This window comes from Vicia villosa, unplaced genomic scaffold (genome assembly GCF_029867415.1).
Source record: "Vicia villosa cultivar HV-30 ecotype Madison, WI unplaced genomic scaffold, Vvil1.0 ctg.000041F_1_1_1, whole genome shotgun sequence".
Taxonomy (NCBI): Eukaryota; Viridiplantae; Streptophyta; class Magnoliopsida; order Fabales; family Fabaceae; genus Vicia; species Vicia villosa.
Window position 1 is genome coordinate 927778 of NW_026704972.1, and position 144179 is coordinate 1071956.

The 144179-nt window shown below is 34.5% G+C and overlaps 7 protein-coding genes and 2 pseudogenes across 7 annotated transcripts; 3 read left to right on the plus strand and 6 right to left on the minus strand.

The window, feature by feature from the left end:
• Window positions 1-8147: 8147 nt before the first annotated feature.
• On the plus strand, window positions 8148-8705 carry LOC131622707 (uncharacterized). The gene is made up of 2 exons (XM_058893746.1): window positions 8148-8400; window positions 8539-8705. Exons 1-2 carry the CDS (start codon window positions 8148-8150, stop codon window positions 8703-8705), a joined length of 420 nt encoding a protein of 139 aa, XP_058749729.1.
• A 5356-nt stretch (window positions 8706-14061) lies between these two features.
• On the plus strand, window positions 14062-26563 carry LOC131622729 (uncharacterized). Its single transcript, XM_058893768.1, has 16 exons — window positions 14062-14570; window positions 15588-15763; window positions 20218-20383; window positions 20582-20634; window positions 20972-21115; window positions 21231-21335; window positions 21423-21548; window positions 21736-21924; window positions 22238-22344; window positions 22441-22603; window positions 22766-22831; window positions 23989-24082; window positions 24243-24355; window positions 24730-24800; window positions 25274-25424; window positions 25600-26563. The coding sequence occupies exons 1-16, from the start codon at window positions 14264-14266 to the stop codon at window positions 26044-26046; spliced, it is 2478 nt and encodes an 825-aa protein (XP_058749751.1). The 5' UTR covers window positions 14062-14263; the 3' UTR covers window positions 26047-26563.
• A 2512-nt stretch (window positions 26564-29075) lies between these two features.
• Window positions 29076-33244, plus strand: LOC131622730 (rhomboid-like protein 19). Its single transcript, XM_058893769.1, has 8 exons — window positions 29076-29307; window positions 29385-29524; window positions 30941-31001; window positions 31119-31285; window positions 31937-32042; window positions 32147-32349; window positions 32449-32586; window positions 32853-33244. Exons 1-8 carry the CDS (start codon window positions 29272-29274, stop codon window positions 32953-32955), a joined length of 954 nt encoding a protein of 317 aa, XP_058749752.1. The 5' UTR covers window positions 29076-29271; the 3' UTR covers window positions 32956-33244.
• A 21515-nt stretch (window positions 33245-54759) lies between these two features.
• On the minus strand, window positions 54760-56782 carry LOC131622731 (uncharacterized). The gene is made up of 6 exons (XM_058893770.1): window positions 56385-56782; window positions 56103-56130; window positions 55776-56006; window positions 55554-55617; window positions 55420-55479; window positions 54760-55045 (listed from the first exon to the last, which is right to left on the minus strand). Exons 1-6 carry the CDS (start codon window positions 56522-56524, stop codon window positions 54990-54992), a joined length of 579 nt encoding a protein of 192 aa, XP_058749753.1. The 5' UTR covers window positions 56525-56782; the 3' UTR covers window positions 54760-54989.
• A 3950-nt stretch (window positions 56783-60732) lies between these two features.
• Window positions 60733-62995, minus strand: LOC131622719 (tetraspanin-6-like). The gene is made up of 3 exons (XM_058893753.1): window positions 62370-62995; window positions 61893-62212; window positions 60733-61797 (listed from the first exon to the last, which is right to left on the minus strand). The coding sequence occupies exons 1-3, from the start codon at window positions 62859-62861 to the stop codon at window positions 61758-61760; spliced, it is 852 nt and encodes a 283-aa protein (XP_058749736.1). The 5' UTR covers window positions 62862-62995; the 3' UTR covers window positions 60733-61757.
• A 13275-nt stretch (window positions 62996-76270) lies between these two features.
• On the minus strand, window positions 76271-78492 carry LOC131622732 (serine carboxypeptidase-like 27). The gene is made up of 7 exons (XM_058893771.1): window positions 78057-78492; window positions 77872-77967; window positions 77637-77729; window positions 77465-77550; window positions 77132-77395; window positions 76812-77035; window positions 76271-76722 (listed from the first exon to the last, which is right to left on the minus strand). The coding sequence occupies exons 1-7, from the start codon at window positions 78436-78438 to the stop codon at window positions 76470-76472; spliced, it is 1398 nt and encodes a 465-aa protein (XP_058749754.1). The 5' UTR covers window positions 78439-78492; the 3' UTR covers window positions 76271-76469.
• Window positions 78493-80830: 2338 nt separating this feature from the next.
• Window positions 80831-94933, minus strand: LOC131622733 (serine carboxypeptidase-like 27; annotated as a pseudogene).
• LOC131622739 (small nucleolar RNA snoR143) lies at window positions 93447-93578 on the minus strand (annotated as a pseudogene).
• Window positions 94934-97891: 2958 nt separating the features above from the next.
• LOC131622720 (serine carboxypeptidase-like 27) lies at window positions 97892-100726 on the minus strand. The gene is made up of 8 exons (XM_058893754.1): window positions 99917-100726; window positions 99734-99829; window positions 99464-99556; window positions 99281-99366; window positions 98935-99195; window positions 98705-98832; window positions 98523-98618; window positions 97892-98408 (listed from the first exon to the last, which is right to left on the minus strand). The coding sequence occupies exons 1-8, from the start codon at window positions 100278-100280 to the stop codon at window positions 98156-98158; spliced, it is 1377 nt and encodes a 458-aa protein (XP_058749737.1). The 5' UTR covers window positions 100281-100726; the 3' UTR covers window positions 97892-98155.
• Between the last annotated feature and the right edge of the window lie 43453 nt (window positions 100727-144179).

Here is a 144179-nt window from a genome sequence, read left to right on the forward strand (position 1 = left end):
GTTTGCGGATCCGTTATTTAATGTTAGAATATTAGATATATATATATATATATATATATATATATATATATATATATATATATATATATATATATATATATATATTACTTTAGAAACAGTTTAAATTAATATAAAATATATTATAATATTTTATTTTAATAATTAATGGGTTGTGTTTTTTGGGCTTGGGTTTTAGCTATTATATATGTATCTCTTAGTTGTTTGAAAGAATGATAATTTAGAACTTTAGAGTAAAAGGGAGAAAAAATGTTTAGGGTCAAGGATTATACAATCTTAGGGTTTATAAGGTTTGTGGTATTCTCAAGGAAAACTTAGAAAGACAAAGGTTTTGGAAAACCTTTGGAGTTATCTAAGGGGATTGCCAATTACTTCTAAATCTTGGATTTGAGTGATTTATATATTGAGAATTGGAAAGATTAGGAAACACTAGGGTAGAAAATAGGGGTTTGTTCTTGGGAGCCTTTAGGGTTGTTCTTATGAACTCTTAAGGCGAATACTATTTTTTGTAACTCATATGTAATCTATTGTAACAACTTTCTGAGTATAGTGAATTGAAGGGTTGCTCTCTCCCCCAGAATAGATCTTTTTGATCGAACTGGATAAACAAACATTTCGTCTTTTTCCGCTTTATTTTGTTATATTTTATGTTTATTGATCATTATTGCTGAATGTCATTTATTTTGGTTGATACTGTTATTTCTCTCACATAATAAATTATTAATTGAATTTAACCTTGTCGTTATCCACAACAATGAATATGTATGGTATTTGAGTAGGAATATAGTGAATCCGCTTTTTTTTTAAGTTTTACAATCAAATATATTTTTGTGAGCAAATCATCCTCTTCACAATCAACATGAGTTGAGCCTATATAAAGGAGCTAGTTTAAAATATATAGTGATAATAAAAAATATATCACAATGTCATCAAATCATATTTCACAATTATAATGAAATATAATTGAGTAATAATATTAAAATTTTACACTATCACTTAATATATCTATAGTAATTTAAAATTAAATATATAATGAATAAAAAATATCAATAATTAAAACATAAATTACTTTGGATTATTTCAAATTAAAAATTACATGAATGCATTATCTAATGCCTTAAAATTTTAATTAATTATTTTTTCATATAATTATCGTCAATTGGTAAATTTTAAATTATTTTGTAGTGATGGAAATATTCAAATGCTAAATTAATAATATCATACCATTTTTTATTTTTCTGTGCAACTTTATTTTTTTTCCTTATTCATTAGGAAGGTACATTGTCTAATCTAACAGTCTACATTCAACTGCACTGATAAGCTAGATGCATGTAATTTATTTGATCTTTTTAAAGGTACAAAATCATATGAGGATTTCTCAAAAGAAAGAGAAAGCAAAGGGGTAAGGAGTGTTGAATTTTCTCCAACTATGGAGAATAATGGTCGAGTATGCACCATTTGTAATAAGTTCTTTTCTAATGGTAAGGCTTTGGGAGGCCACATAAAGTCTCACTATTCCAAATTGCCAATCCCTCCAAAACCTCCATTAAATAGCCAAGCTCCTGAATATTCAGTAGGGTCAACCCAACATCCAAATCACTTTATCACTACATCTTGTGTCTCAATTGCCAATACAAGAAATAACTCTATACACAATCTTAGATCTCTGAAAAGAAATTGTTATTACAACCTAGAAAACTTTGGTAGGAAACATGTGTTTGAGTTTTATCCAAAAAACCCAACTGGAAAAAGATCGAAATGCAGTCGTAGACAATTCAATGTGGCTGGAGAAAAAGAAAAGAATACCCAATTTAGTGTAGCTGAAGAAAGAGAAGAGAATGCACAATTTAATGTGGCTGAAGAAAATGAAGAGAGTTCACAATTTCAATTAGTGTATGATGATTTTGATATGGAAGCTGCTAAAACATTGGTTATTATTTGTGCGAAAGAATGGCAACAAATCGAGGAGAAATACTATCAAAAGAAGGCAAAAAAATTGTGAAAATGGCACCATTGGAATTAAGTGTGATATTTGTCACAAAGTGTTTAAATCTTATCAAGATATTGATGGACATGATAAAAAGCATAAGGAAATTAATAATTTATCTGAAGAAGTTGGTGTTAGTGGAAACGAAGTTGATATTGTAAATGTAAAAGTGTATAAGTGTATGTATTGCTTTGAAATCTTTGAATCTGATAAATTTCTTGAGGAACATGGGAAGATACACTTATCTTATTCTTCTTATTCTTAGTCATAGAAACATAGTTTTAAATTGCGGTCGTGGTCATTGGTTTAGATTTTAATGTTATTGCATTTTCTTTGTTTGAATAATGTTAAACATTTGGGTCTATTTTATTTTGATTATTATATAAGAACTCTTGTCAGTAATTTTTATCTATTTTTCATGTTACTTATTGTTTCTCGCTACAACAAATTCCTATTAAAATGGACATCTCAATTTTAGATCTAAATTTTCTGCAATAAATTTACCACTCAGTTACAAGCGGCAATCAATCTTTGTCATTGATTTGATATCAAATGGTACGAATTACACTTTCGGTAACTTAATGTTAACTAGTCCCGAATATTGATGTAAAATCAAACGAGCGAGTTCTATAACTTTATGACGCTATTACAATAAACAATCTAAGTTCATCGATTCCTAATAAATGGTTATTATTATTAGATACAATAAATTAAAGTTATTAATTAGTATATTGGTGCAGTCTAAATCATAAAACTTGTTTATTTAACTTATTCTCTCACAATCAACAAGTTAAATTGTTAATTTTTAAATATATTGGTTTAAAATATTAACATAATAAAAAATAACATCAAAATTTGGGGATCATTGTCCACCTTCCAGCCTCAATTAGCCATATGTTTATGTATATTGATAAAGACTAATGTTGCATATTATAAGAAAAACGTGATAGAATAGACCTAGTGCAATTGACCTTTGGATTCAAAAAATGCACTAAGTCCCCAACATCTAATAGGCGGGTCGAATCCGACACTTCTACACCACATCTTCACGTCGATGTGGTGATTTGTGCAAACCTTTTCAAGGTTCTAGACATGTTTTAAAGAGAGAGTGATCCTAATCTCGTTGATCTGTTCATGAGACTCTTCAAAACCAGACTTAGTAGGTGCCTTTGGTGTTGAAAAAGAATTACAAGTGTGAGTAGTGTGGGGAAGTCCCACATTGGTTAGGAGTGTGAAGAATTGAGCATTTATAAGTGGGAGAACCTACACGCCTATCAACTTATTGTTTTAGGATGATATGTGGCATCTCTCTCTTTTGTGATCCTAGAGAATTAGTCCCATTGGTGCTCCCAACTCTCCCGAACTCCCCAACAATAGTATCAGAGTCTGGTTCGGCTTCGTGGAGGAGAGGGAGCTGGATCCGGTGTTGGATTCTGTTATAGGATGTGGGGGAATCACACTTGTGTGGGATAATGTTAGGTCTAAGTGTGAGTGGCTAAATTCCCAAATCGCGTATAAATGGATGAAATGTTGGATTTATATGAAAGATGACCCATTAACCCAATACCTTAAGGTTTTGGGTGAGTATGTGACGTGTCTCCTTCAAAGGTGTGTTGCTCAAAAGGAAATGTCCCAAGTTAAAATGCTCCCCCGTGTTCCCCCCCCCCCCCCCCGAATTTCCCTAACAAATGGTATCATGAGACCTTGGTTCAAGTGAAGGGACCAACTTACTTGTATCGAAATGGCCATAGGAGGTGTCCACTTAAAAAATGTCAACAGGGATACAAGTGTATGTGGATAAAAGAGCTTCCACTTGAGGGGAAGCATTATGGATAGAATCACACATGAGGGAGAGTATTGAAAAAAGAATTACAAGTGTGAGTAGTGTGGGTAAGTTCCACATTGGTTAGTAATATGGAGACTTGAACATTTATAAGTGGGAGAACCGACACACCTATCACCTTAAGGTTTTGGACCGGTATGTGGCATCTCCCTCTCTTGTAATAGTCTCATTGGTGCTCCCGATTCTCTTAGGCTCACCAACATCAGTAAGAGTCGGGTTAAGGATTGTAATATGGATATTTGATCCATGCCCATGCTAGGCGTGAGGGTGTGTGTTCAAGTTGATAGTTGTGTTGTTGAATTTTGGTTGAAGTCCCGCATTGCTTGCTTAGGTTCCCGGGTTGTTGGTTGTATAAATATGTGAGAACGACCTCCCTATTTAAGTTAGCTTTTGGGGTTGAGATCCAAGCATATTTAACATTGGGTTCTCTATCCTTGGAATTCAAAATACACTAAGTTCTAAATCATCTGATAAGTTAGTCGAACCATCTTGATCGACATGACTAGTGTGTTGAAGACTGGGTCTTTTAATACTTAGTTATTTTCAAATATTGTCATTCTTATTCTTTGTCGAATTCTTCAGCTAAAATCCCTAGGGTAACACCATCATCAAATGCCCGCCCCAAAATATGTCTCCTAGTCATGATCCCCACTTAGTATGTGGCTCGTTCTAATGGGAAACATTGATGGTGACGTGTATGCAGTTCATAACTATACAATGAAGTGGCAAGGTCATGATTCCCTGAGAAGTAGGCAGCCAACAAGTCTCACAGTCAAGGAGAGACAATTTTTTACCCATTAGGAAACCCTAAATTCAGTCCCATAGGCCTCTATAAGTGCCTTAACCTTATGGTTGAGAGGACATTTTGATATTCACCGAAAAACACCCCTACAATAGAGCTTATCAACCTAGTCAGCTTGAACTGGCCACACATAAAACACTTCCAAAACAGGGATCCTCACCCTCGTGAGCTTGCATAACACATATAAACACTAAAGCCTATGGCCACCACTACCAGCCTAGGGGTGCCACACATCTGTACTTTTTTTAGCAAGTACGCTTTTCAACCCTTGCAAAAATCACTCTTACTATCTTCCAACTATTTATTCAATCAACCATGATCGAATTCAATTTTGTTTGTGGTGGTGTTGCCAATGTGTCTAACCTGATTAGTCGATACACAAACTATTTTTTCATCCAGTTAGTCAAATATTGTAGTTTCAACATATTTTAAATTTTTTGGATACTACACTCACACACTTTTGAACTGCATGACATAATCAACACATGATTCCTCTATAAAAAAACTAATTAGAACATTCCATACTTCAATTGTGGGTTTCAATATTTGTATAAGTTTGATCATTTTCTTGTCTCCACCCTTGATTTGTTTGTTTCCCAAGGTTCTCTTAGTTTTACATCTCACATTTTTGTTATGATACCGAAAAAATAAAACATATGACGTAGACACTTTTTTGTAATATAATTCATTAGTGAAGTATCACGATTAATGACAATCACCTATGACATATTTTCCAAGTATTTCAATAGATTGTGAAACATTTTTAGAGCCTGAGTAATATTATCCTTCTTTTAACATTCCAAAAAGCAAATTCAATTGAATATGTTATCTCTATAGAAGTAACACCAATAATTTCAAGCAAAAGTAACATGCATTTATTGGTTTTATATAATGAATCAATTATCAATACTATGAAAAAAATTTCAAGCAACTTGATGTATTCAGGATATGTCCAAAATATATCTTGAACAAATTTTCCATCCTCACACACTTTCTACCTAGAAACATATGGCGTTTTTCAACAATTTCAACAATTGTTGCATTTTAGATCTTAGACCCATTATCGCACTGTTGTTTTTGTGCCGAATATTATAATTTTGCTTAATATTTGAGACACTATCATGTCTTTTTAATTTTCAAAATTTCAAGTATGTTTTTAGGCTGAACCATGTTCATCGTCATCTGAAGAACAATTTCCTTCTCATCATAATCTAAAGGAGTAACATTAAGATGACTGACTAACTTGTGATCAAATCTATGTTTATGTACAATGCATATCATATTAAATTTCTAAACATTTTTTTATCATGTGGTACCCATGCAACTTAAAATTACGTCTACATTTCCTTATTATAGTGTCATCATGTTTCAATTTCAAGACATGTTCTTTATACTCATCACTTTCTTTTGCATCTCACCGTAGCAAATGTCGATCTTTTATCAGAATCGGAATCAAACATCCTGATAATTATCCCAAAACCTAATTTTACAACTTCCATATAGACCCATATAAACATAACGTAACATATTATGAATTAATCAAATGAGATAAAGACATGCATTACTTGTAAATTAGGATAATTATGAGGATTTTAATGTCGAAATACAATTTCATTGTGTTACCAAACACCATAACTGCATAAAGAAATAATTTGTGAGAGAGTTTAAAGAATATGACGTAAATCTTGAGTGAGAGAGTTTAACAAACTAATTATGTATAAAACGTTATGATTTGGAAGATAACATTTGGATTATGTAACTGTGTAAAGAAGTTATCTTCAAGATTGAAAAATTTCCTACACCTTTTCGCATTTCAAAAAACAACTTAATTGATTGATCATGGTGCATCTGAAAGTTATCATCTAGACATAACGAATGCACATTTTTTTCATAAAATTTGAGAGAAACATATAGAAAGTGTAATGAACAACCCATAAAACGACCCACATATAAATTATATTTTGAAAACAAAATATAATTGGTTAAAAGTTGAAACAAATACAATATTTTTGAATAATATGTTTTTGTTTCGAACAAATTTGTCCTAAAAAAGTTAAAACTGAAAGAGATTAACATCACATACTATTGTAATCAAAGTTTCGAATTAACAATAAAATCCATAATATTATAGTGACTTCAATATCATCGTCGTCCTATCGTAACTTTACCCACGACCACACATCAACCCACCATATATTTTATTTCCTGGTTCTAGTGTCATCATGTTTTAGTTTCCTGACATGTTCCTCATACTTACCCTTTCTTTCACATCTCATCGTAGCAAACCTCTCGATAATTATCCAAAATCTAATTTAGGAACTTCCACGTAGACCTATTTAAACATAATGTAACATAATACCAGGGGTGACCCTGAGCACGGGAGCCCAGGGCCCCATAATTTTAGGGGCACCAAAATTTTTTTTACCCCCTATATATATTCAAAGAAAATATTTTAATATAAAAATAATTGTTAGAAACAAAATACTGACTAGCAAACTTATAGGGACACTACAAAGTCAAAATTAATAACAGATTCTCATTTCTCATATATAAATTATAGACTCGAATAAAATCAATTAATATATTCATAATTTTAACAACTACAAAATTTAATTGAGTCACTAAAATTAAAATAATTAAAATAATCATATAAACAATATTTTATATTATTGATGTAAGTTAGGAATCTCTAACCTTGCCAATTTTGAATTCAAGTAAGTTTTGGAAAGTTTTTATTCAATATGATTTAGAGCAATTAAGTGAAATAATATTAGAATATATATGCAACGTATATGTAACCCAACGGTATGAAAATTATTCAATATGTACCCAACGGTATGATTATGAAAGCTATATCATTTGAATTTTGTCGATATAAATTAAATTATTCATTGTATTAATTTTAATATCATTGAATTTTATAAAGGTTTATGAATTTTGTGTCAATATTATTCAACGGTATTAATTTTAATATCAATGAATTTTATAAAGGTTTCATGTTGATATTCAATTTTCAATATCAAGTTTGATTTGGTGTTCAAAGGCTTTTGGAACAAATTGATCAGAATTTAAGTTGAAGATTAAAAATCAACATCAGGTACTATTGTTTCATCTCTTTGATTGCTTGAAATGTTGCCTAGAAAACAATTGTCTGGTCATCTAAAACGAAAAAGAAAGAAACTAATTGAAATTGATAATAAATCTCAAAAGGGTGCTATTCATAAATTTTTTGAGAAACACCCTACAATTTCTATTTCGAATGATGCAAATCTAGGTAATTTGAACCTTGAAGTTGAGAGTTTAGAGAATGAACAACTAAATAGGATTGTTGAAGAGCGAAATATTTTGGTTGAAAATAATGAAAATAAAGATGACGATGATGATGAAGCTGAAATTTTTGATGATGAAGGTTATAATAATGAAAATGAACATATCCTTGTTTTTGTTGATGAACAACATAACGAGTCTAGTCTATTGGACATTTATGATCCAAGAACATGAATAACCTTAGCAATGACTTAAGAGATGAATTACTTAGAAATGGTCCTATAAGAGATGTGTCAATTGTGAATGATCCTAAAGATACTTTTGGTAGACATTTCTCACCATCATGTTATATCCGTTATTGTTCTAATGGAGAAGAGCAAGATAGGAATTGGCTTGTTTATTCAAAAGAATTGGATAGAGTTTTGTGTTTTTGGTGTAAGTTATTTGGTACAAGTAGTAAAATGAATCGCTTAGCAAATGAAGGTTTTAATGATTGGAAACATATTTATGAAAGGCTTAAAGAACATGAATCAAGCTGTGCACACATGTCTTTCATGAGTAAATGAATTGACTTACAAATTAGATTTAAAAAAAATATAACAATTGATAAACATCTTCAAGAGCTTATAAGAAATGAAAAAAGACATTGGAAAGATGTATTACTTAGGATAGTTTATGTTACTAGATATCTAGCTGAGCAAAATTTAGCATTTCATGGAAAAAATGAGAGGATTAATGTGGAAAACAATGGAAACTATCTTTCTCTTGTTGAAATGATTGCTGAATGAGATCCTGTCATGCAAAAACATTTTGAACATATTAAGAATAATGAAATTCATTATCATTATCTTAGTCATAAGATTAAAAATGAATTGATTAACATGTTAGGTAATGAAGTCAAAAGTGCAATAGTCGAAAAAATCAAAGAAGTAAAATATTTTTCTGTGATTCTTGATTGTACTCCTGATGTAAGTCATCAAGAACAAATGACTCTAATTATACGTTGTGTGGATGTTTCTACAAGTCCAATAAAAGTTGAAGAGTTTTTTGTAGAATTTTTGAAAGTCTATGACACAACAGGTCAAGGATTGTTTGAAGAATTAAAAAATGTATTAGAAACTCTTAGTCTATATATTAATAATGTGAGAGGACAAGGATATGATAATGGATCAAACATGAAAGGTAAACATCAAGGTGTACAAAGAAAATTATTAGATATTAACCCTAGGGCATTATACATACCATGTGGTTGTCATAGCCTTAACTTGACACTTTGTGATATTGCAAATTCTTGTACTAAAGCTAAAGATTTTTTTGGAGTGTTACAACATATTTATACTGTATTTTCTCATTCGACAAAACGTTGGAAAATTCTTAGAGATAATGTGAAAGGTTTAACTATTAAACCATTGTCACAAACACGTTGGGAAAGTCATGTGAATAGTGTATATGCAATTAAATCTCAAACTTCAGATGTAAGAGAAGAACTACTTCAACTAGCTGAACAAGATAATGATCCTAAAATTAAGAGTGAAGCCGGATCTTTAGCAACTCATGGAATTGGAAACTTTGAGTTTTTAGGAGCTATTATTATTTGGTTTGAATTGTTAACTGCTGTTAATGAAATTATCAAAAGTTTGCAAAAAAAAAAAGACATGCGTATTGATGTGGCTATTGAACTAGTAAAATGTTTGATCAAGTATTTGAAAAAATATAGAGAATCTGGATTTATAAATGCTAAGGCTAGTGCTGAAAAGATTGGAAATGAAATGAAGATTGAACGTGTGTTTATTCAAAAACGTAAAATTCATAGAAAACAACACTATGATGAAAATCCATCTCAACCCGCACAACTGAATCTTGAGTCTGCTGAAGAGTCTTTTCGAAATCACTATTTCTTATATATTGTAGATCAAACAATTGACTCACTTGATAGAAGATTTGAGCAGTATAGCACATATGAAAATATTTTTGGATTCTTATTTAGTATTGAAAGGCTTAGATCATTATCTGATAGTGACTTGAAAGCATGTTGTACACATCTTGAAACTTGTTTAAAACATGACGATTCTCTTGATCTTGATGGTGAAATTTTGTTTGAAGAATTGAAAGTGATTAGAGAAGTTTTAACAGATGAATTAAAATCAAGCTATATGATATTGAGTTCTTTAAATACTTTTAATTGTTTTCCTAATGCATGCATAGCTTATAGAATAATATTAAATATTTCTATCAGTGTTGCATCTGCTGAGAGAAGTTTTTCTAAATTAAAATTATTAAAATCTTATTTGAGATCTACTATGTCACAAGATAGATTAAATAATCTTGCGTTGATTTCAATTGAAAATAATTTTTTGAAGAACCTTGATTATGAACAAATTATTAATGATTTTGCAACAAAAAATGCAAAGAGGATGATATTTAAATAATTTTAAAGGGTTGGTCAATTTTTTATAGGAAAAAATATCGGATCATGAAGAAGAAGAAAAAGAATAAGAAGAATAAGTCTCTTTATAGTGGTTTATGTTTTGATGTAGTATAAGTCTCTTTTTGCACAGTGTCAAATAAAAATGTGTTTTTATCCAATTATTTCTTTTGTTCTTATATATTTATTGTTAAAAAATTTTTTGGGCACCACTTTTTTAATTCCCCCAAGGCACCCAAATTCAAAGGACCGGTCCTGCATAATACAATATAATTACGGGTGGCAAAACGGGCCCGGCTCCCTATGGGGTCACCCCCAGCGAAAATCCCAAAATACCCCTGCTTCGGAAATGAACTTCCGAAGCGCTTTTTTTTTAAAAAAAATTTCCATAATTCGGAAGTTCATCTCCGAAAACACCTCATGGGGGGTGTCTTCGGAGATGAACTTCCGAAAACACCTCATGGGTGAATTCGGAAATGAACTTCCGAATTATGCAGAAACTGTGTTTTTTTTTTAATGTTATTTCTTAAACAGTCTCGCATTTTAATTAAACGCAAACGCCAAATAAAATAAGCAACAGATAAACAGAAAATACTAATACGATAAATAAAATCCAAATAATATATACAAGCCGAACCAAATAGTAATAGTGTGCGCAATATACAATCTGAAAACAAAAAATAAATAAACCCGACCACTACTGGGTGTGGTTAACCCTCTCACCCTGAGCCCTCCTCTGCCGCCTGTACCCCGCCGCACGGCCCGCATCAGTGACGATCGCCTCCATCACGGCGACTGCATCTGGACCGCCCTGAAGAACGATACCCCGATCCAAGGCGTCCCGCACAAGCATCTCTATCCGCTGGCAGATCGGCAGGAGGTCAATGGCGTGGTCATCCTCGGCCTGCTGGTTCTCCAGGATCTCCTCATGTGCTGGCTTAGGAGCGCCGGGAACGTCGGGTCTCAGTAGAGGATGGGACACCCGGTAGAACCATGTGACGTACCCCTCCTCACTGTGCCAGTCCTGTGTGACCCGAGTGAGACGGTACTCCTGCGGTACCACATGATGCTGCCAGTCCTCCCATATGGCAGTGAGCTGCACTCGGGTCACTGTGTCGGGAACTGCCTCAAAGGGTGACCTGGGTATCCGCTGCACGAATCCGAACTGACGCATGCACCGCTCAGGGAGATACCGGACCATGATGCCGGTCCCGCATGCCAACCAGCCTGAGTATAGAGCAATGCCGTCAAAGGGGACAATCTGAGCGTAGTCGACGAACGGCCTCCAGGTGACGTCGTCGTGCATCGTGCGGTCCAAGTACAGACGGTATGGTCCCACCGCATCGTTCCCCCTCTGGAGAGCGTATCTGGCGGCCCTAGGCATGGCGTCCACGTACGCAGGATCGATGTGAAAGCCGTGGATGCGGGAGAAGTAGGAGATGATCCAGCTCTGAAACAGAAACACGATAATGTATTAAAAATAAATACGAAACATAAATAAATAAATAAATACGATAATGTGTTAAAATAAAACGTACCGTAAGCAGTGTGCAGGATCCGACCAACTGCCTCGTCCTCCAGTTGGAGGCCTCATTCAGCTTCTGGTAGAGGTATGCCAGAGTAGCTGCCCCCCAGTTCCACTGGTGAACGGTATCCAGGTCCATGAAGTAGCGGAGGTAGGTCACGTCGACGTACCTGGCACTCTTGTCCACAAAGCATGCAGCGGCTACCACATGCATGTACCAGCACCGGAGAGCGCAGCCGCGGTGATACTCTGTGAACAGCTGGTTACCCTCACCCTCAGCATCGACAGCCGCGTCCAGATGGTGGTCAAAATAAGTGCTCAGTGTGGTGAACCGGACATGAGGCCCAGAAGTCGTGGCGCACTCATAGTGAGTAACCTCGTGCTCCATGCCCAAGTAGAGCATCATCCACTCAATGGCCTCCACCCTCTGGATCTTGGAGTGGGTCAACAGCGGCCCCCTAATCGGCAGGTGGAGAAGACACTGCACGTCGTGCAAAGTGATCTTCATCTCCCCAACCGGCAAGTGGAAAGAGGACGTCTCCTTGTGCCAGCGCTCCACAAATGCCCCCTGCATGCCGGTGCTGATGGTGGTGTACCCCGTCATGCAGAGCCCGCTGAGCCCTGAACCTCGCACATGGTCGTTAAACCACTCAGCTGCTGGTTTAAACAGACCGAAAATCTTGCGGGCGTGGTTGACCATTTTCAGCGGCTCTCTCTCCTGTTACAAAAAAACAAATAAGCGACATATATTAAATAAGCGGACATATATTAAATAAGCGACAAATAAACGGTTAGATTATAAAAAATGGTGACAAATAAACGGTTAAATTAAAAAAATACCTCTCCCTCCCAGATCCGCCGAGCGACGTGATCGTGGTAGTGAATCAGCACGGAAGTGTCAAAGGGCCCTCCCGGATAGCCATCCTCCTGCTCATCCTCCTCCCCGGCTGGAGGGTCAACATCCGGTACACCCTCCAGCTCGTGGTATGGCACTGGCACCTCCTCCTCCTCCTCCTCCTCCTCTCGCTGGCGGGAAGAAGATACCCGAGCCAGCCGACTCCTAGATCCTGAAGCAGATGTACCCTCTCCCACGTCCACGGGAACTCGCACACGGCGTCCCCGGCCCTGCCCCCGTCCCTGGGCCGACGCCAGCTGCGCCGCCGCCCGCTCGCGTCTAGCCCACGCAGTCTGAGACTCTCTCCCCCGTCTGATGCGTGCTGGTTGGTTGCCTGACATGTTCCTGTAAACAATTGAAATCGATTAATATGCGAGACAAAAGAAGAAACAAAAATAATTGAAATTCTGATACAGTTCGGAAGTTCATTTCCGAAAACTGGGATGGAGGTGTTTTCGGAAATGAACTTCCGAAACACCCCTGCGATGGAGTTTTCTGCAACTCCCAAGGCAGACCCCAAAACCAAACATCAAACCTATGTCTACACATCCTAAATATCAGTATAAACCTAACCTAATACATTTTTTGCTATTTGTAAACACCCTAATATACATTTTAATCATAGATCTTAAAATCAAAATGCTTACCGATTGAATGGATTTGAGGACTTTTAATTGTAATAGAGCAAGTAGTTGGAGCCTTTGAGGTAGCTTGGAACTGGTTTGCACAAAAATCTCTTGGGGTGTGAGTTTGGAAGAAGATTAGGGTAAATGATTAGGGGGAGGGGGCTGTTTTGCTTAATCTGCAAAACGCGCAGTATTTCGGAAATGAACTTCCGAAATGGTGTTTTCAGAAGTGCATTTTCGAAATAAGTCAAATTTTTTTAAAAGAAAGGCGCTTTCGGAGATGCATCTCCGAAAACACCTTTTTCTTGCATTTCGGAAGTTCATTTCCGAAGTCAGGGGTATTCTGGGTTTTTCACCAGAGGTGAGCTAGAAGGTTGGGAGGTGGCCAAAGAAATTCTCAAAGTTCAATGCCCGCGAGCTTTTCCCGCCCCGTCCTCACTTTTTTGCGGGGCAGGACAAGGTTTTAAACCCGCACTCTCAAATATGCCTACCCCACCTAATTTTTTTGCGGACTTTTACGGGACGGACCTAAACGGGACGGACATGCCCGTTTGCCACCCCTAAATATAATACAGTAGACAATAAAAATTTTTCTCCTAAAAACAATTAAAACTAAAAGAGATTAAGAGCACATACTATAATGATGATCAAGTTTTGACTTAACATTAAGTCCATAACAATAGTGTGACTTCAATTTCATCGTCGTCGTATCGTAACTTTATCCCATAGCCACACATCACCACTCCACTTCTACCAATCTCTATTCTTTTCACTATCACCAATTTCACATGCAACAACAACAACAACAATAAATGCATCTTCTTCTTCAATTCGCTTTTTGATCCTCTCAATCCAACTTCTTCCTCTCTCCGCCCATGGCGACGGTGACAGCACCTCCGTTATTTCCCTTTGCAATGACCGCTACGTCCTCCGGCAAAAAGAAGAAGAAGAATCATCAGAAGCAACGAGCACTGGGGAATTTCGGTCACTTCGGGCAAGTTGTTCGCAAGGATATGGATTTCCTCAAAAGAGGATTTAACAATGGCGTTGCGTGGGCCAACGACGCTTTTCGTATTCCTCAGATTACGAAGAAAATTGATGAAGTTGTTTGGCTTCGTAATCTCGAAGACCCTCTTGCTTCTAATTTTTCCACCCCTTCTTGGCCAGAGCCTTGGTACCCAGGTAAATTGATGACCTTGTATTTGCTTAATTTGGTGTGAAAATGGATATTGGTTATTTTTGTGGTTGATGATAATAGGTAATGTGTAATTGGCTTGAAATAGTTGTGGGTCTGTTCTGTTTTTGATCTGGCATAATTCTATGTGAGTTGGGTATCGGATATTGCTAGACTTGATGTATAGCTGCTTCAGACTTCAGGATGTTTTTGGGTCTATTTGGTTGATTAATGGTGATAACTAGATTAACTCTATTGGAAATTCTGGACTGAGAAGATGCTCTGTGCTAGTGACATGGCTGTAAAGCGAAAAATGTTTTTTTTTTCTTTTCCAGAGGAGAGTGTTATGTGGTGTTTCTGTAGTTGCTATCAATTAGCATATTTGATTTTATCTATTGGCATAAGCAGTTATGACGTGTCCTTAAGTTGTTTTTATTTTTAACTTGTTTCTATAAGCTCCAAAGGGTAGCACATACATAAACTGATTACAACTTATATGTAATCAGTTTTACTTTGTTTTGTCTTTCTTTATACAAGCGTTTAACTAAGTTGTTTATCCAAATAGAGCGTTATGCATGTTCTAGGTTACTTGGTGGAGGTGAATGATGATGATTCCTGTGAGAATGTGATGCTTTTGTGTGAGTTGATCTGATTTTTCTTCTTCTTTCTTTTGTAAATTAACTTGAACCTGTTCTGCTGGCTGTTCTTTCATTTTATAGGGAAAAAACATTGAGTTTTGCGATTATATGAGTGTTGCTTTATAGTATTTTGTTGTCTATTGATTAGAATATCACTTATTTTTTGAACTTTTGGAGAATGAGTTTGGATTTGGAAGGGAAGTGCCCGTTCTTAAATATTTGGGCAATGTAAATCAAATTACTTTTGTAGATGTCTTCATTGAGTGTAGATTACGGGGTTTCCAATTGCGCTCTTGTAAATTAAGATAATGAAAATATTGTGCGTTGAACTGCATAATAGCACCACAATCTGAGATATGGTTTACTTATTCCTTCTCTGTCTTCCAGGACTGTCTGGAGTAGATTTGCTTATGTCTGATCTGAAGGCCTTAGAAGCATATGCTAGTTACTTCTATCATTCATCTAAGATTTGGTCAAAGCCACTGCCTGAAGCTTATGATCCCCAGGATGTTGCACACTATTTCAATGCCAGGCCCCATGTTGTGGCCCTTCGTATGCTTGAGGTAATTGGATTGATAATTTGAACAAAAACATGTTGTGTTTCCATTTATGAATCTGCCTTTTTCCTTCATTAGTAATTAGGTTAAGTTGTGGAGATTTCCCTTTTAATAGCTTGAAATATTCCTTTTATCAACTTTTCCTTTTAGCTTAAGTCACAATACCTCTATTCTATTCTATGTAACCTACTTATTGAAATATGATTTTTGTCATGTGATCTGTTTTACATATCAGCAGAAGATAATTGTGCTCTGCGGATAAACTGGCATATAAATGTACATAGGGACAAAGGCGTAGGAAGAATTGTAGGACCATAGTGTCTCATACAGGAAGTAGTTGTATCTTTATTTTGTTAGTTTCATAAGAACGATCTTCTTTTTGAAATGGAATTTATTTTTAGGTCCAAGTGCTTTAGCCTAAATTGATACTACTTAATGCTTGCCTTTTTCTTTTATTTTAAAAAAATTAATTTGATTTAATCCTCTGTATATAAAAAGTTTCAAGATTTTGTTTTTTGGGGGTAAACAATTGCAAGTTGAGATGAGTTTGAGCACTTACATAATAAGAATTGATCTTTTACAATATGCATCTGTTTCGAATGTTGCAAACTTGCAATACATGAAAGATTTTAATCAGTGTATGAATTATTGGCAAGTGTGATAGATAGGCTCTAGTTGCCCCTCTTATAGGATATGCTAAATTAAAGGTTGAATATTTTTGTATGTATTGAACTCAATTGCATCTTCATATGGTATGATCTTTGTACATGTGCTGCATCTATATGACTAATTTCTTATTTGAATGCATGTAACATTTAATACTTTTTTTACTCGTGTATTTTCTTTTATGTATAATGTTTAAATTTTGTCTTCGTTATGCAAGGAGACATGCTAAAAATATTCCATATGCTATTTTCCCTGTGTACATAATGTCTCATATCAGCTGGATTTGGTTAAGTATGCTTTTAATAATTTTGCCAATCCTCCTATAGTAATATTCACTAATCAATTCAACACAACGCAAAGTGCAAACATTGAAAACAAAATCAGAAAAATGGAAAAGCCAATTTTTTTTAGTTGGATTGGATTTGTTTTCATATCTAATTTTGAGAACTGTTCCTGTCCTATCAACAAATAACTTACATGTGCGTGCGCTGTGCAAGAACTAACTTATAGAATTGCCATGTTGCCATACCTGCATAGAACAGCAACATCTACCAAAAATTTTTCACTAAATAATTTGACTAAATGAATTAGTCAATGCCATAAACTCCTGTCATGTGTTAGGTCCACAAATAGACATTTGTTTCCAAATCTTTCTTAATGGTTTGACTTGGTCTCCCTCTATCTCTAAATATTTGACTATCCTCCATTTGTGCTACTATTGTGTTAGACCTCTCATTAAGGAAAAATAACTTTGGTTAGTTTTGTAGCTACTTATGTTCTTAAGTGGCAGTTATCACATTATTAGGAGCAGTTATTGTTTATTAATTTTGTGTGTTATGTTTAGAATAAATAGGGGAAAGATAGGGGTGAGTTTATTATATTGGAATTATTGAGTGGTTTAATGGGAGAGACCTAATTCTTGAACATTTGGGAAATGGAGAGGTCAAGTAAACCTTGGGGAACAGTTAGTTTAGTGTTATTATGTGTATAATTCTATGTACTGAAATTCTGTTTGTATCAATAAAAATCAGAAATTGTTCCAATTCTACTTTGTGAAAAACCAGTTTTTATCAACTGGTATGAGAGCCATTCTAATCCAGGAAGATTTTGTGGGTGTGCTGGAAATTTTGCATGAAGATGGCTGCTGATTTGATTCCAAGATTTGATGGAAGGGAGGCCTATTGGTGGCTAATCCTGGCAGAGCAATATTTTAGGGCAAGAAGAATGGATGAAGAGATGGAACTTTGGTGGGTTGTTGCATTTGCATTTAAAGAAGATGCTCTTGATTGGTGGATTTCTTGGAAAGAGAACAATCCAAATACTTGGTGGGATTTTTCAAAGGCCATTCTTAAGAAATTCCGTCCAGAAGTTTGGGATTGTCTTCTGGACTCAGAATGAAGAACAAGAAAACCATGGCATATACGGAATTTAAGATGAGAAGCAAGAACCAATAACATCTCACACTGAAGAAAAGATTTGTCGTGAAGTTGACAACACACATCCGAAAATACCATGAAAAAGAAGATTGTACGGTGGATACCAAATTTGATCGTGAGGGTGGCAAATGGAAGAGTGCGGATTCATTGACAGGTGCCACTGAAGTAAAGGTCCGGAGAAGTGATGGAGAGTTGGACATTCCATCAGAGGCATTAGATTTCCTACCACGAGCAAAACCTTCAAATGATGGCTTTGCAATTTACTCAAAGGAAAGGCTGGTGATGAAGATTATCCTATTTCTTGTACAACTCAATCTTTCTGCTTCAAGATATGGCGTCTGGGAGCATCCATTTTTTCTCCGGTGTATTTCTTTCACCTTGAGCCTAAGGTGAAACTTTAGGAGAGAGTATTGTTAGACCTCTCATTAAAGAAAACTGAACAAACTGACTTTGGTCAATTTTGTAGCCATTATGTTTTTAAGTGGCATTATTATATTATTAGAAGCAATTTAGTGGCATTTATTATGCTATTAGGAGCAATTACGTTATATTAAGTCTTTGTGTTATGTTTAGAATAAATCGATGAAGATAGGGGAGAGTTTATTACATTGGAACTATTGAGTGGTTAGTAAGAGACACACAACTCTCGAATATTTGGGAAAGGGAGAGGCAAGGCTCTCGAAACCTTGCAAAACAATTATCCTAGTGTTATTATGTATTATTTGTGTGTAATTCTCTACTGTAATTCTGTCTGTATCAATAAAAATCTGAGATTGTCCCAATTCTATTTTGTAAAGAACCGATTTCTATCATATTCTTACTGATGCTTCTACTTGTCTTCTCCATGCATGCCTAAACTTCCCAAAACACGATTCTATTATCTTCTCTACCGTGGCCTCTGGGGGATGCTTTAGTTTTCTCTCTAATAGTTGTATTTCTAATTGTCTCTCTTAGCTGTACCCACTCATTCATCGTACTGCAAGACTGCAACACAAGTTTATCCTCTTCTCTTTTTATTGCTCAATAGGTAGTTCCGTGTAACATTGCTGGTCTTATAGCTATGTGATTTATTTTTGTTTAAGTTGGAGATGTATTTTTTATTTCATATTACAACTGAAGCATTCCTCTATTTCATCCACCCTATGCTTTACATCTCATCGATTTCTATGATGGACCAAGGTACCTAAAATGTGAGACTTGTGTGGTATAGTATGTCCTCCAATTTCCACCTTGACATTAGAATTTGGTTGTCCTTTTCTAAACTTACATTCGATATACTTTGTTTCTCATCTACACACATTCAAACACTAATTTAAGATAATTCCAACTAAGTTCTTGATAAACTTTTACATTCGTCTCCTATATTAATTGTAAGATTTTAGCAATTGATTATGGAATAAGATGTTTACTTTAATATTTTCATTATTGTGTATTTCATGTTTATTTACTGTCTCCTAAAAGGACAAAACAAAAACTGATCCATATCAAACTGCTCTAGATTTTATTTGAATTAAATTTGGAACAAAACTGCTTGAAATGGTAAAATAAGAAAGCTAGTGGGATTTGACCAAATCGGTTATCCTCTCAATGTTGATCCATTCAAATCCTTGTACAATTTTTCGAAAACTTTTGGAATCAAGTTAGATGAAGTCCATTCTCAATTCTAATGCGGCATCGAAGTCTATTCCACTCCTGGTTCTTAAATTTGATACTCCAAATGTCTAGTTTTGGGTGTGAGGTGAATGTGGCAAAATCTCACATCAGTTGGGTTTATAGTTAGTAAACACCCCTGATAATGACTTTGACAATCTGATAGGGACTTGGGTATTAAGGGGTGCCCAAGTCCCACATCAAGTAGTAAGGGATGGTTCCCCAATTCCTTGGATACCTATCAATTGATATTAGAGTTGGTTCTCAATGGCTCGGAATGGGCTACCTACAGAGGGGCTGATCGGAAGGCTGAGTAAAGCATAGTAGAGTGCAGCCTCTAAAACGTTTGCTCTCGAGGCTAGTGCTATGGTAAGGACTTAGGTATTATAGGGTTGTCCAAGTCCCACATCAAGTAGTATGGCATGGTTAGTGGAGTATTTAAGTGCCTAGGTTCTTCCTTCTTGATAGCTAGCTTATAAGGGAGGGTTCCACATGTGCTTGAATAATTTTTCCCCATGAGTTAGGATTTTGTGGTCGAGTTAGACTAAGTTTCTTTTCTCAATTCTTATTTTTCATAATTAACTTTACATAATGGAAATGTTGAGCCTATATTTCATTTTTGATAGATGCGTTTGAAGCTGATGATAAGATGCTTTCTTAACTCTTCCTTGAACTCCATCCTTATTGAGTTATTTTTGATTTTGGAAGGTATTTTCGTCCTTTGCCTCTGCCGCGGTCAGTATTCGAGCTTCAGGGCTTAGAAAGTTTCTACCAATAAATGCAGATGGGGATGTGGATGATAAAACATCTGAATATAATTTTGGATTGGTGTTAAAGGAAACAATGCTTAATCTCGGCCCCACCTTTATAAAAGGTAAGGAGTCTGATCTATTTGACGTACTAGTATAATAAATGTTAAGTTATTTATTATCGTCATTTCACTGTTATTCTTTATTTTTCATTTTTTTGCCATGTCTATCACTTCAAAGGTTTTTTGTTGGGGCTTTCATTTCTCTTCTGCAGTAACAAGATTTCAAATATCCTTTTTACATTCATTTGATTGACGATGCAGTTGGTCAGTCGCTTTCCACAAGGCCAGATATCATCGGTGTTGAGATGTCCAAGGTTAGATTAGAACTGCATCTTTATTGCCACTTCTTTAGTGCTGAACATTTTTTTCTTGCGATGACCCTGGAAAGGTATTGGCAGTTATTTGTCATGGTAGGGATGATATCTTATCAGAGGATGGTAATATGTGGCTATGTATCAAATATGTTCTTTAGCTTGCTGTAATACTGATTTGCACAGAAAAATGTATTTGTGTTCCTTTCATGTGGCTTCTATCTGCATTTTAAATGAAACTTTTGGTGGTCAGATGGTACATTGATTGTAATGCCGCTAAAGTTTGAATAACTTGATTGGCAATGTATGTATCTATAATTTGATTGCGTTCTTCCTGTAGGCATTGTCAGAATTGCATGATCAAATCCCTCCTTTTCCCAGGACTGTTGCTATGAAGATTCTTGAGGAAGAATTAGGAGCTCCTCTTGAATCATTTTTCAGTTACATTTCTGAGGAACCTATAGCAGCCGCATCATTTGGTCAGGTACTTTTTGTTATGACAATATAAAATTATTATAGGATGCACGTGGCTACATTTATTTTATAAGTGTTGGTATGTTGGCTCATATCTTGCTCACTAATTTGATTACTATTCCTAGGTTTACTTTGCCCGTACTATTGATGGTGTTAATGTTGCTGTAAAAGTTCAGCGTCCTAATTTGCGTCACGTGGTGGTGCGGGATATCTACATTCTTCGTCTTGGGGTTTGTATTGACTATTTATCTCTATTGGATTTTTAACTACATTATTCTACACGGAATTCTTAAATGAGTGTATATTAACCATCTCAGTTGGGGCTGCTGCAAAAGATTGCCAAGAGAAAGAGTGATCCACGCCTTTATGCTGACGAGCTCGGGAGAGGTTTTGTTGGTGAATTGGATTACACTTTAGAGGCTGCAAATGCATTGAAGTTTCGGGTAATACATACCTGTTGGAGCTTAAATATGTTTCATTTCGATGAGTTCTAGAAATTGGAAATTTTGGCAAATTGATGAAATCTTTTATTAGTGTTTAAACTTATATTGTGATCCTATGTTGAATTGGTGTGTGACGACATTGATTAACATTTTGCTTGTTCAATGAACTTGTTATTGCCGCATGCAGGAAGTTCACTCATCATTTTCTTTCATGCACGTGCCAAAAATATTTTTACATTTAAGTAAAAAGAGAGTTCTGACCATGGAGTGGATGGTTGGTGAAAGCCCAACTGATTTGTTCTCTGTATCTACTGGAAAGGTCTCTGAATATTCAGATAGGCAAAGATTAGATGCAAAAAGACGTCTTCTTGATCTGGTACATAAACATAAATGCAATTTTCCATTTTTGTCTGCACACTGTGCCAAAACTTAAATATCTTGGATGTTTGATTTTGATAATCTCCTGGCAATTAGATTATGGTAGGAGTCAATGGTATCAAGAAACTTCCTTAGCATATTTAACCCTTATTATTCAACTGAAAATTGTTCAATCAAGAGTTACCGATTCTACTAAAATCTCATCCTGTCTAGTCACTAGTGTATCAGTGTATGATAATCTGAATGTTTCACTATTATGAGAGCATCATATTTAATGAATGTTTACTTCTATTACACATTGGTTAATTCAGGTCAGTAAAGGCGTTGAAGCAACATTGGTGCAACTTCTTGAAACAGGCTTATTACATGCTGATCCACATCCTGGCAACCTACGCTACACTTCGTCAGGACAAATAGGGTTTGTGTCCTTCCTTTTCTTATCCAATCTAAATAAAATGTGGCTTTCCTTAGTTAAAAAAATATAAAAGATTTTTCAAACTTATTTGTGTGATAGGTTTCTGGATTTTGGGTTGATCTGTCAAATGGAAAAAAGGCATCAATTTGCTATGCTTGCTTCAATAGTTCATATAGTAAATGGTGACTGGGCTTCCCTTGTCCGAGCTCTGATCGATATGGATATGGTGAGACCAGGGACAAATATCCGGCTTGTTACCATGGTACAATACTCGTTTCTCAGGATTTGGTTATTTTGCAATCAACTAATAGAACCAAATAATAACCTTCTTATATAAACAGTTTCTGTTGTATAGACTCCATCCTTCTGAAACATATCTTCACACAATAACTTTCTAAATCTCTATTCTCTATTTTATTTTCAGGAACTGGAACATGCCTTAGGGGAAGTAGAATTTAAGGATGGAATTCCTGATGTGAAATTCAGCAGGGTGAGAATTGTCTTTAACAAGATATGTAGTAACTGAATGTTGATGTTAGATTCTTAGAATTTGGGTTTGACCTAAATTAACCATACAAAACCGAATTGTAAGGTGAGGGTTGCCCAAGCTTTATAAACACACATACTCTATCTTTAGGCAATGTGAGACTAAATCCACCATTTCACACCCAACAAAATGTGTTGAAGGTTGCATGAAGGCAACCCGAATTCCGCAACTAGGTGACTAGGGGCAAGCTGCATTGAAGGTGAAATTTCCAACATAGATGAATGTGCAAACCACTGTCTGTGAGTGTGTGGACAGATGGACTAAAAGGACTCTTAAGGATTTTGAACTAATCTTGACTGAAACAGAATGCATTGTCCTTTACCTAAAACTAGCCCTAATTAATAAAAATCAGTGCTAGCACCACTCACTCTGTTCAATATTCATTCTCTTATTGAGTGATATATGTGATCCCACCAATTAATGTGTTGTCCAATTCCAAAATGGTGGGACTCTTGCATTTCACCAAGTGGGTGTTGCTAGCACTAACTCAAGTCTTACAAAACTGACTTGTAGAGTGAGAGATGTCTCCCACTTATAAACTTTTGAGGGCCTATTTCATCTCTAGAAAGTAAGGGAATAATATTTTCTTACTTTATTTCTACATTCTGAGATTACATATATAGGAAAAAGGAGTTACAATATAAATAATGTCCCATAATGACTAATAACGACAAATAATCTCTCATAATGACTAAAAAAGACAAATAAAATAAAACCAAAAAGAATCAATTTTGATTTCCTTTGATTCTTCTACATCATCCAATGCGGGACTCTCGATCCAGATTCTTCCTCATGCCATGGTTGGACATCTGGAGCCTGGTCCGATAGCGATAACTCAACTGATCTTGAACTAGACTCTAAGACTATATTATATTTTTAAAGTGGACTCAACTCAACCCTTATTAAACCAGCTTGTAAGGGGAGAGATGCCTCCCATCTAGTAACATCTTTTTCCAGCCCTATCTCATCCAATGTAAAGTGTGTGATGCTTCTCACTTATTAACACATTTCAGGCCCTGTCTCATAGACAATGAAAATTAGACAGATGATTGTCTTATTCCTTCTCTTCAGTTGCTGACTTTTTCTGAATTTTCCTCAAGGTTCTGGGAAAGATTTGGTCTGTAGCATTCAAGTATCATTTCCGTATGCCAGCATATTATACACTTGTCTTAAGATCCTTAGCCTCCTTCGAAGGTAAACTGTCTTAATAGCATCTAACTTATTTCTTGGATTCTCATATCTATTTTCTTCCTGATTTATATTCAATATGTATGTATCAACATGTAGTAGTTTGAAATATTTATATTCAATTTTTATGTGTTTGCACTCATAATGTGCTTTGGAACAATTTCAGGTTTGGCTCTAGCTGCTGATAGAAACTTCAAGACTTTTGAAGCCGCCTACCCGTACGTTGTTCGGAAACTTCTAACAGAAAACTCATCTGCAACAAGGAAAATATTGCACTCGGTATTGTACATTTACCCATAACAGTGGCCTGTGTGACAATAGTCCACAGAACAGAATCGTAACATGTTATAATCTATTTGCAGTTGCCTGTTGGTGATAAAACACCAGAAAATAGGAATAGATCCTGAGCCCTTTTCCACAAAAAGTGAGGAAAAATAATATTTCTCATAAAATATTAAGTAATATGTTTTTTCTTCAAAATTCTTTAGTCACGTTTTTTTCAACATTTTCATTGGACCAATCTTTGTAGTTTTTCATCTTTATCAATATTTCAATAGCTATCAAGACTCTATTATTTGATCCTTGAACATGTATTGCTTGCTGAAGTATCATATATTATTCACTTTTTTTAAAACTTTGTTTCTCCTGTTCAGGTTCTTCTAAATCAAAAAAAGGAGTTCCAATGGAAAAGGCTTTCCGTGTTCTTGAGGGTGGGGGCGACTAAGTATGTCATAGTGGCATGTCATGTAGTTTTCCCTGCATGAAGTAGCTATTTTTATTTCTTATCTACTATATTTTATGTTATCGATATTTTTAGAATTTTAATTCAAACTATAGGATCTATCTAACTTGGTGTTTTCAGTTTCATCTGCAGACTATGTCTAATATTGTATGCAACTTACTAGGATATAGTATTTTGGGGGATATTAGGTTTAGTTCACTCAATTAGGAAGAACAGAAAAAGTCAGAACTCATATCATATGTCAATATTACTACTAATATCAAAAGCATCTACACTAACTTTCACAATTATGAGAAGCTAAATTCACTAACATGCTCAAAGATTCAAATATCTATTGCACCAAAATATACTGAAAAATTTGAAGGGACATTTTTATAAAATTATGCCTTTTTATCATTAAAATTCTCTGACCACTATTAGTAAACCATCATCTCTTACTTCTGATACCTTGTCAGGAAAGCCTTGCAACTAGCAGCTTCAAGTAGTGTGACTTCCTCTAAACATTCACCAAATAAGGCCACTGGTACATTTGATGTTGCATACTTGATCTTAAAGCTTTTACCATCCAAAGATGGCGCTGCTTTAAGAAGACTTCTCATGACTGCTGTGAGTTCCTATAAACTCTTAATCTTGCTTCATTTTTGTTCTTCAAGATTATGTCACCATTCCTCTTGGTTATCCATTGTTCTTGTACGTTTGGCTTTTTCAAAGCGTGCTATGGATATATGATTTGTTGATTTGTTGTTTTGTGGTCAAAACTTAATTTGCATGGAATGAACAGGATGGAGCTTCATTAGTCAGAGCAATGGTTTCAAAGGAGGGAAAGACCATCCGCCAACAACTTTGCAAGGTCATAGCCGATGCGCTGTGCCAATGGATGATTAAATTTTTTGGACAAGGAGTTACAGACACTCAGTATCCCAGGGTGATGTTGGCCAATGGACCTAGCAACAAAGAATCTGGTCGATCCGCTCGATCATCCACACCTTCATATGATGATTATAACTCCATCTTTAGAGATCGGCGACTTCGAGTGATATTTTCAAAGATTGTGAAATCTGCAAGCAGTAGTAAAGCATTGATGTTGCGGTTCTTTTGGTCTTCCCTTGTTATAATGATTACAGCTTCAGCTTTGGCTTGCCACAGGGTTGTTCTGTCTCTCTCCGAGGCTTACTTGGGTTCGATATTCGATGCACCCAAGCGTAAAAAATATGCCGTCAGTGCATGATATATTATTAGAATATTGTCAATTTTCAAAGAAAAGCAAGGTGTTATAGCTTTGGAGGCAATTTAGTGCCAGGAAGGTGAAATATGAGTATAGGATAACATTATCTTTTGGTTACAGTTACGGTTTGTATATGGGGTACTCTTATGTGGGCTGATATTGTTGCAGTTCAGATCCAGGTACCTTATAAGTATGTACAGTTTCATGTAAAGTGCTACATTTATTTATCTATTTTCTATTTTAGAATAAAGATAGATAAATATTTGAATAGCTAGTAAAGTGAGAAAATCTAGAGTTTATATGATTTAATTTAATTTGTATGTGGATATTAATATCAACCTTTGAGCTTTTGTTTGGCAAAAGGTAATATGTAGTCTACATGTCATCTAGTAACAGATGAACTTATAGTCCTAAGTGGATTAATTATTGTCCTAAGTGGATTAATCACAATGAAGTGAGATAGGATGCTTCAAAAATTTGATAAATTTTATTGATATAAAATGCTATGTTAATTTATGAACTCTACAGGGCAAATTGTTTGTTTGTGTTATCAATTAGAATCAGATTTAATTTTTTTTCATAAAGGAAATTGTTTAAGGCACCATAAGCATTGTTTCCTCACTGATTCCTCATCTCTAGTGAAAAAAAATTAAAATTACCTCTAAATTCTAAATTTTGGAAATGCATATTTGGACGTATCCTAATCACATTTGTTTTTGAGCCAGACCCTAAAGTTATGTAAAAAAAAATTACGAAAATGCATCTCTGTGTAATTTTACACAGATGCATCTCCTGACGCTTTTAATAAAAAATGTGCCACGCCCTTCTTCTTCTTCCCCACTTCTCAAAGATGGCATTCGGAGACGTCATTTTTCATCTTCCACACGGTGAGATGCCCATCACCTGGGACGATGTCTCATGCTTGTTGATCAGGGGAGATTGTTAGACAACGACAAGATTAACATAGATGATGTAGTGGAGATGATGGTAGAGTATCTAGGAGCTGACCCAAGGGATGCCATGTAGGAGTTAGAATTCATTTGAGGGGGTTTATGCTAGATTTCGATTACTGGATAGGATGTATAAACAACAACTTCATGCGGTAGAGCAGAACGCTGGCGATGATTACCAGATTATGCAGCATAGAGCACACGCATTGAGAGCATACATGTTGTACCTAGTTGACACGTCCATTTTTGTGGACAAGAGTGCCAGTTATGTGGATGTGGTTTACTTGAGATATTTCACTGACTTTGAGCAGTTATATGAGTACAACTAGGAGGCCGCTTGTTTGGTCTACCTATACTCCAAGTTAGATGACAGTTGTATGTAGAGACCAAACTAATGTTTAATGTTTGTGTGTCATTTTCATAACACTTTTGCTACCCCTCTATTGTGATTCATTTGTACCATTTTTAGTATTGAATCCTCGAGAACTTCCCACACATTTCTCGCTGGTCATGTACTTCGACCTACACTAAGGATAAGTCATGTGCTTTTGCATTCATCCTGGTCAGAGGAAATCAGGCAATGAAGCCATACAAAGTGTATCTAGACCATATGGTAGCAGAGGATATATATTTCCATATGTACGTCGATCGCAGTGTGACACCTCTATTAGATGACATAGCCTTCTACTATGGATGGTTGGCTTGCGGTTCACATATCTTGTATCTACATATGCCTGAGTGCATCAAGCGGAAGTTCGACTACATGTAGTTGTTTCCTAAAGACCCATCTGATTCTGCTCCCCCTTCTATGGCACAGAGAAATGTAGGTGACATGTTTGATGATTACCTTAATCATCTGGTACCAGATGAGACACAAAGTACCATAACTTCTAACGACTAAAGTGTTGCACATGGCTACATCTATGTATTTCAAGGTGTCACATCCTTATATGACATTGAATGTTTCGGAAGATCCACCTAGACTAGCTCATCAGGAGATACTAGAGGAGGAGCAAGATATGATAGATCATGGTGTTCATGTGTTGCCTAGATGTCAGCATATCATGGATATTGCGCAAGCCGGTATATACAAATGAGTCTTTCCAGAAGGCTCTGAGGCGAGGGACATTCTAGATGCCATCATGAGGGAGGCATATGAGGCACTATAGTACATGAGGCAACATAGGAACACGCGGCCTGAGTCCGTCATACACAGTAGTATATATTATTTGTATTAGGAGCACTATTATCGTTTGTACTTTATTTTGACTTCATTGTGTTCTCCGAATTCATTCATTCATATATGTCATTTCCATATTATTTGATTGGTGTATAATTTAAATTATGTAAAATTTAATATGATAATATAACTATAATGCGTCGTCAATTAAATCAGTATATATATATATATAAAACAAAATAAAAAAATCATTGTCAAGTGAGAATACATAAATGCATATCTGGATTCTGTTCCAGATTCATTTATGTCCAAATGAGGGTGTTTAAGTGAGGGATGCTTGGGGTGTGTATGGAGCGGATCCGAAGTTATATTTAGAATAAGTTTTGGGAAACATATGGGGTGAGACTCAATTTAGGCGTATTGTGGTGTGTTGAGGGTGTATCTGAAAATACATTTATTGAATCAGAGGGGCATTTTTTGAATTTTTTAGAGTGTTTTTCCACCACTTACGATGTTTTTCCACCATTTAGGATGAGATAAGTAACTCCCTTTATAAATATTGTTTACCTGTTCCAGTCAATAGTTTCAATATTGTTTACACGATCATGTATCTTAATTTAAATTTCAACATTGTTCCAATAAATATTTAAGAGTATAATAATAAAAATAATACTAATAATTTATCGATATTGTAAAATGACTTACAATTTATTTGACATAATTTTTTCAATAAAAATTTATAATAAAAAACAGAGAATAATATTTAATTTTTAAAAAATTAAATACACAATTTAAAAAAAATCTATATTTAGTTAAAAGTTAACATTTGCTTTATGTATGTATAATGTATTCACCTACAAAGCTTATTCTATATCGAAGTTAGTAACTTTATTAGTAGTATAATGAACATTGCTTCTATTTTGGTAATTTTTATTTCATCAGCACACAATTAATTACAAACAATACTAACAACACATCGTTCGTAGGGGTGGATTCAGATCTCGGCAAAATCAAGTCAATCTGATCATCCTCATCATCATCTTCAGATTTGAGATTTGAGATTCAAATCGCAACAACGCATTGTTCGATCTAGACTCGATGAGCACGCCTTCTCTTCCAGTCTCACAGTCACAGGTATGTTTCGAGAATGTGATGCATATTGGTTGAATCCGATTCAATTGAATTTGAATTTGTTTTTGAATTGAATTTAGGGCACAAGAACGTTATCGTCTGTGTCGGTGTCTGGATTCACTCGACTCTGCAAAGGTCTCGCTCTCGTCCTCGTTGCAGCGCACCTTGTTCTCAACTTTTTTCCTTCTGCTATCACCTACGTCGCCCTCATTCCCGCCAGGTAACTACCTCTTCTTTCTCTTTCTCAATTTCTAATTTCAATTCAAATGTTTTCCTTTTTCCTATGCTTTATTCACTTCATTTGTACGTTTTGATTGCCTCTATTCAATGTTATTAAATTTATTTGACAAGCTCTGATAAAAATTAAGTGCTGCTAAAATACTATGGTTAACTTAGTCATAAGCATTAGCATTACATAGAGATAGAGAGCACAACTCACTCTCAGGGTCGTCTTTGGGGGTGTGCAAAGCACGGGACCTGACACTTTTTCATGATTAAGCTATGGTAAAAAGAGCCTCCATACGCATATTCTACGGTTAATTTACGGTTAAATAAGCCCCCTTAATAAAAATTCATAACTCAACTGAAGCTAACTTCAACTTCTTAGACAAGGCCTCTCAAAAGTTCAAAAGTTTCAGACAGCTCTGCCCACTCCAGTTGTGTGGAGTCTCTAGGCTCTAACTTGGGCTATGGCAGTTTTTTCCACTTTTGGGGGTCCTTTCTCTTGGTTGTTAGGTACTTAGGTTGTTGTATCTTTTGTTGTTGGTGTTATTCTTGTCGACCTTTAGTGTATTGGATTGAAATAACTCTTGTACTCCTTACCAGAGAAGTCATTCTTGGATAGCGGCGCAGAGTGGCCGACCCCAAAAGTAGGATAGCAGAATAGCGTATAGCGGGATGACTGCTCTATTTGATCATTTTTTGGACAAATTACCTATAATAATTATAATCATATTTAATGTAAAATTAAACAAATAAATCAATTCATAAAATATTCATAAATCAAAGCACACATGACTCTTTAAGTGCATAAACGACTATGAAGGAAGGTTAAGGTTGAGTCTCAACTCAAATTTGATTGAAAAACCCAAAATTATCCTTAAAACATTGCTAATTTAAGGGGTAATTTCGGTTGCTTAGAGGGGAAAAGGATAGCGGGCCAGAAACCGCTCTGCTCCGCTATACTGCTATTTACCCTATAGTGGCCGCTATAGTGTTCTGCATCGCTAAGGCTCTTCCCATAGCGGTCGGCCAATGCTATAGCGAGATAGTGCCGCTATTGACTACTCTGCTCATACTAATGCCATTGTTTTAAAATCAATCAGCAATTGAACCAGTTGAACCATCCACCGTTGCAATCTATGGCTCATTATTTGAGCAGTTTGACTGCAATTTTGTTTTGGTTTGAGCGGTTTAAACAATTGAACCATGATCCTGAAGTCTTGCCAATTTGAGTTCTGGTTTGGTTTTTAAAGCATTGATTAATACAATTTGTTTTGATATAAAAGAAAATATTCATTCATTTCTCTTCCTAATGTTATTTGATGTATGGTAATTTCATGCTTAAGAATATATTCCTAATAAATACAAGTTCAGTTGCCTTGGAAGTTATTTTTTTGTTGGTTTCATTTTGCAGGACAATACCATTTGCGTGGAACCTCATTACAGCTGGCTACGTTGAGCAAACTGTACATGGGGTATGGATATGCTGTTCTATTGAATTATGTTGCAATATTTCATTCATTGCATTTTCTGAGAGATAAATCTGTTGATTCAAGGAGAACTTCTCAATTAACATTAGTATGTTTATATAGGTAGTTATCAGCATAGTTTGTCTTCTGTTCATTGGCAAGCTACTTGAACCAGTATGGGGTCCCAGGGAGTTTCTAAAGTTCATTTTTATAGTTAACACCTTAACTTCTGTGTGCATTTTCATCACTGCTATTGCGTTATACTACATTACAAGGCAGGAGATTTATCTGTAAGTGTTTCAAATCCATTACCTTATGAGATTATATTTTATGTTTTTCGCCAGAATAGTCAATCCCGGATAGCTGCGTGGAGTGGCCGACCCTAAAAATGGGATAGCGTATAGCGGAATAGCGGCTATTTGATCATTTTTTGGACATAGTACATGAATAATAATTATAAACATATGAAGTGCGGAGGGAAGAACATAGTGCAAAGAGAGATGAGGGAGGAACTTGTGATTTTTCTTTGGAATGGCTGAAATGCAGAAACTTCGGTGAAGGAATGTTAGAATTGAGTCTCAACTCAAATTTGATTGAAAAAACCCAAAATTACCCTTAAAATGTTTTAAGTGTAAGGGGGTGATTTTTGGTTTTTCATACGGGAAAAAGATAGCTGATCGAAACCTCTCTGTCCCCGCTATTTACCCTATAGCTCTTCCCGTAGCTCTTCCCTTGATTACTGGGTCTTTTTTTTTTGCTTCAACAATAGAAACATTGTTGGTCCATTATTTATGAAGCAAAGTTTAAGTATTGAAAATCTGAAACAGTTCTTGAAGTTAGTTTTATTCTATGCTACATTAAAAATCTTAATAGATGCTGTGTGTGTTATTGGCACATTAATCCAATTTGTTCTTGTCTTTTTACTTGTGCAAATATTCTAGGTATACGCCACTTTCTGGATTTCATGGAGTTATATCAGGCTTCTTGGTTAGCATCAAGCAAATTATACCAGATCAAGAGATTCCTTTCCTCAAGATAAAAATGAAGGTTTGATGTTCTCACCTTGTTCCTTAACTTGTAATTGCTTAATTTGCTTACAATAGGTTTATGAGGAGGACCTAAATATGGTACCACTTTCATTTTCTGTTCAGTGGCTAGCTTCTATCAGTTTATTATGTTGTATTGCTCTGAGCTTCTGGATAATAGAGGCAACAACATATCTCCCAACTGTTATATTTGGTACATATATGAGCTGGATTTACCTGAGATACTGGCAGAAAAAGCCAGAAACAAAGCTTAAGGGTGACCCAAGTGAGGATTTTGCATTCTCAACATTTTTCCCAGAGTTTTTAAGGTAAGTTATGATTTTGGTTTGCTTGTCATACATTATGAACTACAAATTCCTTTAGTCTTTCTGAGCAACTTCCACTTTTTTGTATCTGTTGCCTTGTAGACCGGTAATAGATCCTATTGCGTCAATATTTCATCGATTGCTCTGTGGAAGATCTGATGCTTCTGATGATGCTGAAGATTACAATGTTGGAAGCGAACCATTGCCAGGTTCTGACCCTATTGAGGCATCTAGGAGACGGTAATTTCCTTTTCTGTGCTTGTAATTCACCTAGTTTAGCATATAGTAAATCATAAATTACCAGTGTGGCCAATCATAAGGAGAGACAATTAGATAGATAAACAATAGCCATTAAAAAAAAAGAGACAGATAAACAATAGAAGTATATAGCATTCTTTTCTTATTTAGTTGAGCTTTATTTTTTTCGTAAACTAGAAAATCTGTCATAGCATTGTTTAGTATAATGCACTAAACAACTCACCATTTTGATTGCTTTTCTCTTGCAGAGAAAGAGGTGCCAGAGCACTAGAAGAAAGGTTGGCGAACGAGAGGTTGGCTACTTCACGGAGTGCAGGGGAGTTGCATACAAGTGCTGCAGGAAATGTATAATGCCCTAGATTTTGTAAATTCAGATAAGATCGGCCAAAATGAAATTATCATGAGGGACATTATTACAGTTGGTATAGAAATGAGATTTTTTTTCTTATTTGTCTTAAAGAAATATTTTGATTTGAATTTGTCTTTGGACTGTGATCTTTATCTTCATAAGAGTGAAGTTTCTCTTCCTTGTGTCACGTGATTGAGATGTCATGCGTTCCTATCAAATATACTATTGGTTATGTAGTGTAAGGTTTAGAACATGTCAATTGTAAACTATCTAATACTGGACGTGAAATTATATCTGTTGTTAGTTCTGCTCTTCAAATAATTTTTGAAAAAAAATAGTTTTTGGTTACCCAAAAAGTTAATTTATAGGCCCTAAAGATACTTCTATCTCTATCAAGGTTGTTTTGTTTTTTTGGCACGCAATGTCAATCGCCGACTCTTTGGTTAACAAGATGGAACGAGATGCGAAATATTTAATGTAAATTGGAAGTAGAGCTTTGGTTAACAAGACGGAACAGGGTGAAAAAGATTTAATGTAAACTAGTAACAAACCCGTGCATTCGCACGGGTTCTCGTACGGGACGCGCATTTGTTTCAGATGTATATTTTTTAATACGAAAATGTCTAGTATCCATGAAAAAATAATAATTAAATGTATAGAAAAATGCTTGGTACCCGCGAAAAAATAATAATTGAATGTATAGAAAAATATCTGGTATTTGTGAAAAAAATTAAATATTTTAATCAATAACTTCATGTTCTCATTAATGTTCAATATTATGATCAATAATTTGACAGTCCGGTTAATATTCAATATTTTGAACAATCACTTCACGTTCCCGTTATAATTATTTTAATTTGATGTTATAAAAAATAAAAATGATCATCTTAGTAAAATACTATTTTCAACATCGAAATTTTAAATTTAATAAAAAAATTATGTAATATTTATATGTGGGAGTCATTTAATTGTTCAACTGTGCATAAAACACATTGCTGATAGCATTACATGCCTATAATTTAAGAAACGCGCGAGAGATACTATGTATGAATTTGTTTAAAAATTCTAACCTAGTATATAAGTTCTTTATATTAAAGATTTTATTAAAAAATAGGAGACCGCAAGTAGTACTTACCTGTAAAGAAAATGGTAAAAGTTACATATCAATTGGTTAATTTGATTATAAATCTATATAATATAAGATAACAACAACTGAGCAGTGTCACAACAGTAGATGTCAAAGTACTGTCTTGTGACTCTTGTCAAATCAGTATTATAGCATAGCTAGAATAAACACATCAAATAGGATAGCATTGGAAAATGATAAAATATAAAATAATAATATCATATATATTATATTCAAGTAAATAGTACATTATCCGAATCATAAATTATAACTGGGTTAGTCTCCTCAAGACTTAATCAAGCATGTAATTCATGAAATACATAGTGATTTACCACTTTTTGCTTCCTATATAAACCACAAAAACTTGAAATCCATTCAATTTTTCAAAATGTGATTCACACTGTCAATTTAACCAAAATATTTTCATCTGTTATAATTATAAATTAATTATATATATATATATATATATATATATATATATATATATATATATATATATATATATTGAATTATTTTCTTTATTTTTTTATATTCACAAATATAACGTAATTCTCATTAATATGATATTTTTTAATTTCAAATTATTACATATTTAATATTCTTAAGATAGTTAAAAATAAATTTATTCATTATTTAATAAATTTTTATGTGCATTGTTGTTGACTTTTTATTTTGTAGATTTTTTAGATCAATACTACATATGTTTTTAATAAAATATATTTTTGTAGATCAATATATGTGCATTGTTGTTGGCTTTTTATTTTGTAGATTTTTTTACATAAAATAAATTTTGTAGTTGCGGCAGACACGTCAAGTTCCTTTTTTATATATATTCTTACAAACTGATTAAATTTACCTTTCTCTTTCACTGTGTTGTCTTGTCACTTATATTCCCTGTAAAAGTTTTATATGGACAAAAATCATAGCAGAGTTGTAGAGTTACATCATTTATAGGTCTATGCAATAATTAGAAAAGAAATAAATAATAAAAAGTACACAATGTTCACTTTTTCACGTTACCCATTTGCTACTTTATTTGAAATGCTTTTGAACATTTTCAGTATTGGTTAGAGATATTGGATAGACATGATAGAGATAATGCATTGACAGAGTGGGCGATGGAGTAGAAAACACTTTCATGTAAAAAGAAACTTCCCAAACATACCAGTTGAAAGTACTGCAGCAACAATAAATAAAAATAAATAAAAGAATTAGAGAGAATTCCATTTCTCAAACAGACAAGGGCATTATAACATTGATAGGAACATTATTGACACTATAGTTTATAGAGTTTGGTCACATAAGAAGTATATGAGACAATTAGCAAACTTATGTTATAGTTTATGAATAATTAGTCCTTTGGTGTATTGGTTTTGGGCTTATGACTTTGCGATCGCCTTTTGTTTGTATTGTTTAATTGAATTAATCAAAGATTATTGGTTAAAAAAAATAGTTGAATTGAAATTGTAAGACTACTATAAAGATAATGATATACATAGGAATTAAATGTGGTTCAAGTATAATACTTAAAAATTTCGAAACATCAAACAAACTAATGTATTTAACAAAAATCAATATATTATATAATAAATATTAAAATATTGAAGAAATATGTTACTTTATATAAAATTTCTGTTATTGAAATATATATTTATCTATTTCTTTCTAATTACTTTTTTGTTGAAAAATAAAATATTTAAATAATTATCAATTTTAGAGTTTAAAGCAAGAATATTATTATTTTATAAATAACACAATTATTTATTGGAAAGAAAGAAATTAATGTAATTAAATTATAAATTTATTAAAAAAGATAATTAATGTCATAAAGAATAATAAAATTTATTAATAGTGTAATAACAACTTTATGGTATAAATGGAAGAAAATGATATTAACGTAAATTGATTATAATTTTATTTATTTTTAATTAGTATTTTCATTTATTATTCAATTTTTTTAAAATTAATTTTTATAACTATGACTTGATATAAATTACATAAATTGTATATTTATTGTATTTATGATGTAAAGTTGAAGAATACCTAATATATTATTGGTTGGTGCAAAATATTTTTAATCCTTATAATAATATTTTTATGCAAGTTGGAAGGGTTGGACCAACTTTCTATGTCTTTTAAATATTGGGAAGTGTATGCCTAAAGATATGTCAGTGGTCATAATATCACCTATGGCCACTTAATATAATTAGATGTGATAGAATTGTGAAATCAGTCATAGTCTTTATACTAAAAGTAATATAAGAAATTTTAGTTGGAGTAAAAAATACATCGGTTGGTTTTGTACAAAGGCTGATTTTAGATACAACTTCCAATACATTAAATTAAATATATTAAATTATTGAAAACATGATATTTAATATAAAATTTTGTAAGTTATATATATTGTGTCCAAATGGTTGCACTCAGAAGATAGAAACTGATTGGGTTACAAATGAAGAGGGATATTTGCAACTTTTCCTGTCATCATAAACAACATTTAAAATGAAAAGAAACTCAATAAATAAAAAAGATCAAATTAATATTAAGAAAAAAATACAATAATTAATATTTTCATAATTTCTATCTCCCCACTATCAGTGCATAGAAAATATGAAAATATATCAACATTCAAGGAAAGAAACACAAAAACATCATATATATTATAACTATGTTATCATGTAATAACCACAAAGAAAATTAAATAATAAAAACTTTAAATAAAATTATGTGCAAATCCAGACAACTATATATTTTGAATTTTTGTGTTAATTTTTCTTTCTTCTTCAGTGTCATAAATAGAGAAATTACTTCTTCCTTCCAATAAAACACCATCACAATGTATCTTCATAATCAATAAGAAAACATAATATAAACAGTGAGAGAGAATAAAAATTGGGGTTTTCAAATTATTACAAGATTAAATTTTGAGAAATGTCAAACCAAAAGATCATTTTGAATCAAGAAAAGATTTCATTTTTTCAAATATCTATTTTTTTTTCCAGATCTGCTTTTGATAACATCTGTAGAATTAAAAACTTCAGATTTTCAAATTATCACAAGGTTAAATTTTGAGATTTGTCAAACAAAGAGATCATTTCGAAAACAAAAAAGATTTCATTTTTTCCTCATATCTATTTTTTCCAGATCTGCTTTTGATAAGATCCAGAGATTTTTTTTCTAAGATTGGAATTTCTAAATCTATGTGAAACACAAAACCAACAAAAAAAATACATGAGGTAACATATATATGAAAAGATAAATCATCATAAGAAAAAAGTTTAAGAAATCTCTAACCAAAAAGAATTCCCAATCCATAAGCGCTTTTGTTCAGATCTGCATAATTTTTTCTTAACCCATCTAGCTTCTAAACAACTCGTTGATCAAGCAGTTTAGATCAACCAGATATAATTTCTCGAAACGTGCAACAACAACAAAAATATCAACAACGAAATAGGCGTCAATGTTTTGTAGATCTAAGAAGAGAAGGATAAAAGTAACATTTTTTGTTGAAGAAAAAGAAGAGAGAAGAAAGAAGAATAAGAAGAGAGAGGAAGCAGAATAAATAAGAAGGGAGATAAAGAGAGAGGTATAGGAAGATAGAATTAAGAAGAAAAGGAAGAGAGAAAACAGAAAAGCTTAAGAAACAGTATGCTTCAATTGAAAAGAAAAGTAGCGTGGAAGGTTGTGCATCAAAAAGTTAATTGATATAATATTTTTTTTATTTTTTCCAACCCATCAGCTTTATAATGAATGAGATAGAAATTGTGGAAAATGAAGAAAAGAAAAAGAAGGATGGGGAAGGCATCCACGTGGACAGTCCAAATGAAGAGTATTTGAAAAAAGGGCAATATTGGTATTTCAAGAACATCTATCTTTCTTATATGATAGATTGGAAGTAGAGAGTGGGAAGAGAAATTTGATTGATATTATGATAATTGATGGAACCATTGAAGGATGTGGCTGTGGGAAGAAGAAACTGAAAGCTCTAGCAGCCTCGAAGTAGGTCAAAACACCAGAACCAGAGGCGGTGTTAGGAAACCAACACCGCCTGGACCAATGAAAATTTTGAGTTGAAACTGCAGGGGGTTGGGGAATCCCCGTTCGAGCATTGCAAAGGCTTATCTGTTTAGAAAACTTCGATTTGGTGTTCATTGATGAAGCTAGACTAAAGGGTGATGAGATCCAATCTATGAAATTTAAAAGTGGGTTTGAGTGCTGCCTTAACGTGGATTGCAGTGGAAATGGAAGAGAAAGAGCAAGTGATCTAATTCTCTTTTGGAAGGAAAAGGTTCAAGTAAACATCATCTCTTTCTCGCTTAATCATATTAGTGGATCGGTCGTGGGTGAGTGTGAGGGCCAAGACTAGTTTTTCAATGGGATCTATGGATTCCCGAAGGAACACCAAAAGAAGAACACTTGGTTACTTATACAAGGGTTGATCAGGAGTGAAGGAGATAGAATTATATGCTTTGGTGACCTAAACGATGTGGTGCTCGAAAACGAAAAGAAAGGGGGAAACAGCAGAACCCCAAACGTCTTGATCGAAGCTTAGCTACAAATGGGTTCATCAACAAATTTGCCCTAATTAAAGTGAGTCACTTCCCACGGTACAGTTTTTGATCATGCGACAATCAGAATAGTTTTGGAGGCAAATTTAGGAGAATCGGAGAGGAAAAGGAAACACATTTTTCATATTTGAGAGACTCAAGATGTGAAGGACTTGTCAACCAACTGTGGAATAGTTGTCTTATGCAGGTTACAAACAAATGTTATGTGATGCAAAATCTTGAAGAGCGTTTCAAAGAATATCGTGTTGGAGCTGTTAACCAAGAGTTAAGGAGAATTGAATCCAGATCGAAGGAAGAGGATGGATGGGATTGTGAACAGGAAGCTATCAAGAATTACAGTGCTTTGGAGAATCAAAGAAATAATCTCCTTCAGGTTGAAGAGATTTTATGGAGGCAAAAAAGTAGGGCGATATGGCTTGAACATAGGGACAGAAACACAAAGTTCTTCCATCGAAAAGCTAAGTAGAGAAGAAAAACAAATTCCATCAAGAAACTCAAAGATGAATATGGGCACTGGTGGAGCGGCGAAGCACACAATGAGAGGCTGCTCATCAATTATTTTTCTGATATGTTATCCTCGTCAAATCCTAAAAATGTTACTGACATTTGTTCTGTGGTGAATGGAAAATTAACGTCTGCGCACGTAAGCTGGTGCGAAGGTAGTTTTACTCTCCAAGAAGTTAAAGAGGCTCTATTCCAAATGCATCCACTTAAAGCGCCAGGCCCTGATGGCCTCCCTGCACTTTTCTTCCAAAAGTATTGGCACATTGTTGGTGCGGAGGTTAGTAATCTAGTTCAGGATTCCAAACCACAACAGAGATCCTGGGAATTTGAACAGTACACACATTTCCCTTACCCTCAAATATAAAAACCCTTCAAATCCAAAAGATTTTAGGCCTATTAATCTAGTAACGTGGTGATGAAGTTAGTGACAAAGACTATAACAAACACAATAAAACACATCCTTCAAGAGATTATTGATGAGGAACAAAGCATGTTTGTCTAAGGCCGTTTAATTCTAGACAATTCTCTTGTGGCCATGGACTGCTTTCACTAGTTAAAGAAGAAAAGGAAGGGAAAGCTTATGACATAATGGAGTGGTCTTTTGTCATAGAGGTGCTCTCTTCGATGGGATTCCCAAGCCATTTGGTGAACCTCATAAGTAGATGAATTACTTCGGTTTCCTACCAAATTCTCCTAAATGGTCAACAAAGCAAAAGTTCCAGCCCGCAGAGGGACCTCTCACCCTATCTTTTTATACTTTGTGCTAACGTTCTTTCAGTTTTATTGAAGAAGGAGGCTCAGGATGGAAGAATCCACGGGATCCGGGTGGATCGTCAAGCACCGGTGATCACTCATTTGTTCTTTGCGGATGACATTTTACTCTTTTCAAGGGAAAACTCTCAAAAGACTAATAAAATCATGGAAACTCTGCAAAAATATGAGTTTTCCTCGGGGTAGGTGGTGAACCTTGATAAATTAGAGGCAACGTTTAGTCGAAATGTTCGTGAAGAGGAAAAAATTTTAATCCGGTCAAGGGTGGGAGTAAAGACTGTCACAAGCCATTCAAAGTATCTTGGATTGCCAATTGTTCTAGGGAGATCAAAGAAAGATATTTTTGCTTTAGTTGTTAAGAGAGTTTGGAAGAAGATTAAAGGATTGAAAGAACAATTTCTGTCTCGATCTAGGAAGGAAATCCTTATTAAAGCGGTGGCTTAGGCGATCCAATCTATATTATGAGTTGCTATAAGCTACCGACAACAATCTGTCAGGAAATTGAATCAATATTAGAAAAGTTCTGGTGGGGGTCTAAGAACGGAGCAAAGAAGGTGCATTGGATGAGCTGGGAGAAAATGACCAGGGAAAAAGGAGTGGGTGGCATGGGCTTCTGAGGCATAAGCGAATTTAACACAAGTCTTTTGGGAAAGCACTACTGGCAACTCATGAAGATCTTTGGTGGGGAAAGTGTTGAAAGGTAGATATTACCCTCGAAACACAATTGAGGAAAGCTCGATTGGTTTTGCACCAAGCTATGCTTAGAGAAGCATCTTCAGCTCTAGAGACTTAATTGAAATGGGGGCGCGTTGAAGGATTAGAAATGGGATTCGGGGACAAGTGGATTTCAAATAATCTGGGTTCTAGAATTCGGGGACAGGCGAGAAATATTGACAGGGAAGCTAAGGTTAGTGACCTTATCGATGGGATTTAAAACAATGGAGAAGAGAGCTTTTTTGCTCTAATTTTGACCAAGAGGAAGCTAAAGGAATTACCAGCATCCCTCTATCCTTAAGGAATTGTGACGACACAATTATCTGGCATTTTGAGAAAAATGGTGACTACTCTGTCCGGTCAGCATATCATCTCTGTATGCAGGAAAAAGCGGAAAAAATCCCGGGCCCGTCATCTATTCCTTATCAAAAGCTTTGGAAGGAAATATGGAGATCCCCTCTTCGCACCAGAATTCACAACTTCACATGGAGATTGGCAAAAAAACATCCTGCCCGCAAAGGTTAATCTTTAGAAAAGAGGTATTTCTTTGGATACTTCATGCTCTTTCTGTTTTTGTGCTACTAAAACGGTTGGGCATCTATTCATGAATTGTGAGTTTGAAAAACAAACTCTCTTCTCATCCATCCTAAGCTATCGAGTGCCCATTGGAATTGGTCTTTAGGACTGAATGTTAAGCTTTCTTGAATGTGGGGATTTATTAAGCATCCAATTGGTTTGCACTATGCTTTACAAAATATGGTTGGCCCGCAATGTGAATCTATACCAGAATAAGCAGTCGGATCCGGTGCATGTGGCGGAGGAAGCTCTTGGTAATATGCTGGAGTTCAACAAATGGAATACGGGTTGCAAAGGCAAAAGGCAAAAGGCGAGCTCCAATACAGGTTGGGGAAAATATGAGGGACCTCCATGTTTTGCAGGTGGACGCCGGAGTTTTCGATCATGGAGTGCTATCTTTGGGATGCATTATCAGGGATCCAACAAAAGCTATATCCTTGGCAGCCAGCAAACTTGATTTGATGGTGGTGGAACCGGCGATAGCAGAGGATCTAAAGCTGGAGAAAATCATCATTCAATCGAATGCTCTTCTCGTGGTGGATTGTATTAATTTGGTTGCGGATTATGCTATCATTGAACCTATTGCTGCGGAATGCAGAGGGTTACTAAGTAATTTTGGTTTTTCTTCTGTTATAAATCTTAATAGGTCCCTTAATGTTGATGCTCACAACGTAGTTAGATTAGGAAAATCTTGTGGCTCAAAAACTTAGATTGGGGGGGGGGGGGGGTATCCATCTGTGGAGCCTTCCTTGTCTGTTCCAGTTGCTTTTTCTTCTTAATGAAAATCCTTTCCCATAAAAGATAGAAATTAACTTGCCGCCACCTCCAAACTTATACTTATACATGACACTCCTCCATTTTTGCATGCTTTTACCATTATATTCTTGCCTAAAGTTACAAAATTTTAAAATGTATGAGTTTTTACCAGAAAATTTGAAGAAAAAAAAAACGGGAATTTTAAAATTTTCATAAGTTTTTATTGGAAATTTTAAAAGAATACTAGAAATTTGGAAATTTCCTTGAGTTTTTGCTGGAAATTTCAAAACTATACCAAAAATTTTGAAATTTTCGATAAAAACTCATGAAAATCTTACCAGCAATTTCGAAATGCGAGTTTTTACTAGAAATTTCGAAATTTTCGGTAAAAACTCTTGTATTTTTTACCAAAATTTTTGAAATGCATGTTTCCGGGAATTTTAAATGAACTATCGGAAATTTCGTACTGGAAATTTTGAATGAACTATCGAAACTATTGTTCAGCCATTGTGTTCTTTTTTTATCAGAGACATTTTTGTATGGAAATATTAGGGGGGGTGCCAGGTTTAAAATCTAGGGTGGTAGGTTAAATCCTCCAAGGTGAATGGGGAAAGATAAGGGAAGTGACTCAATGGGTCTAAACTATAAGGACTCTTGGGGCAATTACAAAAGACAATTTCTTTTTTCACCCTTACGATATGAGACTAGGGATGGCAAAAAATATCCGTATCCGCTAATATCCGCAGATAAAATCTGTCACAGGTCGGGGCGGGTAGTTTAATAGATATTCGTGGATAAATTAAATAAATATTTAAATATGTGTTTATTAATGGATATGAATACGTGTTTAATGTTACCCGTGCCGACGGATATCCGTATCTGTTAATAAATTATAAAAATTACTTACATATTATTAGTTGATTATACTCTAGCTAGTACCACTCTTTCCTCGTCCAACCAGTGTCATCCTTTCTATTCCTCCGTTGTCCACTCTTCCACCATAACTCAAAATTACAATATCATTAGTTTTTTTTTTTTGTTAAAAATGAAATGTATGTATACTATGCTTTGGTGAGAATGAAGTAAATTAATGTGATAAAAGTTTGTTGTTAAAATAAAAGAGATTTGTAAGAATGTTACATGATAATAACGTGTCTTTAAAAGAAGCTGGAAATATTTTTTTTCAAAACATAATTTTAGAAAAATAGTGTTATCTGTGAATATCTGTAAATATCTGCGGATATCTTAAAACCCGCGAATTACCCGTTTAGCGGATATCCGAACGGATATGGGGCGGATATGAATATCATATTTATCTAACGAGACGGACACATATATCATACTATCCATTCCCATGGATATCCGTTTACATCCCTATGTGAGACGCACCTCTGAAGACCCTAAAATACCCTTGGATTTTTTTTGGAGATACATCTTCAAACGTATCAAATTTTATTTTTTTGCTAAAATTTAGTTCGGAGATGTAACTGCAAATTTTTCTGAGGCTAATTCCCAGATACATCTCTGAAGTCACCTTTCTTCCTTCTTAAATCAAGCAGCCACCCCATTTTTACCAAAAAAATAGTCCGGAGATGTATCTGCGATTTTTTTGGGTAAATCCGAAGATACATCTCCGAAATCTGGCCTGCATGTTTCTTGTGCAAAAACATTATTCTAAGTTTGTAGTATTTTGAATCCAAAGTCATCTTAATTCGATTAACATTGCCATTATTTGATTCAAAGATCAATAAACACGAATGTCATAGAACAAAGTAATGCGTTAATTAAAAAAAAAGACAATTATAGTACAAAAATTATTCTCAAAGAATGGGAAAAAAAATACCAAAACATACCAAAATACAATCAAATGCATAATCTATCGAGTATGTCGAATCCTAACTCACTGGATCCTCATCTTCCGAAGGTAACCCAAGACATTCCTGAAGGATAGAAAAACACTTAGAAAGGGGGGGGTTTGAATAAGTGTAGCTTTAAAAACTAGACAGATAAAAATAAATTGCACAGTTATTTTTATCCTGGTTCGTTGTTAACTAAACTACTCCAGTCCACCCCCGCAGAGATGATTTACCTCAACTGAGGATTTAATCCACTAATCGCACGGATTACAATGGTTTTCCACTTAGTCAGCAACTAAGTCTTCCAGAGTCTTCTGATCACACACTGATCACTCCAGGAACAACTGCTTAGATACCCTCTAAGACTTTTCTAGAGTATACTGATCCACACGATCACTCTAGTTACAACCTGCTTAGATCACTTCTAAGACTTCCTAGAGTATTCTGATCCACACGATCACTCTAGTTCCTTACAACTTAATGTAATCAATCTAAGAGTATTACAAATGCTTCTTAAAAGCGATAATCACAACTGTGATATTTCTCTTAATCGTTTAAGCTTAATCTCACTAATATATTACAAAAGCAATGTAGTGAGCTTTGATGAAGATGAAGATTCTGAGCTTTGGATTTGAACAGAGTTTCAGCAAGTTAATAAGCGTTGTTTTGTTCAGGATCGTTAACCTTGCTTCTCATCAGAACTTCATATTTATAGGCGTTGGAGAAGATGACCGTTGAGTGCATTTAATGCTTTGCGTGTTCCGTACAGCATCGCATTTAATGTTATACGCTTTTGTCAACTACCTCGAGCCTTGTTCACGCTGTGTCTACTGACGTAGCCTTTAATAGCTTATAACGTTCCTTTTGTCAGTCAGCGTAGCTTGCCACTTGTACTTTCTTCTGATCTGATGTTTGTGAATACAACGTTTGAATATCATCAGAGTCAAACAGCTTGGTGCGTAGCATCTTCTGATCTTCTGACCTTGAAGTGCTTCTGAGCGTGATACCATCAGAACTTCAGTGCTTCTGTTCTCTTGTTCTTCTGATGCTTCCATAGACCCATGTTCTGATTCTGCTTCGACCATCTTCTGATGTCTTGCCAGACCATGTTCTGATGTTGCATGCTGAACCCTTTGAGACAAAGCTTCTGAGCGCTGAATTATGCGTACTCTTTATATATATTTCCTGAAAGGGAAATTGCATTGGATTAGAGTACCATATTATCTTAAGCAAAATTCATATTATTGTTATCATCAAAACTAAGATAATTGATCAGAACAAATCTTGTTCTAACAATTCCATGCCTTGGTAAGAATGGAACGTGCTACTGCAATCGCGTCATCGCCACCTTTCTCGAACAGTCCAAACTATATGCCCTCTCATGTAATATGCATAGTATTCTGATAGACCGGCCACAAATCAACGACATGGTCATCCATGGCCTGCTCATTCTCCAGGATCTCCTCATGAGCATGCCTAGGTGGACGTCCAAGAGCGTTTGATGTCATGACAGTGTGTGACACAAAATAGAACCAAGTCATGTAACCCTCAACAGAATTCCACTTAGACGTGGCTGTGGTTTGCACCCTCCGATTCTCTTATGGTACTAAATGACTCTCAAAATCCGCCAGAATGTCATCCAAATGTTTTCAAGAAATACTCTTAGGAAAATCCTCGAATGGGGACCTGGGAACGACCTGCACGTACCCTAACTGCCGCATGCACCACTTTAGCATATACTTGCACATAATACCACTCCCACATCCCAATCATCCAAAGTATATTGAAATATGGTCGAATGAAATTCTCTCCCAGTGAGAAGTGTATGGCATCCATTTGATGTCATAATACTGAGTCCGGTTAATATACACACGGAACGGTACCACAACATCATTTCCTCTGTGTAGGCGATACAAGAAAGCACGTGGGTAGTCCTCAGTATACGATTGCATAAGCTCAAACCCGTGTATACAGTGAAAGTGAGCAAGGATTCATCCCTTAAAATGAATACGAGAAAATATATTAGTAACAAGTGTAACAAAAATTTATTTTAAAATTAATACTGGCTATGGAAATTACCGTCAGCAGTGTGCAGAAGCCTGTCATTTACTTTGTTCTTCAAAGAGAACCTTCACTTAGCTTAAAGTACAATTATACCAAGCATGTGGCCCCCAGTTCCACTAATGAATGATTGTCAAGTCGATGAAATACTTGAGGTATGCCACATCCATGTAGGTTGCACTTTTGCCCACAAACATGGATGTGCCAACAAAGAATAGGAAGTAACACCTCAACGCACATTTCCTATGGTAGCCAACCTGTAGATCATCGTTCCCGGGATTGTTAGATAACTCCAAGTTATTTTTATACAGCGTCAAAACTTGGCATGTGCACCCCTAGTGTTCTCACACTAAATCAAGGCTTCTATCGGGCCAGCTCCTAAATAAATCGTCATCATATCCACTTCCTCACTCTCGGTGAGCCTAGAATGATCAAGTAAATTCGCTCTGATGGGAAATTGTAGGAGGAAAGCGACATTTAAAGGTGTGAAGAAAACACAAGAAAATGGGGGTTTGAATTGAGTTTTTCACTCTTTGATATTTTCTCGCTACTTAACAGTATTGTGTTAAGTGATGCTCTCAGAATATTGCGGAAACGTAAATAGTTGAGTAAATCATCAGAGTAAAGAACACACGATATATCCTGGTTCACTTGATAAATTTTCAAGCTCATCTAGTCCACCCTTCCGAGGTGATTTCGCCTTGAACTCAAGGTCTTAATCCACTATAATCAAACTGATTACAATTGCACGGGCAACCGCCGGTGACTAACAACCTTGCATGGGCAATCGCCAGTGACTAACAACCTTGCACGGGCAACAACCGGTGATTAACAACCTATAAGAGTACCATCTTAGTCTTCTCAAAGCTTCTGACCTAACTAGTCCTTTGAGGAGCACAAAACCTTCCTAAAGCTTCTGACCTAACCGGTCCTTTAGAAAGAATAAACATTTGTTTGCTTTTACAAGGTTTGTTCACAATTGAGAGCTTCTACACAAGCATATGTAAACTCAATTAAGTACATCAAAAGATCCTAATACACACTAATAATATTACATTTTATTGTAGCTTTTGATGTGTGATCTTCTTTTCTTCAAGTAGCTTCTTCACAGACAACATCCCAAAGCACTTGAACTTCTTACGTCTTCTTCATCATAAGCTTCCGAAAGCTTAATTAATCTTGAAATAGCAGAGAGAAGAACTTCCTCATCTTTATTCCTCTTAGAACATTCTAGACAACAACCCTTGTTCCATATGCTTCAATAATCACTTTAGAGCACAACATTCATGTTGTGAATTTGTAGTTGAAACTTCCAAGATCATCTTCATTATCAAAAACATAATTAAATAGTCATTTTAAAATCAATTGTTCTTGTTGTTTTTATACTAGTTGATGGTTTGGTTATGTTCTGACAATGACAGAACCAACAACAATAAAGTATATGATCTTCTTCTTTTATAGCCAAAGAAAGATAGATCCGTTGAAAAATAGCCGTTGGAAAATAGCTGACTATAAAAAGAGTTGTTATACAATGACTTTAGAGTAGTACCAACACGTCTGTCCTTTTCCATAAATCAAGCTAATAGAGAGGTGGTGGAATAACGCTTTTATGTACTGTGTACTCATCATTGCTAACGGTAACATTTGTCTTCTCAACTTCAGAGGCTTATGATGGTGGATGGTTGAAGCATGAGTAGAGTTGTTACACTTGAGTCTTCATATGATTAAGTCTTCAGTCTTCAGAACTTGTTCGCTCAGAACCTTGTCTTTAAAACTTTAACACTTTTTCTTGAGATCTTCTTCTTCAGAACTTCACGTCTTTAGAATTTTGTCTTCAGAGTCTTCAGCACTTGGTATTCAAAATCCTTTGTTTCAGAAATATAAGTCTTCAGAACTACGTCTTCAGAATTAGAACCACTTCTCAGAACAAAATCCATGAGATCATTGCAACAACAATATTTGACATCCTTGGATCTTTCCGATTGTGATCAGATGCAAAACCATACTTGTGTCTTCAATATGATTGCGACTCTGTGTTACACATTGTAACTCGCATATGATCTTCTGTGCATATCTTGTTAGTGTTTGTTTGATTTGATAACTTCGATAAACATAGTCTTGCACAGAAACAAACATCAGAACACAAAATAGTTCTTTCACAAATACTCCATTGTTATCATCAAAATTTAAAGATATATTGCAGAACCAAATCTTGTTCTTACAACATCATCTAATATAATCATCATCTCGCCAATGAGGAAGTGGAAATATGACGTTTCTTTATGCCATCTCTCAGCAAATGTCGTCTGCATACCATGGCTGATGATATTGTACCTAGAATAACATAGACAGGCAAGACCGGAGTACCAGATTGCACTTAGGAACCACTCTTCCTTAGGCCGAGGAAGCTTGTGAATATTTCTAACATGGTTAACAAATTTCAAACACTCGCGTCCTGTTAAAAAGAAAATAAAACAATCTTAGTCGAATTGAATTTGTTTAAAATAAAAATAAGCACCGTTAAGAAATATTCCTCTCCAGCTCAGGCTTGCAGAGCAATATGGTCTCCAAAATATATTAGTAATGACGTGTCAATGAGCCCTCATGGTTAAGGGTCTGCAAGTAGAGGAAGATCATCACATGCAGTTGGAGCCTCCTCCTCCTGGTGTACACAGGCGTGAGAAGATGACCCCTATGATATTCGGCTCCTAGAAGCCAACGCTTCCCCGTCGTGAGACCTAGGGACGACTCCTCCCATCCTTCTAGACTGCTAATGCTGAAGAACCCTCCCGCGGCGAGCAGATGCGGTTAGGGTTTCACGGTCGAGTCTCATTCTGTTGTTGTTTATAGCCATTCTCCTTGAAAGAAACATTAAAAAAAGACATTAGTGTATCAGGAAATAAAAACTCGGAAGATGCATCTCTAAACACTAGAAAGGACCCATTTCGGAGACGCATCTCCAAAAAAACTTTGTTTTTTATTTGGCAGAAATATCTCATACACTTGCCCTAACCACCCAAAAATCATTCAAATCATAGAAATATCTCTTACACATTACCTATTTCGAATGCTAATACTACCCAATGCATTAAAAGTAACATATTTTACCTACTACATTAATCAAAACTCAAAATAAGTTAAATGAGAAACTTACTCAAAAAAGTGTTTATGTAGATGCTAAATGTTGAATGTAGTAGGTAGAGTGAGTTGGGATTAGTAAGATAGAAGTAGAGGTTCTTATGTTGCTTGAAAAGTTGACTGAAACAATATTGCTCACGAGCTCCAATGGGGAAGTAAAAATTCCTGAAATGAAGAATGAAAAGAGGGAGGGTCTGGCGCCAGGTTTAAATACATCTATCTTGTTCGGAGATTCATCTTCGAACTAATCCATGAATTTAAAATAAAATGTTAATTCGGAGATATACATGCAAAATGACCCTAGAACGCCATTGTAGATGTAACTCCTAATTTGATTTAGGTAAAATAAAGAAATGGTGCTTTCGAAAATACATCTCTAAAAATTGAGAATATTTATGACATTTCGCCAAGAACTTTGGAGAAAATAAAAGGTTGGGAAAAGAAATAGCCTTACAAAAGAGAATCTCTTATCCCACCCCTTAGGGGTTCTTACGCACCATGGGTGTTTCCAAAAATACCCCTACTTCCAAAGGTGTATCTCCGGAAACACCTTTGTTTACTCAATGTTGATTTGTTTCGTAGGTGCATCTACGAAACCTTCTCTTAACTGAATTATTTTGAAGTTTTTCCCAATGTTTACCAGTTCAACTGCTTCCGTAGATGTAGCTCCAGAAGAACCCAAATTTAAGCAAAATAAAAGGGTGCTTCATGATGTGTATATCCGGAAGCGGGGGGTATAAATGGAATTGCGCAAGGTGCCTAAGAATATCAAAGGGTATCACTTGTATAAGACACTCTGCGTAAGCACTACGTAGCTTTGGCCTTTAGCATGCCCATTCAATTTCAGAATTATTAAAACCACATAACAATACAAATGTGGCATTATAACAGTGAAGGAGTGATAAAGAGGTCGTATGTTCATCAATTTCCATCCTCTGTATAAATATTTAAATACTAATAACAACTAGTCAGAGACCCGTGATGTTTCCCGGGTGCATTATTTGTGGTGTAGTATTTTTTGAACGATACAAAAAATATGAAGTAAGAAAGTTTGACCAAATTGCAAATATAAAATGGAAATTAACCATTTAAATTTTTTTACTAGTCACTCGTCCTACACGTACTATACTATTAGATTATAGGACTTCAAAAGTTGCCGCTTTCGAGAAAAGGGAATAGCTGGCCAACTTCCGATAATTACTCTTATTTAGGTATCTTAAGGTTCACCTTACTAAAGTCATATATTTTATTAATCAATATACATGGACATACACATGTATGCTATTATTACTTAAGAGTTTACTATAGTTTTGGAAGCTTAGGCATCTCATAGCCCTTAACGTTAGCTTCCCAATGCCTCCGACCGCGTCACAATCCGAGTTGTGAAACTCAAGTTATGGTCGAAACAATTAAGGGTCATTTTCAGTCAAGGGAAATCGATTTACACCATAGGTAAATTGATTTACCACTGAACCAGAAGCTAAAAACATGATTTTTACATAGGGAAATTGATTTACCACTGAACCAAAAGCTAAAAACATGATTTTTACAAAGGGAAATCGATTTACATCCTCAGTAAATCGATTTACCACTGAACCAGAAGCTAATATCCATGTTTTCTGCATAAAAACCAGTCCCAATACATCATATTCTCAATCCAAGCTTTCCCAATCATAGCATGACCATTATTAACATGAACTGCAGGTAAAACAACATAGAAAATCAGCAAGCATACTCATATGATCAAAGATCAATTATCTTCATGATTCATAACAACATGCAACACAATCAAACATCATAAATCATAAATTAAACACAAAATCAACGTGTTTAACACAAGAACGTAGAATCACATAACTCTAAAGAATCCCTAAAATCCTTATCATAAAACCCTAAAATCTACCCAAGGATACTACCTAGAAACCCACCTCAAAGAGTTGTGGATGAAGTTTAGAGGTTGAATTGATGATGAGGATGATAATGATGTTGCATGCAAGAAGAAATTTGGATTTCTCCTCCCTTATTCCTCTTTGGTCTTCCCTCTCCTCTCTTTCTCTTGCTCTTGCTTTTGCTTGTTTTCTAAGTGTGGAAGGAAAATGAGAGAAAGAAAAATGAGTTACAGAGTGTACCAAGGGCTTCTATAGTCCATAAGCAAAAAATCTAGTTTGCCCTTGACTTAATCTTCAAAAGACTAAGCACACCTCGCATAGACACATATTTGATTTTTTTAAAACTTTTGATGATTTAAATTGCATTTGACTCTAAAGTTAAATTATTTAAAAGTTGTTCCAACTATGTTCTCGAGTTAATAAATGATCTTTATTGATGATGCTTGTTTTTTTACTTACAATCATCCTTCAAATGTATTTAGACTCTAAAATTACATGATTTAAAAGTTGTTCCAACTATATTCTCCAATTAATGAATCATTTAAATATATTCATTTGACTTGCATGTTTGAAGATATTCATGCTTATTTTTCATGCTTGTTTTCAATTTATAATTTAATTATTTTTGGATAAAAAATTATAATATTTGATTTAATCCATGTAAAATTTATTGAAAGAAATTGCATACACATATTATATTTTGCAAACTTTTGATCATTAAAAATGTTTTTCAACTCTAAAATCACATGATTTAGAAATTGTTCCAACTATATTCAGTAATTAATGAATGATCTAAATATACTCATTTGATTTACATGTTTGAAAACATTCATGATTTATCAAGTCTGGCCATTGAATGAAACGTGAAAATATTCATGATTTATCAAGCCTGGCCATTGAATGAAACATATAAGATAGGTTATTTGGTTGGGAGTTTTGGTTGGGAGTTTTTGGAGAAGAGGTGAGAGAATATTTTAGTTGAATAGTATTTGATTTAATTAACAGGAGAGGGGAAAGAAGCGGATCAAAATCTCCTGTCAAGTGAAATTTTGTTTTTTTTAAATTGGTTTTTTTTTAGGGAGGGAATTCAAAAAAATATAATTTACTATATTTGTGAAATTAGTCTTATTGTTTTTACAATAATCCTAATTTATGCATAAGAAAATATTAAAACTTTATGTTTTTTATCCATTTGTTTTTTTTTAACATTAGATTTTTCTCTTGTGACTAAAAGCTTACTTCAACTTTTAGTCAATCTCACGCAGAACGAACATTGTTACTTTCATTTCTTCTCTTTTTTTCCTTTCAAATCAATATTATTTTCATTTTTATTTTTCCACACCATATTCATTATTTTCATTATTATGACTACATTTTCTTTCTTGAATTTTATTTTGTTTTTCTTATTATTTTTTTTATTCCTTGAATTTTGTACTATTATTTATTTTTTATTTGTATTAATTTATTTAAAATATTAAATATATTGTGTTGTTTATAAATGAAAAAACTCTCTTTAGTAAAATAGATTCAAAATTATTGTTTCCTTTAACTATTTTATTTAGGATAATGATATATGTAACGAATTATATTCTCACGATTGTTTCGCGACATTCAACATGCATGTATAGGGGACCCTTTCATTTTAATCATGTAATGTTTTTAGTCATATAGCATTTAATCCAATGGCTTAAGCTTATTCGTGACAGATTCGTGAGTATTGTTTTCGCTACAAATAGCATTGCTCTTTTATTTAATATATATGAATGTTGTAGAATTTTAAAAATAAAAAAGTAAATTAATTTTAAAATCCATTCTTTTCCCTTATAAATTAAACAAACATAGGATTAATTTTGGAAGTATCCTGCATCTATCTCAAAAGTATACCTGAGCATAGATATAGCAATTCTTTCTTATCTTTCTAATTTAGGGAGTAATTCTAATTTGAGGCGTGCTGGATCAACAACTACATCTGCTATACTAATTGATGGTTAACTTTTATCGACAACTAATATAAGAGATTCGTGAGCCGTTCTTCTAAGATGGTGTGATGTAATACTTGAAAATTTCTGATTGTAATCACGAGTGTAATTGTAAGCCACTAAATTTGAAATGTGTATCATCAAAAGTATAGATCATGAACATTAATAGAATCAAAAAATTAAAGGTAATTAAATTTGTAAAACAAATAAACATAAAGAGTGAGTTCCTAATATAACAACTAAGATAATGTTTGCGAGTTTGGAGGGGAGGGAAGAGAGAGAAAGACTTCCGAAAATGAAATTTTTAAAAAATATAGAAAAATATTAGACATTTTTTGAAAAAAAGATTTTGTTTAGAATGATAAAAGACTCGTTATCATTACTAAATTTTTAATTTTCAAAATAGTATAACAACCTAAAAAATATTTGAAAAATTTATGTAAACCCTTCAAGACTCTCCTTCAATACAATTTTTTAGTTTCTCGTTTTATGAAATTTTTGGTGTTAGGAATAAAATCAAACCCTATAAAAACCTCTATAACAACTAATATGCAAGAATTAACTTCAGTCCTCTATGCAAAAGGATGTAGAACATGCAAACATAAAATCTGACCAACACATAACAACCAGCACATAACGTCGAGCGATGCCACAAGGCATTTCCAGGATACTTGGTGATATTCTAACATTAAAACTAATATTTTTTAATAATTAATTATTGTCATCCAAGTGGGAGATTGTTAGATTAATTATTTAATTAATCAAATATGAATTGAAATAATTAATTATGTTATAGTCAATATTATTGAACACTAATTATTGATGAATTATTTGATTGAGTTTTGTGTCTGAATGGACCGTGATGGGTAGGATCATTCAGTTAAGTCCAATGAAAGGTCTCTCCCTCAACCATTTAACTATTTAAGTGTTGCCCCATTAAACGATTAAGATACTCTAAAACCCTAAACGACAATGAGGATAGTAATCCTCTCATATTCTCTCTAAGATTAAATTGTGATCTTTAATAAATCATGTGTCATTAAGAGGAAAGAAATTATTAATCAAATTTTCAAAAATAACTTTTAATCTCAATCATTAAATATAAATCTAATGGTTGTTATTAAATTCTCACATTCTCATAAGTTACTCATATATATATATATATATATATATATATATATATATATATATATATATATATATATATATATATATATATATATATATATATATATATATATATATATATATATATACCAATGGATGGATTTAATTTTATAATAGATATAAAATTAGAGCATATATATTATCATTCTATGGAGAAATTACAACTTATGTTTATTTTCATTCCATACTTTAGACAAACTCTAATAACATGTAATAGATTTTCATTATGTTATGTTTAACTTCCTGATCAAGAACCTTGCACATTTTATTGGCATAATCACTTTACTGCCTAACTAATGTACATGGCAATTTTGAGACATCTGGCCAACTCGGTCAATTATTTCAATTTTTTGGACCTATGTTCTTTCGGAAAACTACTTATGTTTGTTTTTATTCCATATAATAGATTGTCATTATATGTTCAACTTCCTGATCAAGAACCTTGCACATTCTAACTAATATGAAATTGTGTGCATGACAATTTTCAGGAACCAAAACCACAAACTGGAATGCATCAACATCTGTCTGAAAGTTAATATACAGAATGTAATTCTCTATTCAAAAAGTTAACATGTTCTGGAATATAACGAAGTTTTTGAAATGATATGCATTTCTCACCTAATTAGACACATAGAATGAAACCCAGACAACAGCTTCAAAACATGAGATCCACTGTACAACGTAAAAGGAATTTACTGATGTAAGCCACATAATCACGGCCACTGAATTATTCTGCACCTTTGCAACAAATTATTTTACAACTTTTATACAGTCATCAGAAGACTTTCTGAGAATTTATGTAGTTTCATATTCCAATACCAAAGTATCATAAAAAATGGGCATATGTATAGGCTGCATAAAATTTCTTTTCACAAATGTTTTTACAGCTAAAGTGCGGAAAATAATTGGTCTCGCTTTAGAATTGCATCCATCAACTTTCAGGTGCTTCTCCAGCTAAATACTGTTTGTGGACCATTCTCTTGAAATCTGCATGATAAATTGAATGAGTGGCATGATAGAAACGGTTATTTATGGTGAATGAATAGGAAAAGAAAACAGAACTATAGAACAATCCTTTGCAGAATTTGTCTAGAACAGCGAAACCACTCAATAACTACTCCATAATCAGTTTCTCCTATCTTTTCCTACTTATTTCTAAAATGAAACAATATAACTGCCATAAGCCCATAATAACTTCTCATAACTGCCATAGGAAGAAGTCTAACAAAGCATCAATTAAAAAATGCACTCCATAAAATATACGAAGCAACTGAGCAATAACAACAAATAGTTTCGAGGTTTAAATAATTAGTAACTCAGAAAACACATGTGATTTACAACGGAAAAAAAAAAATCCTAACCTTCCTTATCATTCCAAAGCTCTGCAGCATAGCTATTTAGAGGACTCTCCAGGTTAGGCTCTGTTGATCGGAAATAATTGATCAGACAAACAAATAAAGGTGACTGCAAAACTCATAATAAATGAAGACCAGACCTTCCAATAGACTTTGAATAGACAGAAGAATCGTTCTACAATCATAAGCCGAAGACCACTTGTCCTATAAATACACGCATGAAAGAAATTAATATTTCATCCACATATACTAATTCTAGGCAGCCGTAGTACAAATAATTTGAAAATTCTAAGCAGTAACCATGCAGATATTGAAAATTTGGCTCTATTCTATGCTCTTTTGTTGTCCAATTTGATGAATACCTGAAGGATGTCGAGACATATGTTGCCAAACTGATCAACATTCGGATGAAAGCACATCGAGTCAAACTTCACTTGGGGTGGTTTAAAAGGATAGTCGACGGGAAAACGTAAGGAGAGTTTATAAGATAAACCCTCATACAAAGTTCCTTTTCCACCTTCAATTGTACCAACCCAAGTAAAAATACTCTCCGCAACTGGAAAAGCTGATACTCCAAGATCTCCTCCACTCATCTGCAACAGAAAAGGAACACATTTTGCAACCAATTCAACCCTTATTCATTTTTGTAAGATTTCAAATGACAATGATTAAAGCAAAGAGAAACATACCATGAGAGCCATTAACTCCTTCTGTAATCTGCAATTAAATGAAGAAAAAAAAGAACCAACAAAACCATCAAATCAAAACCTATACATATAAAAAAGCTCAAGATAAAAAAAAAATAATAATAACGAAGACATGGAAATCTAAATTCATGCATGGATCGTGAAAATTGTAATAAAAATTTACGAATCAAAACCTAAAAGTTGTTTACTATAACAGTATTTTACATAATGGAAAATCAATTTTAGAAATACTTCAGGGGAACAAAGAACTGGAGAGAGATTAACCTCTGAGAAACGGACGACGTGTCAACGGGAAGAGGAGAAGCGAGAGGCTTCTTGGAAGAGGTGGCGGATGATCGACGGTGGCGACTGGGTGGCGATTGATCAGGGGAATTTTCGGCGGTGGGGTTTGATCGGACCTCCATGACAGCGAGGAAGATCAAAACGGAGGCAGAAGATCAACGGTTCAGATTTCAATAAATCGTAAGAGAGAGATTTAGTTTGTTGCTATTTTAGAATTTAGGGAGAAAAAGATGGGAATTGGGTTTTATTGATGAAAAGAATGAATTGGGAATTGAGTTTCCAGATTTTGGAGTGCAACTGTTCGTCCTTATCTTTCTTTCGAATTTCATTATTCACATTTTTTTCATTTAATTTAATTAGCAGATTATTATTATTATTATTTGTAAAGAATGTGAGTTGTAAAAAAAAAAAAATAAAAACTAACAAATAATGTGAGTGGAGAAGAAGCTGTTGAAGAGTATCATGATTGATGGGTGTTAGAGGGTCCACGAGCCGCCAACGCCAATGTTTGTGTGGTGGTGATGGAAGTGACTAGCTGACTCAGCATTATTAAGGTGGAGATTTATCCTTAAATCAATAATGTTTTTTTTTTGGTTGACAAAAAAATATAATGTTTTTTTTTTAAAGTAATGCATTCATTAGATTAAGAGAATCTAGACATTACAAATCTTGTGAAACACTTTGAAATAGGTAATTCTATCCAAATGAATACATAGTCATAAAAAAAAGTTACACATAAATTATGGTAACAAGACACAAACAAATTAGAGATAGAAGCAATAACTTATCATCTAGTCTTTCATTCTCTTAAGAACATGATCAATGATAAGATAGAAAAGAAAATTTACAATTTCTTATAAATTTAATTATAAATGATTTTTTTTACTTGTGTTTGTGCAATTGGTCTATCTTTTGTCTCAAGATTGTCCACTTTTATCAATTGTATGAAGATTAATTGATGAATAGAGGAAATGTAGGTGCTGCTTTAGGATACAAAACACTTTTGAGACTTTTTTCAAACCCCAAAACGGTAGCCTTAGATCGCAAAAGACAAAGACACAAAATAAAAAAACACATAAACATAAACAGAAGTAGATAGATTTGATAGAGAAAATAACTGCAAGGTGTAGAGTATCCTTGACAACTTTGGTGGTGGACAAATGGTTGCCAACGTCGGAGATGTAAGGGCAACTACACGGGAGAAAGGTACATTCATTGTTGTTAAAGCTTGAGCTGCAAAAATTACCATTGCAGACTCCTCACTTACTGGCTGTGGTGGCTCCGATGACAGCCACATCAACAGAGAAGTGAAGGTTGATGGTGGTTCAGAGTGGAGAAAGGGAGTAACAACGAGTAAGCTGATTTTGATAAGAACATGTGGATATAGTTGAAAGGGGTCAGTAGTGCTCTTAATAGAGGAAGAGGTGATCACTATAAAGGCGGGAGAGAAGAACCACCATGAAGGTGAGAGGTAGCCACCAAACCCTAAAAGGTTGGGGGGAAATTTTCTAGAGAGACAGGAAACATCTCTCTAGTTTTCTTCTCCATTAAATGAATAATGTTATAGTTTGTTTGACGTGTGGATCTAGATTGTCTGATATGATGCAACTATAGCTTATTGTCGTTTGATCTAAATCAATGACGTAGAATGTTTTAAATCTTGAAATCAATATCAAAATTTAATTGTTTGATTTTAAATCAATTGATGCGAGTCTAGGGGTGAGAATAAGTCAGACCAACTAACAGGATCCTATAGCATAGCCTTCACCGGCCAAGACCAGACCTGACTTTTTTTAAAATAGAAAAGACTTATGCTTTTTTATTAGCCTATTTAGTTAAATAGGCTAGGCCACATGCCATAAAAAAAAGTCTTTTAAGCCTATCAGGCCAGACTATTTAAATAAATATAAGAAAATTTATTATTTGTTATATTGCATTGTGTACTTTATATTAAAATACAAAAGTAAAGTTTAGTTATATTGAAGAACTTGTGAAAATAAGTTGAAATTTTATAAGTTCTCCAAACAAATAATCTTACCAAACTTATGGTATTTTGTAAGCTCAAATAAGTCAAGGCAAACAAACATTTAATCTTATTGTACTTTTTGATTCTCTTGTATATTTAAACATTAGTAGAATTGCTTATTTATATATGTTCTAATGATATAGGCTTTTTAAGGAGCCTAATAGGCTAATCAGACATTTTCAAAAGCCTATTTCAGGCTAAAAAATAAGCATGTGGTAGACCATAGGCCAGACTTAAGTTTTGTATTTTTTAGCAGATCAGGCTCAGGCTGGACAAAGCCTACCTCAATCCAGCATATTCCCACCCCTAACTGCGACCTATTAATACATTAAATTGTATGAAAACTTTACAAAGAATTCTAGTCCATAACCTCATTAGGGCTTTCATGATATTCTAAAAAACTCGTGGATTGTAAGCTCAAGCTTAAAGGTTTAAGCGCGTGTTTGTTTTATTTGTTAAAAAAGACATTTTTATATTTTTAATAATGATTTTTATATATGTTTTTTAAATATTAATTTTTTAAAATTGATAAATTAATTTTCACATTTTATAACATAAACATATATTATTGAAGATTAAAACATAGTCAAAATTGTAAATTTCAAAAAATTGAACTTTAAATTTAATTTTTATAAAAAGATTATTTGAGGTAGTTTTAAAATTAAGTGTTCTTTTTTTGAAACTTTGATAAAAAAAAAAACGTTATAATAAAATGTGATATACATAAAGTAACATTTTAAAATTAACCATTCAAACTAAATTTTCATTTGAAGCTTATTTTTGGTATAAATCGAAATATCCTCTGCGCACAACTATAGAGACTAATCTCTTGAGCCGTGTATGACCATCATTTGCGAACAACTGCAGAGACTAATTCCTCGAGATGTGTATGACCATATAGCCGACCAAACTCACTACATGTCCAGAACACGGATCGAACACAAGACCTGTAGTTAAAGTGGAAGAGACCCCCACCATCTCATCTCCAGTGCTCTTAAAAAGTTCTTTGTATTTTTTTAAACAAAAATATATAATACTACAAAAATCATTTAAAAAACCTGAAACAAACAAGCGCTAATGATAACTAACATATTTATAATTTTATTAAATGTAGCGTTAATTATGGTTTTTCGTTTATACTATTGAGCTAATTTAGTTTATAGAACTAATTTAGTTTATACCATACAACTTTTAAGTTTTAATTTCTCCTTTAATTTATTGTAATGAGATTAAATTAGTAAAACTGTAATTATTTTTCTTTAAAGTATTATTATTACTTTATGTTCCGTAAGACTCATGGGAAAAGACTCCAGAGAAAACTCCAAGTAGAAAGATGCACAGAACAAGTAAACTTGTACTTTGATGGTTGTTGGCATAGCATGCCACATCACACACGAACGATTTCAACCGCTCTTGATATATAATGGAAAAGTGCGCCACTTTATGTATTCAAATTTAATTTTCACTCCCACATTACTTCTGATTCTTGCACTAACGTGAGTGCTTGAGTGCTAACCTTGTAGATTCATCCCGGTCGATAAGTATTGCTCCACCACAATGAGATCCAACTCCACCACCTTATTTTTTATTTCTAGTTCCCAACAAAATAGTGGCACTGTTAGTGGGAATCAACATTCCCACTAATTTCATGAAAAAATATTATTTCTCCACCAAAGATCCATATCGTTGACTTCCTTTCTTGAAGCTTCATTCTTCTCCTTAGACAAATCTACTATCAAACACATCGAGCATAGTGACATCCAAAGTCACTATATCTATCGCCCAAAAATAAGTTGTTGCTAAAGCTGCCAAAGCTCCGCCTCTTCCTCCCTTTCTCCTGTGGAAGACTGTCCAATTCTGTTGACATCTCCATTTGGCCCTACACAACAAGATTCCGTTCCTCCAAAAGTTGGTCAAGGAGTTTTTTAAGCTATGTGGTTCTTGAAACCTATAGAACAACCTTGCTAGGGAGAACCATCACATCAACTTCCATTACAACTTATTCTACTTGTATAAGAAATGCTCTCAAGCCTTGAGCTACTACAATCAAACCTTGGAGCACATGGAGAAATCAAATTAGTAAACAAGTTCTACAACCTACACCAACACAAGTCACAATTCTTGACTGACAGGATACTCAAAATTAAAAAAAAAAAACTATAATATGCTCCACCTAGGGACAACACTCTATAGGAGGCAGCATCCCAAGGGGAACCAAGTCTCCATACTATAGTCAGTTTATGTTGGTACAATTGTGCCATAGAGAGAGGTCATGGGATAACTTATTCGCAACCGCAACTGAGGACATATGACTCCTCCCCTGATTCTAAAGGAAGAAATGATAGACATATGAATTGAGGGACAACTATTATGGGTGGCCAAAGGCTCGCTATGACTAACCCAATTCATAGGTCCAATCTAGCAAAAAAATGTTCCACGTACCAAGACACAAGATGGCCTTTACTTTTGGACATCACATATGAGCAAGACGTCCTCCCTTATCTCCATCGTTGATCACATCCAATGATTGTCTTCACTCCACACATATCAGGAATAGTTCTAATCGTCTCATCTATACAAGCGTGACCATGAGTCACACCCAAATATTCTTTTAGACACACTTGTTATTTGTTGACTCATTCAAACACAAACTGGCTTGAGTGTTGAAGTGGCGTCTTCTATAGGTATCTTCTATGTTCACCAGAATCACATCCTAGAAGTTTCTACGTATCGGTCATTTTCAAATATTTCTTCTATTCTCGATTCTAGTTCAGAAAAAAATAAATGGTATATATGCAAGAAAACAATACGCTACTACTTTTTATGTAAAAACTATGAGATTTTTTTTAGTTTGATATTTTTCTTGTCTTTTATATTTATGTCTAATGAAATCCTTAAGTATTTATTCTCTCTTGCATTATTTAGCAAGAGTTCCTCAGTAAGAACAGAATAGCAAGTGGAAATTTTTATCTGTGTATAGTTTTCTTTTAAAAATTTAACATTATTACATCTCCAATTATACATACAACTATCCACTATAATTGAAAGATTTTGATCCTATATGTAAGATAAAAATTCAATAATGGAGCCTTTTCTCTTCTTTTTTAATCCCATTGTATAATTCAACCTACTTTATGCATTAAAAAAACATCCACAGATTAAAAAAAAAGGCAAAATAAAGCAATTGTCTGCTATGATAATTGAGATAAAAGCAAAATTAAGTTTTATACAAAAAAGCATCCAACTAGAAAACTGATACTTGAAATAACAAACAAAACACTGTAAAAAGAAGTGAATTGTCACAATCCATGGATGGTAGAGCTTATCTTCTAATAAAGCTGTTCTTTCCTGTCATGCAACCATCTCCACCTATGAAAAATAAAAAAGCAAATAACATAAACCATCTTTATTAAATATTTCTTGTACAAAGTTTCACACAAAAGAAAACATCAACATGTAGTTACCAATGATAATCCCATCTAGGCCGAACTTTGGTCATTCGATTTTCACCATACGGATAATCCGTTTGAGCTCTTCTTGCGTTTCTGAAAGCACAACAACCAATCGAATAAATCCCTATGAGAAGAACAAGCATCGTGACAATGAGAACTGATAATTTATGCCAATTCCTTCTTAAGTTTTCAAGTACACCAGCTTTGCATGAATCACACTCATAACATAGCACCGTTGGTGCATTATTCCATTTGTAGCAATCTGAGTCTTGATTCAGCATCACTGCTTCCATGTTGTAGCTGCACGCTGTTGGTGGCTTACAACATCCTGACTGCATCATCCAAAACATTTTAACATTAAATAAATAATCATCTGCAAATTCTAACTCATCTGACAAAAACCGATATTAGTATTACTACTACCGGGGTTTGACCTGGTGACTACGTGTGAGAGTTTTTAGTGGTTATTTACCGATAAAAAATGTGTACCTGTATTGGAGACATATCATTCTGCATATAATCCAAAGGAGTCCAGGAAGCAAGTTTGTCACAAGTTTTAGAACCCAAAATACAATTCCTTAAAGTATTCCAATACTTAGGATTTTCTATTCTTTTCTTCAACCAAGGTGAATAATCCATAAGATGATACTCACTGTAAGATCTACCAGGAACTTCAACACCACCACCTTTACTAGTCACACCAAAGCCAAATACAGTTACACCCAAAAGTGCTGCTATTAGCAACAACATAATCACCAAATACAACCATAGTGCACATGCTACATGAAAACAAGCACCAATGAAACCGGCTAAGGATATCACAAGTACTATAAAACCTATTACAAGAAGTGGTGTTTGGAGAAAATTTTCACAAGTTGTGCTGCTTCTTGCCATCCATAATCCTGCTCCAATTATTGGTATGGATGCTAATAGTGTTAGCAAGTTTAAGAACCCTATCACTGTGTTGCTGAACCTATACATGTTTCTTACTCTTAGTTTCTCTCTATTGGTTTTATCTTGTGGTGTGTCTTTATGTCTATTTAAAAGGGAGTGTATAGTTAGAAACTTTAGTTGATCAATGTTTGTGAAAATGAGTGAATGATCATGACATTGTACTTAGTTGTTAAGGAAGTTGATTTTTTTTAAATGACGAATTTGTCCTTCTTGCTTGCCTTATTTTGTGGCTTTTTTCCCTAATGACTCAATTGACATATTTATCCTTTTTTATGATTAAAAATCCAACTATGTATTCTAAAGTTTACAATAGTCACACACATTGCACACCTCATGTAATTAGAGGTCGCAAACCAGCATATCTATCCTATAAAACTCGGAAAAAAAGTGAAATGAAACAAACACACTTAAGATTTCTGGGCTAAAATTTTAGCCCATTTAAAAATTAAAAAAAAAAAACATGAAGGTGGGGTTGGCATACGGAGGGTCTTGGGCCTCTAATAAAATCTAAAATTTGTATAAAAACTTATTAATTCATTTATTTGCAAAAGTTTGTAAAAAAAAATAGACCGATGTGAGTATATTAGAGTGTACATGTTTAAAATTTTGTTCGTTATAAAATAATGCGGGAGAAATCGACATACCTGACAAATCAAGCCTATTTTGTCACCCTCCTGATATATTCATATAAAATTTTGCTCTCTATTTAATTAAATTATTTATTAATAGACGGTGAGATTGGTCTTTCAACTTAAATTGAGTATCCAGATTTTTTAAAGACATAGTTATTACATATTTTTCAATATACCTTGAGGTATATGACAATTTACAAAGGCATAAATTCCATATGCATTTAGACAAGGCAAGCAAGGAATGAAGAACTCTATATTGATGGTCATTTTGGTAACTACAAATTATGCTACTTTTTGGATTGTATGGTCCCCATTTGGACTTCTTTGTGAAGCAAGATCATCATGAACCAGATTTGGGTTATTCTTGAATGGGTACTAAAGAATAATATAAATATAGTATATGGAATATGGATGCTCTTTTTTTTCTCTTATCCTCATGTCTCATCTAATCTTAATGTTATATATTAATCCATGTGTGTCTTTTAGGCTCCATAAGGTACCCTAATCCTTTTCTTTTTGTTTCTTAAAAAGAAGTTCCACTAAGCTTTAATTCGTCAATGACAAAATTTACTTTAGCAAAGCACCTTGTGTTGTTGATATATTGTCTTCTACCAATTGAAATTTAAAATTCAGAAATTTAAAAAGCTATTTTTGTAAAAGTAGTCCACCAACCCCTTTCCCCCATATTACACAATTTTGACAGGGAAATGATCTGTAAATAAAAAAATACACATAGACATGCATGTGTATAATATTGAATTAGAGAAGAGGACAAAGTGATTATTGAGGCAAAGTGATTTGTGATCATTTTTTAAATTGGTTAATGATAAAAAAAGTTGTCTTAGAGTGAAATGTGCTTGCTGGTTTTAAAACCTAATTTATTTCAAAGTTGACTTGAGTCAAAGCAAATAGAATCTTGTTTGGTCGAATGAAATAATTCAATATTATATATAAAACGTATAATAATTAAAAATAAAATAAAAATGGACTTACATAGCAAGATAATTAAAACTGGATCAAACATTTAACTGGTGTAACTAGAGATTTAAGGTTTAGAGGTTTAATCGAGATGTGAGCGACGTTCAACCGATAATAATAAGACATACATTTTTTGATATGATATTGGATATATAAGATAATAATTATAGTTTTACACAATGAAAAGTTAGAAATTAATTTTCATGCGATGGCAAATTACTAGAGATATTTTTTGAATTTAAAAATAAGTATAAAAGTATTAAAAATAAGTTGATGAAGACTTCAACTTATATTGTATAAAAATAAAAATTTGATAAATAATAATAATAAATGTATAAAAACTATAATGTATGTATATAAAATTAAATTAAATTAAATTGAAGCAAGTCATCGTGTGTTTATGATGTTTTTGTCAATTTAGTTTTAGGCTTCTTGCTTTGGTTTTATGTAGGGCTGTTATCGGACCTCTGGATCTGAGAATCGGACCGGTGGAACCGAACCAATGGACCGACCAAAATGTTACTCGGTCCGGGAATGGATTTTTTTATCCGATACCAAAAATGGATACTATATTGGATATTTATTGAATATTTTTGTTAGATATTCGAAGTAATGGTCTGGTTTCGGTCCAAAAAAATGATCCATCATTGTTTCGGTCCGGTCCGGATTTACCCGATTACTGTTTCGGTCCAGTTCTCGGGATAATAAATATCCGGACCGGACCGGGCCGATAACAGCCCTAATTCTATGTCACACATCGGAAGTTCAATAAACATGCGTAGCAACATAGCCTATATATACTGAATAGCCTTGATTTCGACATATCCATATTCTCCCACATGTATTAAATGTGGTGTGTCGTAATTGACACTATATTATTTATCAATTTTTTAATTAAAAAAATTGTTTTGTAGAAAGCTGGATTTCACTGGTCGAGACTGATTTTCCGATTTTATTCGGCTTTCATGTGATTTTTTCGGTTTTAATGGATGCCGGTTATCTATGCTAAATAGATTGGAATTTGGTTTGATTTCTAGTCTAACTAGTTGAACCGTCCGATCTTGTTCGGTTTTAAGTGCATTATTTATAAGTACTTCTACCAAAATCATTAGACATCTTTCCTCATCATAAATTAACAACTAGAGTGATTGCACATTAAAGATCTCTTAACACAACAAAACCTTCTCCGCAAACTACATCTAATGTATGTTGTGCTCACAGACCATATCTTCCATATGATGTCCTTTTAGAAAATGATTTAATGCACCTGGAGATAGTATCAACTTTGGCCACTAGATGAGCTTCAAAGAACAAGGTGGTCCGCATGGAGGAACGTGGTATGTACAAGTGCTTAGCCTCTAAAACCTTCATTATATGAGCTCCATATGTATATGGGGCCACTTTACAACTATTGTGAAGTTGTCATCTACAACCTTGATGAATAATTTTTACATATTAGAACTCATCTTTTTATCTTTCTCTTTAATATAAACTCTTTTATGACCCAAATTATCTTGCTTAGATTTTGAGCACACTATCAACAGACCTAAAAAGACTATTTACGTCTCTCTAAGTAGCTAAGCACTCTAAAATGTGATATTGCAAGGAATTCTGATTCTCAGACCTATGATTCTACCTATTATAAGACTTAACCACCTGTAAAGTGCTATGTAGAAGAAGTAACAACCAAACTCAAGCACCTAAAGATTTCACCTCAGCAATCACCTTTTAAAGAGCATCTTTAAATGTTTTATATATATATATATATATATATATATATATATATAGAGAGAGAGAGAGAGAGAGAGAGAGAGCCTAAGAGGTATGCATGTTGAAGATATGTGTTGCAAGGACTCTATCTAACAACTTTGCATCACAAATACACCCTCATTTGCGTCAGAGTTATTGGAGTCGAATGTAGATGATTTTACAATACCCATAGCGAGACTTTCGAACTCTCATGAGTAACACGAACCAAACCATCAATAATTCAAAAATATAATAATAATATTCATTAATTAATTTAAATATATTAACAATGTAATTCATATAGATAATAAAAAGTTGAACTAAAATAAAAGATAAATTAAAAACTTAAAGTAATGTAGTTAGAGGGTCCACAAGATGCCAGCACCAATGTTTGTTTCTGGTGGTGATGGAAGTGAGTAATTGATTATAAATGTCTATGTTAAGGGAGAATATGAATGATAATTTTCTAAAAGAGAGGGTTGAATAGACATTTCTCCTATAACTAGTTCCAAAAGATTTTTTTTCTTAAAATCAAAGATTTAACAAAATGGGATAACTTGGATTTTATAAAATATGTGTTGGATCGATATCACGAATTGCACTATAATTAGACGATACAATGATTACGGGGCAATGGGAGTTTAAGACAATCAATGGATCAATTAATACAAATTCAATTTAAACGATGTCTCTAAATTGAATCTTATTAATCAGTAAACCAATATAATCTACTTAATATAAATGTAAAGTTGTTCTGATAACAACTTTTGACTCAACCCTAACCCTAAATCCAATGTGGCATGATATTAGAAACCTTATCCAATGTGGCATCATATTAGAAATCTAATAAAATTTTAAATTTTTATCACTTTTATTCTTCACACCTAATCATTATATCTATCCAATTTAATACCCTAATTTTATTATAATAAATAAATAATTTTTAATCAAATGATTGGAAAAATACTACAATAATGATTAAAAGTTTTTAAAGCTTAAATTTCCGAATTAAAAGTTATAGCATTATAGAATATATAAAAATTATGACATGGTCTTAACTTTGTTATAGAATATAGTATAATCAATTACCACAATTATAATAATAATAATAATAATAATAATATTAATAATAATAATAATTATTATTATCAAAAATCTAGATATCTATCCTATATTTCAAGCTTTAGAAAAACATATTTTAGACCTTATAAATTTAATTTCCGAACAATTTTTTCAATTATTATAGTTTAATATTTTTTATCAGTTTTTAACAACAATTATGACTCTTAATATCAACTTAAAATGGCAGTTACAATTTTCTATTATTATCTTCCAAATATTAAAAACCTAGATACATATCCTATATTTCAAGCTTTATAAATTATATATAAGATTAAAAAAATATATATATATTTAAATATAATTTAGGTATGCGAAATATTAAAATATTAGTATTAAAATTATTATAAGTAAAATTATATATATATATATATATATATATATATATATATATATATATATATATATATATATATATATATATATATATATATATATATATATATATATATATATATATGGGTGTGTGAGAGAGATTTTAGAAAAACATATTTTAGACCATATAAATTTAATTTCCGAACAATTGTTTTAATTATTATAGTTTAATATCTTTTATCAGTTTTTAACAACAATTATGACTCTTAATATAAATTTAAAAGGGAAGTTACAATTTTCTATTATTATATTAAATTTTTATTTTAATTAGCTCATTTATTGTGTAAGGTCAAACATGAATTTATTTAAGGGAAAAAAAATACCATAATATTGTTTTATTATTCTATAACTGATAAATCTTTCTCCCTTTCTTCTTTAAATAGATAAACTCTTCTCACTTTCTCTCTCACGTGTATATTTTAGAATTTCATAAATTTCATGAATAACTTGACAAAGTATGGAATGAATGAGTAAATTATTCTACACTGATTCTTTATCTAATCCAAGAGTTTTTGGAAGGTTCCATCTTTTCTTTTACATCTACTCAAATCTATTTCATAAATTTCATAAATAACTTGACAAAGTATGAAATGAATGAGTGAATTATTTTACACCGATTCTTTATCTAATCCAAGAGCTTTTGGAAGGTTTCATCTTTTCTTTTACATCAACCCAAATCTATTTCATGTCCATATTTTTTTGAATAAATTTTATTTTATTATTTTTATCATATTTCATAAATATTATTCCGATCATATTCAAATTCATTTCTTATTCATATTGTGTGTAATATAATTTCTAATTATTATTCAGCAGGTTTTGCAATTTGAAATAGGGTGTAATCAGCACAAACTCCTACAAATAACAATTTTAAAACGAATATTAAAATATACATCTCTTGCATTCATTTAAAGAATCTAGATTCTATAAATTGTAATACATATGTTTATGTTAATGATATTTTTTTATTTTTTTATTGATTTTTATTTATTTTTTGGTTTAATTTCTTCCTGCTCTCTTCTATAGTATAAATTCTAATTATTATTTTGATCATATTTTATACTCATATTTATTTTGATATATGTTGTTTATTGTTGTAGTAATAAAGATGCACATAAATTTAACTGTAAATTTTAGCGGTTTCTATGAATAAAACTTTAGAATAAATTTAAAAAATAGAATATTTTACTTAATTGACGTTACTTAATGATTAATTGTATTTTTTTCTTATTTATTGATTATGTATCACTTTTTCGTAAAATATAATTCTACAACACTATTATTTTATAAATTTAAATATTAAAATTTTTAATTTGATTATTTAGCTTTGAAGTTTTTTAAAGATGAAAAGAATAGTTATTGAGCACTATTATTCTATAAATTTAAGAATAATATATAATATTTCGTTTTAAGAAAATGGTCTTACAATATATTCTATCATATATTTTAACTAGGAACATGATATTGTAACAAAAAAATTACTTATTCAAGGTCTATTTTTTAATTATTATTTTATTTATATTTTAAATTAAAATTTTAAAATTTTAAATTGATTATAATAAATTTAATGACAACTATCATTACATCTTATAAAATTGTTGAATTGAATCATCATTACTTCAAAATTAATGATAATAAAAAACATCTTTTTAAAATATTTTAGAGAAATAATAATAAAATAAATATCAATGAATTCGAGTAATGAATAATTTAAAATTTATGAAAAATATAAGAAAGTTAATAGTAGTTAGGAGGATAGAGAAATGTTATAAAATCAAAGTAAATATAATATCAAAAGCTAATAATTTAAAAATGTCATTGATTATATTGATTAAATATATATAAATATAACTAATACATTTTTTAAGTAATTGTTTTTATTCTACAACTCATACAAATTTTAATTAACAATTAAATCAATTAATTAATTATTTTTTATTATATTTATAACCATATGTATATAAATGTATGGTATTGAATCATAATTATTTAATATACATTGTTTTTAGATTTTATAGTCATAATAATAAATATATTAACTATAATTTAAAGTTCAAAATATTGTATAAAATTATAATAATATACTATAGGTCAACCGCGCAACGCGCGGGTTATATACTAGTATTACAAGTTACAAATAGTTATAATCATCAGAAAAAAGAATTAAATGACTTACTTTGTTTCATACCTACGTGATAATTTTCATTTTTACCGCTTTTCTCGTGTGATTTCATCATTTATTTTTAGTATTTTTATTTAGCTTTTCTTCAATTTACTTTTGTTTTATACTTTTCTTTGCGCTTCAGGTGAAACAGAAATGAGAGGTCAAAATATAGTGCATAGGAGCAAAAGCGAGAAGGATTGCATGAACATTGCATAAAAGGAGCAATGCCATAGTAAAAACGTAGGGCAGTGCAGCTAATTCGATGTGGGTGCTACGATCGCAGTGGCCGCATGCTTCCTTCTTCTAATTTTGGCACCCATACAAAAGAGTAGAGAGCACTACGACCTGTCCGTAGTGGGTGTTACGATCGTAGTGCTTCGAACACCAGTATATGATTATATTTTTTGATCAGTTTTCTTTTGGCTCTTGATTGCTATGTTGTCATAGTCAAGGCCTTTAAATACGAAATTATGGAATTCTTAATGGTATTAGGCCTATAATAACCATGTAAACAAAGAACTTTACATGCTTTTTTTAGATAATTCCCTGAATAATTTAGTTTGTAATTTTCTGCATTTGAGGTTCCTGCAAAGTCTCCATTAGAGCACATTTACTACTATAACTTGCTTGCTTTTGCTTAATTTAGGTTCTGTTTTTTCATAAATTCTAATGTTTCATTTGTTTTTATACAAAACTTTATAATTAGAAACATGTATGCATTTACTATTATCATGTATGAGTAGTGTGTTTTAAACTTAGAGCCATGAGGAATGTCTAAATGATAGTCCTCATGTAAGCACTTTGTTTAATATATGTAATGGAAAACTCTGCTTACTTTTCCCTTTCTGAAATAATGCACATATCTATAAGAAAGTAGCGATATTCTTAGATATCAGTCATATATTAAAAATTTATGACGACTATCTGAACTAGAAAGACCAAACGGCTAAATCTAAGGTTGCGAAAGTGCCTCAGGTTTAATTGACAAAAACTCCATTTTTAAATAGTTGTTCTTAAACGAACCTTACCGAATGAATCACACTACAAAAGTGGAAATTAATTTATTTAGGACAAGATCATACGCTGTCAAAAGAAGGTATGATCACCTTTTCTATTCACTTCTGCATATCAATAATTTTCATAACAAGTAGAAAACAAGAACTTGCATGAGAGTCTAGGAAATGAATCACAATTCTAAGTCATACCTTAGAAATATTTCAATCAAAACAAAAATAATTCTAAACCAATTAATCACTGCCTTAGATAAACAATGAAATTATCAAATTTGGTAATCCGAATAGTCCTTAGCAGTACAGTATCTTTTCTATACTACTATGATATAACACTGAATTGCATCCTATCCTATTGCTAGAGACTATTTTTGATTTTGAATTCTCTTGTTCCACTGTCTAGAATAAGACATCCATTTTCTATTTATTTTTCTTGTTAGTAGTTGAATGCGAAGAACCCGAAGTCTTGAAAATCTTATTGAACCCATAAAAAAAATCAAATGCTATTTCCATGATATGCGTCTACAACTTAAACCCAAGTGGTGGCTTGACTTAATCATGCTCTCAAAGACTAAGAAACTACCAATAATGAGGAGCCTCCCTCGAGTATTGTGCGCTTTATCATGGAAGTAAACAATTTCGAGTTGAAGCCCTATTTGTCATCCATGGTACAATAGAACTAGTTCTCTGGTTCACCAATAGATAACCAAACTTACATATGTCTATCTTTTTTGAATTCTATGATACCATAAAAATGAATGGAGTAGATCTAGAATCCATCAGGATAAGACTTTTTCCATTTTCCCCAAGGGATATGCCAAAGCATGGCTACAATCCTTACCCTCCAATTCTATTACAACATGGGATGAGCTAAAAATCGTGTTTCTAAGTCATTATTTTCCTCTAAGCAAAACTCCTCAACACATAAACAGAATAACAAGCTTTAAGCAGAGCGATAGGGAATCACTATACGAAGCTTGGGAACAGTTTAAGGAGATACTTAAGGTTTTCCCGCACCCCGGACTTGAGAAATGGTTGATAGTACATACATTATATAATGGTCTCTATATTATATGAGAATGACTATCAACACTACTACAGATGGAGCATTAATGAATAAGGATATTGAAGAAGCCTATGCACTTATTGAAGACATGGCGTAAAATTATTATCAATGGGAAAGCAAACATGTCCTTTTTGAAAAAGCACCCTAAAAGAGAGGCTTGCATGAGATGGATACTATGAACCATATAAATGCTAAGGTTGAAGCCTTATTTTAATTTTTTTGATAATTTGAGTGTTAGCACTGTAACCCATACAGCCCAAACATGTGAGATTTATGGATTAGCCAGTTACACTGGTACTGCATTCAAGGTCATTTCAATTCGAGACCATGTCCAAGACACGACTAATCATGGGAACAATGCTCAAAGAGAAAAACCATACTCAAACACCTACAATCCTAACTAGAAAGACCATTCTATTTTTTCCTGCAAAAAATAACTCTCTACAGTATGTAACAAATCCCACACCAGCTGGTTCTCTGGACTTCCAAGGCCAAAATGGTGAACATGCTCCCAGAAATCCAACCTCAATAGAAAACTTTGTCATAACCCAAACCCTACAAAATAAGGATTTTAATAACCAAAATTTGCACACCAACAAAGTTTTTAGACATCTGACGTCTAATATTGACGCTATAGCCACACATAATAAAATGTAGAGACCCAAATCTCTCGGGTAGCATAACAACAAGTATCTTCATCTAACCCCTACCGGAACATTTTCGGGACAACGTAAGCCAAATACAAAAGGAAATTTAAACGCTGTTATACTACAAAGTGGAAAAGAATTATAAAAATAGTGATATCATTCAACCTACTTCTTAGGTTGTAGAGGAAAAACAAGAAAACATATGTGGCTCCTCCACCCTATAACCCAATGATAGGACTTACCTTCTTTGGTTTGTTTCCTTCGGCGTCAACAGCTGATGTCGTGCCTTTGGTATTGTCTTCTTGAGCTTTAGTTTCTTTCTCTGCAAAGAACTATGTAAGAAAAGTGAATTGAAAACAAAAAATAAGTCGAAATCGTTGAGGCATACCTGTTAGTAAAGGTAGTTGCCAACCTTTGGATAAATACTGGAAGTGAAAGAGGGTTTTCATAATACTTCGACCTCCAGGTGTCGAATTCTTCGGTAGTAAGGAAGAAATGTTGAAACTTGAACTTAGGTAATTCAAGGAATTAATTATTGTGAAACTTGAGACAATCCATGTATTTTCGAGACGTAAATTTACATCCCGACCAACAGATAGTAGGCCATGAATACAGAAATTTTGGCAACATCTGGCTAAAGCCAAATTGCCGAGCCACTAGGTTTGGTTGGTAACTTGTGAAACCAAAACCATTTGCCCCTAATTTGATTCGAGTAGAGAGAAGGTTTGGAGTTAAAAATGCTCCCCAAATAGCGTTCGACAGGGCAACAGCAGATGGAGTAACACTAGGAAAACGATTCCTAAACCAAGTAGGACCAATGTACCAGTCCATAAAGGGAGCTATAGTCATGATGAAGGTTTTTGTTTCGAGGAACAAATTAATGTATTTCATGAGGACTTTTTGGTTTGAGTTTTCATAAGGGGTGACCTAGGCGAGCCTAGTGTGTCGGGTATCTGTCTCACGCATAAGTTCCTTTGTTATGGTAACATGCAGGCTTGGCTCGAAGGTAGCATTTAGCCAATGTTGTAACAGCCACAAAGAGCCTGAAAGCATAATTTTCTTGGTGTCTCAGGAAGGTGTTTAAGTTTCAAAGAAGCAAGGCCTGGAGAATGATACAAAGATGCCATAAGCAGTTTGCTCAGGAAGATCTTTCGACCTTCATGGAGCTGGATTGCCAAATTGATGAATCCTTTGGCTACCTGTAGAGAACCTGAACAAAATAAGTAGTAAGAGAGCTAAAAGATTAAGAAGACGACATGTCAGAGACTTCTACACTGTCATGATGGTCGAGGATGTATTGTTTGAAGCCAACATTCTCAAAGTTGAATTCGATTTCAGTTGGCAATGAAGGGTCGAAAGTTTTGCCCAAAGATGAAAGGCCAGTTATGGCCGCCACGTCGAACAAAGTCAGCGTCATCATCCCGCAAGTGAGCTGAAAAGTATTGGACGAACCTTCCCTAAAGAAGATCGACACAAGTAACATGTGAGAGTTAACCCTGTGACCATTTTTGGACAGTTGGATTACGTCGAAAATGCCTAAGTTTTCTCATTGCGTTTTTCATTGACCTTGCACTTTGTCGAGCCATGCCAGATAATAATTGTTTCCAGGAGTAGAAGATAATAATTCCTGAACTCTTTCTGGGTGTGATTTAGGAGTAGGATATGGCCTTAGAAATGCTAGAAGTTTATCAGGAACGACAAATGGAATCAACATTTGAGTTTTCAAGATGGAAACCTTTTCTTTTTCTGTGGATGGTTTAAGGATGAAGCTAAGCCCTTTTGATTTTTCTTCTTCTGAAATAATAACTGCCAAAGGGTTGTTGTCGGTATCTATGGCGTTTGCAGGAGTTGCCATGGTAAAGTGTTCAAGAAAGAAATGGAAAACGACAATTTTCTCTGGTTTTCGCGAAAGCTAAGAGAGATAGTTGAAGTTTTTTTGAATGTTTTCTGGCTAAAGCGTTTGTGAAAAGGATGAAGATGAACCAAAACATTTATTTATAGTCATTTTAGTCATCACGACAGTTGACAAGTGGCAGCGCGCGTTTTGGAATCCTAACGTTTCAGTTCCAAGAAGTGGGAAAGTTAGCGGTAGCAGTTTAAAACCCACGACCTAGGGATTAGGCGTAATCATGATAAATGCTGAAAGAATCCTTGGGAAGTGACAATATGCATAAAGTGGAAATTATGACAGTGACGTCAGCAGAAAGGTGCCCATAGTGTCTAAAATTATTCAAAACAGAAAACGCCATATTTCTCTATCGACATAGTGCTCAGTCGAAACTGGCATTTTTTAGGGGGCAATTTGTTATCTTGGAATTTTCGACATAAGTGTGAGATAGGGCATAAGGGTCATAATCGTAAAAGTTGGATTTCGATTGCTTTTTATGTGAGTCGAAAAGGTCTTAGTCGACCTTCGTGATCAGTTAGTACAATTGTTCTCGTCGAACGGCTGGGCGGAAAATCCATGACTTTGGTCGAATTCCTTTCACTAGGGAAATCAGGATCGTGTAGTTCTAAAGACTTAGCAAAATTTGAGTTTTTTTGTGACCTGAAGCACAATTGTGACAAGCTTTAAATGGATGAGGGCAGACAGTTTTTCAAGGACACGTGGAAGCCTGCGGAACGAAATAGAAACTCAAGAAGCTTGTAAACTTGAGTTTGAAGAAATGAGTAAGATCAATGATTCTCTATTACATTGATAAAAAAACAACATGATATATACACACGAGAAAGGATTGCATTCTGGTTGCCTTTATTTGATAACACTTCCTTCGAAATTACACCATAGAGAAAAAATAGTTTTGTGAGCCTCCTTAAAAACTCAAGTCTAAAGAAAAGAGTGATCTTCTTATTACTGAAAACAAATCAAGTAAAATAAAAACAAAGGCTTAGTGTTCTTCTTATCATGCAGAAATTGAAGACATATCACAAAAGTAATAATTAAAAGGTTCATCAAACTCCTAGTTTGGGAGAGTATCTTGCCTTACAGAGTTTTCAATCTGGATGCGCTTACTTCAAACTTTTCATTGATTATATGTATGGGCCCTCCTAGCTGGGTTCAGTTTTCCACCCTTCGCTGGTATCGTGGGTTGCATGAGAATCAAGTATCCTTCCTTCAGTTCTCACGGACAAAATTTGTGCCATACTTTCTTGTAGCTAGAAATTTGGTTGTGTATTTTTTAGACATAAGCTATCTCTCTTATTTTTTCTGGAAGATCAAGGTTGTTTGTTCCTTAAGACGACCTCGTTTTCTTCTCCTGTCATGTCTTGCTTTTGCCAACTAGAGATATCAACTTTTACAGAGATCATGACATCAAACTGATATACCAAGTACCAACTGTAATTGGATCCCAAGAACTAAATTGGATTTCATTGCTTTTCTTAAAGATTAGAATAAATCTTCACTAAAAAAATAGTGTACACGTATAAATTTTCTTGGCACGAATGGTTGGACATCCCGCTGTTTTTTCTCAAAGACTAAAATTAATCACATTATGTATTTGCCAATACGTAATGTGATTGATAGATATGAGTTTTATGTATTTGCCAATATGTAATGTGATTGATAGATATGAGTTTTATGTCAACAACGATTTTGAGAAATTGAACGATTTTGTTGGAGAAGAAAGAGTTCATAGTTTTCTACTGATATCATATTAATCTCTTAGTAGAGACAGATATAAAGCAATTGAAGTATATAAAGTAAATAGCACTTTCATAAATATAATCACAGTTTCAGTAACAAATAAAAACAGAATAGCAACTATTGCTATTGGTACACTTATCAACTTTAGTTTCCAGGCAGAGATTCAAGATGGAACTCATGAGGAATGCATTCCTTATTCTGTCTCAGCCTGCTGTTCTGTATATTGAAGTGAAGAACAAATGCATCTGTTTAACTTGATGATGGCATATGCTTGTTCTCCAAGAATGATCTAAAAAGAATTAACGCTTCGCGCGGCTTATGAAGAGGAACCTCGTGTCCAGCGCCTCTTACTGTCACGAATGTGAGTCCTTTATAAACTTGGCTCCATCCACAAACCTGGCCATTATCATACCAAGGATACCAATTGATGACGGTTGGTAGCTTCAAAGCAGCAATAGAATATCGAGTTGCAGTGAGTGGAAGTACAGCATCAGTGTCTCCACTGCACCCAAATATTCCAAAGTAAATTTACAAGAGTTCTATATTGCAGAATATGACAAATTACCCGAAAAATATCTAGTTAAGGTGTACCTGTATACCCATATTCGGAGACCGTCGTTAATAAGTTCTTGATATATAGGAAGCATAGACAATGGAGAATCAGACCAATAATTCCAAAGAACATGACTGCATGCCTTCCATGCATAAGAAATTCCTGTTACATTGGCATGAAAGGCCTTCTGAACTTCTGGACGATTGAAATACACATCCGAATACCTTTCAGTACATGGATCATATGCTTTATACATCCATGGCTGTAAGGAGGGGAAAAGAAAACAAGTAAAAGTAATCATAAAAAAGTTGTGTTTTTATAAGTAAAGGTGAATGAATTGAAAGCATATTAAGCTTACATAACGACCGTTCAAGCCGCGTCTAAGCGATGATGATGTTTCGTTACAAGGTGGTGTATTAATGCTATATCCATCAATTTCTCCTTGCTCAGATTGTGCCACTGTAAGAGCATGCAAACATTGTGCTGATGGATGCTGCAAGGACCCCAAATCACAGGCAGTTCTTAGCATCTTATACGTGGAATCTGAAATCAAACCATGTGTCCACCAGTACTCGAATGTACCAACGTAATCATGATAATCATCAGTCACGCCATTTCCAACCTGTGACAACAATCATAGAATATTAATTAAAGTGACACTACTATGAAAACATGAACCTAACAATCTTACCATAAATCCCTTAAAATTTATAATTGGATAAATGATTCCCTTGTTTCGCTGGTGAACGATTTGAGCCAGTTGAGGAACATAATGACCTGAAAATCATTTAATTTTTTAAGAAAATATATGAATAATTCTTCATAGTCCAAACCATTCATTCCATTGATAAGTTTATAATCACCTGCATAACTTTCGCCGACCATGTAGAATTCTCTATGCTTATATTGAGGAAACCTTTCAAACCAATTAACAAGAAAAATATATGCATCTTCCGCTGCAAAGGTATCAAACTCAAATCTAAGATACATATTAACATGTCAATTCTCATTGCTAAAACAAAACAAAACAAAACACCAGCAGGAGATTCAAGGAACAGTATGTTTGCCGCATTGTTTGTGCTTCATAGACTACATTACCTGTTTTCTGGTCGCCAAATGTGTGCATATCTTCTGTTTTATTACAGTAAGAAAAACCAACACCAGCAGGAGACTCAAGGAACAGAATGTTTGCCACTGCAGCATCCAAAATAATAAATATCATTTTCTTATCACGAAATCGAAACGACAAGGCTTGAATCTTATTATATAATAGTTTGACTTACAATTGTTCCAAGCATAAGGATTCAAGTAAAGTGATTTGCCATCAGACTTAATATGAAAAGGGCCAATTTCCTCAGAAGCACCGTACGCAATAGAAGAACAGCCAGGACCACCATTAAGCCACAAAACCAGTGGCCTTGAATTCGGTTCACGGCTCAGTGGTGCTTCAGTCAACCAGTAAAACAGTGCTCTTCCATTCTGTTCATTCACAGTCACATAACCTGAATACTGTTCAAATCCAACATTCTCTGGTTGCCCTGGTAATCTACTTATCTTATCTCTCTTTTGATCTTCAATTGAAGAAGCCAAAGAAATTCCATTGGATAGAAACAAAACAACACAGAATATGGAATAATAATAACTCATTATTCTACTGAAATACATATGCTTTAATCTAATTCTACTAATTCATGCAGAGAATTTAAGCCAAAGCAGAAAGAGACTAAGAGACAAAGAGTGAGGAAGTGTAATAACTAAAACTGTGGTATTTATAATAAATAAAGCGCAATGTTTGTTATAATTGGATGTTAGTTAGCACCACTATCTATGTATTGTTCGTCTCCAACAAGTGTCAATCTCTAATGTATTCATTTCAATGTTGTACTCCGTAAACATATGGATCAACTATTTTGGGGAGTTTACACGCGTCAATGGACCTAATGTCTAGGACTTTTAAGAGACTTCGATATTCATCCAAAATCTTAAGACATTAAGTATATAAGCCACATCTCTTAGGGGCATGTACATTTAACTCATTGATGCTCCAGGCAGGCCCGACCACAGTGTCAAGCAACCCAAGCTAGGGTTTTTGGCATCAAAATTTTGCGTTAAAAAGTGCTTTAAAAATTCAATTTAATTATAAATATATAACATGAAAGGAGAGTGAGATTCTAGTATAGATCAAGCCTATTGATGTAAATGACTCACACTTGTGAGGAAAATTTTAAGAAGTGAGAGCAAAATTTAGATATAGATAAAACTATTGATATCAAATCTCGCTCTCACTCTATAAACTTTTTAAAATATACTGGGTTGAACCGGTCCTGCCTCCAGATGTTCTCTAGACTCTCATACAAAAGTTCATGTTTAGCTTGTTAGAGAAGGGAGAGTTAAATGTTAATAATAATATAGTTCAAGACTAATGATGTGAGTTACTCACACTTATAAGAAATTTTTTAGACATCGAGATTTAGTATATACAACTTTACAAGACTAGTAGTGATATGACTGATCTAGGATTTGTAAGAAAAGTTATTAGATTTAATTAAGAGTGGTTAAATCTCATATTAACTAAATATGAAAGAAATGTTAATGTATTTGAGAGATGGTCCATAAACCTAATGCATCAAATTTATGGTGAACATTTGATGTCAGTGTATCTTGGATCTTGGACGTTTAGCTCAGACTCTCTACAGACATCTCAACAAACTTAATATCGAATTTTCTCTTTTCGCTTTTAATAGAGTTTCTTTGCTTTTTCTGGTTGTTAATTATGCATTGTATATTAGCATGCTAGTTGAGTGGTTGGTACACATGGGAATGGGATTTCTCAAAGTCTTCATCTTTGAGACTAAGATAAGATCTTTTTCTTTTTCTTTTTGAAAAGTATATAGGATTAAGAACATCATCATTGAGGCTTTAAATTAAGACTATGAAATCCTCATGGTCAATGCATGCAACAATAAATTTTGCAAAACTAAAGGGGTACTATGAGTCCTCGTGGTCAATGCATGTAACAATAAATTTTGCAAAACTAAAGGTAATGTTAGTTAGGGCAATAATAAATTTTCTATAAGTTTTAATGCGAGGCAATAATAATTTTTCTATAAGTTTTAATGCGACCTAACATGTATGTTTACTTTGACTCAAGTCAACTTTGAATAAATTTGGTTTTGAAATCAGAATAGAGGAGGATAAGTAATGATTATCTACTTATTTAAAAATATCACAAATCACTATGTCACTTTATTTTATATTTTATTTATATTATGTGATGGAATAAAAAATGATAATAAGTTGAATAAGACTATCGTAAAAGGTCTTCTCATACACTGATAGAAAATTACCATTTCAATGTTCAAGTAAGTAAAGAGATGTAAAACTTTCAAGTGTGTGAATGAATCATGCCTCAGTGTGATCACAGCCACAGTTATATATGAGTGAAGGTTAGAACCGTCACAAGTTGATCTGGCGCAAGACGTGAGAGATAGTTAAATGGATATTAACGATTGAGAAACTGAAAAACACAATTTACAGAGCTTCGCAACTTAGATGGTGACATGATATTTAAAGAGAAATCAGGAGTATATAGTACATTTATTAAAGAGAGATGAGGTGAAAAATTAACAGTGCCAGCATATTCATGTACAACAATAGAACCACTTGTTTTATTGAGACCTCATTTGATTGCTGATCAAATTAAGTGGATGATATGGAAATGTAATTTGAACTAGGAGTAGGATCATATACATATGCATAAGTTAATCAATCGAGCGTATTGCTCTTAAGTTATACCAATTTGGTTAGCAGATAAACTTTCTTCTCCATTGTTAACCTGTTGTTGTGCATCACCATTAACAGCACTAAATGCATTAGCAGATACTTATTTTTTTACCAAAATTAAGATGAAAAACGTGTTTTATTTTATGTAACAAATACATATGGTATAACCTGGTCTATTACACTATATGCATATTCTATTGTCTTTCTTATGGTTGTTAGAGCCATTAAATGATGCAAATTATCTATCTCGATCTTGCGATTTACTTGAACCATAAGCATTAATGAGTGAATTTGACTCTTCAAGAACAACATTGTTATTAGTTTTAGAAAGTAAAGCTACATTATTACTTTCTTCTTGGATAACCATATAATAGATCTTATTCATTGAAGGCAAAGGCTTTGCCAAAGAAGACTTGAGACACATATTTGATCAGCTTTGGCAAACATTTCAAAGAACATTTTCCAAGAACACAATTGTTTGAGCTAATGGTGCATTAACATAGTTCAAAAACCATGAATGAACAAGATAGTTGCATTGTTCCCATGCACCTCTTTGAGATCACCGAGATCGGGACAATAATGGATCCATCAATGAAAGCTAATATGTTTTTGGCGGCAAGAGCTCGTTGCATTGAGCGAGACCATGAAAGATAATTGAAACCATTCAATGAGGTGTAATACTAAGAAACTTTGGACCTTCGCTCAGCTGAACATAGTAAACTGAACCAATATCACCATTAGAGATGTGAGCTGAAGCATGGACATTTTGTTGTGGCATGGTGTTGATTGAAGAAGATTTTGCAAAGAAATTCAAATAAGAATACAAATCAATGAGTAGAATAAATCTTCACTATAAAATAGTGTACACTAAATTTTGGTACGAATGGTTGGACATTCCACTGTTTTTTCTCAAAGACTAAATACATAATGTGATTGATAGATTTGAGTTTTAAGACAACAACGATTTTGAGAAATTGAATGATTTTGTTGGAGAAGAAAGAGTTCATAGTTTTCTAGTGATAGCATATTAATCTCTTAGTAGAGAAAAAGATATAAAGCAATTGAAGTATATAAAGAATAACACTTTGATAAAAATAATCACAGTTTCAGTAACAAATTAAAACAGTAAAGCGACTATTGCTATTGGGACATTTATCAACTTTAATTTCCAGGCAGAGAGATTCAAGATGGAACTCATGAGGAATGCATTCCTTATTCTGTCTCAGCCTGCTGTTCCGTATATATGAATATTGAAGTTATTCTTAAGAACCTAAGGTTCTTTTTTCGGTTCTATACTTGAAGTGAAGAACAAATGCATCTGTTTAACTTGATGATGGCATATGCTTGTTCTCCAGGAATGATCTAAAGAGAATAAACGCCTCGCGAGGCTTATGAAGAGGAACCTCGTGTCCAGCACCTCTTACTGTCACGAATGTGAGTCCTTTAAAAACTTGGCTCCATCCACAAACCTGGCCATTATCATACCAAGGGTACCAATTGATGATGGTTGGCAGCTTCAAAGCAGCAATAGAATATCGAGTTGCAGTGAGTGGAAGTACAGCATCAGTGTCTCCACTGCACCCCAAAATTCCAAAGTTAATATACAAGAGTTCTAGATTGCAGAATATGACAAATTACCCGAAAAATATCTTGTTAAGGTGTACCTGTATACCCATATTCGGAGACCGTCGTTAATAAGTTCTTGATATATAGGAAGCATAGACAATGGAGAATCAGACCAATAATTCCAAGGAACTTTACCGCATGCCTTCTATGCATAAGAAATTCCTGTTACATTGGCATGAAAGGCCTTCTGAACTTCTGGACGATTGAAATACACATCCGAATACCTTTCAGTACATGGATCATATGCTTTATACATCCATGGCTGTAACGAGGCGAAAATAAAACAAGTAAAAGTAATCATAAAAAACTTGTGTTTTTATAAGTAAAGGTGAATGAATTGAAAGCATATTAAGCTTACATAACGACCGTTCAAGCCGCGTCTAAGCAATGATGATGTATCGTTACAAGGTGGTGTATTAATGTTATATCCATCAATTTCTCCTTGCTCAGCTTGTGCAACTGTAAGAGCATGCAAACATTGTGCTGATGGATGCTGAGAGGACACCAAATCACAGGCAGTTCTTAGCATCTTATATGCGGAATCTGAAATCAAACCATGTGTCCACCAGTACTCGAATGTACCAACGTAATCATGATAATCATCAGTCACGCCATTTCCAACCTGTGACAACAATCATACAACAATCATAGAATATTTGAACTCAGTACATTAAAGTTACAAAACCAAGCTCTGAGCCAACACCTCTAGTGTTAACATAAGAGATTATGAAAACATGAACCTAACAATCTTACCGTAAATCCCTTAAAATTTATAATTAGATAAATGATTCCCTTATTTCGCAGGTGAACGATTTGAGCCAGTTGAGGAACATAATGACCTGAAAATCATTAAATTTTTTTAAAAAATCAACAATTCATTCCATTGATAAGTTTATATATCAACTATCAAATATGGATTCACCTGCATAACTTTCACCGACCTTGTAGAATTCTCTATGCTTATATTGAGGAAATCTTTCAAACCAATTAACAAGAAAAATATATGCATCTTCCGCTGCAAAGGTAGCAAACTCAAATCTAAGATACATATTAACATGTCAATTCTCATTGCTAAAACAAAACAAACACCAACAGGAAATTCAAGGAACAGTAAGAAAAACCAGCAGGAAATTCTCTTTGCCGCATTGTTTGTGCTTCGTAGTTACAGACTACGTTACCTGTTTTCTGGTCGCCAAATGTGTGCATATCTTCTGTTTTATTACAGTAAGAAAAACCAAAACCTGCAGGAGATTCAAGGAACCGAATGTTTGCCACTGCAGCATCCAAAATAACTGTTTGGGTGAATTAACTGTTAATTGCTTGGGAATGTGTACACAGAATTCCAACGAATGTATGTAATATGAGTATATGACATTAAAAAATAGCTAATTGTCATTATTATTATTATTATTTAAAGATACTCCATGAATAGCAATTTTTATGGCACAAACTTCATATTTTCATGGGTGTGTCTCTATTACATGGAACATCCATTTTATTATTGTTTATTTATGTGAAAACCTCTTAATAGGAGGTGAATGGCATAATGTGCCGGGACTGATATTCCAAGATCAACACAGCTCACAATTTCCTTAGTGCTCTTGATCAACCAAGCCTGATTGGAAATTATCAACTGAATACATATTGCTCATTCCAGTCAAATTATTTCTGTACAAGAGATCACTTTAATGCTTTAGGATCCCTTGGAAGTGAACCAAATTATGCTGATTATCCTAAAAAATACTCTGCTGTTAACGATTCTAGCGGTGAACCGCTCCAAATGTGCCAAGCTATTGACAAGTACACAGCCTGCATAAAAACCACGATGCGAGCCTGCGGAGGACAGTTTTGCTTCAAAGCAAAATTGTTCCAGTCAGCTTATACCACTAGTACCGCAGAGGACTAAAATCGTTGCACAATGTTGTCTGGACGCTCTAATACAGCGAGAGTCAACTGCTGATTTTCTGATCCAGTTACAACCACAATCAAAACAGCCTGATCCACACAGCATAGTTCATCCACTATCCGACCAAATTAAAGTATCCACAGATCCCATCAACTACAAAAGATCAAATGTCTAGGCTTATCTGATGACTCTACCAATATCCACACCAAACAAACTGGTTCCATCATATAGCTGATGACAATCCAAATTCTGGAACAAAATGAAATGTGAAAACATTATTATGAAACAGTCAGTCAGCAGTTGATCCACCCTGAAAAGATAGCTCCAAACATACTGCCAGGAACACCAAACCTACACCTCCTTGGAGTCCACTTCAGTCTTTACCCCCAAAGCATAATTTTCGGGCACATGTAACATTGAGCCACACATCCTACTAACCAATTAGATGTGAAATTTATCCATTTCGCATTTGCTCCTCTAAGACATCCTTGTTGTTTGAATACTTTTTCATCGTGAAAATTCCGAGCCAATTTCTAACAATACACCATATGCATGAAAACATAGGACGACATAAAAATGGTGAGATATGATTTCCAGTATACCAACTACTCTCTTTGAAATATCGTAGAAATTCCGAGCCAATTACTAACAATATACCATATGCATGAAAAAATAGGACACCATAAAAATAGCGAGATATGATTTCCAGTATATCAACTATTCTCTTTGAAATATCGTGGAAAATCCGAGCCAATTACTAACAATATACCATATGCATGAAAAAATAGGACACCATAAAAATGGTGAGATTTGATTTCCAATATACCACACCCGCCAACACATAGTTTCGAATCAAGACTGATAGCCCACCAATACCAATGCCAGATACACACATTTATCCGCCAACGCATAGTTTCGAATCAAGACCGATAGTCCACCAATACCAATACCAGGTACACACATTTATCCTCCAACGCATAGTTTCGAATCAAGACCGATAGCCCACCAATACCAATATCAGGTACACACATTTATCCGCCAACGCATAATTTCAAATCAAGACCGATAGCCTACCAATACCAATACCAGGTACACACATATATCCGCCAACGCATAGTTTCGAATCAAGACCGATAGCCCACCAATACCAATACCAGGTACACACATTTATCCGCCAACGCATAGTTTCAAATCGAGACCAATATCCCACCAATACTAATACCGGTACACACATTTATGGGATACCATGAACTATAGTTGTGGTACTTAGTTTTTCTGATTATTCAATTTTGACTTCAATTTATAATTTTTTCATATATCAATCCAATATATGTATGTATTTTTATTTCTTTATTACTGAATCATGACGTTATTGTTATTTTTTTTAAACTCCTACAATGATATTTTGTTGGGAACCAAATAATTTCAAACTTTGTTCAATGACCATTAGAATGAGGCCTATTTTTTAACAACTTTGCCGGATAACTCTGTTTTAATAGAATATTGTTCTGCAGATACATGCCACCAATGCCTAAAAGTTATGGATTACTCTTTCCACCACCATGAATTGTTTCCCTTGTCTCATCTCAAATTTGATCTTCTACTCCCATTTAACCAAGAGGACTTCCTTAAAAACCCTCAAATTTTTTATTCTCAAGCCTCCCTCGGTCTATAGGATTGCCTATCCTCTCTCCCATAGATTCAAACTCGGTAAACATTTGCAAACTAATGTTTTCTACTTAATATAAAACCGCAATATTTAGGTTTTAAAATTATGGCAATTGTCGTGGGCCATAGGTACACCTTTGGAGTCAAATAGTTCCGTCCCTGGATACCATATATCGTTTTTTTTTAAACCAAAACACCATTTTATTGCTAATTAAAAAGGAACAAGACATTCCAAATACAAAACTTAGCTATAAACACACTAGAAAAACAAGCCGCAATACTAGATAAAGCACTCAGCCTACCACTAACAAACAGACCCAAAATAACTGACCAAAACTATAAGAATGCAACACTAGAATAAAATTGAGGCAAGAAACCAGACCCTCTCCCTAACAGCAACCTACACCACACCGTGCAACCAAATCCTTAGAGATACACTACTCAAACTAAAACAGCAACCAGACCTGCGAACTCAAAAACCATCACATCACTGTAGTGAAACTCTAGATTCTCCGCTACTTACTCGAATATCCAACCGGAACGTAAAACAGAAAACTGATGGACCATCTGCCTCAACAGTCAACACTTTCTCCAAACCTGCAAAATCAAAATTATGCTAAATTTGAGCCTGCACAGCTCCCAGATTCAGCAAAACAGCTGCAACACCTTCTCGCCACCCAATCTCGCAAACGCCACTAACACCTTAGACATTCCCTTGGATTTCATATCCATTGATCGAGAGTAGTTGAATTCACTAACTTTACTTTTAAGCCACCTCCAAGAAGTAATTGCACCTCATCAATAATAGCAAAATCATCTTTTTCCACTTGCTTAAAGATTTTTACATTCCACCTCCTCCATTTAATCCAAATGAATGCAAACCAAATTACCAAATATCTCTCCATGATGACACTGCCCCCCGCAAACAGCCATCTGAACTGAAAAAAGTTTGAAGCTGCGGAATTATGCAGCACGCTGTGACAATTCAGCCATCTTAGGATCTCGCTCCAAGCCTCAAAATCTATCAGACATTAGAAGAACAAGTGCTCAACACTCTGTCTCTCTCTCTCTCTCTCTGTCTCTCTCTCTTCCGTAGCCAAACACGCAAGAATTTTGAGATTCAACCAAGATGCCTATTTTGATCAAATTATCTTTGTCGGGACTTTGTTGTGCCACAGTCTCCAGACAAAAGCGAAGACTTTTAGCGGCACCAAATTATACCAAGCATCAGAAAAAACCTTATCTTCATTAGATTCTGCTGCCCGACCATCAATGATCACTGCATAAGCTTCTTTTACAGAATACTCATTTTTGAACCATCTCCATCTATCCTTCGTGTCAACTCTCATTCTGACTCTTTACACCTTTTCTATAATTTCTTCCTCTAACTTCTTGTTATCCTCAACTAGCATTCCATGCCATCTATTAATCCACACATGTCTCCCATCTCTTATCTCAATAGATTCTCTTACAGTCAGTCGCATCCTTCTCTACGGCTAATCTGTAGAGACCCGGGTATAAATCCTTCAATCTTCTCTCCCCTACCCCGATATCCTTCTAAAATAGAGTTTCTTATCCATCACCAATTTCTCTAAACAAATTATCCTCAAACCAATGCATCCCTCCACCACAAGGAGCTAAATTTGTCTACCCTTTATCCTCCATAACCATTTCGACCGTACTTACGAATAAAAACTTTGGCCCACAACCTCTCTTTTTTCGATTAAAAGCCTCCATCTCTACTTCCCAATCAAGGCCAAATTAAAGCTCTTTAGGTCTTTTATCCCCAAACCCCTTCTTCCTTCGCACGACACACCGTCTCCCACTTAACCCAATTCACTTTTTCTACTTTCTATCCCTCCACCCCACAGAAAATTTTTAAAAGTAGATTCTAGCATAGCGATAATACATGTCGGAGCTTTGAAGAAAGAAACATAGTAGACCGGTAAGGCATACAGGACAACTTTCAGTAGATACGGCCACCCACTGAAATATGTTTGTTGTTCCATGAAGACAACCTATTTCTAACTGTTTCCACCACAGGTTCCCACTCTCGTTCCCTCCGAAATACTAAAAGTTTACTCCCCCACTTTACAACCTATTTCTAACTGTTTCCACCACAGGTTTCCAAGATTGGTTTAACCCAGACACCAATTCAAATAACTGCAAGATTGCCTTAACTGCCAAGATATTTTCCAGCTTTTCTCACATACTATAATTGTGTCATCTGCGTATTGAATCTGTGAAATCTTCACCTCGCCATTTCTAAACTGATATCCGTCAAAAAAGGTTCTTTTTTAAACTTCTGGACATCATTAGATTCAGACCCTCTGCCGCTATCAGAAACAAAAACAGAGACAACGGGTCCCCTTGCCTAAGACCTATCCCGACTAGAAATTCTTTAGTTGGTCTCCTGTCTCCCATTTACCAACACCGCAATCGTCGTTGATTGTAGACACTCTGCAATCCATCCCCTCCATTTATCATTAAATCAAATTCTCATCATCATATAATCTAGATATTTCCAGTCCACCAAGTCGAATGCTTTCTCAAAATCGACTTTAAAAATTAGAGCTTATTTTTTCCTACGCTTAGCATTGTCTACCAACTCATTTGCTATGAGAATGCAATCTAGCATCTGCCTTCTCTCAATAAAAGCAAACTGTGCTTCCGAAATCACCTTATGTAACACCTTTTTTAGTTTGTTTGCAAGCAATTTTGCTAACACTTTATACATACAACCAATTAGAGATATAGGTTGGAACTCATTACACTTTACCGGATTAACAGAATTTAGAATTAAGGTTATGAATGAGCTATTCGCACCACGAACTATCCTCCCATTCATATGAAACTCTCCAATTAATCTAATGAAGTTACTTTTAATCACCTCCCAGAACTCTTCAATAAATCCAAACGATACATCATCTGAACCTCTGGACCTGAACTCTTCCACCTGTCACAATCCCAAAATGTCCTTCGAATCTCTTCCTCTAAGAATTCCCTTGTAAGCACAATATTATCCTCCGCTTTGATCTTTCTAAACTCAAACTCATTTAGAACTGGTCTATTCACCGCTTTGCCTCTGAACGCTTTTGAGAAGTGATTATAAACTTCTTGTTTTATTTCTTGAACCCCAGTTATCAAAGCATCTTGAGACTCTAAGCTACACATCTCAAAAGCAAAAGAATAATACGTGTGAGGTTGGTTGAAACTCAAGCTCAAAAAAGGATATCACTTCGATCTAACTCATAATTCTTATGAAGGCCAAAAAGACATAAATTATGTCGACACTATCTAATTTCTCAATCATATTCTTTGAATCATCATTAGTAACAAGAAACTGAAACCTGTTCGATTAACATAAAATATGATGTTATCATCTGTCATCAAAAGGGTGACCAAATTATAAATAACATCATAGAGGTGTTGAATATCACTAGAATATACATTTTGTTATTTTTTCCAAATATTATAGCAAGTTGTATACAAGAGAAAAGACTCATGGATTGTAATATAGAGATTAATTAACAGTCTATTTGCTCTCATTCAACGCAACTGGCCAATTTAAACAGTTTTAATCCTTGAGTATCTTGAATGTTATAAAGATAACCCGAGATAACAGAGAAAATGAGACTACTAACAATAGCTCCATACTTGTTAGTCTCATTCCCTAGGGATTATGAACACATCTTAGACATAAATTGAATATAACAGCGTCAAAAAATGAAAGGTGAAATAACAAAACACAAAACAAAAGCAACATCCCTAATAGGGGCCACTGATCCAAACCGAACTAAAACATATTAGAGTGCCAGCCTGACATATAGAATGGGTTTGGCAGTGACCTTGACACGGGGTGACGCGTAAGCTTCATGCGCTGAAAGATCAAGAGATTCACTAATTAAACAATTTTGACAAATTCAGAGATTCACTACCAAATTTTTTTCTTAATAGTATAACAATGACTTGGCGTGAAGGCTAAAAGATGACTTAAAAATCAACATACACTACTTAATTTGATCGATATAGCTAACTACGGTTTATTCAACACACACTAAAATCTTACCAAAATGCTCTTACTCATAGAAAGTAACATCTTGCTGCTTTTTGATCTGGTGGGTTGTTTTAGGACCCTCACTTCTTCATTCGAAGAGAAGAAGAAGAAAGAAACATACTCTTTCTTTCCCGTCAATCATGACAACTTTGAACGGATGCCAATATGGGTCGTTTAGATACTCTTCCCACAATGAACATAGTTCTGTAGCTTTGTCTTCGGCTTCCTCCTCATTATATCTTTGCTTCATAGCTTAAAGGATTGGCTCGGTGTCAACTTTTTTCTTTCACTTTCATTATGTGCTTCACGTTTTTCCAAAGCAATTCTCCGCAATTCAAGCCCACTTTTCTGAGATTCCAGTTGCGATTTAAGCTTTTCGCGATCATTAAAAATCCTTTGGAAGTGATCCTTAGCACTTGCCTGTATTTTCTTCATCTCTAAATTCAAAGATCATGAAATTTAGAATTAATAATCAATTCTTACAATTGTAAAATAAAGTTCAAGTATAATATTCGTCCGAAATCAATTCAATTAAACTATGCCATATTTTATGGTGCAATCATTGCAATGATTCTAGAAATATTTGGCTATTTCCAGAAACTGGCAGTTGTATGTGTAACCAAAGCACAAGTTGCAAATTAGAAACACAAAAAACTAAACACCCACAACCATAACACATATAAGTCCAGATCCAAATTAGTGAAAAGTAACTCAAGCTCAATCAATCTACCTTTATTATAAGATTGAATGAGTAAATCGTTTTCTGTCATAGCAGAATTCACATTTTCCGTAGTCTCGGTGTATCTTGCTTCAATCTCATATAAGTGCTTGTTTTTCACTTGAATAATGTTTGTCAAATTGGACACGAGTTTATCTTGCCTCCGAGCCTCCTCTTCCATAGGTTCCGGTATGGTTTTGACATCAGCCATCTTCGACATACTCATAATCTGAGTGAAAAGGATTTTCTGCTTCGTCTATCTCGCCATAAGCTACTTTCTTTTTATCAAACTTTGCCGTCTTGACCTTCTAAGCCTTTAATTGTTCGATTTGTGGAACTTTGTCGGCCAATTGGGCCATGTACATTAGGTATTGGATATCCGATTTCTTCCTAATGGAATAATCAAGATCCCCTGCTGCCAGTTTGACTAACTTGTGCTCTGGCACTTGGTGAAACACCATGATTTCAAAGTTCTAAACCTATTTAGGTAATCATCAATATTTTCAGCCACCTGTCGCCTCACACTGGCCAATTCTTTGAGAGTAACGTTCGACTGTCCCATATAGAACTGTTTGTGGAATACTTTCTCCAATTGATTTCAGTTGAAGATGGAATTTGGGGGAAGAGTGGTAAACCACGTGAAGGCATTCTTCGTCAACGAGCTAGGAAAATATTTTATTCTCAGATTTTCAATGGTGATCGGCATAATGTTCCAGGACTGATATTCCAAGACCAACACAGCTCACACAATTTCCTTAATGTTCTTGACCATCCAGCCTCTGATTGGAAAAGTGGAAATAAACAATACCTTTATCTTTAGTTATATCCAGCTCGACAATAATAGCAGTTCCAAAACTGCTGTGTAACATCTTTCTGTAGAAGAGATCACTTTAATTCTTTAGGATTCCAGGGAAGTGAACCAAATTATGCTGACTATCCTAGAAAGTACTCTGCCGTTATCGATTCTAGCAGTAAATTGCTCCAAATGTGACAAGCTTTCCCACTGTAACACCAAAATCATCCCAAGTTATTGACAAGTACACAGTTGAACAAAAACCACAATGCGAGCCTGCGTAGGACAGTTTTGCTTCAAAGCAAAGTTGCTCCAGTCAGGTTAAATCACCATTACCACACGGGACTAAAATCACTGCACAATGCTGTCTGGATGCTCTAACACAGCGAGAGTCAACTACCGATTTTCTGATCCATAAAGCAAAGTTCATCCACTATCCGACCAAATTAAAGTACCCATAGATCCCATCAGCTGCAAAAGATCAAATGTCTAGGCTTATCTGATGACTCTACCAATATCCATGCCAAACAAACTGGTTCCAGCATATAGCTCAATCAACACTATTACTGTGAAACAAAATGAAATGTGAAAACATTACTGTGAAACAGTCAGTCAGCATTTGATCCAATTCTGGAAAAAAATGAAATGTGAAAACATTATTATAAAACAGTCAGTCAGCAGTTGATCCACACCCTGCAAAGATAGCTCCAAATATACGACTAGGAACACCAAACCTACACCTCCTTGAGCTCCACTTCAGTCATTACACCCAAAGCATAATTTTCGGGCACATGAAACATTGAGCCACACATCCTACTAACCAATTAAATGTGTAATTTATCCAATTCAAGAGCATTTGCTCCTCTATGACATATTTGTTGTTTGAATACTTTTTCGTCGTGGAAACTCCGAGCCAATTACTAACAATATACCATACGCGTGAAAAAATAGGATACCATAAAAAAGGTAAGATATGATTTCAAATATACCACTACTCACTTTGAAATATCGTGGAAATTCCGAGCCAATTAACCAAATACCATATGCATGAAAAAAACTGGACACCATAAAAAAGGTGAGATATGATTTCCAGTAAACCAACTACTCTCTTTGAAATATCTTGGAAATTCCGAGCCAACTACCAACAATATACCATATGCATGAAAAAATAGGACACCATAAAAAAAGGTGAGATATGATTTCAAGTATACCAACTACTCTCTTTTGAAATATCATTGAAATTCCGAGCCAACTGCCAACAATATACCATATGCCTAAAAAAATAGGACACCATAAAAATGGTGAGATATGATTTCCAATATACCACACCCGCCAACGCATAGTTTCGAACCAAGACCGATAACCCCCCAATACCAATACCAAGTACACACATTTATCCTCCAACGCATAGTTTCGAATCAAGATCGATAGACGGCCAATTCCAATACCAGGTACCCTCATTTATCAGCCAACACATAGTTTCGAATCAAGACCGATAGCCCACCAATACCAATACTAGGTACACACATTTATCCACCAACACATAGTTTCGAATCAAGACCGATAGCACACCAATACCAGGTACAAACATTTATCCGCCAACACATAGTTTCGAATAAAGACCGATAGCCCACCAATACCAGGGACACACATTTATCCGCCAAAGCATAGTTTTGAATCAAGACCGATAGCCCACCAATACCAGTACCAGGTACACACATTTATCCGCCAACGCATAGTTTTACACACATTTATCCGCCAAGGCATAGTTTTACACACATTTATCCCACAACCGCATAGTTTCGAATCAAGACCGATAGCCCACCAATATCAATACCAAGTACACACATTAATCCGCCAACAAATAGTTTTACACACATTTATCCGTCAACGCATGGTTTTACACACATTTATCCCGCCAACGCATAGTTTCGAATCAAGATCGATCGCCCCCTATTCCAATATCAGTTACACAAATTTATCGAATGCCATGTACTATAGTTATGGTACTTCATTTTTATGATTATTCAATTTTGAGTGAAATTGTGGTTTTTTCATATATCAATCTAATATATGTACGTACTTAAATTTCTTTATTACTGAATTTAAGCTGAGCATAAGAAAATGTGAGATGGAATTAGTAAAATGATGAGACAAATAAACTCAGCATCTGTGGATTCCATCCCTACGGTTGTCTGGCCGCTGCTCAATTACAACAAAACTACCAAATTTCTGAAAACATGTTTATCAGAAACAAGCAGTTGCTATAATCAAGCTTTTTATATACGCACGGATTCTTTAACGAGAAAACAACATGCTACTGTTTCCCATCAAAAAATCAAATAAGTGCGAAAAAAACGTCAAAAGATCTAAAAGAAACAAATTTCATAAAAATCAAAAATTCATAAAGAAAATGAAAAGTTTCGGGGCTCATATCAAGTGTAAACTTGAAAAGATTATCGCAGTAGGAAATAAACCCAATTCAATTTGAAGGGACGGAAAGATGAAGAGGAAAAAGAAGACGGCAGAATATGAGATACCAACTCATTTGCTATCACATAGTTTCGAATCAAGATCGATAGACAACCAATACCAATACCAGGTACCCTCATTTATCTGCCAACATATAGTTTCGAATCAAGACCGATAGCCCACCAACACCAATACTAGGTACACACATTTATCCGCCAACACATAGTTTCGAATCAAGACCGATAGCACACCAATACCAGGTACAAACATTTATCCGCCAACACATAGTTTCGAATCAAGACCGATAGCCCACCAATACCAAGGACGCACATTTATCCGCCAAAGCATAGTTTTGAATCAAGACCGATAGCCCACCAATACCAGTATCGGGTACACACATTTATCCGCCAACGCATAGTTGTACACACATTTATCCACCAAGACATAGTTTTACACACATTTTCCCGCCAACTACCGATACTAGGTACACACATTTATCAGCCAACACATAGTTTCGAATCAAGACCGATAGCCCACCAATACCGTTATCAGGTACACACATTTAACGGCCAACTACCGATAGCCCACCAATACCATTACCCGGCACACATATTTATCCGTCAATGCATAATTTCGAATCAAGACCGATAGAAAAACAAATTTCATTAAAATCAACATTCGTAAAGAAAAAACCCAATTGTAAAGAAAAAACAAATTTCATAAAAATCAAGAATTCGTAAAGAATATGAAAAATTTCAAGGCTCATATCAAGTGTAAATTATGAAAGATCTTTCACAGTAGGAAAAAAAACCCAATTCAATTTGAAGGGACGGAAAGATGAAGAGGAGAAAGAAGAAGGCGGCAGAATCTGAGATACCAAAGCCAAACCCCGTCGATGAAAAGGGATGGCGGCACCTTCAAATTCAGACCTACTAGTTTTTGTTTTCTTCTTCTTTTCTTGATTTTGAGATGGAATTGGTATTTCCTACTAAAGGTCTCTCTCATTATAATCATCGCCCCTTTCGATTCGACCTTCAACAGAATAGCTGAAGGTAGTGACAATAGAATTTAACCCACGAACACCATTATATTTTGATATATACAAAATCTGATTTAAAAGATTTGATTTAAAAGATTAAGGAAAGATCTGATTTAAAAGATTAAGGTAAGATCTGATTTAATTAAATGTATGTAACAAAATTATTTTATAAATAAAAATTAATTATAATTATTATTATTATTATTATTATTAGAGAAAATGGGTGATGCACTGACAGTGTAAAATTAATGACATGGCTAATTGATAGCTTTCTATTAGATGCCTGTGTAAAATTATTTTACACTGTCAGTACACTACCTTTTAACTCTTATTATTATTATTATTATTATTATTATTATTATTATTATTATAATATAAAAGAAAGATAAATAGAGAGTAGAGAATCAAAAATATATATTTTGTGAAAGTGAGTTTAAAATATCTAAAAATATATTTTGTACTAATATTTTTTAAGTACTCAGTCCAATTCCAAATATGTTTTAAATTAGCATGGATAAAAAAAAGTAAACAATGTTTCAATTATATGAATGTGCTTACGTTCAACAATGTTATTTTATTGTGAAGTATAGAAACAAGATTATTGATGTATTATATGGTTGATGGAGTATATGAACAAGATTATTGATGTATTATATGGTTGATACAAAATTACCACTTCAATGTTCAAGTAAGTAAAGAGATGTAAAACTTTCAAGTGTGTGAATGAATCATGCCTCAATGTGATCACAGCCACATTTATATATGAGTGACGGTTAGAACCGTCACTAGTTGATCTGGCGCAAGACGTGAGAGATTGTTAAATGGATATCAATAATTGATAAACTGAAAAACACAATTAAGAGAGCTACACAACTTAGATAGTGACATGACATTTAAAGAGAAATCAAGAGTATATAGTACATTTATTAAAGAGAGATGAGGTGAAAAATTAACGGTGCCAGCATATTCATGTACAACAATAGAACCATTAGGAAGACATACATTGACAAACCTAATCTTGTAATATGAACTAAACTAATGCAAAAATAAGCATACATCTAAATCAATAATCCAAAAATAAGCTTTGGTGTTAATTGAACATGATATTATTGACACACTTGTTTTATTGAGACCTCATTTGATTGCTTATCAAATTGAGTGGATGATGTGGAAATGTAATTTGAACTAGGAGTGGGATCATATACATGTGCATGAGACATCAAATTTGTTTATTGTAACAAGTTAATCAATCAAGTGTATTGATCTTAAGTTATACCAACTTGGTTACCAGATGAACTTTTTTCTCCATTGTTAACCTTTTGCTGTGCATCACCATTAACAGCACTAGATACATTAGCAGATACTTGTTTTTTATACCAAAATTAAGATGAAAAACATGTTTTATGTAACAAATACATATGGTATTGGTCTATTACAATATATGCATATTCTATTGTATTTCTTAAGGTTGTCAGAGCCATTAAATGATGCAAATCATCTAGCGCGATCTTGCGATTTCCTTAAACCATAAGCATTGATGAGTGAATTTGACTCTCCAAGAACAAAATTGTTATTAGTTTTAGAAAGTAAAGCTACATTATTACTTTCTTCTTGAATAACCATATAATAGATCTTATTCATTGAAGGCAAAGGCTTTGGCAAAGAAGATTTGAGACACATATTTGATCAGCTTTGGCAAAACATTTCAAAGAACATTTTCCAAGAACACAATTGTTTGAGCTATTGGTGCATTAACATAGTTCAAAAACCATGAATGAACAAGATAGTTACATTGTTCCCATGCACCTCTTTGAGATTACCGAGATCAGGGACAATAATGGATCCATCAATGAAAGCTAATGTGTTTTTGGCGCCAAGAGCTCGTTGCATTGAGCGAGACTAAGAAAGATAATTGAAACCATTCAATGAGGTGGTGTAATACTAAGAGACTTTGGACCAGTGTTTTAAAAATCGGACCGAACATCAAACCGGTGAGAGTACTGGATCACTGGTTTATTGGTCGAACAATTTGGTCACTGGTCGAACTGCATGACTAAACCGGGTTAAATCGGATAACTCGGTTGAATAGACCAGTCGTTATAACAAAATTATATAGGTATAAAATATGTCGAACCGGATGATTCAGTCTCTACAAAATATAACTAGCACTTAAATTTTTTGAAAATATCATATTATAAAAAAATTCACAAATTCATAATTTAAGTTCAAATTTTACACTTAAGTATCACACACAATAAAATAGTACATAATTATAAAATATAATTGCAAACAAAAGTTGAATCGCAACATAATCTAATTGAATAATTTATAAGAAAATAATTTCATTGTCTACTAATTTAATCTTAATGATGGGATCTCCGTCAATATCAAAAGCAACCGCATCTGCAACAATTTTTTTATTTTATTTTTTATTTTAATTTTTAATTAAAATAGTCAAAACGATGTTGTTTTAAGTTTTTAAAATAAAAAAAAAAATCACCGGTTTTTAAAAACCGTTGATTTTCCCGGCTTTAGCAGTTTACACCGGTTTTGACCGGTTCACACCGGTTCAATGACATTCCTGATCTAGCTATTGAATCAGACCGGTTACCTGGTCGGTTTCCGGTCCGACCGGCCGGTCCGGTTTTTAAAACACTGCTTTGGACCTTCGCTTGGGGGAACATAGTAAACTGAACCAATATCACCATTAGAGATGTGAGCTGAAGCATGGACATTTTGTTGTGGCATGGTGTTGATTGAAGAAGAATTTGCAAAGAAATTCAAATATGAATACGAATCAATGAGTAGAATAAATCTTCACTATAAAATAGTGTACACTATAAATTTTGGCACGAATTGTTGGACATTCCGCAGTTTTTTCTCAAAGACTAAAATAAATCACGTTATTTATTTGCCAATACGCAATGTGATTGATGGATCTGAGTTTTATGTCAATAACGATTTTGAGAAATTGAATGATTTTGTAGGAGAAGAAGAGTTCATAGATTTCTACTAATATCATATTAATCTCTCATAGAGAGAAAGACATAAAGCAATTGAACTATATAAAGAATAACACTTTGATAAAAATAATCACAGTTTCATTAACAAATAAAAACAGAAGAGCACCTATTGCTATTGGTACATTTATCAACTTTAATTTCCAGGCAGAGATTCAAGATGGAACTCATGAGGAATGCATTCCTTATTCTGTCTCAGCCTGCTGTTCCGTATATATGATATGAATATTGAAGTTATTCTTAAGAATGTAAGGTACTTTTTTCGGTTCTATACTTGAAGTGAAGAACAAATGCATCTGTTTAACTTGATGATGGCATGTACTTGTTCTCCAAGAATGATCTAAAAAGAATAAACGCTTGGCGTGGTTTATGAAGAGGAACCTCGTGTCCAGCGCCTCTTACTGTCACGAATGTGAGCCCTTTATAAACTTGGCTCCATCCACTAACCTTGCCGCTGTCATACCAAGGATACCAATTGACGATGGTTGGAAGCTTCAATGCGTCAATAGAATATCGAGTGGCGGTTAGTGGAACTACAGAATCAGTGTCTCCACTGCAGCCAAAATACGAGAGTTAAGAAGAGTTCTAATTCTAGATTACAGAATACGGTTTCATTTGTAAACGATTTGATTTTAAACTTTGAACCACAAATATACATGTTCGGTACCTGAATACCCATATCCGTAGACTAGCATTGATAAGTTCATGATATATAGGAAGCATAGACAACGGCGAATCAGTCCAATAATTCCCAACAATATCACTGTTAAGAAACAAAATCATAACATTTTAAAATCGAAATTTTGATAGAATCATAGACCTCGATAGAACATGTTAAAAAGCATATACCTGCAAGTTTTCCATATATATGGAATCCCTGTTACATTGGCATGAAGTGCCTTCTGAACATCTGGACGATTGAAATACAAATCAGAATACCTTTCAGTACACGGATCATATGCTCTTGACATCCATGGCTGTTTCGTTTTAGAAGATCAAAATGAATTAAGCACAATTTGAATGTATGCATTCGCAATAGATAAACCAATTCAATGGGTTGATAGCGTATAGAGGCTTACATAACGACCCTTCAAGCTGCGTTTAAGCGACGCCGTATTGTTACAAGGCGGTGTATAAATGCTATATGGATCAATGTTTCCTTGCTCAGCAACTGCGAGTCTAAGAGCCTGCATACATTGCACGGATGGATGCTGAGACGATCCAAAGTCACATGCAACTCTTAGAATTTTATATGTGGAATCGGAAATCAAACCATGTGTCCACCAGTACTCAAATGTTCCGATATAATCATGATAATCGTCAGTAACACCATTTCCAACCTGTGCCAACAATCATAGAATTGTGTTAAGCATTTACTATAAAGTTTTCTTCTTAAACCGAAACATGAGATCCTAACAATCTTACCATAATTCCCTTAAAATTCATAACTGGATTATTGATTCCCTTATTTCTCTGGTAAACAAGTTGAGCCAATTGAGGAACATAATGACCTGAAAATCATATAACTTTTAACAAATTGAATAATTCTTCATGGTACAACGCACCAAAGTCGAAAACCGAGGAATCAATTATCAAACATAGATTCACCTGCATAACTTTCTCCAGCAATGTAGAAATCTCTATGTTTATACTGAGGAAATCTTTCAAACCAATTTACAAGAAAAATATATGCATCCTCAGCTGCAAAGTCAAAACAAAACCAGATCCCAAATCATTACAAACTTATACATCACAGACACGACACTTATACACATAGTCATATTCAATTGTTGCATTATCTCAAATTTTATTAGCGTCTATATGTCGATTCCAATGTCTATGTCAGTGTCGGTGCTACGTAATTACAAACTAAATTACCTGTTTTCTTGTCACCAAATGTGTACAGATCTGCTGTTTTATTACAATAAGAAAAACCAACACCGGCGGGAGAATCAAGAAACAGTATATTTGCCACTGCAACATACAAATTAAGAAATAGGCATAAATATTGGGAAAAGCGAATCGAAACGACAAGGGTTGAATCTCGAAAATTTGACTTACATTTGTTCCAAGCATAAGGATTCAAGTAAAGTGATTTGCCATCAGACTTAATATGAAAAGGGCCAATCTCCTCAGAAGCACCATAAGCAATAGAAGAACAACCAGGACCACCATTAAGCCACAAAACCAGTGGCCTTGAATTGGGTCCACGGCTCAGTGGTGCTTCAGTCAACCAGTAAAACAGTGCTCTTCCATTCTGTTCATTCACAGTCACATAACCTGAATACTGTTCAAATCCAACATTCCCTGGTTGCCCTGGTAACCAACCTATCTTATCTCTCTTCTGATCTTCAATAGAAGAAGCCAAAGAATTTTCAATGGATAGAAACAAAACAAAGAATATGGCATAATAAAAACAACCCATTATTCTATCAATCAATCAAACCAAAAATGAGAGAACCAATGGAATCAAAGACCAAATCTAGGAACACACATCCCAATAGAGCTTTTTTCACATAAAACTAAAAGATCTAAACTTCAATCTAATCTAAACAAATGCCAGGTGAAAGAAAGTAAGAGGGTTAAGAGGGGTAAGAGAGAGAGAGAGTGAGGAAAGAAGAGACATAAAAGTATGGTATATATAAACAAGAACAAGTACAAAAATAATGTTTGTAATAATGAGTTGTTACCAAAGTAGCAACAACCATGCATTTGGTCTTAGAAATCAATAATGAATGGTTTGAATTTTCTTTGCTGTTTGTAGACTCATTGTTGCATGTTATGCATTGTATGTTATCTTGATAGTTGGGTGGAGCACATGGGATTTCTCAAAATTTCCGTCTTTGTTGTGGCTAAGATGGATTTTTTTTCAATTTTTGGAGTGTATAATAATGTTAGAAACATCATTATTGAGGTTTTGAATTGTGATTGTGTCATCGTCAAGGTCAATGCTAGTTTATGCAATTGTTGTAACACTTTTAATGTTACTAATTTTTATTTACAATTCATGTATGAAAGTTACACAAGCATCTCTTTAACTAATTAGATATTTTTTTTGGTCTAACTAATTAGATTTTTTTTTTTGGTCTAACTAATTAGATTTCTAGTTATATAATTTATTTATTTAATTGATATAAGCTCAATCATAAATTAATGTGAGATGACATATTTCTATGATAATGAAAGGGGATGACTCTAATTGATCACCACTTATCTGAACTTATATTGTGTAAGATTAATTTGCAGATATTATGAATTATTTATTGTGGGTATAGTGATTATATGGAATTTATTTACCTTTGTTAAAAAAAATAAATGCATTTTATTTTACAATCTATTTTGAGATCATGTCTTTCGGTTGATTGACTTTTGTTATGAGGACAGTTTTTTAAAATTCGGACATATTTGGTCAATCGGATCGATTAGACCGTAAATAAAAGATATGGCAGAATAAAAAGTTCAAAAGACCAAATATACAATTGATCCGGTTAAAATCGATATGACACATTTAATTCACCTGTCAAACCAACAAACCAGAGAGTTTGCTTGGGTCGCGGGGTTGTCTTGTTTTTTACTAACACATTTTAGAGGAAGTACAAAAATTTCAAAATTGAAACAAAATCCCCACCTTTTTATCTCAAATTAAATTATGAAACTTTCATAATTTAAAAAATATATCTCTTCCAAAACTATCCTTACATTAATTACTTACTATTGTTATGGGTTAGCAATGTAGTTAAGGGTACATGCGCAATTGTGTTATTTCTCCAACATGAAATCAAAAAAAAAATAAATACACTTAACTATCTTTCTTAATAAGCGTGAAAATTGTCTTTTTTGCTTATAAATCAAATCGGAGTAGTTGTATCAATTTTTTCATTCAAATTAATTTTTCATGTATACTGCTTTGGATCGCCCACATGGTCCAAAAAGTTCAGAAGTCCAATGGTGGTGAAAGGCGACGTTCAGTGTAGAACACGAGGACTCGTTTTTTTTCACCAAGCAGGTAAACTCTCCCACGAATCATATTTTAGCCGTCCAGATCGATCTGACGATTGACTGCACCTCACGCTCTCTCACACTCGTTTAATTGGTAACCAATTATCCTATTTAAATAGGAGATCGTGCCATTTCTCAGGTATTCAAATCCTTTCTCATTCAAACTCCATTTCTCACTCTCTTTGTGACTTGAGTGTTGGAGTGCTAGTCTTGTAGGTTTGTCTCCTCTCCACCGCATCAGAATCCTTGATCCACCGCAACAGTGAATTCACCCTGTCTAATCATCAACAAGTTCTAGAGTGGAACATTTGTGTCGTCTATGGGAATCGACTTCTGATTCCTACAATTACCACGATCTAACATTTCTTGATTCAACACAATTGCTTCCTATAGAAATACATGTCACGTTTGATCAAAGTGTGGATCTCCATCTCTTAATCAAGCCCATCAAATTAAACGTCTAACTTTTTCTGTCTGACTCGTCAAACATTGGCAGCTTCCAAAGCTACTTGTTCTACCGTCGAACGACAAGCTATTGCAGTCACGGAATTGGCTAGGAATCCTCTTCCTCCTCCTTAAGGGACAGAAGATCAAGTCTTAATAACTCCTTATTTTGTTCCTCTGTCGCATAATTTTATCCAACCAAGGTCAAATCAATGGGTGTCTCGACTTCCTTTGTTCCTCATATCTATGTCCTTGTTCTACCTAGGAGAATTTTCATTCCGGCCTATACCACCATCGAACAATGTTTGGAGAAGAAGCGATCCCCATTTTTCTGCTCTTACAGACTCATCTTGGCCTACAAGGAGCCAATGAACTATCGAACAGCGTGTAACAGATGGTTCAATAGTATAACTCTCAAGCCTTAGTGGAAAGGTTGGCTTAAATTGAAGACAACTTACACAACACCAGTCAGAGGAATAACAATGTTCAAGAGGAAGTTTCACACAAAACTACCATCCTTAAGATGAGTAAAGACCCAAAAAATGTCCAAAAATCTCCAAGCATTCGTCGGCACAAGCACGGTTGGAATATATGTGCTTCCAAGTATAGTCAAGAAGTGATCCAAGATGGAAGCCCCCTACAATTCCTTGAGACACCTAATGCCCGAGCCCCCACAATTCTTAGTTTTACATACTTCCTCCTAAATCATCAACGAAATCCCCCCTATCCTTCCCTTCATACCACAAAAAATCCCTTCATATTCTAATCAATTTCTTCAATACGAACTTTGGTATTTTGTAGAAAGATAAGAAGTATATGGGGATTGCATTGAGCACATAGTTGATAAGAGTGATTATACTACCAATAGATAAGAAACGAATTTTCCACTATGACAATGTACTTGTCACTTTATTCACAATAGTGTTCCATACATGTTGGTGTCTATGATTACATCCAACTGGAATGCCCAAAACATTAAATGGGATATTACCTTGTTGGCACCAAAGGAATGTGGAGGTTGCCTGCAAAAAGACTCTTCAACATGTAGTCCAATCAAGCTACTCTTGGACGGATTGATGTACAGACCTGAAACTAATTCAAAACTCCACAATAAAGCTTTTATGCACCATAAGTTACTCCCAAAATCTTCCCCAATTATTACCGTATCATTTGCAAATTGTAAATATTAGAATACAAAATCACCCTTCACTTTAAAACCTTTGAATGCCCAACACTCCACCGCTTTTGAAATCATCTTCGCGAGTCCTTTGGCAACTAAAAAGAATAAGAATGGGGATAGAGGATCTCTCTGTCTAAGACCTTTCTGTGATGCAAAATCTTTTATGGGAATCCCGTTAACTAAAACGGATAGTGGCAAATGAAAGCATCTATACATTACAGCCACTTATCATCAAAGCCACATCTCCTTAGAACATACTTAAGGAATCCCTAATTTACATTGTCATAGGCCTTCTCAAAATTTACTTTCAACATTAAGCAATTCCTCCTTTCTCTACTTGCAATGTCCATGATCTCATTCAGAACCACAATATCGTCTTGGATTTGTCTGTCCGATTTACCTATCTTCTTCAACATGTTTGCCAGTATCTTTGCCATGATTTTGTACAAGCTACCCACCAAACTTATGGGCTTGTATTCTCCAAGCAATTGTGGGTTATCTACTTTAGAAATAAGTGCTATAAGGGAAGCATATATTGCCTTAGGTAGATTAGCTTTCTTATGGAACTCCTTAATGAGATTATAGATATCCATTGAAAAGGAACTCCAGCATTTTCTAATAAAGTTGAAATTGAAACCATCCAGTTCGGGGCACTTGTCTCCATCACAATCCCTCCCAGCTTCTTCTAATTAAAACACCTCTGCCAATGTTAATTGATTAAACAAAATACATTCCAATAGAGGACGAACCAAAGTCGACTCTTTAAACTTTGCTTTGAAGAAATTGTTCATCTCTTCCTTTACACCTGCCACACTTTATATTCTGCCTATTAAGAAATTGACTCCCACTAGTGAGTTTCTCCTCATTCTAGCCTTCAAAGAAGTGTGAACAAAAATGGTGTTGAAATCCCCTTCTTTCAACCAAGTCATCCTAAATTTTTGCTTCAACATGCTCTCCATGAGGTGTAAATTTCTCCAAAATGAAGTCGAAGTTTCCTTTCGTTTTCCAGCCAACATATCCACCACTGCCGAGTCTGAGCACATGAGTTCATCACAAGAATTGATTTCATCCAATGCATTCACTATCTTCAAGTCCATCCATCTGAAAACCTTTTTGTTCCACCATCTTAACCTCTCTTTGATTATTCTAAATTTTTCTTTTATGATGAAAGAGGATGACCTTTTGACTTCGATCAGTTTCCACTCTTTATTAACGAAATCCACGAAGCGCGGATGTTCCAACTAACAATTCAAAGACCTAAAAGATTTTGGACCCCAGTTAAGAGAATTACAATTTAGCCATACCGGACTATGATCTGAAATATCTTTTGGACAAATTTTCTGGCTCACAACATCTATCAAACCAACAAAACCTTCAGATAACAGAAACCTGTCAATCCTAGTCTAACGCCTTCTCCCCACCTTTACACCAAGAGAACTTCCTTAAACCTGTTGGTAATCAACTTCATTAGCATACCTGATGTGTTGGTTCACGAAATCTTATTCCACAATTTTTTAAAATAAAAAAAAAAAAACTAAATGGACGATCTCTTTTTCATACTTACATGACTAATATATATAATAATGTGATTAATTTAACTTAACAAATAATTAACTTAATTTATTATTAAGATTGTAGTTATTTTAACAAAAAAAATTAATAATATTTTCCATGTAAATTTAATAAATTATTCATTCAATTGAATTAACCACGTACAAAATATGATTAATTGGCCTAAAAAATAAAAATAGTTAATTAAATTCACAATTAAAATTTTAACTAACTCAACAATATAAAATAATTACTTTTTTAATGTAAATTAATTTAATCATCTCAATTATATTAATAATCATTTTTATGTGTAATTAAGTGTGTTCGGTCACATATAAAAATATATTCATTAAACACTTTTCTAAATAAATAAGGCAGAGGTGGCGCTGAGTACGGGCTCGCGTGGCAGGAGCTCAGGGCCCCATAATTTTAGGGACGCTAAATTTTTTTTCCTTACCCATATATATATATATATATATATATATATATATATATATATATTAAAAGAGAATTTTCTATTATAAAAATACTTGCTGGAATTTTAAAAAAATAAAATAATGGTTAACAAAATTATAAGGGCGCTACAAAGTCGAAATTAATAAAAGAATGTAATTTCTCATAAATAAAATATAGAGTAGAATAAAATCAATTAATTCCCCTAAAATAAAATCAATTAATATCTATAATTTTAGCAACTAAAGAGTTTAATTGAGGCATTAAAATTAAAACAATGATATTAAATTTTTTTATATTATTGATCCCAAAATTAAGAGTGAAATACTACCTTAACTAGCAAAAACAAGATAATGATCCCAAAATTAAGAGTGAAGTCGAATTTTTAGCAACTCATGCAATTGTAAACTTTGAATTTTTAGTAGCTGTGAATATTTGGTTTGAATTGTTAATTGCTATTAATGAAATTAACAAAAGTTTGCAACAAAAAAAAAAACATGTGTATTGATGTGGCTATAGAACTAGTAAAAAGTTTGATTAGGTATTTGAAAAAATATATAGAATCTGAATTTGTAAATGATAAGGCTAATGCTAAAAAGATTGGGAATGAAATAGAGATTGAATGTGTGTTTATTCAAAAACGTCAAATTAGTAGAAAACAACTCTGACAAAAATCCATCTCAACTCATATATCCGAATTTGAATCTGCTGAAGAATCTTTTCGAAGTCATATTTTTGAAAAATAGTTGATTCTTTCATACGTACAAAAGAACAAAATAGTAGTAGTATCTACTCGTTAGGTTGTTTTCCTCATCAAAACGGTATGTTATATAGATCCATGCAAACCGGTGGGAAATTGAGTATAAATTTGTAATTCATAGGGCATGGCATGCTAAAACGTAAATGATGAGGTTTTTAGTGATCATTGATTAATGGTCCAAAATAAAAGGAAAATTTTAAGAATATTCGTAGTATTTAATGTTACATGATTTCTTCAGAGAAGATATCACACACATTTTTCAAATTTGTTTGGTAGGACTTTTGACTATTATTTTCAACCTGGTAGGCCACTGTGTTGGGAGGGTTTTATTTTTATGTTTGAAAAGATTGTAGACATAGTATTAAAACTTTATGACAACCATTGCAGAGAAAATGACAAGCATGAATAGTAAAATTGAATAAGGTTACTAATTAACTAGTGAATAGTTGTAAATAGTGTTTTTGGTTGGGTTCTTCACCATAACAAGATTCAAAGTTGTTGTTCTCTTTTGCTTTAATGGAGGAAACATAGAATTGAAAACTAGCGGTAGCCAGCCATCTGGACCACAAGAAAAAGCTTCTGCATACTAGTAGTTCTTCAATCTGGCTTTCTCTTTATCTTTTTTTTTTTTTTTTGATGATCAACATGTTTCTGCTTCAACTTCCTATGAGAGTTTATCACCACCGATTTAGTCCACTTCGGAGTCAGTTCTGACATCAGAGTTTATCACTACCGGTTTAGTCCACTTCGGGGTTAGTTCTGACATCAAGTGGTTTCAGCCCTCTTCCAATCGCAATTACGGAGGATCGAACTGTAATTCCCTCTACCAAGTCTAACGTCAATCACTACTATGGTTCTGTTTGGTAAGACATGTTTTCGAGCTTATAGCTTATGTCTTATGTCTTATAAGCTCATATGATACTTTAGACCCGTTTGGTAACGATCTTTTCATCACGAGCTTATAGCTTATTTTACTAACTTATAGTTTATTTTCCAGACGCTATTTCAAATAGCGTTTTAGCTTATGTCTTATAGCTTATTTCTTTTCTTTTTTTTTTATCCTTATTCTTTTAAAGAATTGAAAAATAAATATAGACATTTTTTAAGTTAATAGATTAAAATGAATTTTGATGTTAACATACAAAATCAAAAAGCATTAAACCATAAAATTACGTCGTACAACAATTTTCAATAGGAAATTTCACTTATAGTATTGATTGAAAATTTTAAAATTAATGTATGTTCTGCATAAATTTTGCTAAAATTCGCAGAAAATAAAGCAGATAAACAAAAAAAAAATAATAATTAAAATAATGAACGGAAGACATTATCCTCTAATTCAGTAATTAACCCATAATATTTTAATTTTAAAAAATAAAAGTGTGACAAATTGAGAATTAAGTTTTAAAATATAGTAACATTTAAGAAATAAACTTTAAAAAATGTGACCTCGTAGGTAAAAAATTCCCAAATAAAAAATATCATAATAAATACCCAACATAATTGTGAATGATATTTTTCTAATATTGACATAAACTATATAGCATTTTCTAGTAATTTTGCCTAGTTTAATTTGCAGAAATCTATCCAAAAAGAGGTTGCTCAACAGTACAAACTGAACAAGGCCTTGATGAAACCAAGGATATAAAAAACATTATGTTACCTCTTGCTTTTGACAGGTGTATGAAAAAGACAAATATAAGAAGATCCTACCTCATACAATTTGACAATCTTGTTTTTTCTAATTTTTACTCCCACTCACAATGAGTGATACATCACACCATTTCACACGGATTAAAAAAAGTGTAAAAAAGTAAGAGAGAATATTGTTTTTACTATAGTACCCTTATCATGTATTGAGAATGATGAACTTTTTATTAATTAGAGGGTAAAATTGGAAAAAGTCTATTGGAAATTGAAATGGGTCACTCATTTTGGGACATCATATTATTCTAAATGGGTCACTCATTGTGGGACGGAGAGAATACAATCTAATGTTTTCTATGAAATGTCCATCTTACGTTATGCAATGTTAGACTTTTTATGAATAATTGATCTTAGGAACTAGAAGAGCATCATTCCGACTGACTGTGATTTGATGGAGAATGAGCAATGTTACGACTAATTAATTAGGGAGTGGCTCTTACCCAAAATCTCATATATCACTCTTTTATCTTACTCACTCTCTTCATAGAAACATTTTCATACTCGGCCCTTAGAATTAATTTAGTGTTGAGAGAGCGAAATATTTAAGTAAGAGTTGTGCTTGTGTAACTACCAAATGAATTTGATCGATTTGTAATTGTAATTCAAGAGTATCATTCTCTTATAACATTAATATTATTATACAGGTGTTACACCCCAAAATTTGTCCTCCTACCTTTTTTTTAATTGACTTAGACTTTTCATCATATCATATGCATACATACATGTCATCGGCTATCTGATCACAGGATTAAGGTTCCATTCTTCAAAAAGATATAGCAGAAGTGACTATTCTGTCAAGTTGATACAGTGAATCAAGAATTCAAGTTTTGAGGTGCAGTACGGTCCGCATATTTTCTCAAGTTCTCTCATCAGGGACCAATCAAATCCCTGTTATAGCAAGTATTCTCGCATTCCGGTGTGCTTTACATCCAGAGTTTCCGATGTTTCGAGACAGTTCAAATGGAAAGTTCGTTCTTACGGTGCAAGTGCAAAATTCGCAACTCCCTACTGGAAGGTCATACGCTCTCAGTTTTCGCGTTACAGTGACTGTTTCGGTACTATCTACGTCTTTCGTGTTTGGCCCGGATGTCAATTCATTAAGGAAAGTGGCGGGAATTAATTGTTTCTGATATTTCAGTTTTACCGTTCCACTGTCTTTTTGAGGTTTGAAAATTCATAACTTCCATCCGCCAAGTCAGTTTGAGGCGAGCCATGTAACACCCTTCTAAACCCGCGCGACAATTATTAAAATAATCAGAGTAAAATATGAAAACAGGGGTACAATTAAATTTTTAAAACCAAACATAAGTCATTTGTCACGCTTTATTAGGAACGATTCATCAAAAAAACAATCTCATGTTTATCACAACGGAATAGTATAACATCACCGATTCAAACCAATGAAAACATAATCCAAAACCAATAAAATAGAGTATAATGATTAAATTCTAAAACTATCGTTCCCAGTGTTACAAGACCAGAGCATGACCGACACGACCCAAAATAACTGGATAAACTCTACGAGCTATCCTCACCGAGCACTAAAGCAGCTACTCCTCAATCTGAAAAGTATCAACATGTAAGGGTGAGTCTCATCCACAATTAATAAATATTATGCGATCATAAGCAATAAAATGTCATAAGCATATCATTCTCCCGATCATAATATATTCAGATTTTCAGACAATCATTCAGCAGTCATACCAATGAATACATCACCAAATATAACATTGAAACTCATTCAATCATGTCATATCAATATGCATATGAATGTACTGACTCTATGCATGTGGTACCAAACATCATGGGATTAACCCATCTGACTGATCTAAATGTCAGCGAGATACAACCCTACCAGCACAAATTCCACACAATGGGAATTATGCCCACCATTGATCCAAACATCACCAGGATCCATCAGCAAAATGATTTATGAATGAATGAACACATATAACATACTTATAACATCACCAATCCGATGCACTGCATCGTCTCACCAAAATTCACCATTATCATCACCGATAAAGTATGCACATGTCTTAGCATCATTCCAATCATATCACACATTTTTATATCAAACATATCATTCAATCATGATAATAATCACAACAATTCAATCACCACATCAACACATTGTCACATTCAAGAATATATGCATACAATGTTACATTTCATCCACTTAATTAAATCGAGATTTAAAATAAAATTGGGCCACTGCTCATCTCACCAAATTACCACATAAAGTACTTAATTAGCTTCGCAATGCTCAAAACGGCACATAAATCGGACACACGGATCAAAAGATATGGATTTTAGGAAATTAAAATATTTTCAAAAAGCTTCAGTGGTAACCGGTTACCTAAATTGGAGTAACTGGTTACTACACATTGCAGTAACTATCTTTTTCAAAAACGTTTAGTGGTAACCGGTTACCTCAATCCAAGTAACCGGTTACTGTCTGACGGACAGACCAAAATCCCATTTGTAACAGCGGTAACCGGTTACCTCAATCCCAGTAACCGGTTACTGCCTCCCAAACTGCAACAACAACACCAAAACCAACAGTGGGAACCGGTTACCACACCTCAAGTAACCGGTTACTTTGTACCTGCAACCCGAAAATCCACTTTTGACAGCAATTAAGCATTTCCAATTCAACCAATTTCATCCCCAACCGAACACCACATACAAGCAGCACCAAATTATATGTTACAACACAATTCTAACATGTTTTAAACATCAATTAATAACATGCCTCATCATCATCATCATTCGATTTCACCAAAATCATACAAGGTTATGCAATTTATCAAAACTGAACAATCCAAAACCTAACATATTCTAATTGAATCAAACAACACACTAATCAATCCTATTACCCATGAATACATAAGAGAGATTAATCGGAAGAGACTCCCCTTACCTTAGAGTTCGATTTGGTTCTTCCCCTTCCTATGCTCTTCAGCTCTTTCACGTTCTTCTCCTTTCTTCAATTTTTGCTCTTTTGCTTCTATTTTCTCTTTTTCACAATATTCTCGATTTTATGAAAAATAGTTAAACAATTAGTAAGCCCCACTCACTTAGCACCCTCTTCTTACTAAACACAACATAAGGCCCATTTAGCATTTTTTTCACTATCTCCCAAAGTCCAGTTAATTAACTAATTCCAAATAATTAATTTAATTTCCAATTAGATTAATTCATGAAATTATGGGATGTTACAACTCTCCCCCACTAAAAGAGTTTTCATCCTCGAAAACATACCTCAAGCGAAAAATTCAGGATAAGAGTCCTTCATCTGACTCTCCAGCTCCCAAGTAACATTCCCACCTGATGCTCCTCCCTAAGCTACTCGGACTAAACTATTTCTTTACCACGTAACTGCTTCAACTTTCGATCTTCGATTCTCATAGGCAAGGTCTCAACTGTCAAATTATCCTTCACCTGCATATCATCCACTTGGATCACATAAGACGGATCCGCAATGTATTTCCTCACCTATGACACGTGAAATACATCATGCAAATTCGCAAGCGTCGGTGGTAAAGCAATATGATAAGCCACTTCTCCTACTCTTTCCATAATCTAAAATGGACCAATAAAATGCGACGTCAACTTCTTTGACTTCAGCGCTCAACCAACACCGATCATAGGAGTCACTCTCAGAAACACGTGATCTCCCTCTTGAAACTCAAGTGTTCTCCGCCTCTTATCATGATAGCTCTTCTGACGACTCTGAGAAGCTCCCATCTTCTCCTGAATCATCTTAATCATTTCTAGTCTCTTGAATAATCTATGGTCCAATTACCGCACTCTCCCCAGATTCATACCAGCATAACGGTGTCCTACATCTCCTACCATACAAAGCTTCAAACGGAGCCATACCAATACTTGAATGAAAACTATTGTTGTAGGTAAATTCAATCAAAGGTAGATAACTATCCTAAGCACCGTCTTTCTCCAACACACAAGCACGCAACAAATCTTCCAACGATTGAATCGTCCTCTCTGTTTGACCATCAGTATGCGGGTGATAAGCAGAACTCGGTTTTAACTTAATACCCAATGCTTTCTACAAACCTTCCCAGAATCCCGATGTAAACCTCGGGTCTCTATCTTACACGATACTCGAAGGAATACCATGTAGACTCACTATCTTCTCAATATACAATTGAGCTAACTTCTTCATAGGATAATCCATTCTCATCGGTATGAAGTGAGTAGATTTCGTCAATATGTCCACAATAACCCAAATAGATTCACTCTCGGCAAACCGGAAACAAAATCCATGGATACATTGTCCCACTTCTATTCTGGAATAAACAACGGTTGCATAGCTCCATACGGCTTCTGATGTTCAATCTTCGACTTCTAGCAAGTTAAACAAGAGTAAACAAATTCAACATTCTCTTTCTTTATTCCAGGCCACCAAAACAACTTCTTCAAATCATGATACATCTTGGTAGCACCAGGATGAATACTCAACCCGCTCCGGTGTCCTTCTTCAAGAATATTTTTCCGAAGTTCGGCAATATTAGGAACACAAACCCGATCACCAAACCTCATTATACCATTCTCATCAATTCTGAAATCACCTCCTTTGCCTTGGTTAATTAAAGTCAATCTATCAACCAACTCAACATCAGTTTTCTGACCCTCTCTAAACTCATCAAGAATACCACTTGTCAGCTTCAGCATACTCAATTTAACACTATTAGAAGTACCTTCACATACCAAACTCAAATCTCGAAATTGTTCGATCAAAACTAATTCCCGCACCATTAGCATAGACATATGTAAAGACTTCGTACTCAACGCATCAGAAACAACATTCGCTTTACCCGGATGGTAATTCAGTCCAAAATCATAATCTTTAATAAATTCTAACCATCTTCTCTGCCTCATATTAAGCTCTTTCTGATTAAAGAGATACTTCAGACTCTTGTGATCATTAAACACTTCAAACCTCGAACCATACCAATAATGTCTCCATAACTTCAATACAAAGACCATTGCTGCCAACTATAAATCACGAGTCGGATAATTCCTTTCATGCACTTTGAGCTGCCTCGACGCATAAGTCACTACCTGTTGATTCTGCATTAATACACCACCTAATCCCATTAGTGAAGCATCACAATAAACCACAAAAGATTTTGTCGGATTCGGCAAAATCAAAATAGGAGCACTAGTCAACCTTCTCTTCAACTCTTGAAATCCTCGTTCACATTCTGAATCCCAAATAAATGCTTGACCCTTTCTTGTCAACTTAGTTAACGGTAATGCTAACTTCGAAAATTCTTCTATGAACTTTCTGTAGTAACCTGTAAGACCAAGGAAACTACGAATTTCGGAAACTGACTTCGGCGCTTCCCATAGAAATATTGCTTCTACTTTCGTCGGATCAACCGTAATAGCATTCTTGGAAATCACATGACCAAGAAAACTCACCTCACTTAACCAGAACTCGCACTTCGACAGTTTAGCATAAAGCTTCTTCTCTTTCAACAATTCCAATACAATTCTAAGATGTTTCGCATGTTCTTCCTCGCTTTTGGAATATATCATAATGTCATTAATAAACATTGTAGATGTTTGTGATTGGATGCATTTTATGGTAAAACAAAGGTTTTTGTTTAGATGTCTTGACTGATTTCATGACATGCTTGTGTAGTGTACTGCAGGATTTGTGTGCTTAGCTAATACAGAGTTTTACTGGATGTCATGATGAATGTTGTGACATCATTATCTGGACAAAATGAGTTGTTGTATTTTCTGTTATGTTTCCTTATTTATCTCAGGCTATATTTTAGGAAACTATCTATTTAGTGCTGATTGTATATCAATAAAAGACCACGCCTATGGCCTATACTGTAGCACCCTGAAACTGTGGAAATTAGATTAACTTGGTTAACCCTAATTTATATACTTTATGCCCAAGTCCCAGGATCTGCCTATAAGAAGATTGCTAATCCTACTTACAGAGGCAGAGATTTTGAAGTGAATAATTATGTGTTTTGTGAACTGAGTTTTCACGTGTGTTTGTGCCTTAGTGTTTTCTTGTAATCCAAGCAATTATCACTTTGATAATTGAGTGGAATAGGGTGTTTGAGTTGTAATTTGTTGTATCACTTTAAGCTTTTAAGCAAGAGTGTTGTGTCTCTTGATTGAAGCTTTTAAGTAAGATCAAGGTTTGTTTGAAGTGTGTCTTCATTTTGCTTTTATATTTATCTATTTGATATCACTGTTGTGATTGAGGGGGAGTGAGTGGGAACTCAGGTCTAGCACTAGATTGAAATTTATTGGGTAGGTCTTAAGTGAGGAGTGTAAACTGGTAGTTTATCTCTTAATTAACACTGCTTATAGTGGATTTCCTCCCTGGATTGGAAGCCCCCAAAGTAGGTGTTGTTCTACACCGAACTGGGTAAACAATTTAATATGTTCTTTGTTGTTTTTATTTACTTACTGCTAAACGTAATAATCTATTCAGTAGTGGATTTCATAACATCCGATACGACATCGATTGTCTGTTACTATAATTTTCAACTAGCATCAGAGCAGGCACCCTGCCTGTCTATTTCTGGGTGAGATCTAGGGACAGTAAGTTCTGGTACTATGGACAATGATGGAGGACTTAGAAATAGACCACCCATTTTGGATGGATCTAACTATGACTACTGGAAACTTCGTAGGGTATCCTTATTAAAAAAACTTAAAATTATATGATATTTTGTAATTAATTGATTTAATTTTACTACAAACGCAAGCAAAAGGGTACAAGTATGAGTATTGAGGTACCTATAGGGTATGAGTACGAATATGAGTATTGGTGCCCACACGGGTGAGTGCTATGGTACGGTGATTTTTTTTATACCGCGGGAATGGGTAACTCATTATTTTTTTATTTTATTTGTTTATTTTAATTTTGATAGTTTTTGTTGAAATAGAAAAATGAGATGCAGTTCACCCCTAGAAGAATCAATGTGTCCTCTCAACAGCGTGAAAACATAATGCATTTGAAGGAAATGCAACATGTTCCCAAAAAATTCAAGAACATAATGTATTCCTATGGATACTTATGTGTTTTCATGAAGGATGTAAACATTAAACACAATGCGTGTTTTCACCACTCCATCTTGTTGAACATGTGACTCCCCACACAAGAGGGGGAAGTGAATTTTGGGAGTTTGAAAAATATTGGTTTAAAATAAAGTTATTTTCTAAATCACACTTTAAAAATATTTTCTAAATAATGTTTGAATATGCAGTGGAAAATCAATGTAAAGAAAATAAGTGGAAAGTAAAAGGTTAAGGGGAGAGATATAACACCAGAGATTTATAGAGGTTTAGTATTAAAGAAGTGACATACTCCTCTCCCTCAAAATTGATTTTGAGAGTATCCAATAATGCTTGAGAATTTTTAGAAGGTAAAACCCATGAACCCTCTTATACAAGGAAAATGAAGTTTCAAATTTACTTCCAACCAACACAACAAACAATGGATTGAAGCAGTTAGTCTTCAAGCCAAACAGCGAACAGAGCTTCAAGCGGTAAGTCTCTAAGCCAAACACAAATTTCGCACGGACTTATCTCTAACCAGTATTGAGTTTTGAATTGCATATCATCTGAGTCGAACCAACGTTTTATACCAAGCTGACCACTAACCAAACCGATATTTTATACCAGGCTATTCTTGAACCTATTGAGCTTTTATATCGGGCTGAGCTCAAGAACCGATGTGATAATTGTTTACTAGTTATTCTTCACGAACCTGAAAGGAAGGATTTTTCTTAAGTGGCAGAACACATGGACCAAATAGAGACTAACATTAATCCCTCAAAAAGAGCTTGTTTAGCTCAAACTTAAACAATTTCTTCCTATGGAAGAATTATTTACTCGAGAGGAAAAATAACTCTTTGTGAATTTGCAATAATACTCATTCAAGAACAACTTCCTCATTAATCTCAAAAACATTTCTCAAATCGTTATGACTAATAGTATGTGAGAGAATAAAAAAATTTAGAGAGAGATTGAGAGAGAGGAATGTAAGATATTTCACGTTTTGTGAATGATAAGAAATGAAGGAGAATGCCTCTATTTATAGGCTAAATGATGGTTTAAAATAAGAAATAATTCATGGGCAAAATTAACTCACCTAATCGATTAGGTCCTAAGTTTAATCGATTAGGTACCACAAAAAATCGATTATTGTTGCCCAATTTGGAATGTTTTGATAGATATATGTTACCAATAAAGAAGACAATGTCATCACTTATTATATACTTCTTTATCCCTTATCGAATTGATTTGGCATTTCGTCTAATCGATTATCCAATTGAAAAACTTGCCCTAATCAATCTCACAATTCCTAAATCATCTAGCTATGCTCCAAAGACTTTTTAGGTGATTTTATTTGATTAATAAAGGCTTAAAAAATAGTTTTAGTGTGTGTGTCATTTAGCCATACTACTTTACAAAATCACCCCTTTATTTTACAAAAAAACTGGTCACTCAATTAGACATGATCAAACGAGCCTTCACACTTCCTCTCTCTCATACACCCTGAAGCTTCAAGTCCTTTGTCAGATAACCAATCACATAAGCACTTCACTTGAATATTCTTGGAGATAAGGCTTGAGATATCTTTAAGTCAGATGCCATCATCATTGGATATTATTAGTGATAGTAAAACCCTAGTTTTTCAGATTGATTTAGAGGAATAACTTGATCAACCATCGTGTACATCTTTCACCACTTGAATTAGCTTTAGCACTTGCTTGTATTCATTCTTTGTTCTCATCAAGGTAACTTTAAAGGATGTTATATATTTAGGTGTTTTCAACATAAAAACCATGATGTTATTAAGGTCAAGCATAACTTGCTTATTTATGAGCTTTGGTCACTTCCTGATTTAACCCGCAAGCACATAGTTCCATACATCTCATTTTCTACCTTTTTATAAGGTATATATAAATTTTGTAAAATAATCATAGAGCTTTTGAAGATTCCTGCAATGATCATCAAGTATTTGACCCCCTCAACTTCATTTGTCAGGAACATTACGAGAGATATGGGTGGTTGCTAAAGTACAGGTTTAACAACGCAAGAGCATGTTAGACATGTGACTTAGAATACAATAGGGGTGAATTGTGGGAGGTTTGAAAAATATTGGTTTAAAACTAAATCATTTGGAAAATCATAATTTGAAAACATTTTATAAAAACAAACAAGTAAATATGCAGCGGAAATACAATAAAGTAAAGAGATAAGGGGGAGAGAGAGAGAGAGAGAGAGAGAGAGAGAGAGAGAGAGAGAGAGAGAGAGAGAGAGAGAGAGAGTAGAGATTTATATAGGTTAGGCATAAAATGGCCTACTAATGTCCCCGAGAACTATTCTTGAGAGTATCCAATAAACTTGAGAGCTTTTAGAAGGATGTGCCCACGAACTTCCTTATACATATAAATAAAGTTTAAAGGTTAACTTCCAACCAAATAATGAACAAAGTTTATAGTGGTTGTCCTATAAACCAAACAGAGATGTTCCACTGGCATATCTCGAACCAAGATTGAGTTTTACACTCGCTATCGTTTGAATTCATATGGAGTTTTAAGTTGGCTATCTTCTAAACCTATATGGAGTTTTACATTGGCTATCCTCTGAACCGATATGGAATTTTCAATTTGCTATCCTCCAACTGAACAAGGGTTTTACACAGGGTGACTTTGAATCGAGTTGAGATTTTACAAGACTAATCTCAAACCGACTGAGATTTTACACCTGGCTGAACTTAGGAACCAAGATGAGATTTTACACAGGCTAATCTCGGAGTGATAGAGCTTTTAATTGGGATGAGCTTAAGAACCGTTATGGAGATTTTGATGGTTGATATTGTTGAACTTGAGACTTCAAACCAAAGAGGGGGGCTGAATTGTGTGGTTAGGAAAAAAAACATGGTTTTCAAAACTTTGAAAACTTTTTAGGATTAAAATCATAGTTTGAAAAACATTTTTCTAAATCTAAGTAATTTGAAAAATATTTTTATCTAAGCAGCGGAAAATAGATATTAAAATAAAGTGTGGAAATTAAAGAGTTTAAGGGAAGAAGAAAAACACCGAGAATTATATGGGTTTGGTCAAATCTAAAGGACCTACTCCTCTCCCCAAGAATTGATCTTGAGAGTTTCTATTAAGTAATTGAGAGCTTTTAGTAGGTGAAGCTAACGAACCCACTTACACAAGGAAATGGTGGTTGTCCTACAACCATGATAATACAAGACAGAAGATATGATCATTTGCGTCTTCTCCATTGAAATGTTGAGACTGAAGTGGCTAAGCTTTCTTACCAACGGTAGATTAAAGCGGTGAGACTTCTCTTTGCAAAATATTTGCGCTCAATTTGGTTTAACAGGATAACCAATAACCTCTTGTGATTTTAACATGTTGATCATATAACCAATGGTTTTATACGGGATAACCACGAACCTAATGGTAAGATCATCAATATTGAAGAACTTAATCCTTTGAATGAACTAGGCTTTATAATAGCCTTAAGGGATGTTCAACCATATTAATATTCTTCAACCTAACTAAATATCAGGAGCTAATCACACAATCTTCAACCAAAGCTTTTAATGGGTTTAGCTTCCAACCACATATTTTTATCCCTAAAGGGATTGTGTTCATCCAAGATGCATAAACAACATTCTTGAAGAAATTATACATTGCTACCCATCCAGAATTACAAGGACACCTTGCTCACAAAAATCTTTCCTCACAAAAGCATTTGGCTATAAGAACTAGTAAGAGAAGGTGAAAATAAAAACTAGAGATAGAGTGTGTGTGTGTGTGTCAATACACAAATCGAATTATTGATGAAATGAAATGAGAAATGAGACCTTTGTTTATAAGCTTCAGATCCTCCAAACGAGGAAACCTCATTAAATCAATTTTGACCGTTACTAATCGATTGGACCAATCGATTAAGTCATTTAAAGGTAACGACTATGAATTCCAAAATAGGTAAGAATTGATATATAGTTGTTGCTAATCGTTTTGGTATATTCAAACAACCTTAATATTCAAAAACACGCCAATCTAATTGATTGGCATAATCGATTAGATCTAGTCAATATATATATATTTGGCTTTTTTAATGTTCCCATTTATTTCTATGCAACTTCTATATATCTTTCTCAATTCATTTGTTTTCCAAGGACATTTAAAAAGGTTTTTAGTTTTTTTGTGTGTGTGCGCTTATAGCCAGCTACTTTTATAAAGAAAGACTTATGCATTTACAAAAGTTTCACTCACTTATTAAATTGGGATAACTTCCCTAAGCATGTGTCTGATGTATTAATTATGTTGACACTTTGCTCGAGATCTCTTGAGGATTTTGATGTAGTCTGTTTGTTTTCCTTTGTATGAACAACCTTTGTTGATTTTTGAAGCTTTTTCTAAACTTTTATCAACCCTTTATCAAACCTATGGCTTGCATATTTAGTTGCTTAAGTGCATTGGTTGACTTTCACAATGGTTGCATCTTTATTATGATGAGTGTTTAACTTGACATCATCTTGCATCTTTATCATGGTGAATATCTTATTTTGTTCCTCATGGTTGACAACAATTTGATTTGATCTTTACAGTTCTTCATAGTTGTCATCTTTACAATTCTTCACAGTTGTCATGTTGAGGTTGTCTTTACATTCCTTCACAATTGTCATCATCAAAACAAAAAACCTATTACCTGCAAAACAAGGTTTCGCATATACTCATGAACCAAAAGAGAGCCTTTCTTCTTGGCGAAACTCATGAATCAACCGAAGTCTTCCTAAGACAATCCACCCAACCAAACAAGAGCTTTTACTGATTTAACTCGCAATCAAACAACTTTTTATAGAAGAATATTTATTTAAGAGATAATACATTATTGATAAATTACAATTAAGCCCTTACCCAGAACAATGATCTTCACTTATACTCAAGAATAATCTCTAAGAACTAATGGCAAAATATATGTGAGAAAATGATAGATTTAAAAAAAAATATATGAGAAAGTAAAAAAGTAATATCAAAGCTCGTTTTCTGGATGAAATAAAATGATAGAGAAGCTCTCTATTTATAAGTCAGATTATGGTTTGAATTTAGAAACAGTCCATGAGTGATATGAATTCCATAATCGAGTAGGCGTATCTATTATTGACCTCAAATAATCGATTGTTGAAGCCACAAATGCAAACAAAAATCTGCACAAACAACTAGAAGGTGATAGATAATTCCTCTTGAAGCAAAGGGAATCCAAATGTCTTCTCAACGACATCAGCCATATCAATAACCATTCAAACATCTATGATCAAGCTTCTCCAAGACTCACTTGTGCAAGATATTTTCTTCAAGGACTCTTTTTTTTCTCTATATAAATAATCGAAGATTTGAAGAAAAATAACCAATTCTTGACAATCAGAAGAGTTCTTACTCTATTAAATCAAAAACACAATTTAACTTAGAATTTCTTATCATTTGTATATCTTACAAATTCATAAGTCTTAAGAGTCTTTTTGAGTTGTATTTTGTTTACACCTCTGCTTGTATATCAAATATAATATTCAAACAATCTTTTATTTGATTAAGGTAGATTGTTAGAATCTCTTGCTTGTATACTCGAGCATCAGAAATCTCTTGCTTGTATGCTTGAGGATTATAAGTCTCTTACTTGTGTGTTTAAGCAGTGGAAGTCTCTTGCTTGAGTGCTTAAACATTAGTATTCTCTTACTTGTATTTTTGAGCATTATAAGTTTCTTGCTTGTATGCTTGAGCATTTGTAATCAGTTGTGATTATAGTGAAATCCATTGGAAGTGCAAGGGGAATGGACTAGTCTCGTATTATGGTAGGAACTAGTATAAACTTGCTTATCTCTCTCTTCATTTCTTTCTCTATCTCTAAACCTATTTTTATCTGGTGCAAACACTTGCCTCGGTATCAAATTTTAGATTTTGAGTTCATAATATGATAAGAGATTTTTACATAAGAAAGAAAAAGCTAACATAATTCAACCTGCCTTCTTATGTTTTTCTTTCCTTTAATTGGCATCAGAGCAAGGTAAGTGCTCTAAACACTTAACAATGGTACATAAAAAGATCTTAAGAGAAAAACATGTATGTTGGTGATAACTCTGGTGTTAATGTTAGTAACAATGCTGTGAACTATGATTATAGTGCTTCTGAGAATAACAACTATACTACTAAACCCCCCACATATAAAGGAGATTTTATAGAGTTTGAATGGTGGAAAATTAAGATGTACACTCACATCATAAGAATTGATGATAAGTTATGGGACATTCATGAAGATGGCATTGATATTCTAATTGATGGAGTAGGAAATGTTGCTGATAGAAAAAGTCTCACACCTGCTCAAAAGAAGATCTACATAAAACATCACAGAGTGTGTAGCATTTTGGTAGATGTTCTACATCACTCTCAGTACCTTAAGATAATTGACAGGTATATTGCAAAAACTATTTTGGAATCTTTGTGTACTACCTATGAAGGAAATCTGCAGGTGAAATTGGCAAAGGCTGATCTTTTGGTCTAAAAGTATAAATTGTTCAGAATGATGGAAAATGAAGATACTGAAACCAAGTTCTCAAGGTTTCAAGTTCTAGTATCTAGACTTTAAGTTCTGAACAAAAGTTATACAACTCTTGATCATGTCAAGAAGATTCTGTTTCATTTGATCTTTTATACTTCATTTTGTAGGTTTGTGTACATTGGAGGATCTTTGGTCATCAGAAGGCAAAGAAATAGCTTCAACATGCATTGTTGGAAAAAAGGCAAAATTTTGCATATGGGACTAAACCCTAAATTATGTGCTTAGCCTACTGCGCTTAGCACCCTTAAAGCACGCTTAGAGGTGCTGAAGTAGATGGTAGCACGCTAAGCGCCATTTTTTGTGCTTAGTGCAGTTTATGGCGGTTTAAGTTTCTTTTTTGTCATGCATTTGCTCTATGCGAGCTCTGCTTATGCTTAGCGCAATCTGCCTTTTCTGTTATGCATAAATTGCTTTTAAACTTAGATTTTGGGAGATACATTACATTTTGGAGAGAGAGAGAGAGAGGGGGGGGGATCTTATAAAAAACAGGAGAGGGTGCATCTTGAAGATCAGGAGTTGGATTTTCATCAATCGTTGGGAAATCACGATTGATGCATGTTCATCTTCATTCTTCTCTTTGTATCAAGCTACCATCAGTAGCTAAATCCTTTTCTTGTTGGTATTGGATGTAAGTTCACCATAAAAGTATACATTTTTATTGATCATGGTGTTATATACAATTTATTTATGAATTTATATCGATGTTATCTGTGTTTTAATGGTATTTTTATGATTTGAATTATTATTGACAAATATCTTTCAAATCTTGACCTAAGAGCATCATCATCTATCAAAGACCAAACTCTAGATATAGATTTGTGTTTGAGATTCACAGATAGTATCGATTCTTAATGCTTCGTTATTGTTTAATGAGTTAAGACATCATGGATTAAACAATGAAGTTGAAACCTCATCAAAAGATTAGACATAAACTCTGTTGTGAGCGATATGTGATGCTAATGATGAATGTTTGGATTGTGTATAATTGATTGGTAAATTACATATTCTATCAGTGGATGAAATTCAATCCTGACAAGCTCTCATCTCTTTGAAACTTTATTTATCATTCATCTATTTTATATTATGTAACTTTCCATAATCAAACATCTTGCAAACTCCTGCTTAAAATAATAGTAACTATTGAACGACATTGATATCGCACCAGACCCAGTGGATACGATAAAACAAATACTTACTTTTGGTTGCTCAACATCAACATCGTGCCGTTTTGATGAAAAGTATTTTTTATGGGTAAATTATTTTATATCGTCTCCATAGAGATTAGTGCGATATCACCACTGTTCCACAGTTAAAGATATTTTAAGGAAAAGTTTATAAGGTTATTGGTTATGAAAGGTATATTTGCATGAAAAATATGTAACAATGGTAAGAGTTTGGAAAAGGAACATTTAAAGAAACATGTTGGGATAACAGTTCATCAACCTATCTCATATTTACTCTATCAATCAAGTATGTGAACATAGTTTATTAACGGATATAATCATGTATCACTTTTCAATACCGCTTATGTCTAACCGGTATTATGATATTTCACCGTATTGTTTAATCGATGATGTCTTAACTCATTAAACAACAGAATAAGCTTTAAGACTTGATACAAGTGAATACCAAACTCCAAATTTATGTCTAGAGCTTGGCCTTTGATAGATGATGATCTTAGGTCAAGATTTGAAATATATTTGTCAATAGTAAATCAAACCATAGAAATAACATAAAAACAAAGATTAACATCTATATTGGTTCATAACTAGTACAAAAAACAAGGATCAAAAGAAATACATACGATCAAGATTGACTACATTCAATGCGAACACTAAGAGATTAGCTATCCATAGACATGGTAGCTTAATTCACAAGAAAGATGAACAAGCATCAAGGTTGATTCCTCGACTTTTGATGCGTAATCTAGCTCTGATTCTTCACTTGTGAACTTTTACAGTGTATTTTATAAGTACGAAGTGCGCCTAAGAGGGGGTGAATTATGACCAATAAAAATTATGGTTTTAGAGACAAGGATGTTCTTATTTTCTGGTTTGGTTAAGTATGGATAGAGCAATAAAACGCGGAAAGATAAAGGACACAAGGATATATCCTGGTTCCCCTTACTATCCGAGAGTACTCCAGTCCCCCTTTCAAACCGAAAGAGATTTCACCATTGTTAGTATTAGAAGTGTGTACTCTATACATTTTATTATAATTGTACTATTCTGTTCAATATAGGTTAGGCAGTTAAAATAGTTGGTTAGGTGGTTAAAAGTTTGTTACCTTTCAGTTACTTCCTATGCCTAATATATAATACTAGTAACTGTCATATTGTAAAGAGTGAAGTTTACACACAAATATTATTCAATCATATTCCAGAGTATTTTACAATTCTAGTATGGTATCAATCTCCTCTGATCCTTTCTCTTCCGCTACTTTTCCTTTTCGCCATTATCACCTTGCTTGAATTCTGAGCTTTAGAGAAACTCCGGTCTTTTCCTCTTGCACCTTCGTCTTCACCATCAATGACGGCTTCACTAGATCCAAATACACCACTTGGATCATTTCCAAACTCCACAAATCATAGCGTCTTTGGACTGAAACTATCCATCAAGCTTCAGGAGAACAACTTTCTCCTATGGAATCAACAGGTAGAAGGTATCATCCTCTCCCACAAACTTCATAAATTCATGGCAAATCCGCAAATCCCTCCGATCTTCAAATTCAATGATGATCGTATTGCTAACAAGGTTTCTGAAGAATATGAAACATGGATCGTTCAAGATCAAGCTCTTTTCTCTTGGCTTTTTTCCACGATTTTCGGAATCGGTTCTTCATAGGGCTCTTTCTTGCAAACACTCCTATCATATTTGGGATCAAATCCACAAACATTTCAATGCTGTGATGAAAGGAAACCGATCAATATGAAACCTGAGTTGATCAAGCTCTTTCTTGCAAACACTCCTATCAGGGCCGAATTGAAAACCACAAAGAAAGGAAACTGATCAATTTCTGAGTGTGTGCTTCGTATTCGAGCTATTGCTGATTCGCTTCTTGCAATTGGAGATCATATTTCAGATAAAGATCAAATTGATGCGATTCTATAAGGCTTACCAGAGGAATACAATCCATTTGTCATGATGACTTATGGCAAAGGTGAACTCTCATCCATTTATGACATTGAAGCGTTTCTTTATGTTCAGGAAGCTCAATTGGATAAGTATCTCCAAGAACTTGCACTTACAACAACTACAACTAATCTTGCTCATACTGAAGACTCTAATACCAAGTCCACCAGAGGTGGCTTTCAGCAAGCAAGAGACAGAGGTAACTACTCCAGGGGACATGGTCGTGGCAAAGCTCGTGGCACTTTCACACCTGGGAATCGACCTACCTGCCAGTTGTGTGGCAAATATGGTCATTCAGTGATAGATTGTTGGCATAGGTATGATGAGAATTTTGAACCTGTGCCACCAAAGAATACTCAACAATCCACCTCTGCTACTGATGATCAGAAGGACAAAGCTACAAGCTCCACTCATGCCTCAGCATTAATGGCTCATCAAGACAACTTCTCCATTCCAACCAATCTTGAAGCACAAGCCTGGTTTGCGGACTCAGGTGCTTCCCATCACATTACTCCTCATAAATCTTACACTCAGCACCCACAATCATACACTGGCTCTAATAAAGTCCTGGTTGGTAATGGTCATGCCTTAAATATTAAATCTGTAGGGATAACACATATTAAATATAAGGCTGCCTCATATCCCTTATTATCTCTATCTGAGCTCTTACATGTCCCTAAAATCACTCGTAATTTACTATCTGCTTCCAAATTTGCCAAAGATAATAAAGTCTTTTTTTGAATTTCACGCTAATAACTGTTTTGTCAAATCTCAGGCATCTAAGGAGGTACTCCCAGAAGGATCCCTTGATGCTAATGGCCTCTAATGTTTTCCTAATTTGTCCTTGGAGTCCATTTTGCAACCTACTGCAAATTCTACCAATGTGTTGAGTTCTGAACAGGTTACTGAAGGATAGAAAAACACTTAGAATGGGGGGGGGGGGGGTTGAATAAGTGTAGGTTTAAAACTTGTAAGATAAAAACAATTTGCACAATGATTTTTATCCTGGTTCGTTGTTAACTAAACTACTCCAGTCCACCCCCTTGGAGTGATTTACCTCACCTGAGGATTTAATCCACTAATCACACTTGATTACAATGGTTTTCCACTTAGCCAACTGCTAAGTCTTCTAGAGTATCCTGATCACAACCTGATCACTCTAGGAACAAACTGCTTAGACAACCTCTAAGACTTTTCTAGAGTATTCTGATCTACCTGATCACTCTAGTTCTTACAACTTAATGTAAACAAATTCTAAGAGTATTACAATGCTTCTGAAAAGCTATAATCGCAACTGTGATATTTCTCTTAAAGTTTAAGCTTAAATCTCACTAAGATATTACAACAGCAATGTAGTGAGCTTGATGATGAAGTTTGAGAGCTTTTGAATTTGATAGCGTTTCAGTTTAATGCGAAAGTGTTATATTTTTTTTTGAGCTTCTCATCAGAACTTCATATTTATAGGAGTTTGAGAAGATGACCGTTGGGAGCATTTAATGCTTTGCGTATTCCGTACAGCATTGCATTTAATGTTTCACTCTTTTGTCAACTACCTCGAGCCTTGTTTCCGCTGTGTCTACTGACGTTGCCTTTAATAGCTTCTAACGTTCCTTTTGTCAGTCAGCGTAGCCTGCCAGTCTAGTACTTGCTTCTGATCTGATGTTTGTGTAAACAACGTTTGAATGTCATCAGAGTCAAACAGCTTGGTGCAAAGCATCTTCTTGTCTTCTGACCTTGAAGTGCTTCTGAGCGTGATACCATGAGAACTTCAGTGCTTCTGCTTCTGATCTCAAGTTCTTCTGATGCTTCCATAGACCCATGTTTTGATTCCGCTTGACCATCTTCTGATGTCTTGCCAGACCATGTTCTGATGTTGCATGCTGAACCTTCTGAGTCAGTTGCCTCTTGCGCTGATTGTGTGCATACTCTTTGTATAATTCCTGAAATGGAAATTGCATAGTATTAGAGTACCACATTATCTCATACAAAACTCATATCCTTGTTATCATCAAAACTAAGAATATTGATCAGAACAAATCTTGTTCTAACAATCTCCCCCTTTTTTATGATGACAAAAACATACATAAATGATATGAATTTGCGATCAGAATATCAGACGGCTAAAGACAATTACACAGCTATAGCATAAGCATATAGACAATGTGTGAATATGTCTCCCCCTGAGATTAACAATCTCCCCCTGAGATAAATAATCTCCCCTGAAATAAATACTAGGAGAATTTTTATAAATAAAAGACTTCCCTGAGTATTTCAGTAGAGACTTTCACATATGCTTAGATCTTCAGAACATTCACAGCTTCTGATTCTTGCTTCCATAGGACAGCTTCAGAACTTGAATTTCCTAGATCTTCAGAATATTCATAGCTTCTGATTCTTGCTTCCAGTGGACAGCTTCAGAGCTTGAATATCTTCTTGAGTCATTGCATGCTAGATTGTATCAGAACATTGTTGAATGTACCAGAGCATCATCAGAGCATCTCTACGTCCTGAAATGTTACAGAACAAACTAAACGACAAAAGTCAGCATGAATGATTCAGAACATAAAATATGTATCAGAACATATAATTATGTATCAGAGCATACAAACATAAAATGTTTCAGAGCATATTTTGTAACTAAAACATGCATCAGAACATATAAAGAATAAGAATGAAAGTATATTCTATCATCAGAATATCAGAACATTTTTCCTTCTTACTTCTGATTCTTGAAGCTATATAACACTCAACTTGCTTCAATTTCCAAGAGCTTGATTCTTTATAGAATTGCTTTTCCCCGTCTCTTTGCTTCTCATGTTGAGCTTTTAAAGAGGATCTTCAATTCCTGCAAGACAACACTCAAAGACATAGAACTTTGCAAGTTTTGTTAGAAATGTGGAGCCTTTCTCCCAGCAACTGATAAAATAAATCAGATCATTTATCACATTTTTCTCCCCCTTTTTGTCATAACATCAAAAACATAAAAGGTTCAGATGAAAAACACGACAGACACATAGAAGAAAAGGATAAATTTCATTAAGCACGGAGAAATAAAAAGTTCAGAAGTACAAGAGGAAGGACAAGAGAAGATGCAAAGAAAAACAGATGCAGCAAAGCAAAAAGAAACAGTCTAAGACTCAATCTAAGATGACCCTAGCATCGACATGATCTTGGCCAGCATATCATGAATCCCACTGTTGCTCTCATTCTGCCTTTCCATGAAAGCACGAAACTCATCGTTGATTGATCTCTGCTCATCCTGGTTCTTCTTAATAACTTCCAAAGTCCTTGCAAGACGGGAAGGTTCATCAGAAGAAGCTTCACAACTTCTTTCCAAGGGGATGACATTCTGATCCGCAACTTCCATGATCAGATCATTTGCAGGATTTTCCTCAACAGGAATTGTTTCAGCAACATGATCAGCATCTGCTTCTTCCATAGAAGCATCTCCATACTCTGCAACAGGAACCTCAGAATCTCCATTCTCATGTGCCTGAAGAATGGCAGCAAGATTCCTAGGCGCAGAAGGACCTTCAACTTCAGGTGGGTCAACAACTTCTGGAATGACCAAGCTTGGGTCTTCCTTAGAAGGGTTTTCCCTCAGAAAGTCAAAGAGAGTCCTGAAATCTCCGAGCAGAACAGGATATTGAGGTTTCCAGACCACAATTTCCCTGCAAGGATTAGCTTCCATTGCAGCAGCAATTCTTGCTTCTTCCAGTTCATCCATGAATCGCTTCTCCTCAACAGCAACCCTGTTTCTGAGGGGATGGTAGTAGATACCATTATCACCCTCCAGAAGGTAACCAGCATGACCAGGGGCAGCAGCCACTAGTCGCTTCTGAACTCCCATTGCTCCTACTTGAAAATCCTGGCGAAAGCTTCTCCAGAGGTTTCTCGTAGAAACATCATCAAGACCATTGAGGAAAGCATCTCTCAGAAGGTCAAGCCTGCTAATCACTTCACTTCTGAACAACTCCAGACAAATGATAGGTTCAGGTTCAGGAGGGTTGAAGGTGAATTTGTAGTCAGGGTAGAGAAGGCAGTAGGGGTTGGATTTTCTGTTGGTTAGGGGATGGGATAGAGAAGATGGAGGTGCAGTGGTTGAGGAAGATGGAATATCAGTGAAGGAGGTTGATGAGGAAGGTATATCTGTAGGTGTGGAAAGGATGGTAGTTAAGGGGGTAGGGTTGAGAACTTGAGAAGATGATGGTGTTTGCAAGCTATTAGGTAAAGGTGATATGGGGGTAGGAGTTTGTGCAGAAGGAGGTGATTGAGGAATATTTGTAGAGGTAAGAATATTTTGAGGTTCATAAGGGGAAGGTTGGATAGGTGGAGGTTGGTACACTTGCCTGGAGAAGTTACTTGTTCTGATTGCCTCAAAGGAATCAACCTTAAGAGGGTCATAAGTGACCTTCTGCCTTGTTTCTCTCATGACAGCTTCTTCTGCAGCCTTTCTCTTTAGCCTTTTCTCTCGCTTCTTCTTATCCTCCTTCTTGAGGTCAGCTTGAGAAGGAAGCACTCTTCCACGAATCCATGCAGGATCAATAGAAGATGAATTTCTCACAGAAGCCTCCAAATAGAATTTAACTGCCTGGCAAAGTTCTGCTTGAAATAAAGTAGAGAAGCCTGCAACAGGAATTCTTCTGTATTCAGTGTCAAAGGGAACAACAGTTATTTCCTTGACAAGTTCCATTCTCAGCAAGTCAAGACCATTTAAGATAGAACCCCAAGTAACTCTAAAGAAGTTAGGTGTTCCAATAGCCTTTAGGGAGTCCATTAGGTCACTTTCAATCAGAATGTCTGAGATCATTCTGGCGAAAGGAACAGCATTTCTTTGGAGATGAGGATACTCTGCACGTTCGTCATCTCTTGATTCTTCAATAGCCAACTTCAGATTTTCAAAAATGATGTTGGAGATGTTGATTTCAATGCTTCTTCCGATGCAGAAGAGAGTGTACTTGTGGTCAGGTCTGATGTAAGATGAAGAGAAGAATTTCTTTCTGTGATGAAGAGAGCCCAGAATAATCTCAGCCCAAACTTGATAAAACGGCTTCAAGGTACCAGTTAGACTTGAATCAGTACCAGTAACACACGAAATCAGCTTCTCAACCTAGAACCAATCAACTCTGCCAGGAAGGGGACCAGTGACTCCTTCTTCATCGGCCAAGTTGTACAACTTCCTAATTAACTTCTCAGTTATCACAACTTCATGCCCTAGCACGAAGGAGATAATGGCGGTTGGAGTGACGGTTGCATGAACCCAGAAATCTTTCACTAGTTCAGGGTAAATTGGTCCAGCCAATCTAGCCAGATAGTTTGACCATCCCTGTGCCATGAGTTTAGCATCAGGTTTGAAACCATATGCTTTCAAATTTTCAAAGTCCACTGAGGACTCACATAGAACTTCCAGTTCTGACTGAGGAATGGAGCAAGTCTTCAGAGGAGCGTATTTGTGCTTGTTGTATACCAGTTGAGAGGAAGAATTCATGATGATGTTGCTTGGTTTCAGATCACAGACCAGGGTTTGAAAAAGACGAATGCAAAGAGAGAGATGCACAAATGGAGAGAGAGAGAGAGAGAGAGAGAGAGAGAGAGAGAGAGAGAGAGAGAGAGAAAGATGAAATGAAGATGAAGCGGGTTATTTAAACGGTTTGAAAAAGAAAATAAAATAAAGTAAAAAAGAAAACTGTTTAAAAGAAAATGACATCAATATGCATTTAATGAGAAATGACGTTAGGAGAGATAATGTGACAAAGTGAAATGATTTGCACAGTTACCTAGGGCGGCGTCTCCTCAACTGCACACATGCTTGTCCAAAAATAGTGAACACGTGTTCATTTTTTGGAAAGACTGGTGACAGCTGTTTTGCTTTAAAAGAGTTTCTGAATCAACTTAGATAATGAAACGTTAGTAATAACAGAATCAGAACTTCTAATAGATTAGTATCAGAACTTCTTATAGCTGCCTAGTCCTAACACATTTCAGAAGGTATTCATACAAAGATCTTCTCATCTTCTCATTCTGGGCATAAGTCCATACTGATATTCTTCATAATGTACTTAAACCTATCTTCAGCAATGGGTTTTGTAAAGATATCAGCCCATTGATGGTCTGTATCCATAAAGTTCAAAGAAAGAACACCCTTCTGAACATAGTCACTCATAAAATGATGTTTAATCTCAATATGTTTAGCTTTGGAATGTAAGATAGGATTCTTAGATAAACATATAGAAGAAGTATTATCACAGAAGATAGGAATGTTACTCTCATATATCTGATAATCTTCTAGCTGACTCTTCATCCATAACATTTATGTGTTACATCCAGCAGCAGCAACATATTCTGCTTCTGTAGTTGAGAGAGCTATGGTAGCTTGCTTCTTGCTGTACCAGGAGATCAAATGACTTCCAAGAAATTGACAACTTCCAGAAATACTCTTTCTTTCAATTCTATCTCCAGCATAGTCAGCATCACAGAATCCTACTAAGTTGTATTCTTTAGATCTTCTGTAGACTAGACCAACGTTAGTAGTACCTTTCAGATACCTCAGAATTCTCTTAACAGCAGTTAAGTGAGATTCTCTAGGATCTGATTGGAATCTAGCACACAAACACACACTGAATAGAATGTCAGGTCTAGAAGTAGTTAAGTATAGAAGAGATCCAATCATACCTCTGTACAACTTCTGATCTACCTTCTTACTTACCTCATCCTTACCTAAAACACATGTTGGATGCATAAGAGTTTTGGCTTCTTTGCTTTGAAAAAGATTAAACTTCTTCAGAAGTTCTTTCACATACTTCGTTTGATGAACATAGGTTCCATCAGAAGTTTGATTGATTTGAATTCCAAGGAAATACTTGAGTTCACCCATCATGCTCATTTCAAATTCAGCCTGCATAGACTTAGCAAACTCCTTTCCAAGTGAAGCATTAGATGTTCCAAATATAATATCATCAACATAAATTTGAAAAATTAAAATATCCTTCTTAGATGTTTTACAGAAAAGAGTCGTGTCCACTTGTCCTCTAGTGAAACCATTGTCTAGAAGGAAAGAACTTAACCTTTCGTACCAAGCTCTGGGAGCTTGCTTCAAACCATACAATGATTTCTTAAGTTTGAAAACATGTTCTGGAGACTTAAAGTCTTCAAAACCAGGAGGTTGATGGACATAGACTTCTTCATCTATATAACCATTTAAGAAGGCACTCTTAACATCCATCTGATACAGAGTGATGTTATGTTGAGTGGCAAAGGAAATTAATAAGCGAATAGATTCTAACCTGGCCACTGGTGCAAAGGTTTCTGTATAGTCAATCCCTTCTTGCTGACTATATCCCTGAGCCACCAGTCTGACTTTGTTTCTTACCACTTCTCCCTTTTCACTGAGCTTGTTTCTGAACATCCACTTAGTACCAATGATGTTGAATCCTTTTGGTCTAGGAACCAAATCCCATACATCATTCCTTGTAAACTGATTTAGTTCTTCTTGCATGGCAATTATCCAGTCTGGATCTTCTAGAGCTTGATCAACAGAAGTTGGCTCGATCAAAGAAACAAGACCTAATTGACATTCTGCATTGTTCTTAAGGAATGCTCTTGTTCTGATGGGATCGTCTTTCTTTCCAAGGATCACATCTTCTGAGTGAGCTAAGGAGAGTCTATAAGATTTTCTGACTGTTGGCTCTTCAAAAATCCTGAGATTCTCTAAAGATGCAGCAACTTGATCTTCTGATTCATTTCTTCTAAGACTTTCAGCTTCTGGAGCTTTACTTCTTGGTTCTACAGCTTCTGATATGTCAATATCTATATCTGCAAAATTCTCAAACTGCTTTGGTTTTTCAAGACCAAGCTTATCATCAAACCTGATATTGATTGATTCTTCTACAACCAATGTTTCAGTATTGTATACTCTGTAGCCTTTAGAGCGTTCAGAATATCCAAGAAGAAAACATTTTTGTGCCTTAGAATCAAACTTACCAAGTGTCGCACCCTAAATTTTGACCTAAGTTTTTCATTTAATTCGTTTGCATTAACATCGATCAATTCATCTACATCTAAAATAAGTTTCGATGTCATATGTTGCGTTTCAAATTAGTATGGAATTCGAAGTTGATTTCTCATCATTTCAACTAGTAAGCATTTTTTTTTTTATTTTTTGCATTAAAATCATTCATAATCATAGTTTGCATATTGAGTTCAATTTTTGCATCTTGAATTCAATTTTATCATTGCATTTTTTTTATAAATTAACTTGCATTTTCTCTTTAAAATTCTATTTTTAGATTGACTTAATGATTAAATTATTATTTAATTATTATATTCAATTTAAGTTTAGAATTAAAAGAAAACCATATAAACTAAATTCAATACATGTTTTTTTTCATCAATAGAATATTAGTAAGTTTTTTTGTTATGTCATTCTTTTTTTATGAGGCCCATTATACAAAAGAAAACAAAAAAATTGTTGTTGTTGTTTTTTCAAAGACAACATCGTACCACTTGCACAAAAAAACAAAAACTCTGCAGCTACCATCCAAATCTGCTGCCCTGCAAATCTCCATCATCCCTGCTTCTCTCAAGAGACCAAAAACAAACAAAAAAAACCAGCACCATAATCCTGCTCCAATGTGTCCAAACTTAACACCAAAATGAACAACTCCAAAACCTGCATAAAAAAGGCACAAAACAGAGTGTCAAATGTATTCAAAAAAGATGCCAATTTTCCCCCCAAATTTCATTTGAGTTATCTATATAACAGGGGCACCAATGACAACAAAGGGGGGGACGAACAAAAAACCAGAGAAAACTCCGCTCATTTGAATACAAACCTCTGCTTAAAATCTCTGCAGAATACAAACGGCAACAACCATTAAAACACTCTCCCAACCTCCGCTCGCACCACAAACCACAACTCACCATAACTCTGACTTCACTATCACACTCATACTCACCGCTCATCACCCTTAACCTTCACTAACACCAAATTGACCTCACCTCCCTCAAACCCAAAACACCTAAATCAAACCTCACTCCGCTCTGAACCTTCATTCGCGCAGCCACTCACCTCACCCATCATATCAAACGCAAACCCACAACAAAGTTACGGTAACCGAAACAAATCAAAGAGAATCTCAGAAGGAAGAAGAAGCAACGCAAGCAGATCGGAGAAGAAGGTTACCTGAGTGTTACCGCTGAGCTTTCGACTTCGTTTTTACCGGTATCTTTCCATTTTCCATTAATCTGTTTAATTTGCAATCATGTAATCATCAAGAACAATAATGAAATTGGGGATTAGGGTTCTGAAAGGGATAAGGGTATTTATTCTATGTGTTTGATTCTGCGTTGTCGTGATGTTTGGTTTATGATTGAACTGCGAGAGAAGAGAGCAATCGTGAGAATGAGCAAAGAAGTCGGGAGAGATGAGTGGAGAGATTGACGAGAGAGATGAGTAGAGAGAGTTGATACCGTGAGAGCGACGAGATTAAAAACTTCTGTTGTGTTGTTTCTTTGTTTACAGAGAAAATCGTGAGAGGCTATTGTAACAGAGAGAGTACGGTTTCAAGGGAGGTTATTTCTCACGTGTTTGCTTTTCTGTTACCAAAGCTTTCAGTCAAATATGGAGGGCGGCTGATTCCTTCAGAATTTTAGGTTTTTTACAAAAGGTTTGACCATTTGGGCCCAAGTTATAACCCGGTCCGGATTTCCTCACCAAAACAACACCCTATTTAATTTTTACACCCCATTTCTCTTTTCACTAAAATAAAAACTTTGGGCTTGGTCTGACAAGGGTCCAACGCCCTTACTCAAATTCATAACCCCCATCTCAATTTAATTTTAGTTTTAGTTTAGCTTTTAATATAAAATCTCAAAAAAACTAATTTTCATTCAAATAAACACTCGATCCATTTTAAAACTTCTCACAAAAAAACTTCAAAAAAACAAATCAAACTCATTAATTCATTTTTCGCCCAAGCGCGAAGTCTTTTCTTTGCCCAAGTGCAAATTTCGCCCAAGTGCGAATCTCATTTCAAAGTTTGTCTTCTCCGCCTAAGTGCGATTAAACTCATTTCAAAAACCTTAAAACGCTTGATCCAACGTCAAGTTGTTAACGCAAAAGCTTCTTTTTGATTAAATCAAACATAAAAAAATTTCTTTCTTAATTAAATCAAAGTGATTAAGTGACAAGGGGTGAACACCTCTTGAATACCTTTGATCCTTTGAATCAAAACACATTAATAAAATCAAAGTGATTAAGTGACAAGGGGTGCACACCTCTTGAATACCTTTGATCCTTTGAATCAAACCTTAAAAGTTCTTTCTTAATTAAATCAAAGTGATTAAGTGACAAGGGGTGCACACCTCTTGAATACCTTTGATCCTTTGAATCAAACCTTAAAAGTCATTTCTTAATTAAATCAAAGTGATTAAGTGACAAGGGGTGCACACCTCTTGAATACCTTTGATCCTTTGAATCGAGCCTTAAAATCAAATCAAAGTGATTAAGTGACAAGGGGTGAACACCTCTTGAATACCTTTGATCCTTTGAATCAAACATAAAAAACTCTTTCTTAATTAAATCAAAGTGATTAAGTGACAAGGGGTGCACACCTCTTGAATACCTTTGATCCTTTGAATCAAGCCTTAACATTAAATCAAAGTGATTAAGTGACAAGGGGTGAACACCTCTTGAATACCTTCGATCCTTTGAATCAAACATTAAATCAAAGTGATTAAGTGACAAGGGGTGAACACCTCTTGAATACCTTGATCCCTTGAATCAAAATACATTAATCCAAACTTGGACAACAGGTGACAATGGGACTCGCTCCTGTTGAATACCTTGGGTAAAGGACGCGCTAGGTGAACACCTTGCTCAAATACTTTACTAAACGTCTGCAAACATCCATCCTAAAATCAATCAACAAACTCGTAGTTCCTTCGAACTACAATCGCTCTGATTCTTCCATTGAAGATATGTAGGCACAAGACTCAAATGTCTTGGCGAGCACCCTAAATAAAAAAATATAATTTTGTAGTCTCGAACTACGATTGCTCTGACTTTCCCCATTGGGAATACGTAGGCACAAGACTCAAACGTCTTGGCGAGCATAATAATAAAAAATCTCATCATTTTTCTCCATGATAAAGAACCAAAAACATGTTTCTTTCTCTTAATAAAATAAACGTAGACTTAAGCTAACACTCGATTACGAAACAACTAAATGGGTCCCATCGAGTACGATGGAGGTAAGGGGTGATAATACCTTCCCATTGCTTAACCGACTCCCGAACCCGAATTTGGTTGCGAGGACCATCTTTGTCCATTTCATTTCATTTGTGGGTTTTATCAATATTTTCCCATTCCCATTGGAATAAATAAAATTTGGTGGCGACTCTGTTTGTTACAATTTCGTGGCGATGATTTTTTGACCCGCGACACCAAGATGATCTTTAGTATTCAGAATAAAACACACACATCCGAAAGGATGAAAATATGAAATGTTGGGCTTTCTGTTCTTCCATAATTCATAAGGAGTCTTATTTAGAATAGGTCATATAGAGATTCTATTCTGAATATAACATGCAGTGTTTATTGCTTCTGCCCAGAAGTGCTTAGCCATATTGGTCTCATTGATCATGGTTCTGGCCATTTCTTGCAGAGTCCTATTCTTTCGCTCTACAACTCCATTTTGCTGTGGAGTTCTAGGGCAAGAGAAATCATGGGCAATACCATTTTCTTTGAATAACTCCTCAAAGAATCTGTTCTCAAATTCGCCACCATGATCACTTATGACCTTTATGATTTTGCACTCCTTCTCAGATTGGATCTGAGTGCAGAATTCAAAGAACACTGAATGACACTCATCCTTGTGTTTTAAGAACTTTACCCATGTCCAGCGGCTATAATCATCTACGATGACTAATCCATATTTCTTCCCTCTGACAGATGCTGTTTTGACTGGTCCAAACAGATCAATGTGCAGAAGTTCTAATGGCCTTGAGGAAGAGACGACATTCTTATATTTGAATGTAGGTTTGGAGAACTTGCCCTTCTGACATGCTTCACAAAGAGCATCTGATTTATATTTCAGATTTGGGAGACCTCTGACCAGATTTAGTTTGTTAATCTGAGAAATCTTTCTCAAACTAGCATGTCCTAATCTTCTGTGCCAGACCCATTGCTCTTCAGAAACAGACATAAGGCAAGTCACCTTCTGCTTCTCAAGATCTGAAAGATCAATCTTATAGATGTTGTTCTTTCTCTTGCCTGTAAATAGGATTGAGCCATCCTTCTGACTTACAGCCTTGCAGGACTTTTGATTGAAGATTATATCATAACCATTGTCACTTAATTGACTTATGGACAATAAGTTATGCGTTAATCCTTCTACAAGAAGTACATTAGTTATGGAAGGAGAGTTACCAATACTTATGGTTCCAGAGCCAATAATTTTGCCCTTCTGATCTCCTCCAAACTTGACTTCTCCACCAGACTTAAGCACCAGGTCTTGGAACTTAGACCTTCTTCCCGTCATGTGTCGCGAGCACCCAGAGTCCAGGTACCATGACATTTTGTGCTTTGTCCTCTTTGCAGCTAAGGATATCTGCAACAGAAATTATCTTCTCCTTAGGTACCCACAATTTCTTGGGTCCTTTCTTGTTAGTTTTCCCCAAGTTCTGATTGAACTTAGGTTTAGCATGATAATTAACAGGAGGAACAACATGATATTCTTTAGGTTTGACATCATGATATTTCTTAGGTTGTGTCACATGCTTCTTGGTGTGTACAGTGTTAAAACTCTGTGCATGTGAAGTGAGCCTAATATCATGTGTATGGCCATATTTGAACTGATCATACAATGGCTTGTATGTGATTTTCAAATCATCAACAGGTTCAAATTTATGTGAGGTATCACCCTCATAGCCAAAGCCAAACCTTCTGTTTCCAGAAACACCATATATCATAGAAGTAAGATGACTTCTGCCAATACTTCTAGATAGGAACTTTCTGAAGCTCGAGTCATATTCTTTCAGAATATGATTGAGACTAGGAATGAATTTTTCTGATTTAGAAGGAGATCCACTATCATTGGATAATTTTAAAACTTTTTCCTTCAGTTCAGAATTTTCCACTTCCAGCTTCTTAGTTTCAAATTCAAATTGCTTTTTCAGCTTTTTGTATTTGATACTAAGGTGAGCCTTGAGTTCCAGAAGTTCAGTCAAGCTGGAAACTAATTCATCTCTAGATAGTTCAGAAAATACCTCTTCAGAATATGATTCTGATGTAGATTCTGATCCATCATCCACTATGGCCATCAGTGCAAAGTTGGCTTGCTCTCCTTCAGAGTCTGATTCTGATTCTGATTCAGAATCATCCCATGTTGCCATAAGCCCTTTCTTCTTATGAAAATTCTTCTTGGGATTCTCCTTCTGAAGTTTTGGGCATTCATTCTTGAAGTGTCCAGGCTCATTGCACTCATAGCAGACGACTTTCTTCTTGTCAGATCTTCTGCCACCAGAAGATTCTCCTCGTTCAAACTTCTTTGAACTTCTGAAGCTTTTGAACTTCCTTTGTTTGCTCTTCCAGAGTTGGTTTACCCTTCTGGAGATCATGGACAGTTCATTTTCTTCTTCTGATTTTGATTCTTCAGAATCTACTTCTTCAGCCTGAAAAGCGTTAGGGCATTTTTTTATATTAGATTTTAATGCAATAAACTTACCTTTCTTTTGAGGCTCATTTGCATCCAGCTATATCTCATGGCTTCTTAAGGCACTGATTAGCTCTTCCAAAGAAACCTCATTCAGATTCTTTGCAATCTTGAATGCAGTCACCATTGGACCCCATCTTCTGGGCAAGCTTCTGATGATCTTCTTTACATGATCAGCCTTGGTGTAGCCTTTGTCCAGAACTCTCAATCCAGTAGTTAGCGTTTGAAATCTTGAGAACATCTTCTCAATATCTTCATCATCCTCCATCTTGAAGGCTTCATATTTCTGGATTAGAGCAAGAGCTTTAGTCTCCTTGACTTGAGCAATTCCCTCATGGGTCATTTTCAATGACTCATATATATCATGGGCAGTTTCCCTGTTAGATATCTTCTCATACTCAGCATGAGAGATAGCATTCAGCAAAACAGTCCTACATTTATGATGATTTTTGAAAAGCTTCTTTTGATCATCATTCATTTTTTGTCTTGTAAGCCTTACGCCAGTAGCATTCACTGGATGTTTGTAACCATCCACCAGAAGATCCCATAAGTCACAATCTAGACCAAGGAAGTAACTTTCCAGTTTATCTTTCCAGTATTCAAAGTTTTCACCATCAAATACTGGTGGTCTAGTATAACCATTGTTACCATTTCCATTGTATTGCTCAGCAGAGCCAGATGTAGATGTAGGTGTGTTTGTTGGAATTTCACCAGCCATCTTTTACTGAAGCGTTTTTCTCTTCCTGAATCTTTTCTAAACACGGTTAAGTGCTTGCATCTTAGAACCGGCGCTCTGATGCCAATTGAAGGATAGAAAAACACTTAGAAAGGGGGGGGTTGAATAAGTGTAGCTTTAAAACTTGTAAGATAAAAACAATTTGCACAATGATTTTTATCCTGGTTCGTTGTTAACTAAACTACTCCAGTCCACCCCCTTAGAGTGATTTACCTCACCTGAGGATTTAATCCACTAATCACACTTGATTACAATGGTTTTCCACTTAGCCAACTGCTAAGTCTTCTAGAGTATCCTGATCACAACCTGATCACTCTAGGAACAAACTGCTTAGACAACCTCTAAGACTTTTCTAGAGTATTCTGATCTACCTGATCACTCTAGTTCTTACAACTTAATGTAAACAAATTCTAAGAGTATTACAATGCTTCTGAAAAGCTATAATCGCAACTGTGATATTTCTCTTAAAGTTTAAGCTTAAATCTCACTAAGATATTACAACAGCAATGTAGTGAGCTTGATGATGAAGTTTGAGAGCTTTAGAATTTGACAGCGTTTCAGTTTAATGCGCAAGTGTTGTATTTTTTTTTTAGCTTCTCATCAGAACTTCATATTTATAGGCGTTTGAGAAGATGACCGTTGGGAGCATTTAATGCTTTGCGTATTCTGTACAACATTGCATTTAATGTTTCACTCTTTTGTCAACTACCTCGAGCCTTATTTCCGCTGTGTCTACTGACGTTGCCTTTAATAGCTTCTAACATTCCTTTTGTCAGTCAGCGTAGCCTGCCAGTTTAGTACTTGCTTCTAATCTGATGTTTGTGTAAACAACGTTTGAATGTCATCAGAGTCAAACAGCTTGGTGTAGAGCATCTTCTTGTCTTCTGACCTTGAAGTGCTTCTGAGCGTGATACCATGAGAACTTCAGTGCTTCTGCTTCTGATCTCAAGTTCTTCTGATGCTTCCATAGACCCATGTTCTGATTCCGCTTGACCATCTTCTGATGTATTGCCAGACCATGTTCTGATGTTGCATGCTGAACCTTTTGAGTCAGTTGCCTCTTGCGCTGATTTTGTGCATACTCTTTGTATAATTCCTGAAATGGAAATTGCATAGTATTAGAGTACCACATTATCTCATACAAAATTCATATCCTTGTTATCATCAAAACTAAGAATATTGATCAGAACAAATCTTGTTCTAACAGTTACAAATCCTTCAGTTTCCAATGTTAATAAATTTTCCTTATGGCATAATAGGCTAGGGCATGCTAATGCAGTAGCAGTAAAATCTGTGCTCAAACTGTGTAATCTTTTTTTAAGCAATAAAGATGATATTGAATTTTGCAATTCTTGTTGCTTAGGTAAATCTCACATAATTTATGCTCCTTTAACATCAACTATTTACTTTAGTCCTTTTGAGTTCATTCATACAGATCTTTGGGGACCTTCCCCTAATCCTTCTAGCCAAGGATTTTATTATTATATAGCTTTTGTAGATGTTTACACCAAGTATACTTGGGTGTATTTTTTAAAACATAAGTATGAGGCCCTAGGAGTTTTTAAACAATTTCTCACATTTATTAACACACAATTTCAAACCAAAATCAAAGCCATTCAATATGATTTTGGTGGTGAGTACAAGCCCTTCACAAAATTTCTCAATGATCTTGGCATCAACCACAGACTGACTTATCCTCACACCTCTCACCAAAATGGTACTGTAGAGAGAAAACATAGAATTATAGTAGAAATGGGATTAACCCTCCTTGCTCATGCCAATCTTCCTATGGAATATTGGGATCATAGCTTTTCTGCAGCTGTGTATCTCATTAATAGACTCCTAACACCAGTCCTCACTAACTTCACCTCTCCATATCATGCTATCTACAAGCAAATCCTGATTACTGCTGTAACACCCAAATTCAACCCGGAAAATATAACGACAAATCTGAGTAATTTAAAATTTCATATTGCACGTGGGATGTCACATTTCAACAATTACAACACAACCAGATCAGATACATAACACTTTTAATTTCGGAGGATCACAAAACAACTTTCATCAGCTTTTTAGAACAAACCAACTTTTATTTAATACCCAGCGGAAATCATAATTATTCAACTTAAACAACATGTCACTTTTTATTCAACTAAAGTGCAACAACTATAATAACAATAAATAGAAACAACAAAAACAATCATTCATCCCTCCCCGAGTGCTACGTATCAGAGCGGCAAATCAACTTGGACTCGGTGAAGCTACTAAATCTTCATCACTGTGAATCACCTGCACGTTACCAATATGAAAGTAACGGTGAAACAAAAGAAAGGGTGAGATATCGAATGAATATAAACAGACGTATGATAAATAGTATATTAGATCAGAATCATACAAATTTCACCACATCATAACAACAACTATACAACAACCAACAACCCACTTAGTAACATCAACAAGCCACTTATTAAATTATCATAACCACTTAATCAAGACAACTTAATAACAAAAACAAATTATAACAACAACAACGCAATGAAAATCAATAAACAACGAAGAATAATAACAACTTTAACATGCGCCTCAATATGCGACTCAACTATGCAAATGCATGTGGTACCATTTGGAGCAGAACTCCCAACTTAAACATATGCCAGGTTATCGAGGCATTTCAACAAGGCATAAGCCTTTAACATGGTGCCATTAAGGCCAAGGCATAAGCCTTCAACTTTTCAACATGGTGCCATCAAGGCCAACTTAATCATGCAGTGTATGTCATGCGACTTCAACTTCAACAACATTTACACAACAATGCAACAACAACACCAACATACAACAACAAAACAAAAACAACTTAAACATGCATTAAGTGCATCAACTTTAAATCAACAATGGTCATCAGACCTACAACTCAAACATGTCTATAAATCGGGACAGTTCAACCGCACATGTAAATCAACTTATTCAACATAATTATAACAAAACAAATCAACCAAAAATACATATTAGTATACATAACTTACTCCGATAATTTTCAACTAAATCTGGACAAATAATTATACCGCTTAATTAGGCTAATTCGACTAATCGGTACTGTCACTGCCTAATTCTGCTATTGTTAAATAACTCTACTACTATGAACTTTTGAGGAATTTCTTCTTTGATCGATCCAACGAAATTAACACCACAATATTTACCGCAACAACATAAATTACAGTTTCAATTAACCAGCACAACGACTAAATACCAGCAACAATTCAACACAGTTATAGAACCACCAAAAATCACAGAATCAACAATTCATCATGGAATCAATATCACCGAAACAACAAACAATTCCATGGCACAAAATTATACAACCTAACTCCACATACGGTCTATCATAAACCCGGTTATAGAGATTGAACCCCACCTCTTACCTAGGTAAATATCGACTCTTTCACCATAGCTCTAAATTTTTCTCCAAAAGAAATCCTTTATATTCTAACATCATTTGGAGACACACCTAAAAACCAGTTCGAAAATCAGCTTATCCGACGAACTTAAAACCCTCAAAATTAAAATTGCTCCGGTCAGAACTTACCTATATGGGTCAGGAACATTGTGTCCAAGTACCGCAACGATCCAACGGTTGGATTGAGAGATACGCCCGTTTTTCCAAGTTGACTCTATGCTGAAACTTGCTGCGAAAATTGAGGCTTCCTCCATAATTTTTCTTCTTCTCTCAAGTGCTCCTTCCTTCTTTCTCTTATCTCTTCTTTCTCCCCAAAATGAGTTATGAGACTCCAACTCTAAAATCCTAACTTTCTTTTATTCTCTTAATTCCATTTAATCCAATAATAATAATAATAATAATAATAATAATAATAATATTATAGTTACTATTATTTCTTAATGGGCCAGCTAATCGTACACCTCTACACTGCTATATACCACACCATAACTAAACCAAATTAAATAATATTATTACTAATATTATTTCCTCCAACATAATCAATTTTATTAATTCTTCGATTAACCGATTAACTAATTCAAATTTTAACTTAATAAATCCGATCGACATATCAATCCAATTAGCCTCTTAAAATAAAAACCGACGAATCCCATTGCTCCGATACATTCTCAAATATTCTTCTAAATCCAATAATTAGATCCTTCAATAATTTAATTAACTAATAAATTAAATTTGGGGCGTTACAACTCTGTTGAAGCAGTAGAGGGCAAGCAACAAAAGATTTGGAAATATTTATCCGGGAATTATCGTGTCCACAGAGATTGGTTGAGAAAAACTGCCGTTCGACTATCTCGCGTTCTATGTTTCATGATTTGGGGTGCAGAAAGGTAAATGCGGGAAAAGTAAATAAAAGCAGATAAACATTCTCAATAGTCTAAGAGAAAGAGTTATGGAATTGTATTTCGTTCTACCCGTCTAATACTTAAATCCGAAGATCTATCGCTCGACACTCACAATACGCATCAACATCACTGGGCATCAATCGAGACGCCACATCGTTGCCCATGTCTACAACACCGACGAAAGCTCAACCACACTATTCACATCAGCGATTTCTCCACCGACACAAACAACACTGAGGCATTAAACTCGATACCCACTACAATTGTTAGCCCTAAATCCATGTGTGCAATCCAGAAACTAACAGTTATCATTCCTAATCAAGATCTATGATGCCCATGTCTGCAACACCACAAATCCAGAGCATTTAAGCAAAAAGATCAAGAACAACAACAATGATGATTTGTAAAGCAAATATATAAACAATCCCAAGATCCACAAATATACATACAATAAGAGTAGAAATATACATACAACACCCACCATTGGAATGAAACAAAGGGAAGGGAGAAGATGAACCGGAAAGATCTCATCGGTACAATAGAATCGAGATAGATCCATGATCAATCCACATGGTGTAGCATCCAATGGTGTTTCCTCAAGCTCTAAACTAGCAAAAATGGATCAGAGCTCAACTTGTCAAGAAG

Bases quoted from the DNA above. Each gene is read 5' to 3' on its own strand.
- LOC131622730 (XM_058893769.1), top strand. From the start codon at position 29,272: ATGAGCACGCCTTCTCTTCCAGTCTCACAGTCACAG. The intron at 29,308-29,384 runs GTATGTTTCGAG...AATTGAATTTAG, and splicing joins TTCCAGTCTCACAGTCACAG to GGCACAAGAACGTTATCGTC. The intron at 31,002-31,118 runs GTATGGATATGC...ATGTTTATATAG, and splicing joins TTGAGCAAACTGTACATGGG to GTAGTTATCAGCATAGTTTG.
- LOC131622731 (XM_058893770.1), bottom strand. From the start codon at position 56,524: ATGGAGGTCCGATCAAACCCCACCGCCGAAAATTCCCCTGATCAATCG. The intron at 56,007-56,102 runs GTATGTTTCTCT...TTTCTGTTGCAG, and splicing joins AGGAGTTAATGGCTCTCATG to ATGAGTGGAGGAGATCTTGG. The intron at 55,618-55,775 runs GTATTCATCAAA...GTGTATTTATAG, and splicing joins TATGTCTCGACATCCTTCAG to GACAAGTGGTCTTCGGCTTA.
- LOC131622729 (XM_058893768.1), top strand. From the start codon at position 14,264: ATGGCGACGGTGACAGCACCTCCGTTATTTCCCTTTGCAATGACCGCT. The intron at 21,116-21,230 runs GTACTTTTTGTT...TACTATTCCTAG, and splicing joins CAGCCGCATCATTTGGTCAG to GTTTACTTTGCCCGTACTAT. The intron at 21,925-22,237 runs GTACATAAACAT...TGGTTAATTCAG, and splicing joins AAAGACGTCTTCTTGATCTG to GTCAGTAAAGGCGTTGAAGC.
- LOC131622720 (XM_058893754.1), bottom strand. From the start codon at position 100,280: ATGGGTTGTTTTTATTATGCCATATTCTTTGTTTTGTTTCTATCCATT. The intron at 98,619-98,704 runs GTATATGCTTTT...GTTTCTTAACAG, and splicing joins TATATATGGAAAACTTGCAG to TGATATTGTTGGGAATTATT. The intron at 98,409-98,522 runs GTACCGAACATG...TTTTGGCTGCAG, and splicing joins CTACGGATATGGGTATTCAG to TGGAGACACTGATTCTGTAG.
- LOC131622719 (XM_058893753.1), bottom strand. From the start codon at position 62,861: ATGTATAGGTTCAGCAACACAGTGATAGGGTTCTTAAACTTGCTAACA. The intron at 62,213-62,369 runs GTACACATTTTT...TGGATGATGCAG, and splicing joins ATGATATGTCTCCAATACAG to TCAGGATGTTGTAAGCCACC. The intron at 61,798-61,892 runs GTAACTACATGT...TATTTTTCATAG, and splicing joins CCTAGATGGGATTATCATTG to GTGGAGATGGTTGCATGACA.
- LOC131622707 (XM_058893746.1), top strand. From the start codon at position 8,148: ATGAATAACCTTAGCAATGACTTAAGAGATGAATTACTTAGAAATGGT. The intron at 8,401-8,538 runs GTTTTAATGATT...AACATCTTCAAG, and splicing joins GAATCGCTTAGCAAATGAAG to AGCTTATAAGAAATGAAAAA.
- LOC131622732 (XM_058893771.1), bottom strand. From the start codon at position 78,438: ATGTATTTCAGTAGAATAATGAGTTATTATTATTCCATATTCTGTGTT. The intron at 77,036-77,131 runs GTAAGCTTAATA...CCCTCCTTACAG, and splicing joins GCGGCTTGAACGGTCGTTAT to CCATGGATGTATAAAGCATA. The intron at 76,723-76,811 runs GTACACCTTAAC...ATTTGGGTGCAG, and splicing joins CTCCGAATATGGGTATACAG to TGGAGACACTGATGCTGTAC.